The sequence below is a fragment of the Cervus canadensis genome, chromosome 8 (assembly GCF_019320065.1).
Source record: "Cervus canadensis isolate Bull #8, Minnesota chromosome 8, ASM1932006v1, whole genome shotgun sequence".
Classification (NCBI taxonomy): domain Eukaryota; kingdom Metazoa; phylum Chordata; class Mammalia; order Artiodactyla; family Cervidae; genus Cervus; species Cervus canadensis.
In genome coordinates this window covers 20,938,532-21,082,710 of record NC_057393.1, presented here as the reverse complement: position 1 = coordinate 21,082,710, position 144,179 = coordinate 20,938,532, and the positions used below count along the sequence as shown (strand labels likewise).

The 144,179-nt window shown below is 43.8% G+C and overlaps 1 protein-coding gene across 3 annotated transcripts; it reads right to left on the bottom strand.

Annotated features, from left to right (window-relative positions):
- Positions 1-84,400: 84,400 nt before the first annotated feature.
- XPNPEP1 (X-prolyl aminopeptidase 1) lies at positions 84,401-136,584 on the bottom strand. Of its 3 annotated transcripts, none has more exons than XM_043475486.1 (21): positions 136,432-136,584; positions 130,251-130,339; positions 124,891-125,015; positions 111,678-111,741; positions 110,166-110,270; positions 106,850-106,942; positions 106,452-106,595; positions 104,654-104,749; positions 102,453-102,534; positions 100,781-100,991; positions 98,887-98,976; positions 98,554-98,604; positions 97,256-97,314; positions 97,038-97,115; positions 95,099-95,170; positions 93,280-93,340; positions 91,532-91,601; positions 90,496-90,669; positions 89,500-89,576; positions 88,213-88,311; positions 84,401-84,975 (listed from the first exon to the last, which is right to left on the bottom strand). In XM_043475486.1, exons 1-21 carry the CDS (start codon positions 136,461-136,463, stop codon positions 84,847-84,849), a joined length of 2,001 nt encoding a protein of 666 aa, XP_043331421.1. In that variant the 5' UTR covers positions 136,464-136,584; the 3' UTR covers positions 84,401-84,846. The 3 variants fall into 3 exon arrangements, with proteins under 3 accessions (XP_043331421.1, XP_043331422.1, XP_043331423.1); XM_043475487.1 differs by lacking the exon at positions 136,432-136,584 and adding an exon at positions 135,812-135,965; XM_043475488.1 differs by lacking the exon at positions 130,251-130,339 and having other exon boundaries at positions 136,432-136,572.
- Positions 136,585-144,179: the final 7,595 nt, after the last annotated feature.

Sequence of the window (144,179 nt, the reverse complement as noted above, 5' to 3'; positions counted from 1 at the left end):
ATCCCTACATATTTTATTCTTTTTGATGGAATTGTAAATGAGACTGTTTTCTTAATTTCTCTTTCTGATAGGGCATAATAAGTGACCAAAAAAATGCAACAGATTTTTTTATATGGATATTGTATCCTACAACTTCACTGAATTCATTTATTAGTCCTAACATTTCTCTTTTTTCCTAATTGCTCTGGCTAGTGTTTTCAGTACTGAGTCAAATAAAAGTAATGAGTGCATGCACCTTTGTCTTGTCCTGATCTTAGAGGAAGGGCTTTCAGCTTTTCACCGTTGAGTATGATGTTAACTTGACTTTATTGTCTGTATTGTCTTGAGGTACATTCCCTCTATACCCACTTTATCCACTTCGTTAATCCTCTGGCTGCTTTTAAGATTTTTCTCTTTGTCATTGGTTTTGAGAAATGTGATTATAATGTGGCATGGTATTGTTTTCTTCATATCATTTGCACTTGGGATTTACTGAACTTGTATCTGTTGATATACAGTTTTATCAAATTTGGAAAAAATTAGTCATTATTTCTGCAAATATTTTTTGTCCATTTCTCCCCTTATTTCAAAGAATCCAATTACATGTATTTTCCGCCACTTGAAGTTATCACACAGCTCACTCATGCTCTTTTTATTTGCTTTAAAATGCTTCTCTGTATTTTATTTTGGATACTTTCCTATGTCTTCCAGTTTACAAATCATTATTTCTGAGGTACACAAGTCACTGTTAACTTGCCCAATGTATTTTTCATCTCAGATATTGTAGTTTTCATCTCTAGAAATTTGATTTAGATCTTTTTACATCTTTTCCATCATGACATAACATGATTAATCTTTTCTCTGGCTTCTTGTAGAGTACAGTTACAATAACTGTTTTAATGATCTTGACTGCTAATTCCTTCATCTAGTCATTTCTAAGTTGGTTTTGATAGATTGGATTTTATCCTCACTCTGAGTTTTATTTTCCGACTTCTTCGTATATCTAGTAGTGTTTGGCTGCATGCTGACCTTATGAATTTTACCTTCCTTGGTGCCAGATAGTTTTATATTCCTAGAAATATTCCTGAGCTTTGTTCTGAGATAACAGTTACATTACTTGGAATCCGTTTGAGCCTTTTGAATCTTGCTATTAATCTTTGTTAGATACAACCAAGGCAATGTTTAATCTGGGACTCATTTTGTTCTGTTACTAGGGCAAAACTCCTGAGTACACTAACCATTGCCCTATAAATTATAATGTTTTTCCATTTGGCTGATAAGAGTGAAAACTATTCCTGGCTCTGCATGAGCTCTGGACAGTATTACCTCTAATCTTTTTGAATACTTTTTGCCCTTGTCTCTAGTAGTTTCTTTACACACATGCTGATTGGGGCTCAGGTGAAGAAGCCAGGGGTCTCTAGAGTTCCCTGCAGAACTCTAGAATTCCTGGAATTCCTTCTGTGGAATTCCTTCTCTGCGAAGCTCTCTCTAACCTAGCTCTCTGCTCGGTGAACTCTAGTCACCTTGGCCCTCCTGACTTCTCAACTCTGTCTTCTAAATTCAGGCCACATTGCCCCATCTAGGGGTCTCCTCTGCCTACAATGCCTGGAAACTCTCTCCAGGCAGTAACCTGGGACAATCACGGGACTCATCTCACTTGTTTCCTGTCTCTCAGGGATCATTCTTCTTCACTGTCCAGTGTCCAGTGTCTTGAAAACTACTGCCTTAAATATTGTACTCAGTCTTTTTGTTCTTCTAAATCCAGTCCCTGTTATTCTATCCAAGCTGAAAATGACTACTTTTAATATAGCATAGTTAGTAACAGCTGTATTATAGTAGAGCAAAATATGAGTGGTGGAATTCTTAACACGTTTTTGTAATTCCTAAACTTGACATGAAAACGCTGCTTGTATCATATGTATGTGAATATCTGCTCTAAGTCAGCCACTGTGGTAGACAAAATATGTTATATTGTACTTTAAAAATCCATTATCATAAATTTGTAGAGTATTCAATACATACTCTCATTTCCCTGACTTCTTTCTGTCCGTGTAATTATTTCAAGATCTGTCTATGTTAGTGTATCATAGTTCATTCCTTTATATTGTTAAGGAGCTTTCCACTGTATGGATATACCACAGATTGTTAATCCATTCATCTGTTAAGGAACATTTGAGTTCCAGTATTTGGCTACTGCAAATAAAGCTGTGATGAACATTCAAAAAAAATAAAAATAAAAAAATTAAAATGACAGCTTTAAATAATAAAAAGTAAAGTACAAAAAATATATGACACCCAGTTAGTGAATGGCAGAGAAATGATGGAGTAAACTCAGACCTATATAACTTCAAATCTTGCCACCCTTTCAGAAAGACATGCTACCACCAATGTGTTCATTTGATGAGCTGGTTGAAATGATTATAATGTGTCCAATCTGTGGCAGACTTTGTGATAACAGAGATGATACAAAAGAGGGCATTGTTCTGGCGCTCAAGTAGCTTATAGGCTGCTATAGAATGGGACACAAATGTGAAATAACTGGAGAAAAAGGAGTTGCTCAACCATGTTCTATACTTCTGAATGAAAGCCAGTAAGGGAAAGACAAAAAAAAAAAAGAAAGAAATTTATAAATTGATACCTTCTCACCCTTTCTCTCCCATCATGATGTGTGCAATTTACTCTCTTCCTTGTTATCTTCTACAGGACTTTTAGGATCAAGCAATTCCTGGCCAAGATGCAAAAGCATAATAACCCATTCTCAGATGAATTCAGATGAAACTAATAATAAAATCAGGTTCCATTCCAAGAAGAGACATTGAAGAAGAACTAAGCTGGACCTATGAGGAATTGCATATGCAATGGCGTGCATATTTATGCTGTATCAAATTCACTAATGTCTTACCATATCAAGCTGAAAATGTCACCACTATCTGGAAACTTGCATATTTTGTTAGGAAAATGATTTTTCTCTTTCTTTTTATGCTTCTTCACTAGTTTGATTCCATAATAATACATGAAAATGTTTGTTTGGAAAAAAGAAATTGATGTCTTTCATCTGGAATTTTTGGCCTGAAGTTGTGCAACTCTCTGATGAAGAGTATGTCCTCCTCATTAAGACAAATGTCTTCTTTTTTATTAGAAAACTATGTTCACTAAGTCTCATTTGGGGGACCACTCAATGTCTCTGGGAAAAATAACAGTATACAGTAGCCTTGCAAATGGAGCTACCATTGGGTATATCAAAAGGAAAGACTAAAAGGAAGACAGGGACAGGAAGAAACAAGCAAAAGATAGAAGTTCACTCAGCAGATAAATGTTACCATGGATCAAATTTAGAACATTTTAATAAGCATATTGCCTGGAATTTAAAATATAAAAGCAATTGTTCAATAAAACAAAAACTCAAAGCAGAGAGCTAAAAGGGCTCATGGAAGATGAGACCACAGAAAGAGTTGAAATGCTGTCCTCAGGAGGGAAGTAGAGAGAAATAGCGAATCATTATATGAAATGAAGGTCGTGTTGGGAGCAGCACAAAGGAGACTAGACATGGCTGAAAGTTCACTAGAAACATAGGCAATAGACTTAAGGAAAAAACAAGCAAATGTAAATAGAAATCCACAAAAACATTAACAAGATATGGATACAATTTAAAATGGAAAGATTAAATAAATCCAACATATTTAAAATTAGTGCTCCTAAAGAACAGAGAATAACTAAAATTATTCTTACACGTGTGACATACAAATAATATTTAAATAGATACAGATATGTGTACACAAATTTTTTAGAAACAGAAGAAGCATTGCATATATAGATCAAAAAGTTATCCCATGTCCCTGGAAATTTTGATGCAGAGTGGTCATCACCAAAATGAAATTCAAACAAGTGTCTGCCAAGGTATGAATGGATAAAGAAGATGTGTGATACATATATGTGTGTGTGTGTGTGTGTGTGTACATATACACAATGTAATATTATCCATGAGAAAGAAGGAAATCCTTCCGAGTATGATAACAGGGATGGACCTTGAGGGCATTATGCTAAGTGAGAAGTCAGACATGCTTGTGTGCTAAGTCACTTCAGTCATGTCAGACTGTGCGACCCTATGGACTGTAGCCCACCTGGCTCCCCTGTCCACAGGATTCTCCAGGCAAGAATACTGGAGTGGGTTGCCATGCCCTCCTCCAGGGGATCTTCCCAATCCAGGGATCTAATCCAAGTCTCTTATGTCTCCTGCATTGGCAGGCAGATTCTTTACTGCTAGCACCATCTGAGAAGCCCAAGATGTTAGACAAAGACAAATACGTACTGTGTAATATACCTTCTTTGTGGACTCCTAAAAAGTTGAACTCATAAAAACAGAGTAAGATGGTCATTACCAGAGGCTGGGAGCAGGAGAAACTGGGGAAATGTTGTTTGATGGTTCAAACTTGCAACTAGTAGGTAAATAAGTTCTAGAAATGTAATGCACAGCATAGTGGTTATAGTCAACAATATTATATTAGAAAATTCAAAGTTGCTAAGAGATTATATCTTAATTATTCTCACCACAAAAAGAAATACTACTTATATGATGTGATAGAAGTGCTAGGTAATGCTACCATGGTAATTATACTATGGTTTATAAATGTATCAAATCAACACCTTGTACACCTTAAACTTATATGTCAATTATAAAAAATGAAATTCAAACAAAATACTGGATTTCAAAAGTTAAGAATTCTCTGTGCAACCAGGCAAAATGATTGTATAAATCAACTCATCTCAGACTCTCTTCCCCAGTGAGAGTCAATCTAGAAAACAATAGAACAAAACCTAAAATTCTCCACAGAAATGAATGAGACCAAAACTTTTATTCCCAGCCAAATCAACATTCTAGTCTAAAGACAATAAACATCTCTGAGCATGCAAGAACTCTGGGAATGTAATCTCCATGAGACTTCTAGAAAGTTGACTTTCTAGAAGATTCTCAAGAGCAAAATTCAACCAAGTAAGAGCTGAATAGAGAAACTCTGGCTAAACGTAATCTGATTAAGGAAGGGTGTAAAACTGAAATAAATATGGGGTTATAGTTACGGAACAGAATGTAAATGTTTAATAAGCCCTGACAAAGTGGAAAAGATAGAACAAAGTTGGGATAGGAAAGAGGAGAGAAAAATGGGAAATAGTGTAAACACCTTCACAGCATATAAACCAAGTAACAGAATTCTATATCAAGAACTGTGAAGAATGAGCTTTTACTTTGCATTCAAGCTAACAAGTTACTCTTCCACGGTTCCACTGATGCTTACAGAAAGCCTGAGACTCCTGGGTGGGAGGCAAAGCAACATGAATCTCATGCTCACTTCAGTTCCCCTGTCTCCCAAACTCTATGGGGACAATGCAGAGCAGCCTGAATTGATACTGCATGCAGTGGGTCTACATCACAGTTAAGGAACCCAGGGTTTAGGGAACCCCAATCATTTATAAGGGGTCCACTGGAAAACCTGCCCAAACTTTGCCCCAGAGGGAGACATTATCTTTAGTGTCATGGGCAGCAAATAAATCTTTCCCCTGCCTATAATCATTATAATCAGGAAGTGGATGATAAAGGGGCAAGTTGAGAGGAAGATGAAGTGTACTGATTTCACTGCAGTTCATAATAAGGAGTAAATGGTACTAGCTAAAAATTGTGAGAGTAAATATAAAGAAACAGTCCAGATATACTGGCAGCATAAGAGGAAAGGCATGCAGCATCATTTGTAAAAACAAAAACCCTTATTTAACCTTGACCTTTCAGCTGAAATGTCACTTCTCTACAGAGGCCTCTCCTGAACACCAGACCAAGTTTGCTGTCCTTGGTATCATCTCTCATAGCTGCCAAGGTCACAGCTAGTGAGTGGTGGAGCTGAGATTCAGGCCTAAAATTGTTTATGCTCAAAGTCTGCACTCTTAGTAACTCATCTCTGCAGGCCACTCACTGATGCATCTAATTATATTCCATTCACACCTGATAGCACAGAGTTTTGTCTGGTCCTCTGAGCTTTCATACATACAAGGCTTAATTCTCCAATGCCTTGTAATATTTGAGACATATCTTATGTGTCCTGAGCATGGCCCCCAGGACCCAGCAGAAAACAAACACCCTTTAAAATCATTCAATACATAATATGGAACACAAATGAACATCTGGGGAGCCCAACTAAATGCCTATTGATCACCCTGCTTTGCAGCACACAAGTAGCAGTTTGAAGGAGAAAAGCCAGGATCAACTCTATCTTCTGGTCCTACACACTAGATCATTATCTGTCTCTAATGAATTATGTGTGAAATTCCTGAGGTTATAAGGGGAAGCCGCACACAGTCCTTGAAATAGATTGCAAGGGTGAATAATGAATGCTTTATATTTAATGCATGAGAATGCAACATGCAGAAAATTGAACAAGAGGTCAAACTCCCATTCCTTGCAACAAGAGATCTTCCTGTCTTCCCACCAATAAATGAATCACTGATCATTAAATATTTTAAAACATCTAAACAGGATCCATAAAGCCTGGGTTTCTCTAATCTCTTTGCTTCAAGCCTTCTCCTAACCATGGGCATCATTGCCTAATTAAGTGATGCCATGGATTATTTGCCTTTCTGAGAAGTGGGCACCCCACAGCTCTACTCCATATAAAACTGGCTACCGTGTTGCAATTTGAGGAAAAGTAAATCTCACCATCATGATGATAGAATGTGCAGTTGAAGCCAGAATAGAAATGGCTCTGAGAAAATGGAATCTTTGACAGCATAATTTTAATGCTGTCAAATTATTCAGCTTTTTTCTTAAAAGTCACATAATATTCCACACAGATATTACTTTTGAAATCAAATATCACTTTGGTAAAAGTTAACAATTTAGGAACTTTTACAGATCTTTTATAAAGGGCTCATACAACAAATGCATGAGATGCATAACCAGAGAGCCCTCTCACCCTGTGAGTTTTGTGTGATTGCGTCAGTTGGCATCATTAACATAGGGGATGTAGAGGCTGGGTGAGACTGTAGCATTGTGGGTGTCTTCACTGGGGCTCCAGTTTTTCCACACAGTTGCCCAGTTTACAGCTATGTATAGAGGGAGAGAGGACCAAGTGTACCTTGACACAGTCAGTAAAGCCTTTGTTTTTTTTGAAACCTCAGAGTGATAACTCTGGGCTATATTCCATCTCTCTCCTCCAGTACATCTCTCACTCGTGGGATTATCTCCATGGCAACCAGGAATGCATCCACAACCTTGAGGATATGTTTATCTGCCTTTCTACCTTTCTTAGGGTTAACTTTGTTAACCTAAGTGTGTCAAAACATGATGGTTTCCAGTGCACTTTTGAATTAACTTAGCGATGCATCATGAAATCCTGGGAATCAAGCTGCCCCTTTTCAAACCCATGAGATGCAGTTTGTTAACTGTGAGCAAGTTAGCCTCAGTGAGACTCAGCCTCCTTTTTCATGCGTACAATGAGGGTAGAAATACAAGAACGTTAGGAGGATTGGATGGATTTTTTGTAACATGTGAAAATAAAACCTAGGATCATAATTGGTCTTTAGGAGTGCTCCAAAAACGCCAGCTCCATCTTTGGAGAGCATCCCTTTAACTGTATAATGTGTCGATTTAATGGAGATGGCAGGTGTGTCCCAGGCTTTTACTCTCAAAGGTTTACAAATCCTCTTCCTTTTGAGGATATTGATAGCGCCTCCCACAGTGCAATAAGTCAATTACATTTCCCAGTTGAAATGAGTCTGTGGCTCATCTCAGAAGCCTGGTGGAGAAAAATTGGGGACATCCAGATTAGAGAAACTTGTGGTGAAACATAGGTTAGGAAACAGCCAGCCTCACACACTGAAATCCAAATACATTGATGTTTAAGAGAATTGGCTTTAATTACCAAAATACCCTTGTCTAAATTGCCTCTCTGTTTGAGAAAATGAGCTTGAAAGGGATTGAAGAAAACCACTTCTTAGATCTTCAGGAGTGGAAGGAATAAAGCCCACCCCTCACCACACCACCCAACAGGAAGCTGGAAGGGCCAGTTTTCTTCTGGGAATTTGACAAAGGAGACCTGAGTGAATGGTTCTGAATGGTCAGCTGTTCCACAGAGATGCCTCACAATGAGACTCAAAATACAATTAAGTCCAGCCCAGCCTCCCAGATGTCCACTAACTGGAGCAGAACCTTTTCTGTAACAAATGACAGAGCTAAAGTTTGTGTGCTGTATTCTTTTAAATGCTCTATATTCCAACTAATAACAAAATCAGTAGTAATTCCTACCTTTCCCCAGTGCACACCATCTAACCTGTTCAAACCCGTTAACTTGCTGCAACCACACAAGAACTTTGTATACACAGGTCTTCATACCTTTGTACACACAGAATGCTTCTCTTCACTTCCATCCCGCTATTCATCCTCTAAACCTAGAGCATCCTCTATCCCTTCCACGTGGTTTTCTCTGCCACCTTCTGCTCTCACTGATGTCTATCCTCAGAAACCCAAAGGTGCTTACCATCCCTTCTGAGCAGCATTTCTTATACCCTGATTATTTACTCATTTTCTGTAAATGCTAAGAATTGCTTTTCTTCACAACTAGTAATTATTTAAAGGCAAAAACTATGTCAGTTGTTTTTTCCATCTTTTCACAGCATAATAGGCTCAGTAAATATTTGTTGGTTGGTTAATAATGACTTCTATGTAAACAAATCCTGCCAAATTTGTAACAAATAATCAGTTCGAATACTTCACAGTAAAATATTTTTTCCCCAGCTCTCATCTTAAGAATATAGCATTTTAAAGCCAGAGATGAGTCTCAACCCATCTCCTCATTCTTTAGATGAATCAACTGAAGCTAAGGAAGGTGAAGTGACTTGATTAAGATCACCCATCTAAATAGAAGCCAATTAGGGCCACAGCCCAAATCTGCAGACTTGTAGAGATGTACCTTTTCTGATACATAGCACGATGCCCCAAGGTAACACTCTACTTGTAAAATTGTTTGAACTTTTTATTTTATATTAAGATATTGGAAAGATCCCCTGGAGTAGGAAGTGGCAACCCACTCCAGTATTCTTCCCTGGGAAATTCCACGGGCACATGAGCTTGGTGGGCTATAGTCCATGGACCTGCAAAGAGTCAGACACAGCTGAGGAACTGAGCATGATAGCTGATCAACAATGTTGTAATAGTTTCAGGTAGACAGCAGTCTACTTGTAAATTGACCATCACAGTTCAGTAGAGAAAGACTGGGAGCTAGCTGACATGGGGCCACCTCCTTGTTCCTTCATTAATTCATTCTGTGGCCTTGGGAAAATCATCTAACCCTTTGGCCTCAGGCTCCACAGCTGCAAGATGAAGGATGATCATTCTGCATGATCTTACCTCAAAGTTCAGCATACTACAGCCTACAAGTCAAATCCAGTACACACCTGTTTTGGCAAATAAAATTTTACTGGCTTACCCACTTCTTTACCTATTGTAAATGCCTGTAATGCCAAAGTTGAGTAATAGTGAACACAGAGGCCACATGACCCACAAGACCATATTTACTGTTTGGCTCTTTGCAGAAAGAAAAAAATGTTGGCTCTCAATCTAACCTGTTATATAGTACAGTTGTATGAATCTAATACAGTTTAATAGTGTATGCAAAGATTATTTTCACCTGCAAAGGGCTAAGCCCACCTTTAAAAAAATCATTGTTATTGACAATAGTAGCAATAGTAAATTGTGAAATATCAATATCAAAAAATTCTCTTTGTTTAATAGGCGTCATCTAATGACAGTATTGCTCTATTCGAGGTTGCCTCACCTCCCTATTGTTCATCGTAATGAGTTCTTGCAGAACCAAGTGACAACTTTAACAGATCCAGGAATATTTCAGAAATAATTAGAATGCTTGTATATAAAATATAAAACTAGTGTTTTCAGAAGAAGAGCAGGTCATCCATGGAGGGCATCTGCCCTCATTTTCATCACTAATCTGGCTCGCCAGGTGCACACCGTCCTGAGTCACAAGTACCATATGATGAAATTAACGTTCACCCGGAAGTACTGATGATGCGCACTGACCTCTGACACTTGACTCTGTTACTCTGAATGTGTTAAGTGTTTCCACTGGCAGGATTGTGTTTTGGAGTCTAATTGCTACAACGTTGTGTTAGTTTCTGCTGTACAAGGAAGTGAATCAGCTGCATGTGTACATATATCCCCTCCCTCTTGAGGCTCCTCCCCACCTCTCCACTCCAGCCACTTAGGTCGTCACAGAGCCCGAGCTGAGCTCCCCGTGCTAGCAGCAGCTTCCCGCTAGATATCTATTTTACATATTTTTTTGTTTAGTCACTTTAGTCGTGTCTGACTCTTTGTGACCCCATGGGCTGTATAGCCTGCTAGGCTCCTCTGTCCATGGGATTTTCCAGGCAAAAAGACTGGAATGGGTTGCCATTTCCTTCTCCAATTTTACATAGGATAGTGTATATATATCAATACTGCTCTCTCAATTCGTCCCACCCTCCCCTACCCCTCACTGGCATTTTTGAGAAGGAAATTAGTGGCTCTCAGTGGTTTTCCCCTACCATGTACTCTGGGCATGGACATTAGCCAAGGAAGACAAATTGTTTTCAGGCAAGTGCAAGATTAATTATTGGCCACGTCCAACTTGGGGGCTTACTGGTGGCTCAGAAGGTAAAGAATCTGCCTGCAATGTAGAAGACCTGGATTCAATCCCCTGAAGAACGGAATGGCCACCCATTCCAGCATTCTTGCCTGGAGAATTCCATGAACAGAGGAGCCTGTTCATACAAAGAGTCGGACACAACTAGGCAACTAACACAGACACATATGCACACACACACACACACACACACACACGTACACACATCCCTAGACATAATGGATCCATATGATCTATGGATGCATAATGGCATGAGATTTGATCCTAAGAAATACAGCATTCAAAGGCCTTAGAAGAGTTTCTCTGAAACTGGAGCCACAGTGTGGAGAATAAGTCGGGTGGTACAAGAGCTGATATGGAAAATGGCACAGAGGCTAGAGGACTAGCCCAAGCAGGAGACAGGAGTGGCTTTGACTAGAGTTGACTTGGAAATTCCCAGGTGATGCTGGTGGCAAAGAATCCACCTGCCAATGCAGGAGATAGAAGAGACGCAGGTTTGATCCCTGGGTCAGGAAGATCCCCTGGAGGAGGGCATGGCAACCCACTCCAGTATTCTTGCCTGGAGAATCACATGGACAGAGGAGCCTGGCAGGCTACAGCCCATAGGGTCGCACAGAGTCGGACATGACTGAAGTGACTTAGCACACACTCATGACATGGAGACGGGGATTTGCAAACCATCAAGGACAAGCTGAAGCCAGGGGCTGCTGTGGGAAGACTGAGGGGAGGCAGGACAGGCGCTGACCCAGCCCAGTGCTGCACGAGGGCAGATAGTGAGAATCCAGCAAGATTACCTTTGCCTCAAATCCATCTCCTGCCCCTGTTTCAATTGGACTGAGAGGCCCGTAAAACCAATTCCTGTTAGGGTTCTTTATTCTTCACAAATAAACCTTAAAACTTTCATTTGATTCAGTAAAATTCTTAACATCTTTTCATTTCCTTCTTTAAAATGCCATTTTTACATGGTCTGAATATAGCAGTTATTTAGTAGTGACAAATACATTCCTAATTAAATAACTATTTTCTTACAGATTTTCAGCCTAAAAATGTTTAAAGCCTGAGATCCATCAGGGAAATATTTTATTTATAGGAATTGATATGAGAGACCTGATCTTCTTGGTATAAATGAGTAAGAAATGACCAGGATAAGATGAGGCATGATTTATTAGGTTCTATGGCTGGGGTTCCTGTTTTCTTGGAAGTATTACTCTGCCTGCCTATATTTGTACGGGAGCGATTGTTCATACGTGTGTGTGTGTGTGTGTGTGTGTGTGTGTGTGTGTGTGTGTGTGTTAGTCACTCAGTCATGTCCAACTCTTTTCAATACTCTGGACTGTAGCCTGCCAGGCTCCTCTCTCCATGGAATTCTCCAGGCAACAGGGTGTGAATGGGTAGCTTTTTCCTTCTCCAGAGGATCTTCCCAACCCAGGGACCTAACCCAGGTCTCCTGCATTATAGGCAAATCCTTTACCATCTGAGCCACCAGGGAAGCCTGTATGTGTGTGTATACAGGGCAATTTTCCATGGAAGATTAGAAATGTCTATGTAATATGAATCCTTTCCTACCTCCATCACTAAAACATCCCTCTGAAATTTCTATGTCAAAAAAAGGGCCTGACAGCTTCCCTTGTGGCTCAGTGGTAAAGAATCCACCTGCAAATGCAGGGGACACGGCTTCAGTCCCTGGTCCAGACGAATCTCACATGCCGCAGAGCAACTAAGCATGTGCACCACAACCATTGAGCCTGGGAGTCACAACTACTGAGCCTTCATGCAGCAACTTCTGAAGCCCAAATGCTCTAGGGCCTGTGCTCGACAACAAGAGGAACCACGGCAATGAGAAGTTTGAGCACTTGCAACAAAGGGCAGCCTCTGCTCTCTCCTCTGCCCACTCAGCAACGAAGACCCAGTACAGCCAAAAATAAATAAAATTATTTTTTTAAAAGAGCCTGAAACTTCTAAGTGTTAAAGCCATATACCCCTCAGAGAGGTGAAATAGGAAACTTTGATCCGCTATTAATGACTCAATGGAAACTTACATATCTTCTCCAATAGCTAAGAATAAAGCACTGAGGCCCTGGGAGTTTTGATGGAGGATATGTTGAAATCATAAATTGGGACCTGGCACTTTCAGACGCCACAATAGAAGTATCTTGGATACTAGATACTGTTATGCTATTTCTTAAGAACAGCGACCAAAGACCAGATTTTCACTTTTACAACTTTGTAGAGGCCAGCCCTCACTCCTAACCAAACCATATGTTAAATTTGGGCTTTATTTCTGCCCACTTGTATAGACTTCTCCAAGGCTTGCCTTGGCCCAACCCACTGCTGCAGAAGTTGATTTTCCTTATGTTATAAGAATGAGGTTTCTAATAATGTGGAACATTCACCCAGCCTTGTGAGTTAGTTTTTGAATGACAAGACTGGGTGTATATAAACCTAGCCACACTCTATTTTTTGGAACACCTCAACATCAAAGTCCATATAAAGAGGCTGGAATAAGGACTGAAGTGTAGGCCATCTGTGCCCGCATAATAAGAAGAATGATCTAAATTGTGCATCCTTCTGTGCAACCATTTTTTTCATCAGTTCATTCATTTATTCAACTATTCAGCAGTTATTTCCTCAATATCCACCTATTCTGGACCTTGTGCTAGAGACTAGGAATATAGGAGCAAGAAAGACAGTCCAGATCCTGGGCTCATGAAGAAAAGACCTGGTAGTAGGCCAAGACTGAACTTCATTGTAAAATGTCAACCATCCTAGAAGGACAGTGGATAAAGTCACCAACTCTGCCTCTGTTTTACCACATGACCTTGGGAAATTCTCTTGCCCTCTGAGACTCAGGTTCCTGGGCTTTAGACCAGATGGTCTCCAGGATCTAAACCATTGTCTCTTGTGGCCTCCAAACAAACATGACTTGCTGACTGGCAGCCGTGCTTCTCAGCAACATATATATACCTGGATTTCTAGGAAACGCCTCTGGGGAGTTCGGAAGTGGGTAAGACTGTGTCATTGGGAGTGGTTTCACTAAGCATTCTGGCTTTTATTTTTCCATTCTCCCTTCATTTTTCTAAATCTCACTATATACTGGTTACAGAAAGGAAGGCACATGCCTGGCACTCTCAGTGTGTTTTTTCTGAAAGTGAGAGTGATGAGACTGGAGGAAGAGGGTGCATCTTAGGGATTCTTTATCCAACCTCTTCACTTTTCAGAGAAATAACATAAAATCCAGGAAGCAAAGTAACTCGATTAAGACCCCACAGCAAAAAGGAGTCAGTCTAGGGCCGAGATGTGCACCACTAGCCTTGCAGTGGCAGGCACCTTCTGTGGCAGCACGCCGCCAGGGTTCCACCATCCAGGTCACTTGGTCCTCGTGGTCCAGTGGGGAGTCCGTGCTCTCTCCCCAGTCCACTGTGCAGCCAAATCACTTAACTCCTGTGGCCTCAGCGCCCGCAGCTGCAAGAGGCCAGATGTCTAATGTATAATGCCGTCATGCAAACAGAATGCAGGTCACTGGTCAGACAAAGGAGTTTTTCAACTCAACTGTGCTATATCCTTGCAAACCACTGGAATCATTGTAGAAATAATAGCCATAGTAAATCATGAAAGATACACTTCACCCAAGTCCATCAGGATCTTTGTCCATTAAATGTGTGGCAGCCAAATCGCCTCTGTGGTGTCTGTAAATGTAAAAAAAATGTTTTATAAAACTAGATTATACCTTAGAAGATTTGTGAATAATTCTAGAAGCAGTTGATATAAAGATTTGTGTACAAAACACAAGTGGATGTTGTCAGATCAGCAGCTCACCCCTGGAAGGCATCAGCCACGACTGCCATCACTAATGTGACCCACCGAGGGCTCCTTTATGAGCCGTAAGTGTGTCGTTAGAGCTCACACCTGGGACCTGACTTTGGAGCAGACTGACTTTTTATGTTCAGATGCTGTTGTTTTTGAGTCTCCAAGCCATGTACAACTCTTTGCGACCCTATGGGCTGCAGCACACCAGGCTTCTCTAATGCATTGGATTTGTTATTATTATTTTGTTAGAATCATTATTAGCATAGGATTACCATTTGCACTTTTGAGAGAGAGGTTTGTGCTTCCAAATGGTTGATTTCCTGGTCTGCTATGGACATTCTGTTTCCTTAGTTGAGGAAAATACTATTCTCAGAAAAATAGGAAAATTAATCATTGAGCCCATCCAGCTCCCTATCCTTCCAGCTCTTGGGAGAGGGTTTATTTATGGGAAGTGCCAGCTTCAAAATCAGAAAGCCAGTTTCTGCTTTATGTTCCAAATTCCCCAGATACCTTTCTGGGTTTGTTTTCTCCTTAAATACATGGAGCCAATACTTTTTTTTTTTCCTTCTTATAAAGGGTTTTGAGAAGAAAATGAAAACCAAAACAACCGTTATGATCAACGTAGGATGTTTAAAAAGAATAAAGTACATCCCAGGTAATTGTATAATATAGAAAGAAACTAGCCAATATGTAAAAGTATTTTGTGCCAGACACCATTCTAAGCACTTTACATAAAATAAACACTATTGACTAGTAATAACAATAAACAGTACATTTAATAGAAATTTATCTGTATGGATATTCATATGGATAAAGCAGAGTATCAACACTTTTCAGCTCTATCCACATGCATAGCTGTGTCTCAGTTACAGGGCAGGAAGTAGAAGAGTCAAGGAGCCTTCTCCAATCTGTAGGAAAATCTGTGCAGACCATTCCAGCCCTACAGAGCCTTGAGTGACTGGCTTCTGACCTAAAGTCCTCAGTTTAGTGGATGGAAAAATAGCCTTTCCCACAGGGAAAGGGGAAGAGAGTGAAACTGTTTGCTCCCCTTCTGATACAATGCCTATGCCAGGATTATGGTGTGAGCCTCAGTTGTAAACCCCATGGATAAAAAGATAACTTAAAATGCACATTTCATCCCAAGTGTGGGTATTTCAAAGGACTTCAGAGTTGATCAGGAGACAGGAGGGTAATAACATGGTAGTTGTTTAAAGACCCAGAGGATTGAATGACTTTCTTCAACTACCGCTGAACTGTCGTTGTTCAGTTGCTCAATCGTGATCCACTCTCTTGAGACCCCGTGCACTGTAGCCCAGGCACCTCTGTGACTGCTGGACTGATGTGTCCACAAATAGAAGATTTAAAATGCTGACTTCCAGCCGCAGGAGCTAAATAAACCCTCTTTGTTGTTGCTATCACTGTTGTCATTATTTTCTTTTTCCGGAATGTAATATTTGCCATGTAATAATTGGAAATTTCTCCAAGACAAACACCCATTAACAACTTCTAAAAGGGATGGAGCATGGCTGGGGCCAATAGAATGTGCAGTCTTGTTGATCATTGGTGGGAACCACTTCAGAACTAAAAGAAAAAGGAGACTGCCTAGCAGATGAAGTCCTATGAGAAGTAGCAGGGCACGTGGCATAAGGAGCAGAAGGAACTGTGGCTATGTATATGTACAGTGAAATATTACTTAGCCTTAAAAAGGAATGAAATGTTTTCATTTGCACCAACATGCTTGGACCTAGAGATTATCATACTAAGTGAAATAAATCAGATGAAGATACATCACTTGTATGTGGGATCTGAAAAATAACACAAATGATTCATTTAAAAACAGAAACAGACTCACAGTCATAGAAAGCAAACTTATGGTTACCAAAGGGTAAAGGGAGGTGGTGAGAGATAAATTAGGAGTATGGGATTAACAGATACAATTTACTATACCTAAAACAGATATTCGGCAAGGGTTTACTGTACAGCACAGGAAACTGTATATGTTGAATACTGTATATTCAACATCTTGTAATAACCTGTAATGGAAAAAAATCTGAAAAAAATATATACATGACTGAACCACTTTGTTGTATACCTAAAACTAACTCATTATTTTAAATCAACTGTACTTTAATTTTTAAAGTGAGGTAGATGCTATTATTATCACTACTGTACATATGAGGAAACTGAGACACAGAGAGGTTAAGTAACTTACTCAAGGTCACTGGCTAGTGATTGGAGTTGCTGGGCTTTGAGTCCCAGCAATCTGGATTCCTAGACACCATATTAAAAAGCAGAGACATTACTTTGCCTACAAAGGTCCATCTAGTCAAGGCTGTGGTTTTTCCAGTAGTCATGTATGGATGTGAGAGTTGGACTATAAAAAATGCTGAGCATGGAAGAATTGATGCTTTTGAACTGTGGTGTTGGAGAAGACTCTTGAGAGTCCTTTGGACTACAAGGAGATCCAACCAGTCCATCCTAAAGGAGATCAGTCCTGAGTGTTCGTTGGAAGGACTGATGTTGAACCTGAAACTCCAATCCTTTGGCCACCTGATGCGAAGAACTCACTCATTGGAAAAGACCTTGATGCTGGGAAAGATTGAAGGCGGGAGGAGAAGGGGACGACAGAGGATGAGATGGTTGGATGGCATCACCGACTCAATGGACATGAGTTTGAGTAAACTCTGGGAGTTGGTGATGGACGTGGAGGCCTGGCATGCTGCAGTCCATGGGGTTGCAAAGAGTCGGACACGACTGAGCGACTGAACTGAATCTGGATTCAGTGCTCATGAGACCAACGACTGCACTCCACCACCTCTCCTGTGGCAGAGGAGACAGGACAAGCATAGGCACGATCACACCCTTTGCTGAGTGTTACCCAAGTGCTTTGTAATTATGTGCTTCAGAAAAGGGACACGGTTGATTAAAGAAGCCTTCATGGAGGCAGAAGGCTATACTAGTCTTCTCTGTTGCCTCTTTGTTATGAAGCATGTAGAGCTCCACAGGTACGTGTGGGTGGAGGTCACCTGCAGCTAGTGGGAATGGCATGAGCCAAGTCATCCTGGTATTAAAAAGCTGCTTCTCAAACTCTAATGTGAGTACTAGTCACCTGTTTATTGTTGAAAGGCAGTTCAAGCACAAGTTAGTGAGATTCCAACTAGATGAGCCTTTTCCCCAAATTCATTCTCTGCCCCTGTTTAAAATGAACATGCAGGTACATAAAACCAAGTCCTATTAGAGTATTTTTCTCCAACAAAACTTGAAAAATTCATTTGATCCAGTAAAATTCTTAATAACCTCTTTTATGTCCCTCTTTTTAAATCAATTTTATATGTTCTAAGTAAAAATAATCACTGACTAGTGAGAATGTCTCCCTGATTCCACAGTTACTTTCTTAAAATTCCCTATTTAAAAATGCTTCAAGCCTGAGATGTGCATAGAAAACAAATTATTTACTTAATGCATATTATAATTTTCTCTTAAATAATTATCTAAGGGTTGGAAAGAAAACAAATTGGGCTGAAAAGCTCAAGTGTGTAACTTTAGACCTGATCTACCTGAAAAAAATCGAGAGAATTTGTTACCATGCAATGAGGATTGATGAGCCTCTGTGATTGAGGCCCAGGTTTTCTGTGGAGAGTGTGTGTGTGTGTGTGTGTGTGTGCGCTCACATAAGTTCATTGCCTGTGCACATGCATATGTGTGTACCCATGAATGATCATTAAGGAATAGGTGTCTTTAAACAAGAGGCTCATTTTCAGCCCCAGTGGCTAGAAGTTGAAGTAAGTGCCTATGTGGCAACTCTCCACCCACTCCCCTGAAAGATTCGTCTCTCTTTCTCTAGGACAGCACTTGAAATGTGTGTTTTGTGTGTGTCTAGCTAACTCCCTAGAAAGGTGGTAGGGGATATTTCAGTTAGCTACTTAATGAGTCCGTGGAAGTATAATTATCAAATACTCTGTGCTGCAGGAGGGGGTCCCTTCCAGGGTCCGAGAGTGGGCTCTTGTCTAACACTTGGAAATAACCTGTCAGAGGAGACACACATGCTGACAGACCAAGAGACTTTGTTGGGAAGGGGTGCCCGGGCAGACAGCAGCAGAGTAAGGGAACCCAGGAGAACTGCTCTGCCACATGGCTCACAGTCTGGGGTTTTATGGTGATGGAGTTAGTTTCCATATTGTCTCTGGCCAATCATTCTGACTCCAAGTCCTTCCTGATAAAACCAGCATTGCTCAGCCAAGATGGATTCCAGCAAGAAGGATTCTGGGAGGTTGGTAGGACATATGAACTGGTGTTTCCTCTTTCCTTATGACTTTTCCCAAATTCTTCTGGTTGATGGTATCTTGTTAGTTCCTCATTCCTTACCAGGACCTCTTGTCTTAAGTTAACTCCTGCAAGTGTAACTATCTTGCCTGGCCAGGGTGGGCAGCTTCTGCCTGTGCCCTTCAGGCCTTCTGATGAAACAAATATAGAGCCCTGGGCGCTAATAATAACTGTCATCTACTGAAAAAACAAATGTGTTACCTAAAAGTTGAGAGTTATGTTTTTTGAGTGGACATTCTGAGGACTTCAAGACTGGAAGACAGAAATCTCAGATTGCTCTGAGGAACTGCTCCAAAGATGCAAAGGGGCAGGAGCAGGCAGAGGGGCCAGGATACATAAGAGTTTTTGCAACAAAGACCAGGTAGTTGAAACAGCAAATGATTACTGTTAATTAAAGAAAACCAGACACCTCAGGTTAATAAAATTAGCACTTTTCTATGTACAGAAAGATGCAAAGCCTGGGCTCATTGAAATCATGCCTTTGACATGCACCTCAGCTATCTGGGGCCAGTGTCTGGTGTTTACTCATCCTGAGTCTCCTCAGCATGCACTGTTGAGGGGTGACTGCACCAGTTGACTACTAGATGGCAGGTGTCCTATTTCCCTTTCAAGTTCCCTCAGGGCTCACCTTCTATTTTGGTGCAGCCTAAGTTTGCAATGAATGGGGTGTAGACAGTTGAGGGTTCAGTTCAGTTCAGTCGCTCAGTCATGTCCAACTCTTTGTGACCCCATGGACCGCAGCACACCAGGCCTCCCTGTCCATCACCAACTTCTGGAGTTTACTCAAACTCATGTCCATTGAGTCGGTGATACCATCCAACCATCTCATTCTCTGTCGTCCCCTTCTCCTCCCGCCTTCAATCTTTCCCAGCATCAGGGTCTTTTCCAGTGAATCAGCTCTTCTCATCAGGTGGCCAAAGTATTGGAGTTTCAGCTTCAACATCCGTCTTGCCAATGAATATTTAGGACTGATTTCCTTTAGGATGGACTGGTTGGATCTCCTTGCAGTTCAAGGGACTCTCAAGAGTCTTCTCCAACACCGCAGTTCAAAAGCACCAATTCTTCAGTGCTCAGCCTTCTTTATAGTCCAACTCTCACATCCATACATGACTACTGGAAAAACCATAGCCTTGACCAGACGGACTTTGTAGGCAAAGTAATGTCTCTGCTTTTTAATATGTTGTCTAGGTTGGTCATAGCTTTTCTTCCAAGGAGCAAGTGTCTTTTAATTTCATGGCTGCAGTCACCACCTGCAGTGATTTTGGAGACCAAAAAAAATAAAGTCTGTCACTGTTTCTTTCCACTGTTTCTCCATCTATTTGCCATGAAGTGATGGGACCAGATGCCATGTTCTTAGTTTTCTGAATGTTGGGTCTTAAGTCAACTGTTTCACTCTCCTCTTTCACTTTCAAGAGGCTCTTTAGTTCTTCTTCACTTTCTGCCATAAGGGTGGTGTCATCTGCATATCTGAGGATAATGATATTTCTCCCTGCAATCTTGATTCCAGCTTGTGCTTTATCCAGCACAGGGTTTCTCATGATGTACTCTGCATACAAGTTAAATAAGCATGATGACAATATACAACCTTGACATACTCATTTCCCGATTTGGAACCAGTCTTTTGTACCATGTCCAGTTCTAACTGTTGCTTCCTGACCTGGATACAGGTTTCTCAAAAGGCAGGTCAGGTGGTCTGGTATCCCCAACTCTTTAAGAATTTTCCACAGTTTGTTGTGGTCCACACAGTCCAAGGCTTTGGCATAGTCAATAAAGCAGAAATAGATGTTTTTCTGGAACTCTCTTGCTGTTTCAGTGATCCAACAGATGTTGGCAATTTGATCTCTGGTTCCTCTGCCTTTTCTAAATACAGCTTGAACATCTGGAGGTTCACGGTTCACTTACTGTTAAAGCCTGGCTTGGAGAATTTTGAGCATTATTTTATTAGCGTGTGAGATGAGTGCAATTGTGTGGTAGTTTGAACGTTCTTTGGCATTGCCCTTCTTTGCGAATGGAATGAAAACTGACATTTTCCTGTCCTATAGCCACTGCTGAGTTTTCCAAATTTGCTGGCATATTGAGTAAAGCACTTTAACAGCATCATCTTTTAGGACTTGAAATAGCTCAACTAGAATTCCATCACCTCCACTGGCTTTGTTCATAGTGAGGCTTCCTAAAAAAGATCTTCATGACCCAGATAATCACGATGGTGTGATCACTCACACTCATGTAGAGCCAGACATCCTGGAATGTGAAGTCAAGTGGGCCTTAGGAAGAACGACTGAGTGACTGAACTGAGCTGATGCTTCCTAAGGCACATTTGACTTTGTATTCCAGGATGTATGGCTCTAGGTGAGTGATCACACCATCATGACTATCTGGGTCATGAAGATCTTTTTCATATAGTTCTTCTGTATGTTGTTGCCACCTCTTCTTAATATCTTCTGCTTCTGTTAGGTCCATACCACTTCTGTCCTTAACTGTTCCCCATCTTTGCATGAAATGTTCACTTGGTATCTCCAATTTTCTTGAAGAGATCTCTAGTCTTTCCCATTCTATTGTTTTCCTCTGATCACTGAGGAAGGCTTTCTTATCTCTCCTTACTATTCTTTGGAACTCTGCATTCAAATGGGAATATCTTTCCTTTTCTCCTTTGCTTTTTGATTCTCTTCTTTTCTCAGCTATTTGTAAGGTCTCCTCAGGCAGCCATTTTGCTTTTTGCATTTCTTTTTCTTGGATATGGTCTTGATCCCTGTCTCCTGTACAATGTCATGAACCTCTGTCCATAGTTCTTCAGGCACTCTGTCTATCAGATCTAATCCTTTGAATCTATTTCTCACTTCTACTGTATTGTCATAAGGGATTTGATTTAGGTCATACCTGAATGGTCTAGCAGTTTTCCCACTTTCTTCAATTTAAGTCTGAATTTGGCAATAAGGAGTTCATGATCTGAGCCACAGTCAGCTCCTGGTCTTGCTTTTGCTGACTGTATAGAGCTTCTCCATCTTTGGCTGCAAAAAATATAATCAATCTGATTTCGATATTGAGCATCTGGTGATGTCCATATGTAGAGTCTTCTCTTTTATTGTTAGAAGAGGGTGTTTGCTATGACCAGTGCATTCTCTTGGCAAAACTCTATTAGCCTTTGCCCTGCTTCATTCTGTACTCCAAGGCCAAATTTGCCTGTTACTCCAGGTGTTTCTTGACTTCCTACTTTTGCATTCCAGTCCCCTATAATGAAACAGACATTTTTTTGGGTGTTAGTTCTAGAAGGTCTTGTGGGGCTTCATAGAACCATTCAACTTCAGCTTCTTCAGCATTACTGGTTGGGGCATAGACTGGGATTACTGTGATATTGAATGGTTTGCCTTGGAAACGAACAGAGATCATTCTGTCGTTTTTGAGATTGCATCCAAGTACTGCATTTCAAACTCTTGTTGACTATGATGGCTACTCCATTTCTTCTAAGGGGTTCCTGCCCACAGTAGTAGATATAATGGTCATCTGAGTTAAATTCACCCATTCCAGTCCATTTAAGTTCTCTGATTCCTAGAATGTCGACATTCACTCTTGCCATCTCCTGTTTGACCACTTCCAATTTGCCTTGATTCATGGACCTGATATTCCAGGTTCCTATGCAATATTGCTTTTTACAGCATGGGACTTTGCTTCTATCACCAGTCACATCCACAGCTGGGTGTTGTTTTTGCTTTGGCTCTGTCTCTTCATTCTTTTTGGAGTTATTTCTCCACTGATCTCCAGTAGCATATTGGGCACCTACCAACCTGGGGAGTTCATCTTTCAGTGTCCTATCTTTTTTCCTTTTCAAACTGTTCATGGAGTTCTCAAGGCAAGAATACTGAAGTAGTTTGCCATTCCCTTCTCCAATGGACCACATTTTGTCAGAACACAGTTGAGGGTTAGGAGGAAGAAACTCAATACTACAGACACGGAGACAGCACAACAGCCTTAGCTTAGAAACAGCTCCATAGTGGGGGAAGGGGAATTTCTCTTGAACCACTGTGGGTCATAGCCCCAGCCCTTGAATCAGCATATCCCAGAGCTAACCCTCAGGCAGGCTTGTCAACAAAGCACATCCTTCGGCAGAAGTCAGCACCTAAAAAGACACGTGTTAGTGTTAGAAAACTGAAGTCTTAGAAATATGGATTCATGGGCATGTGAATTAGTACAACCGCTTTGAATCATTATCCAACAGTCTGGGTAAAGTTGAGGACATGCACACCTCTTGTGACCCAGCAATCCTTCTCCTCGGAATGGGCCCAATAGAATCCAGGCCACAGGTTCCCATGGAGACACGGGCAAGACTGTGCTAGCAGCATCGTTTGTCATTTCATCAACACAAGAATGGATGCATAAATTGTAATACATTCGCACAAAGGAGAAGATACCTGGGCAAAAAAAGATGTGTATCAACGTGCATTTGTCTCACAGATCTACTTTTGATTATAAATGCAAGTTTCAAAAGAATACAGTATGGTAATAACTTGTAAATTTTTAAAACAGGTCAAAAAATACCATAATTTTTGTTAGGGATCCATGTATATGTAGTAAAGATATAACTGAGCAACACCAAGTTCAATAGCCTCCCTGAGAAGGATGGGGGCAGATTTGTACAGGGAACCACAGGAGACATTCCTGGTGTGACTCACTATAATATACTTCATCCTATTAGTATTTATATCTTTTTGCATATCCAGTCTTTTATGCAGTTTTTTTTTAAAGTAATGTAAAAAATAAGAGTAAGATTTACTTGTTCATTCATCCACCTGTATGTTCATTTATTCGGTATGTATTTATGAACATCTACTTTGTGCCAGGCACCTCCCTAGAGCCAAAGAGGAAAATGAGGAAAATTAAAAGGATAAGTCACTGACCTCAGAGTTCTCTTCAGGATAAAGAAACACAAGGAACTTAGACAACAGTGTAACCGTTCACAGTGAAGGAATCTGTGTTAAGAAAGAAGACACAGCATGGGGCAAAATACACACAGAACCTGGCTTCCAGGACTGTGGCTAAAGATGAAGGCGGGAAGGCACCCCAGCTCCAGGGTCACGGGACACAGAGCTCCCATCGGATCCTCGCCTCTCCCTCCCAGGATGCATTGCTTCCCATCATGCTGGCAGGTGCACCAATTCATGCCTGGGCTGTTTTAGACAATTTGCACAACCGCTGAAATTCTGCACAGAGGGTGATTTCATGCTGTGTTGTGCTTCTTTTTCAGTATAAGTGTCACGATCCTTGGCAGAAAGGTGTAACAATGATAGTGGTACATTCATCAGTCATTCTAATGCCTTGTGTTGGAAGAGCACTTTGAAGCTATTTCTCCCCCCAAGAGTACTTTACATCAGAACATATTGGTTCAGACTACAGCCCTCTTTTCTGCTGTCCCTCACAAATGAACCAAGGAATGCACTGAAGGAAGGCTCTGTCGTCTTTGTTACAACCATTTGTGGAGAGTTGGTGGGGATGTTACTGGTCATTACATGTTATCAGAAACTGAGCAAGTCAGGAGAATGGGGCCGTGTTCTATCACACCCAAGAAAAAAATAACTTTCAATCTTTTTTTACAACCTGTGTGATGCTGATGACAGCAATAAACTAAATAGGAAATGACATAGATACATACTATTTGAGTCATAATTCCAAGGATATCCATTATCATTAAATGACATACAGAAAGTCCAGAAGTAGTTTGTGGTAGAAATAATATTACTCTTGCATTCAGAGCCTATTAGACATCTGGAACGAAAAAATGGTGGCTAAATATTACTAACATTTTCAACATCCGCAGTTCTAAATGCTTTGAAAATATGCATGTGTGTTGATTTGTACTTTATAGCTTTACAGCCTTTTGCAGGAGGATTAACTCTCTCACACACATACTTGTGCAGATGGGTTAAACAACAAAATCTAATGATTTGTGAGAGCTGGAACAAGAATGGATAATTCTGAAATAACTTGGTTTTTATTCCTGGGCAGCCAGGGACTATAGACAATGAAGATTGTTTTCCCTTCCAAGTAGGGGCATGGTGGGTAGCTGCCTGGTGTATGCAGGATTCATTAGCCGTGAGGCTCCCTTGTTTAGAAATACTTAATAAAGATGACGTCTCTCCTCTGTCAAGGGTGGCATCTATGCTGCAAAGAAATCAGAGTGTTGAGTGCAAGAAACATGAAGTGTATCAAGTCCAAAGTAAAAAGCAAGGGCTTTAACTTTCCTTGAAAGATAAGGTGGAGTGAATCACTGGGTGAAGTTTGGTTGGTTTGTTCACATTTACTTTTAGCTCCAGGGGGAAAGGAGATGTAAGATTTTCCCTGGGCCTGGACCATGTGTCTGTGGGCAAACTTTGGTGTCACCACAGAAACCCTAGCATCTTACCACTCACATTGGAAGCAAGCCATTCATTTTATTAATACTTTCCATTAGTTCCTTCAGATCTGAGCACTAATGTCTGAATTGCTCTAGGGTATAAAACTCTCTGGAGTCCAAGAGAGGTCCATGCAGTCATAGAAATGCCTACCACTTGCATATCTAATCTGAGTTCTCCATGTGAGGGCCTTTTAGGGGTCCAGCTTTTTCCTAATCAGAGATAGGGGGTCACCTAGATGGCCCTGACTGCCTCATTTTACCCAGCAAGCAGTAATCATAGGGCTCATTTGGCAGCCTCTCAAGATGGCTCTGGATTTAGCACAAGTGCCCTCTGCTGACCGCGCAATACTTATTTTCGAAATGCACTGATCTCCAGACTTCCGATTCTCCTGTGTTTGTCTTGTTACTCTGGATCTAATCACCTTTCCATCTGCGATTTACAGTCTCTGGGAACTGGTTGAAAGGTGGTATCAATCTTGAACTTACTGTTTTTCCCAGGGTTAGGCGCATCTCAAGCCATACATCTTTCAGAGAACTAGCAGCAGGGTCAAACCCTGCCCTGATCTGACACACCATGAGCTGCACCAACAGGGTCCCTGAACTGGTACCCATAGCACTGCATGCTGTAAAGAGCCACATGGTTCAATGTGGACATGACCCCTTGTTACATAAAGCGCAAAGCTACCAGAACAGGAAGGCAGCCAAGATGTCACAGAGGCAGGTGTTGATCCCTTGTGACTTTGGTTCTTTTTGTCCCTTATTAGCTGGATGGTGGAGGGCAGTTACTTCCTTCAGCCTTAATTTCATCATTTGTAAAATGGGAATAACAATACCCAGCAATACCCAACTCAACTCAGTGGGGATTACACCTAATGTTTCCTGCTGGGGGAGTGGCTGGTACTTAAAGAATCTTTAATAAACGGTGGCTCTTATCATTATTACTCTGATTAGTGGAACATGTGAAAATGCCTGGAATATGGTAGTTGACAAACAGGTATTTGTAGAAGGATGTTGGGTTATTTCAAGGCATTTTTTTAAAAATCTCCTTACAGATATAGAAAAGCAGGTGCCCATCAATCCTTTCACTGACTCCTACCTTTACTTGTCTTTGCTTTCCTGCACCATGTAATTATCCTTATGGTTTTGTAGAACCCCAGGAAGCACAGCATCATGTCAATAGTGATGCTTCGGTATTTGCATGGCAGTGAACTGTGTTTTCTTCCACATCTCTTGCATCCTTACAACAGCCAGCTGGTACATTTGAACAGGTGTTGTCCCCTTTCAGTTGATGAGGTCATCAAACAGCATCTAACCAGTTAAGTATCAGAAAAGAAACCAGAGCCCAGATTTTAAGATTTCTCACTGCAAACTGTGGTTCCATATTACAGGCTGAGTCTATTGTATGTTCCACATCTCCCCAAATCCTGAATCAGAGAGTTAAAAGTAACTATGTCACCTGTAACCTCTTTCATCTGTCATAAGTCTGTATTGAACAAAGCGATTCAGCACTGCAGCAAACATTAACTCTGTGTAGGGGACAGAGTGACCCTGAATCACCTCTGTTCATACTATGTCTCTTGTCTCTTTGGAGGGGACAGGATGACTGTGATGACAGCAGCCTAGGCCAGATATAATTTTGTAGCCACTATGTTAAGAAGCATTAGAAGACTTGTATTAGAACCTAATCCATGTAGATCAGGTGCTTGATTTTGTATAATTCATTTGTATTCTCTGATAGCAAGTTACTCACAAAAGGGTTTTGGCTATTCCTCTCCTAGAAGAGACCTAGAAACAAGATGAGCAAAAGGAACTCTTGGGCAAACAGAGATGAATAGGATTGCCAATTGAAAATCTGCCCTAGGTTGGAGAAAAAGTTCCTCTCTCTCTCTCTCTCTCTCTCTCTCTCTCTCACACACACACACACACACACACACACACACACCAAGAGTATTGGCATGATATAACTAGCAGCAAAAGGTATTCCATTATTTTTAAACCTGTCTAGGCCTGGGAGGCATCACTTTACTTCTGATTACAACATCCTAGGAGCTGCCATTGGGTTTGTCAAAGTGCCTTAGCTTCCTGATGAACGTCTTCACATCTTTGACATATGTAGATCAGAAAGAAATAAAGCTCTGGGTAAATAGAGTTAAGACATTGCAGGATGGTGACCCATTAAGAAAGCCAGCCCACATTAAGGGGAATGAAGTTTGGGAAGAATTGTTGAAGCCACCTATGTCATTAGATTCCTTCGCAAAACATGTTGCTGTGCACAGAAAAGACATATTTGTAACACAAGACTTCATGGAAAGCGGGCAGGTCTAATATATTCACAGCTGTCTCCCCTCAGGGTTTGAGTTTTGCTCCAGAGCCAGTTTCAGAGACTTATTTCAATTGAAAACTTTTACCCAATCTGATATGTATTAAGATTCCATCAGAAAAAAAAAAAAAAAGATTCCATCAGGTAGAATCCATTGAGGGAAATTGCTTCCTGCAATGATATACGATTCATTCATTCACATCTCTGAGCTATTTTAGAGGAAATTATCCATGGAGTGTATCATTAGTTTAAAAGCCACTGCAGTTGTTTTTCTGTCAGTATAATTTAAGCCATGTAAGATCATTAGTTGGGAAAACATATATGAAAAGAGTATATAACTTGTTCTCTCCCTCGAACAGTATGATTTATGTCAGAGAAACCTAGCATTGGAAATTAAACTTGTAAGCATAAATCATCCTGGGGAATGACATCTGAGCCCCTCTTCTTCCTTGAAGTGCCCATTGCAAAGGTGTCCCAAAAGTACAAGGATATTTCTAGGGGTCCAGAACACTATTGTGAAGATATCCACGTTGCAGCTGCAAAATTACTATGATGACAAAATCCATCTCCATGGGCTCACTCAGCAAAAAGCCCAGAAGTTTATTTGCCATTATTCTGTTGTACCATTCATAGCCTGAGCCTCCTTTCTCAGCTTGGTGGCCTCCTTGAGGGTTATCAGTGTCTGGCTGCCGACAGCTTCCTTAGGTATGAATTAGGAGGCAGAAGTGCCAATAACCTCTCTGCCCATATTGCTGACACTGCCATCTTATTTAGAGACCTGTTCTTGACTTTTAGATCACCTCTTCCTCTCTCTTCTATATGAGAGTAAAATTCAGTGTGAGATGAAATTTAGTATGAGATTCATAAATGTCATGTTGTGGTTTTAAACATCCAGAAACATCAGGACAGAAATGTGCTCAGAATCTTACCTTTTGTTCTCACTGGACTTAACTATCCAGCACCAGCTGAGTCATTCCAATCTTTCTTAGGAATGAAATATAGTCTGAAACATTTCCATAAGCTACATAAGGAGAGAGACAATAGAAAAGGCAAGGGTGAGTGCAGCCAAACAAGTTTAATAGAAGAAAAAAATGACAGTTTGCTTGGCCATTCTCTGGGCTACCATCAGAACTTGATTTTGATGGTATGTGCTACATATTAGGAGCTACAGAGGGGTATTCAGTGACACTGATTCTCAGGGAACAGAATTGGGTGTCAGTTCCATGGCATTCCCCTGATTCCTCTGTGACAAAAGGGCTGGAGTTCAGTCTCAGCTTTGTGACCTTAATTGTTTTATGATGTTAAGAATTATTCAACCACGCCAAGTTTATAATCTTCATATGTAAATCTAGGGCCATAATAACAAGCATAATTTTGAAAACTACATAACAGAATGTATGCAAAGCACTTAGTACAGTACCTGGTTTATATCAAGCAAGTAAAGAATAGTCATCACTCTTAAATAATAATAATAATACTATTATATTTCTTCCTAGTGAACTTTTTACAGTCATTTTAAAAATCAGTTTATCACCCCAGTGTGAAAATAAAGGAAAAAAGTATCCCCCAAATCTCAATTCACATGATTATATAATAGTCAAAGCCTTTTAAAACAGCCCACTCTTTCCAAAGTACATATTTATGGAAGGTAAGCCAGTATAAACCAGCAGAGCACTGGCAGAATCTGTAGGATCTGTCTTTCAAGGAACGATAGGCAAAACTTCAAAAGGGAAAGCAATATGAGAATTTGCTGCTAAGAGCTTATTTTCTCTTTATATCAGAAAATAATTCTGTGTACCTCTTCAAGATTTATAAATACCTGTCATTACAATAATATCGCTCAGTTATATATGATGCACAAATCAGGATCATGTATTGCATTTTAATGTCACGTCATATTTTTTGGCTTTCCTTGTGGCTCAGTGGTAAAGAATCTGCCTGCCAATGTAGGAGATTCAGGTTTGACCCCTGTCGGGAAGATTCCCTGGGGAAGGAAATGGCAACCCATTCCAGTATTCTTGTCTGGGAAACCCCATGGACAGAGGAGTCTGGTGGGGCTACAGTCTATGGGGTCACAGAAGAGTCAGATTTGATGTAGCAACTAAATAACAGCATATCTCTCTGGTCTCTGTGTGTAACAGTTCCTCAGTTTTTCCTTGCCTCTCACGACCTCACCATTTAGAAAGTACTTTAAGTTTTTCTACTGTTTTGTCATGATTTTTGCATTTTAAACAGGAATCCCATTGAAATTATACTTTGCTGGTCTCAGTGCATCATATCAAGAGGCATATAGCAGGGTCATCATATCCATGAGCCTTGTAATGAGAGCTGTGAACTTGCATCCCTTGTTCTGGTGCCGGCCAGGTTTCTCCTTTGTAGAGTTAATTGATAAATATGTTGTACTTACTTGAAGTCCTGTCTCAGGAATCTTCAGTTCTGAAATCATGAAATGTCTTCATATCTGGAGGAAAAAAGTGTTCCCTAATTCTCAGGAGATGGCTGACTGTCATAGTTTTAAACAAAGAGTGAGGATTATTTAAATAATTTAAATAGATTAATAGAAGAGTCTGACTTACCTCATTACCTTGTCATTAAAATCAATGGATAGGTCTTTATCTTCATCTTGTTTGACATTTTAGTAGCATTTGACATTTTGACCCTTCCTTATGTGAGACTCACTTCTGTATTTTCTATGATGTCAGTTTCTAGTGCTTCTCTTCCTAAACAGGTGGCCAGACTTGCTCCTCTGACTACTTCGTTAAACTTTCAGTTCTCTATTTTTGTAATGATATATAACAATAATAATATTTTAATAGCAAGGACAGATAAGAAAGCCTTCCTCAGTGATCAATGCAAATAAATAGAGGAAAACAATAGAATGGGAAATACTAGAGATTTCTTCAAGAAAATAAGATACGAAGGGAATATTTCATGCAAAGATGGGCACAATAAAGGACAGTAATGATATGGACCTAACAGAAGCAGAAGCTATTAAGAAGAGGTGGCACAGTCATCAAGATAGTGTGGTACTGGCACAAAGACAGAAATATAGATCAATGGAACAAAATAGAAAGCCCAGAGATAAATCCACACACCTATGGACACCTTATCTTTGACAAAGGAAGCAAGAACATACAATGGAGAAAAGACAATCTCTTTAACAATTGGTGCTGGGAAAACTGGTCAACCACTTGTAAAAGAATGAAACTAGAACACTTTCTAACACCATACACACACACAAAAAAAACTCAAAATGGATTAAAGATCTAAATGTAAGACCAGAAACTATAAAACTCCTAGAGGAAAACATAGGCAAAACACTCTCCAACATAAACCACAGCAGGATCCTCTATGACCCACCTCCCAGAATATTGGAAATAAAAGCAAAAATAAACAAATGGGACCTAATTAAAATTAGAAGCTTCTGCACAACAAAGGAAACTATAAGCAAAGTGAAAAGACAACCTTCAGAATGGGAGAAAATAATAGCAAATGAAGCAATGGACAAAGAATTAATCTCAAAAATATACAAGCAACTCTTGCAGCTCAATTCCAGAAAAATAAAAGACCCAATCAAAAAGTGGGTCAAAGAACTAAACAGACATTTCTCCAAAGAAGACATACATATCAATGTATGACAAAACCCACTGAAATGTTGTGAAGTAATTAGCCTCCAACTAATAAAAAATAAAAATAAAAAATAAACAGAGCAAGAAAGATATTTAAAAGAAAAAAAAAAGAAAACATACAGATGGCTAACAAACACATGAAAAGATGCTCAACATCACTCATTATTAGAGAAATGCAAATCAAAACCACAATGAGGTACCATTACACACCGATCAGAATGGCTGCTATCCAAAAGTCTACAAGCGATAAATGCTGGAGAGTGTGTGGAGAAAAGGGAACCCTCTTACACTGTTGGTGGGAATGCAAACTAGTACAGCCACTATGGAGAACAGTGTGGAGATTCCTTAAAAAAACTGGAAATAGAACTGCCATATGACCCAACAATCCTGCTGCTGGGCATACACACTGAGGAAACCAGATCTGAAAGAGACACATGTACCCCAATGTTCATCACAGCACTGTTTATAATAGCCGGGACATGGAAGCAACCTAGATGTCCATCGGCAGACAAATGTATAAGAAAGCTGTGGTACATATACACAATGGAATATTACTCAGCCATTAAAAAGAATACATTTGAATCAGTTCTAATGAGGTGAATGAAACTGGAGCCTATTATATAGAGTGAAGTAAACCAGAAAGAACAACATCAGTACAGTATACTAATGCATATATATGGAATTTAGAAAGATGGTAACCATAACCCTGTGTGCGAGACAGCAAGAGAGACACAGATGTATTGAACAGTCTTTTGGACTCTATGGGAGAGGGCGAGGGTGGGATGATATGGGAGCATGGCATTGAAACATGTAAATTATCATATGTGAAATGAATCGCCAGTCCAGGTTCGATGCATGATACAGGAGGCTCGGGGCTGGTGCACTGGGATGACCTAGAGGGATGGGATGGGGAGGGAGTTGGGAGTAGGGGTTCAGGATGGGGAACACATGTACACCCATGGCGGATTCAAGTCAATGTATAGCAAAACCAATACAATGTTGTAAAGTAAAATAAATAAATTTTTTAAAAAAGAGGTGACAAAAATACACAGAAGAACTATACAAAAATATCTTCATGACCCAGATAGCCACAATGGTGTGATCACTCACCTAGAGCCAGACATCCTGGAACGCAAAGCTAATGGGGCCTTAGGAAGCATCACTATGAACAAAGCTAGTGGAGGTGATGGAATTCCAGCTGAGCTATTTCAAATCCTGAAAGATGAAGCTGTTAAAGTGCTTTACTCAATATGCCAGAAAATTTGGAACACTCAGCAGTGGCCACAGGACTGGAAGAGGTCAGTTTTCATTCCAATCCCAAAGAAAGGCAATGCCAAAGAATGTTCAAACTACCGCACAATTGCACTCATCTCACACGCTAGCCAAATAAGGCTCAAAATTCTCCAAGCCAGACTTCAACAGTATGTGAACTGTGAACTTCCAGATGTTCAAGCTGGTTTTAGAAAAGGCAGAGGAACCAGAGATCAAATTGCCAACATCCGCTGGATCACTGAAAAAGCAAGAGAGTTCCAGAAAAACATCTACTTCTGCTTTATTGACTACGCCAAAGCCTTTGACTGTGTGGATGACAGCAAACTGTGGAAAATTCTGAAAGAGATGGGAATACCAGACCACCTGACCTGCCTCCTGAGAAATCTGTATGTAGGTCAAGAAGCAACAGTTAGAACTGGACATACAACAGACTGGTTCCAAATAGGGAAAGGAGTACACCAAGGCTGTATACTGTCACCCAGCTTATGTAACTTCTATGCAGACAGAATACACCATGTGAAATGCCAGATGAAACACAGGCTGGAATCAAGACTACTGGGAGAAATACCATTAACCTCAATTATGCAGATGACACCACCCTAATGGCAGAAAGCAAAGAAGAACTAAAGGGCCTCTTGATGAAAGTGAAAAAGGAGATTGAAAAAGTTGGCTAAAAACTCAACATTCATGTTACTCTTCCATACATCTCATCCTCTCCCCATGTCCACAAGTCTATTCTCTTATGTCTGTTTCTTCATTGCTGCCCTGTAAATAAATTCAACAGAAAACAACAAAATTCTGTAAAGCAATTATCCTTCAATAAAAAATAAATAATTTAAAAACTCAACATTCAGAAAACTAAAATCATGGCATCCAGTCCCATCACTTCATGGCAAATAGATGGGGAAACAATGGAAACAGTGACAGACTTTACTTTTGGGGCTCCAAAATCACTGCAGATGGTGATTTCAGCCATGAAATTAAAAGACTCTTGCTCCCTGGAAGAAAAGCTATGACCAACCTACACAACATAATAAAAAGCAGAGACATTACTTTGCCAACAAAGGTCCGTCTAGTCAAGGCTATGGTTTTTCCAGTAGTCATGTATGGATGTGAGAGTTGGACTGTACAGAAAGCTGAGTGCTGAAGAATTGATGCTTTTGAACTGTGGTGTTGGTTAAGACTCTCGAGAGTCCCTTGGACTACAAGAAGATCCAACCAGTCCATCCTAAAGGAAATCAGTCCTGAATATTCATTGGAAGGACTAATGCTGAGCTGAAACTCCAGTACTTTGGCCACCTGATGCAAAGAACTGACTCACTATAAGAGTCCCTGATACTGGGAAAGATTGAAGGTGGGTGGAGAAGGGGACAACAGAGGATAGGATGGTTTGATGGCATCACCGACTCGATGGACATGAGTTTGTGTAAGCTGCAGGTATTGGTGATAGTCAAGGAAATCTGGCATGCTGCAGTCTATGGGGCCACAAAGAGTCAGACACAACTGAGCGACTGAACTGACTGATAACTATGATAATCTCCTAGGAGAGAAAATTAGGTCTTTGTATATATACAAATCTTGGAGGAAGAAATGGCAACCCACTCCAGTATTCTTGCCTGAAAAATTCCATGGACAGAGGAGTCTGGAAGGCTACAGTCCATGGGGTCGCAAAGATTCAGACACAACTAAGCGAATGGACAAAGACACACACACACATTTTAAGGACCACTGCTTTATCGAAAGATTATACCAACTTAGTGTCCTGTCAGAAGTACATTAGCAAACACACAGTGTGTTATCATTAGGGGGGAAAAAAGCAACTTTGCTAATATAAGTGAAAACATTTTTTTAATTGTGGTAAAATGTGCATAACATAAAACTTATTTCAATTATTTTAATTGCACTGTTCAGAGGTCTTAAAGACATTCACTTTGTACAAGCATTATTACCATACATCTCCAGAATGTTCTTCATCTTCCCAAATGAAACTTCATAGCTATGAAATACTCCTACCCATTCCCTTCCCCGTCAGACTCTGTCAACCACCATTCTATTTTCTATCTCCGTGAATTTGACTATATTATTTACCTTATATAAATAGAGTCAAACATTGTCTTTTTGTGACTGATTTCACTTAGCATATCATCTTCAAGTTTCGTTCATGTTACGGTATGTCAGAATTTCTTTCCTCTTTTTTTTTTTTTGACCACACAGTGTGGCATGAGGGATCTTAATTCCCTGATCAGGGACCAAATCCATGCCCCCTGTATTGGGAGCATGAAGTCTTACCACTAGACCACCAGGGAAGTCCCTTTTTTGATAACATATTATTTTAATTTAGTTCCTAATATTATTTATCTGAATCGCTAGTAAGTAATGTAGAATTCTTCTGAACCAAAGAATAACAAATTTTTCTAAACCTCTGAATTATATATCTGAAGAAACTATAAAGGAGTGGTCAGGTTTTTACATCTATATTAAGGAACTTTGGTGCACATTACTGTGTATGATTGTGTATTATGATGGTAGTTAAACAAGGTTGGATTACTGAAGAAGACTCACAGAACCCAAAATGATGATGCTTGTAGATCCCCAGTTCGCTACAGAAAATGCACACTCAGAATGGCAAGGGCACTGAATAAAGATATGCATCACAGCCAGAATCTGGAGCACCCAGGTGAAAGCTGCTCATGCCCCCACCATAAGGCCCCGGCAGAATATCCTTTCTCAGAAAGATCAGTAATCACCGATGTGTGCAGAGAACACCCCAGAGCTAGGAAATCTAAAATGCAGTCTCAGCTGGAAACTTTCATATTTTCCTGGTCACATAGGCATCTTTCTGCTAAGTAGCCAGCCTCCACAGCAGAGCCCTCCCGGGGGCTCACTGAGACCAGTTGCAACTCATCAGTCTCACTGTTAAAATAAAGAGCACTGGCACTCAGCCCTGAAATTCCTCAGACCCAAGATTGCAAAGCAACACTATTAATCAGTACACTTCATGCCTTGATCAGGGATTAGTGCCATGCAAAACAGCTCAGCCTGATTTCAGATCTGCTGAAATTAACCCTCATGGCACAGAGTGTAGCATTCCAGGGCACGCGTGAATTACCTGGTTCTATTTCCACTTACAGTCGAGATAGCTTCAGGTTTTCACAAATACTAGTTACGAATACACTATGGCTACGGAATGGTGTTATGAAAGAATCATATATTTACTCTTTATCTAATCCCATCATTCTTTAAACAAAGAGGTAAGTCTTCTCACACCAGATACTGCCAGGAGGCATCTATTAAACTGCGGCTGCTGCTGCTGCTAAGTCGCTTCAGTTGTGTCCAACTCTGTGTGACCCCACAGACAGCAGTCCACCAGGCTCCTCTGTCCACAGGATTCTCTAGGCAAGAATCCTGGAGTGGGTTCCCATGCCCTTCTCCACTATTAAACCGCATATATCCAGTTTATGTATATATACAGTGTTGCATCTTCTCTTAGAGCAGATAACCCTATGGTTTACTGAAAAATTCTATCCTGAAATGTCTTTCAAAGTAAATGTTATTGTTGCCTCTTATGCTTTTCCTTTTATTACTTTTATTTTTAGGTTAGCCATACACTGGACTCTGCTGGAAAGAAAACATAACAAACAAGCTGAAAAAGATTTAAATATTTTCCATATTTAAAAGAAAACTCATAAAGTTAGTGAGTTTTTTTTTAACTTTTCATGATTTAATAGCTGAAATTGGAAGCTTATTTCTTTTTTTTCCTCCTGTTCTCTTTATTTTTGTGCATGTAAAAGAACATTTAACATGAGATCCATACACTTAACAAATTGTTAAGTATACAGTACAGAATTGTTGACTATAGGCTCTATACTGTACCATCGCTTTCTAGGACTTACTCATTTTATATAACTGAAACTTTGAATCCTTTGACTAATACTTCCCCACTTACCCTTTCCTCCAGCCTCTGGCAACTACCCCTCTGTTCTCAGCTTCTGAGTTTAAATACTTCAGATTCTTCATGGTGGTATCACATAGCATTTTCCCTTCTATGGACGGTTTATTTCACTTAGTATAATGTACTCCAGTCCAGATTCAACCATCTTGTCCCAAATGGCAAGATTTTCAGCTTTTCAGGCTGAATATCATTCCATTGTACATATATACCATATTTTCTTTATTCATCCAATTTATTCATTGATGGACATGTAGGTTGCCTCCATGTCTTGGCTAATCTGAATGATGCCACAGTGAACATGGGGGTGCAGATATCTCTTCAAGATGCTGATTACAATTCCTCTGGATAGATATTCAGAAGTAGAATTGCTGGATCGTATAATAGTTATTTTCTTAATTTTTTGAAGAACCACCATATCGTTTTCCAGCTGACTGCACCAATTTACATTCCCACCAGCAGTGTATAAGGGTTCCTTTTTCTCAACATCCTCACCAGTATTTGTTATCTCTTATCTTTTTCATAAATCTTTCTGTGTTTTATTTTATTTACAATTCATAACAACCCTGTACTCCTTTTCTAATTTTGCATTTTTTATTGTGTATTAGGGAATACCAATTAACAATGTTGTAAAAGTTTCAGGTGAAGAGCATATACATGCATCCATTCTCCCCCAAACTCCCCCTCAACATCCAGGCTGCCACGTAACGTTGTGCAGAGTTCCCTGTTGATGACAACCATTCTGACAGGTGTGGGGCAGTATCTCAATGGATCTGGATTCCCCTAATTATTAGTGATGCTAAGCACTTTTTTATACAACTATTGGTCATTTGTATGTCTTCTTTAGGAAAATATCTATTCAGTTCTTTTGCTCATTTCTAATTGGATTATTTTGGTAGCTAGTTTTTTAATTTTTTGAAGAATTTTTTGAGTTTTTTTACTTTGATTTCTGTGAGTCCCTTGTGTATTTATTTAGCATCATTGATGTACAAAGAAGTACATGTTTAATGTGTACAGTCCATCATAAGCATTTGCCACATTTTGTTTATCCATTCAACCAACAGTGAACACTTTGTAGCTTTTACTTCTTGGCTATGGTAAATAACGCTGCTATGAACGTGGGTATACATACACCTGTTTAAGCCCCTGCTATCAACTCTTTGGGGAATACGCCAACAAGTAGAATTGCTATATTGCATAGTAATTCTGTTTTTAACTTTTTGAGTGAATGAATAGTTGAATACATTTGAATTTTTCAATTTATATATCTTGAATTTTTTAGTGAGGAGTGACATTTAGAATAATTTTATAGGTCTTGGCATTTCTTTGGTTGTGATTTATGAGCCCATATTTTTGAACATTTATAATTTTTATGAACATTAATAATAGTAACTATTTCCTCTTAATAGAAGTTGCAGATATTTCTCCATTTATTACTTACTTTTTACTTCATTAAATGTGGTGTGTGTATTTGTGCATGTGTTAATTTTAGAAGTGGGATGAGAGGAATGGAAACATTCTAAAATAAATATGTGCACTGTGAAAATTCAGAGTTCATATGCTGACTTGAAGCATAGTCTGACCAAAGTGGTTTCCAGAGAACAACACATCTGGCATTTGATTCTGCCTTTGCCACAATTCTTGACAAGCAGGTACAGCTGTTCACAGAATAAGTTCCCTCTGCCCAGCGTTTAAGCAGGAAGATGTTCTCGCAGGAAAAGCAGTAAATCTACAGGAGAGATGCCCATAAAGTCTCATTCAAGATACTTAGTGTGAGAGACTCTGGTGGAAAAAGAAAATTCCGACTATATTGTCACTGAACTGTTTGAAAAATAGGCAATCAGGTCTTGATTAATGAGCATTTCCTGCATCATCTATGCTCAACCTCTCTGCAGCTCGCTTCTGCAAACTCTATACATGGTCCTGGAGGAAGTACTATTTTCTCTGGTTTTGAGGTCTCTTTGCTTCCTATGTCCACTCCTGCTTTCGTGATAACACAGATGGCAACCAGGTTACAAAAAGAGCAGAAGAAAAATCAGGATTAAAAAACAAATAAGACAAAGAAAAACCAAACAACTCTCAAATATGAAGAGTCTGGTTTAAACCTTCACCCACAGGTATATTTAGATTTCTTAAGGCTCTTTTTCTTGATCTCTAGACTATCAATTAGCTCTGTTTTTCTTTCTCACAACTCAGTGTGGCATCTGTATGAATTAGTCAAACTGAAAGGCAAGTGGGAAATCTATATCTTTGCTCTAATCCTAAGCTCAAACCTACTTCCTTTACAACAGTGTTTTCAAACATTTTTTCCATTATTATCCCCCCAAAGAGCCCTTTCAGACAATTTTTACTAATTACCCTCCTCTAATGAAATTCACTGCGTGGGCGCAGGAGGGCTGAGAGGAGCTACTCCACGTTCAAGGTCAGGAGGGGCAGCCGTGAGGAGATACCCCACGTCCAAGGTAAGAGAAACCCAAGTAAGATGGTAGGTGTTGCTAGAGGGCATCAGAGGGCAGACACACTAAAACCATAATCACAGAAAACTAGCCAATCTGATCACAGGACCACAGTCGTGTCTAACTCAGTGAAACTAAGTCATGCCGTGTGGGGCCACCCAGGACGGTCGGGTCATGGTGGAGAGGTCTGACAGAATGTGGCACACTGGAGAAGGGAATGGCAAACCACTTCAGTACTCTTGCCTTGAGAACCCCATGGACAGTATGAAGAGGCAAAATGATAGGATACTGAAAGAGGAACTCCCCAGGTCAGTAGGTGCCCAATATGCTGCTGGAGATCAGTGGAGAAATAACTCCAAAAAGAATGAAGGAATGGAGCCAAAACAAGAGCAATACCCGGTTGTGGATGTGACTGATGATAGAAGCAAGGTCCAATGCTGTAAAGAGCAATATTGCATAGGAACCTGGAATGTTAGGTCCATGAATTAAGGCAAATTGGAAGTGGTCAAACAGGAGAAGGCAAGATTGAATGTTGATATTCTAGGAATCACCGAACTAAAATGGACTGGAATGGGTGAATTTAACTCAGATGACCATTATATCTACTACTGTGGGCAGGAACCCCTTAGAAGAAATGGAGTAGCCATCATAGTCAACAAAAGAGTCTGAAATGCAGTACTTGGATGCAATCTCAAAAACGACAGAATGATCTCTGTTCGTTCCCAAGGCAAACCATTCAATATCACAGTAATCCAAGGCTATGCCCCAACCAGTAATGCTGAAGAAGCTGAAGTCGAACAGTTCTCTGAAGACCTACAAGACCTTTTAGAACTAACACTCAAAAAGATGTCCTTTTCATTATAGGGGACTGGAATGCAAAAGTAGGAAGTCAAGAAACACCTGAAGTAACAGGCAAATTTGGCCTTGGAGTACAGAATGAAGCAGGGCAAAGGCTAATAGAGTTTTGCCAAGAGAATGAACTGGTCATAGCAAATACCCTCTTCCAACAACACAAGAGAAGACTCTACACATGGACATCACCAGATGGTCAACACCAAAATCAGATTGATTATATTTTTTGCAGCCAAAGATGGAGAAGCTCTATACAGTCAGCAAAAACAAGACTGGGAGCTGACTGTGGCTCAGATCATGAACTCCTTATTGCCAAATTCAGTTAAATTGAAGAAAGTAGGGAAAACCACTAGACCATTCAGGTGTGACCTAAATCAAATCCCTTATGACTATACAGTGGAAGTGAGAAATAGATTTAAGGGACTAGATCTGATAGACAGAATGCCTGATGAACTATGGACAGAGGTTCGTGACATTGTACAGGAGACAGGGATCAAGACCATCCCCATGGGAAAGAAATGCAAAAAGGAAAAATGGTTGTCTGAGGAGGCCTTACAAATAGCTGTGAAATGAAGAGAATCAAAAAGCAAAGGAGAAAAGGAAAGATATTCCCATTTGAATACAGAGTTCCAAAGAATAGCAAGGAGAGATAAGAAAGCCTCCCTCAGTGATCAATGCAAAGAAATAGAGGAAAACAGCAGAATGGGAAAGACTAGAGATCTCTTCAAGAAAATTAGAGATATAAAGGGAACATTTCATGCAAAGATGGACTCAATAAAGGACAGAAATGGTAGGGACCTAACAGAAGCAGAAGATATTAAGAAGAGGTGGCAAGAATACACAGAAGAACTGTACAAAAAAGATCTTCATGACCCAGATAATCACAATGATGTGATCACTCACCTAGAGCCAGACATCCTGGAATGTGAAGTCAAGTGGGCCTTAGAAAGCATCACTATGAACAAAACTAGTGGAGGTGGTGGAATTCCAGTTGAGCTATTTCAAATCCTGAAAGATGAGGCTGTTAAAGTGCTGTACTCTATATACCAGCAAATTTGGAAAACTCAGCAGTTGCCAAGACTGGAAAAGGTCAGTTTTCATTCCAATCGCAAAGAAAGGCAATGCCAGAGAATGCTCAAACTACTGCACAATTGCACTCATCTCACACGCTAGTAAAGTAATGCTCAAAATTCTCCAAGCCAGGCTTCAGCAATACGTGAACCATGAACTTCCAGATGTTCAAGCTGGATTTAGAAAAGGCAGAGGAACCGGAGATCAAATTGCCAACATCCACTGGATCATCGAAAGCAAGAGAGTTCCAGAAAAACATCTATTTCTGCTTTATTGACTATGTCAAAGCCTTCAACTGTGTGGATCACAATAAACTGAAAAATTCTGAAAGAGATGGGAATACCAGACCACCTGACCTGCCTCTTAAGAAACCTATATGCAGGTCAGGAAGCAACAGTTAGAACTGAACATGGAACAACAGACTGGTTCCAAATAAGGAAAGGAGTACACCAAGGCTGTATATTGTCACCCTGCTTATTTAATTTCTATGCAGAGTACATCATGAGAAACGCTGGGCTGGAAGAAGCACAAGCTGGAATCAAGATTGCCGGGAGAAATATCAATAACCTCAGATATGCAGATGACACAACCCTTACGGCAGAAAGTGAAGAAGAACTAAAAAGCCTCTTGATGAAAGTGAAAGAGGAGAGTGAAACAGTTGACTTAAAGCTCAACATTCAGAAAACTAAAATCATGGCATCTGGTCCCATCACTTCATGGGAAATAGATGGAGAAACAGTGGAAACAGTGTCAGACTTTATTTTTTGGGGCTCCAAAATCACTGCAGATGGTGACTGCAGCCATGAAATTAAAAGACACTTCCTCCTTGGAAGGAAAGTTATGACCAACCTAGACAGCATATTAAAAAGCAGAGACATTACTTTGCCAACAAAGGTCCGTCTGGTCAAGGCTTTGGTTTTTCCAGTGGTCATGTATGGATGTGAGAGTTGGACTGTGAAGAAAGCTGAGTGCTGAAAAGTTGATGCTTTTGAACTGTGGTGTTGAAGAAGACTCTTGAGAGTCCCTTGGACTGCAAAGAGATCCAACCAGTCCATCCTAAAGGAGATCAATCCTGAATATTCATTGAAAGGACTGTGGAAGCTCCAATACTTTGGCCACCAGATGCAAAGAAGTGGCTCATTGGAAAAGACCCTGATGCTGGGGAAGATTGAAGGCAGGAGGAGAAGGGGACGGCAGGATGAGATGGTTGGACGGTGTCACTGACTCGATGGACATGAGTTTGAGTAAACTCCAGGAGTTGGTGATGGACAGGGAGGCCTGGTGTGCTTCGGTTCATGGAGTCGAAAATAGTCGGACATGACTGAGGGACTGAACTGAATGAAATTCACTGGAAGGACTGATGCTGAAGCTGAGGCTCCAATACTTTGGCCACCTGATGCAAAGAGCCGACTCATTGGAAAAAACCATGATGCTGGGAAAGATTGAAGGCAAAAGGAGAAGAGGGCGGCAGAGAATGAGATGGTTAGATAGTGCCATCGGCTCAATGAACATGAGTTGAGCAAACTCCAGGAGATAGTGGAGGACAGGAAAGCCTGGCATGCTGAAGTCCATAGGGTTGCAAAGAGTCGGACAAGACTAAATGACTGAACTACAACAACAAATGAAATTTTAATATCACGGATATGTTTATGAGCTGATGGGATTTACTCGCACTGTGCAATAAATTCCGGAAACATCTCCTTCAAAGTTCTGGTTGATCTCTTTTCCTAGGACAGAGTCATACTCCTAGAGCCTTTGGTGATAAATTAAATCTTTGACCCTAGGACTATCTCCTTGTGGAGCTTCTGATTTCAGAGTGGTATCTGCATATCTCCTCTGTAGTAAAACCTCATTGACTTGTATAAGAAGACTAATAGAGAATAGGAAGATATGAAAAGAGAGGAAAAATAGGATCCACAGAGAATATATCCACTTGATAAATTCATGCAGCTGGATAAAGTCAATGAGGCTTGAGTCAGACATAGAATGTAGAGAAGGTCAGTGGCTGAGAAAAGGGAAGGTGACCTCTGAGGAGGATGAGGATGGAATACTGAGAGAGGAGGTGATGGACTTCAAGGAGTGTGACCTGGAGAGAGTGTGCACCAGTGTGAGATCTGCTCGACCATTCACGGGAGATTTAAATCAAATGATTGGGTGTCTGCATGTCTTTGGTATGAAATCTGGACTGGCCCCGGGGGAGAGGTTGACTTGGTAAAAGAAATGAATGAGGTTGGTCCTATGGGGCTTTGCGGGGGAACAGTCAAATTGCTCTGGTGGATGAAACAGAGACCTTCCTGGCCGTTCTCTTCCACGGTCCCTTCTCTGGGTGGGGCAAGAGGCATTCCGTTCCCTCTGATACATTCTCTTTCTCTTCCTATGTTAGCCCACAAATAGATATTCTTTTGCCTCCAGATAACAATGAACCCAAAGCCATGCATTTTTTTTTAAGAATTTTTATTTTATTTATTTATTTAGTTTTGGCTGCACTGGGTCTTCGTTGGTATGCAGGGGCTTTTCTCTAGTCATGGCAAGTGGAGACAGCTCTCTAGTTGTAGTGTGTGGGCTTCTCATTGCGGTGGCTTCTCTTGCTATGGATCACAGGCTCTGGGGCACACAAGCTTCAATAGCTGCGACCCAGCAGCTTAGTTGCTCCACAGCATGTGGGATCTTCCCGGACCAGGGATCGAACCCAAGCCATGTGTTTTAATTCCTACCTATCTGTGCCCTGCTTCTAGCCAGGCCTCCTTGCTAAGTGAGGACAGAGGCCAACAAGGCTCTCTAGACCTGGGTTGTGCATCTTCCCCCAAAAGTTTCCCTGCTGAGGCTTTAACAAGTGAAAATTTGCTTTTTAAAAAAGTGCCCTGCAAAGGGCAGCCCTGTATTTCTCTGTGACTTGAGCAATGTCACTACTGCCCAGAGGATGGAGGGAGATAGGATTTACTGCTTAAAGGGCCCCTCCATAAGTCACCAGCCTCGGCAGAGATGCATATCCATAATTTATGGAGGAAGTGATCAATCACTAGAAAATACATCCTGCCCATTAAAGTGAGCTGCTGGCCTCGGGACTCCTGTCAGCCCATCACACTGAACTGAAGGGTCTGGGCCAAGGACCTGGCACTGCCTTTCTCTGCCACTGGTGTTTAGAGCACAGACAGGAATTCTGTCATTGTCTCAGAGGCTTTAGAGGCTTCCCGAGTGGCTCAGATGGTAAAAAATCTGCCCGCAATGTGGGAGACCTGGGTTTCCTATCCCTGGGTTGGGAACATCCCCTGGAGAAGGGACTGGCTACCGACTCCAGTGTTCTTGCCTGGAGAATTCCGTAGATAGAGGAGCCTGGCGGGCTACAGTCCATGAGATCACAAAGAGTCAGACACAACTGAGTAACTAACATTCTCACTTTTCAGAGGCTTTATGACCTCTAATGGCGTCCAGGCTTGGAAAACAGGGGAAACTAGGAGAGGCAGAGGGATCTATACTTTCTCAGGTCTATCTTAAAGGGAGAAGATTTCAGCTATTCCTGCAGGTGATGGGGAAGCATGCAAGAGTCAAGTCTTCCATGTGTGGCCAGAAATGAGATTTGGAGATTGAAGGCTGGTGGTCAAGCTGAGGATATAGAGACATACAATGAGCACTGGCTTATCTAATCCACTTGCAAAATAAGAGGAGGGGCAAGAGGGACACTGAAGGGAAAGCAAGGGAACAAGTGAAAGGCAGAAATAACCACAGAAGAAAAATGAAAATGAACCCTTTACTCATTAAAGAACCAAAGGGAGCTAGAAGAAGTTGAAACCTAGAACCATAATATGTCTAGAATTGCTCAACAGTGTGGCAAACTTGGCCCAAATCTAATATTATTCTCATTTTCAAAAGCTCAGGAACTTTAAGAGGTACCTGTTTTGGATCCCTACAATTTATAGAAATGGAAAAACCCAGACACCAGAGCAATTCAGCAGACTTTCACAACCCACTGGCCTGAGCTCCCGCTGTTTCTTCAGACCATACACACCTTCCTGCCCTGGGTCCCATCAGGCCTTCTGGAGAGGAGGAGGCTTTGACCAATAGGAGCAGCCGGGAGATATTTTCCTCCTGGTTCCATTGAGGCTGTAAGAGCCTCTATGGGCGGAAGTGAGAAGCAACTCGCCCCCCCCCACCCCCGCCCCCATGTTCTTTGTTCTTCCGTTTAGGACTCCCACTCCTCCCCTAATACAGCCAGTTCACAGAGACATCATTTATAACCAAGATATCCGTGGAATTTCCTCTTCTCTGTGTTTTCACATTTTAGTGGAGACCAAGTCCTAAATCTAAAAGAATGAATTGCTAGGAATGGGATTTTAGTCATCGCCAGCCTTGTGAGTAGGCTGTGCATGCGTGCATGCTCTTGCTCAGTCATGTCCAACTCTTTGCAGCCCCATGGACTACAGCCTGACAGGTTCCTCTGTCCATGGGATTTTCCAGGCAAGAATACGGAAGTGGGTTGCCAGTTCCTCCTCCAGGAGGTCTTCCCAACCCAGGGATTGAACATACACCTCCTGAGTCTCTTGCATTGGCAGGTGGATTCTTTACCACTGCATCACCTGGGAAGTCCCCATCAGCAGGCTGGGCCCAGGCAAATCACTTTTGATATGGCCTGTTAGACAATGAAGGATCCAGCCTCTGCCCAGGTTGACTTATGTCCACCTGTGATACTTGTCTCCCTTCTCAAACACACCACCCTGTCATCAGCCCCAGGGCCTTTGCACTTGCTCTTGTATCTATCTGCAGCTCTCTTCCTTAGCCCTTCACATAGTTAATAGTCCAGGACTATTTATCCCAGGACAATGTCACTCCTTCAGGGAAATCTTCCCTGCCTCCCAAGACAAGGTCTTGCTCCCTAATGGAGGCTCCCCAGGACTGCACACCACACCTCCATGCCTTCTTTGTCCTAAAGGCCTCAGATCACAACAAGCTTGACAGTCTCCACATACCTATAAAATATCAGTGTGACTAGGGTATAGTGGGCAGGAGGGCTCAGTATGTCAAAGAGGCAAATTAGCTAGGCCCGGGAAAGCTTAATTCAGGATTTTATTCTAAGGACAATCAGAAAACACTGGGGTTTTAGGGCAGTGGAGTGGATTTATGTTGTAAATAATTGCTCCAGCTACTGTGTGGAAATGGATGGAGGTAGGAGACAACCTTAGAAGCTGGGAGGTTAGTTGGAACACTGTTGTGCTCTGTGCTAAGTCACTTCAGTTGTGTCTGACTCTGCGACCCTATGGACTGTAGCCCACCAGGCTCGCTTTCATGGGATTCTCTAGGCAAGAATACTGGAGTGGGTTGCCATTTCCTCCTCTAGGGGATCTTCCTGGCCCAGGAATCAAACCCACGTCTCCTGCATCTCCTGCATTCCAGGCAGATTCTTTACCACTGAGCCACCAGGGAAGCCAGTGAATTGTACAAGAGGTATTTAGTGGAGGTGCAGAGGAATAAATGGATTCAGTGCATGTTTGGGAAGAAGATACCAAAGATGTATTCAGATTGAATGTGGTGTTTGAGGGAAAGAGAACAACTAGTTTTTTATTTGCATAACTAGTAAATGCAGCATTGTTTATTGACATTAAGAAGACTGATAGGAGTAGGAAAGTGAGGGAAATCGATGATGTTTTGGGAAGTTAAATTTCAAGTCTCTTAGACGTCCAAGTGGAAATGTCAAGAAAGCAGATGGAATTGCTAAGAAAGGTCAGAGCAGGAAAAAGATATTGTGCAATTATTGATCTATAGATTGGTTTACCAGGCCAAGGTTCCTACTTAAGTACAATGGGGAAGGGGACTGATATCAATGTTTGCAAGTTAGAACCTTGGAGTCTGAGTGAGTGAGAAGGGAAGAAAGGACCCAAGAGCAGTGAGAACAGGGGAAATGTCAATAGCATAAGAGAATCGAAAGCATCAGTGAGTGACTTCTCTGGTGGTCCAGTGGTTAAGAATCCATCTGCCAATGCAGGGATCATGGGTTCGATCCCTGGACCAGGAAGATTCCACACACCGCAGGGAGACTAAGCCCCTGCACCACAACTACTGAAACCCACACACCTAGAGCCCATGCTCTGAAACAAGAGAAGCCACTTCAAGGAGCTTGTGCACCATACCTAGAGAATAGCCCCCACTTTCTGCAACTAGAAAAAGCCTACCCTACATACAGCAACAAAGACCCCAGTGCAAAGAAAGGAAAGAAATCAAAAAGCAACAATGAGGTTATGTAATTGCTCATGTAGCAGATCCAGAGTAGGTGAGATGGAAGCACAGAAGATGGTTGTCAGAGAGTGGATTTAAGAGACAGAGACCTTACACATTCCAGATCCCAAGCCTTTGCTATGCTGGTGATGTTGGCCTGCTCCAAAACATCTTCCCTCCTTTTCAGCACCAGCCCCTCCATGGATGTTGTTACCCACTCTGTAGCTTTAAACCAGCTTGATGCCCTTTAAGACGCCTACACACTGACCATGAAGTAGGCACTGAACAGGCTCCATCAGTGATCACCTTCCCACATCACTCCTGCGGCTGTGGCTCTGCCTGATTCCTCACCCTGCAGAACTCTGTGGGGCTCTTATCCTCTTTGTTCTGGTCTAGAGTCTCGGTTCCTTTATCCACGCGACATCATGCCTCCAGCTCTGGATCCTCTCAGATGGTAACTACTACTGCAGTTCGCTTTTTGGAACTCCGCCTCTGGCTGACATGGCAGCCCCTCCGGCTCCACCTGGTTCTCCAAGAGGGAAAGGATGAGAAACACCCACGACTTCCTTCACCCTCCCTTCCCCATAGCCTTCCCTCGCAGATGCCACACTGATGAGCTCCTCTTCCCGTTTTCTCTCTACGCCTGAGAATATGTTCCCATCAGCTATGTAAACATATTCCTCTGGCCTGCCTTGACTGTAGGAATCTTATGCTGCTCTTTATTCCTTTTTTTTTTTAAACACCTTCATGTGAAATTTGATCTTGATCTTTTTGTCATTCATTTTTACATGGAATTGGTTGTTTTCCTTCCTCGCTTCATGGCTCTCGAGCTCCCTCTTCTGCTGTTTTTGTGAAATGTTCACAACATGTTCTTTCTGAAAATTTCACCCTGGTCTCTCCTCCCTCCATCTGAACTTTCTTCCTTCCTTGCCTCTGTTGACCCCTGATGCTCACTTTGAATCTTATTCCGGGCAGTTTCAATTCAGTGAGGGGTGGTGTCATCTTAGAAGAAATTTCGTCCGGTTAGCATTGAAAGTTCATCAGGTCCTGAATGCCAGGACCCTTGGAAACTCGGCTGGGGCACACAGGCTGGCAGAGCCTGAAAACCTCCTGGTTTCAGCAGCTGTTCTCGGGTTGGCCCTCCAACCTCCAGCGCACACCTGTCTGCTTGTGGCACCCATCAGATGCCCGCTGCTTTCCTTTGCTTTCCCAACACACGTGTGGCTATAATTCCAGTCTTGGAATTTTGATGGTTTGACTCTTATTTACTCATATTTACTGCTCATGCAGATACTTTGTCAACTAGCTTTTTTGTAGATGTTGACTATAGATTTGAAGGAGTTGGGGCTTTTCCTACCTAACTGGTCTGTTTCACTTTATAGGTATACTTGTGTCCAGTCGCTCAGTCATGTCCGACTCTTTGCCACCCCATGGACTGTAGCCCACCAGGCTCCTCTGTCCATGGGACTTTCCAGGCAAGAATACTGGAGTGGGTTGCCATTTCCTTCCAGAGAAATGACAAAATTATGCCACCACTGCCGTTTTCCCAGACCCCCTGTTTAAGCCTTTTAACAATCCTGTTAAGTACTTACCATCATTATTCTCATTATATAAATGAGGAGACCAGAGCCTAGAGAGGTTAAGCAGATTTCCCAAGGTCAAATACTGTAATCAATAGAAATCAGATAGGAAAGTGCCATCACACCACCAGAGGAATAAGCAGAAATTGGACAAATGATCAATAAGGAGAAACCTGTTCTGGGTTGAAAGAATAGAATAGACGAAAGTCCTGAGGCTTTCCTGCTTCTGAGGAATCAGAAGCCAGTGTGGCTACAGGCTTCTGAGACACGAGGTGGTGCATGAACAGGAATCAATGTAGATTATTCAGGACACTGCAAGACAGGAAGAGATTTTGGATTTTATTCTATATGCAATGCAATGTCATTAATAAGGCTGCCTGCAGCCTTCCAAGAGAGCTTGGAGGAAGGATCACTCTGCTCCACTTAAAGAACAGAGTTAGGTATCTTTGCTGTCTTATCCTTCCAGTTTTATTGATGTATAATTGACATACAGCGCTGTGTAAGTTTAAGGTGTACAACATAATGATTTGACTTACATACATCAAGAAATGGTTACCACAGTAAGCCTAGTGAACATTCATCACCTCATATAGATAAAAAAAAGAAAAAGGAAAAATATTTTTCCTTGTGATGAGAACTTTAGGACTTATTCTCTTAACAACTTTCATACATAACATATAGAAGCATTAATTTTATTAACCATGTTGTATGTTATATCCCTAGTACTTATAATTGGAAGTTTGTATCTGCTGGCTGCCTTTGTCACCAAAGAAATTACATAATTATGGACTATATTCCTCACACTGTACCTTTCACCCCCATGACTGATTTATTTTGTAACTGGAAGTTTGTGCCTCTTAATTCCCTCATCTATTCACTCATCCTCTCACCCCCACACCTCTAAATTAGGTATCTTTGAACCTAAAAAGTGATTAGGCCACAGAGAAGATGAATTTTGTTGTTATTCAGTCACTAAGTTGTGTCCAGCAGCACGCCAGGCTTCCCTGTCCTTCACTGTCTCCTGGAGTTTGCTCAAACTCATGTCCATTGAGTTGGCAATACCATCCAACCATCTCACCCTCTGTCATCCCCTTCTCCTCCTGCCTTCAATCTTTCCCAGCATCAGGGTCTTTTCCAGTGAGTCGGCTCTTCAAATCAGGTGGTCAAAGTACTGGAGCTTCAGCATCAGCATCAGTCCTTCCAATGAATATTCAAGGTTAATTTCCTTTGAGATTGGCTGGTTTGATCTCTTTGCTGTCCTAGGGACTCTCAAGAGTCTTCTCCAGCACCACAGTTCAAAATCATCAATTCTTAGGGGCTCAGCCTTCTTTATGGTCCAACTCTCACACGCATACATGACTACTAGGAGGGGAAGCATCATGAGAAAGGAGACTAGGGAGCTTGGCCACGGGCCAGATTGAGAAGGCCCTGGACAATCCTTACTCAGTGGGCTCCCGGGAGCGATGGCCTTTCTTCACACCAAGTGCTTGTGGGAGATGAGCGGTGACAGAGCAGCAGAACCTGTGACACAGTCAGAACTAAAGAGAACCACTGCTTTACGCTCAACAGAGCAGCGCATCTTTTCAGGAGGCTGCTTCCACTTTTACAGCTCCCAGACTCTGCCCCAGAAGGTCAGCCACACTCCCCTGTTGAGATATTTTGGGTAGTAATGACTCCCTTTCTTGCTGTTCACTTCAGTTGCCTTTTGTTACAGTCACCGAGGCTTTGTGAGCTGCCTTTGTGAGAAGTGTTCTGTATAATATTCGGCATTTTCCTATTCTTCTTTAAACCTCACAAAAGTATCAGGAAAAATGGGGGGAAAAAAAAAAGGATGATGCCTATGACACGGGTATTATTTTTATCTACATCTCATGCAGGAAAGATGCTTAAATGCAGTGGGATTATTTTTCTGGGATGTCAGTATGCAGTAAACAGATAAACCAGACTCCCTTTTCTACACCCTTGCTGATGAGTTTACTTCTAGAGCTGCTCTGGGTTTCTACTTGAAACTCTGCCTTCTTGTTTTAAGTCTGCAATCATTGGGAATTCTCTGTGGAAAGGCCACTGGATGAAGAGACAAAGGCCATAAGCTGAAGGAAGATTGAGACAGGTCTAGTCAGCCAGGGGTTCTCATGTGGAAGAGAGTGCAAGTATGAGTCACTGCTGCTACTGGGCACCAGGGGATGTGGGCACCAGCCCGCCCAAGGGAGTCTGGGTGAGGCACCAGGAACACCTGCCACCTCGGCTTAGGTGGCACCACTGCCTTAATATTTCCAACAACACTTTGGTCTGGTTGTAAAAGGATCTACTCAGTAATCAGTCAGTTCAGTCATTCAGTTGTGTCCAACTCTTTGTGACCCCATGGACTGCAGCACTTCCTACCATCACCAACTCCTGGAGCCTGCTCAAACTCATGTCCATTGAGTCAGTGATGCCATCCAACCATCTCATCCTCTGCCGTCCCCTTCTCCTCCTGCCCTCAATCTTTCCCAGCATCAGGGTTTTTCCAGTGAGTCAGTTCTTCACATCAGGTGGCCAAAGGATTGCAGTTTCAACTTCAGTGTCAGTCCTTCCAATGAATATTCAGGACTGATTTCCTTTAGGATGGACTCGGATCTCCTTGAAGCCCAAGGGACTCTCAAGAGTCTTCTCCAACACCACAGTTCAAAAGCACCAATTCTTCAGTGCTCAGCTTTCTTTATAGTCCAACTCTCATATCCATACATGACCAGTGGAAAAACCATAGCTTTGATTAGACGGACATTTGTTGGTAAAGTAATGTCTCTGCTTTTTAATATACTGTCTAGGTTTTTCATAACTTTTCTTCCAAGAAGCAAGGGTCTTTTGATTTCATGACTGCAGTCACCATCTGCAGTGATTTTGGAGCCTACTCAGTAATATCTTAGTCTTTTTGGAAATGTTAACAAAGACTGTGACATTTGTTTGCTCTGAGATTTTGTCTTGGGGTCATGCTCTGGCTTTGGTCTTGGTGCTAAGCGTGGTTGCGGGGGCGGAGGAGGGGGACTGCTCTCCTACACCCCACTTCATATGAGATGATGGTGATTCTGTTCCTCCTGCTGCTGTTTATGACGGTGATGGTGATGATGATGGTGATGTATTTGTCCTTCTAAAATAATGAGATGGATGTGCTGTGGAGGCTCGCAGAAGGGCTTAAAAGACCATCTCCTCCAAGAATCTTCCATACTACAAAAAGGAGGCAACATTTTTTCCTCTTGCCCATCACTCAAAATCCCTTGTAGAATCACTGGCGTAAATGTTTGAAATAAATTTAAGCTGGAGGCACGGATTTTGTTTTTATTGTTGTATAGTATTCTTTTTAAAATAACATTTTGAAGTAGAAACTTTGGAATCAGAAAAATTTGAGCTTAAATCTGAGTTAACTTACTTATTTTATATCTTGTTATCTTAAGCAATTGACTTAACTTTACTTAACCCTTCTAAGTCTTGGTTTTCTCGTCTGTTTAGTGGAGATAATAACATCTGCCTTATGGAGTTATTGTGAAAATTATAATACAATTATTTATGCTTACTAATAGAGTAAGTACTTTTTTGTCTCTTTTTCTTTTATCTCTTTTGGGGCTTCCCTGATAGCTCAGTTGGTAAAGAATCCTCCTGCAATACAGGAGACCCCGGTTCGATTCCTGGGTCAGGAAGATCTGCTGGAGAAGGAATAAGCTACCCACTCCAGTATTCTTGGGCTTCCCTTGTGGCTCAGCTGGTAAAGAATCTGCCTGCAATGGGGGAGACCTGGGTTCAATCCCAGAGTTGGGAAGATCCCCTGGAGAAGAGAAAGGCTACCCACTCCAGTACTCTGGCCTGGAGAATTCCACAGACTTCAGTTCATGAGGTCGGAAAGAGTCGGGCATGACTGAGTGACTTTCAGTTTCTCTTATCTCTTTTACTTGCCTTGTGTAATGTCAATGCACACAGGAACCCCAAGGGTGTTCACAGGGGAAAATGAAAGGCATAACCTTCCAATAATTCTTATATTAGTTGTGATCAAATCCCCCACTGAACAGATACAGTCCTTAAGCCTTCAAGGTTTGTGTACCATCTCTCTAGAATGTTAGAACCAGAAAGGGTCTTCAAATTGGTCTACTTAATAAAAGCTCTTTATTTTCTAGATGAAAAAAGTTGTGTCCACAAAGGTTTAGATAACTAATTCAAAGTCATTTGGCTAGATGGGAGCAAAGCACAGATTACAATTTATTCTAGTTCATCTTCGTCTCTGTTATCCTAATAGCTGAAATTGAAGACACCAGGATTTTCTCCTGCTAAATTTTTAGCTTGAAAAAAGGAAAAGAATCTGATTTCTCTTCCCACTTCATCTTGGCTCTGGATCATGTGCCTAAGTTTTTAAATCAGAGGACAATGGAATAGACATGATTCATTATAGACATTTTCAAAGAGCAGCAAGAGCAAAACAACTCCATGGAACTCAAAATACTTTTTTAAAAAAGATAATCTTTGCAGAATCCAGTAAGGAAACACAAGAGCCCTCCCAGACCACCCACATGGTTGTACGTCCAGAAACATCCAGAAGGAGGCCAACAGTATGACCCAGAGAGGAGGCAAATTAAAGCACACAGCAGGGAATGAAGCTGGCACACCCGCATCATCAATAACTAGGGTTTGTTTGAACAACTGCAGCCCTGAGAGAAGAAAAAGAAAGAAAATTCCACTATTGTAGTTGATTCGGAGAGAGGCATGCTACAGTTTCTTTGATATTCTACCAGAGCGATCTGCAACAAGCAGCCAGGCTTGAGAATACACAGCTCTTTTGTGGGAAGGTTAGCATTAAGACCAAAGGATGTCAGGAAAGCTCAATGGGAGGGACCCGGTGATTTCTACACATGTGACTTGGATGCAGGGCAAGACTGTTTACCCCTGTTAGACTTGTGTAGCAACCATCTCTGTACCATGCCCTAGGGTGGCCAGGACAGTGGCAGGAGGTAGACCATGGTCTCCTTGATCTAACTGGAGAGAGACAAGGCAGCCCCACACTAATGATACTAACAGCCAGCAACATCAAACCCCAGTGCCCGGTGAGTGAAACAGCAGTGACAGCAGGAGGAATTGGGCTGAGCAAAGACCCCCTGGGGGTGGAGCTGAAGGAGGACTTGAATTAGACAGGAGGTCCTGACTCTCTCGCCTTCCTGACCACCTGCCTCTGGGCCTGCGGAACTTCACCTTGATAGTTCATATAGGGCCACTGTAGTATCATCCATCACTACCCTCCTCATGTTCCTATGCAGGACTGATAGAAAAGTTGGGAATATGAACTCCTGCTCCTCTGCCACCTCCTCATGTTCCCAACACTGGCCAAGGATGCCTGGGAGGCTCTTCACCAGTTCAACCTTAACACCGTATGATGGTGTTGTGGTCCTGCTAACACACTCTTCAAGCCCCGTGCCTTCCTCACAAGGAAGACGGACTCCTTCCTACAGAAAGGAGTAAGATTCCAGAAAGGACAGAAATTCAAAGGTCCAGGGGATACAGTGGTGAGCAAAGCAGACAAGGTCGCTGTCTTCTTTGAGGTTACAGTGCAGTGCAGTGGACACGGTCACTTGTGTACCTGTGTGATTGTGTGTCCGATTATACCTGCTCTGGAGGTAGAGTCCTGTGAGAGCTCAGGTGAGGGACAGGGATACAAACTAGTCCAGGAATGCAAGTGGTCAGAGTTTCCTTTGAAAATGGGTGGTTAAGCAATGGTGTGAGAGGTGGAGATGGGGAGAGAGCATCTGGACGTCCACTAGCACGGGAAAGGTGACACATTTGAGAAAACTGGACAATGCTGATCAGTGTAACTAGAATGCAGACAAGACTGGTCAGACACGGGTTCCAAGAGCCAAACCAGGACCAGATGAGGCAGGTCTTGTGGTTCACATGGACAATCTTGAGTTTTATTTCAGGAACAAGGGTGAGTCACTGGGGTGTGTTAAACAATTGGATTTGTGGTGCAGTATCTATGAAGAGTGGAGCAAGGCATGAATGTTTAAAGCGGGCTTGCCTCTGACCGATATGAAATAGTGCTTTGAATCTCTCTCAAAGGTGTGTGTGTCTTTCTGCAGGAGAACCTTAAAACTGTCAGGGGAGGCTTTTATACTCTCAACATCTTCATGGAATCTCTGCTCTTGACTGCCCAGATGGGGTAAACCCAGTTCTGCTTTGGCTCTGGAGAAAGTAGAGCCCTCTTGTGTGCTGTATGTCTGCCTTCCTGTGTTTCCTTCAGAAATCTACCCCTTTGTAAGCTGGAGCTCGATCGTGGAGTAACCGGGGAGGTGACCTAGGGAGCAGGGCATGGGTCAGGTCTGTGGGGAAACCATAGCTAAGTTCCCACATGGAGGAGGGTAACTGGAACTTCCTTACCCTCACTCCCAGCCCTCCGGGGACAGGTGTTCAAACCTTGGTTTATGCCAGCTAACATGGACAGCTATGGAGTTTGGGCAATAATTCAGTATCCGTTTAAAGTTAGCAACCTAAAAATTGAGCAAATCCAAAAAGATGACTGAAATCAGTGTCTTGAGGCACTCCTCAGCTTAGAGAGAGCTCAAAATTAAGAAGGAAACTTTGCTGCTGCTTCTGAACCCCTGCTGCCTTTTTTGGTTCATCCCTGAGGACCATCTCCCTCCTCTTGCCCTTTCTTCAGGCCCCTCCTGGCACAACCCACTTCCTCTCCTCCTCTTCCCAGCCAGCAGCTCCTGCTTACCTACCCAGTCTGTCTCCTAACTACTTTCTTTTCTCTTTTTTTTTAACTCTCATTGACTTCCTTACAGAATGGAACTGAAAAAGGGAAAATATATGAAGAAACTGTACATAACAATATTATGTCAAGAAGAACTTCCTCAGCATTAGGTCCAGTACATGGTAGATTGAGTTCCCAAGAAAAATAATGAGACCAATCACCCAAGTTGTTTAAAAATCAACTGGACAAAGACACGGAGGATGTGCTGGCAGGAAGGCCCCAGTCTCAGCCACGTTGGAATGAAGAAAATGACTCTAATCTGATTCTTCACTTTTCATCTTACTTTTTCTCTGGGCTGAATTCTTTAACTCATGCTAAAATCAGTTCTACCCAAAGACAGCAAGATACACTACTTTCCTGTGGCCAAATTCATCAGAAACTAGAACAAAAGCAAGGAGTGGGGATATTAAAGAATCCCTTTTTCTTTTACTTTTTTATACCTTGGCCATACTGCACAGCATCAAATAGCCTAGTTCCCCAACTAGGGATCAAATCCATGGAATTCCCTTGCATTGGAAGCATGGAATCTTAACCATTGGACCTCCAGGGAAGTCCCAAGAACCCCTTTTTCAACTATCAAGAAACACCGTGGTCCCATGGGAGAAAATCAATAGAGCTCCCATTCTTGGCCTATCTTGCTTCTGTGATCAAAGGAAAAACTTTCTGGAAACAGGAGGGCAAATTCTGCTAACATTTCATGGTTAAAAACTTCTATGTTATACATAGCTTCCTGCAGTGTCTGCATATAATTTTTGTCCATCAACAAGTAAAATTTTATCCCCCAAACAGCATGTGTTCTCCCATTACATGTTTATGGCGATTTCTCTGAAATCCATTTATTTTTTTATACAGCTTTGCAGAACATTGCAGAAAACTTTCAGACTTAAAATGTATGAAATATGAGCATTTCTATATTGGGGCAGATCAATGTCCTTACCGCCTAGCACTCTACAGTCCAAGCAAAGATGTTATGGTTTTCTATCTTAGCATCAACAGATAAACATATCCCTTTACTTGACCCAAGACATCAGTGAAAAATCTACCATGATTTGATAATCAGATAGTACATCATACTTGAAGCACTTGTACTTTACAAATTCTTTCACTAATATTCACTCTTTTGATTTTCAATTTGAATGTTATTAAGTCCAGTTTACAGATGAAAGATCTGAAGCTCAAAACCAGGGAAATAATTTGCTCAATGAATGATACAGAGATAGCAAGGGCAGACTGGAACACAATCCTGGATCTGTCTCCAAAACCCTGGGTTCTTCCCATTCTACCATCTTGCCCTTCTTGGGGAGTTAAGGGAACCTCAGCCTAGAAACATGCAGATGATGAGTTTTAGATGCTGAATGCATCCTTTCTGTATGTCAAACCAAAAACCTACACCCTCCAATAGACAGGTTATATCAATAAAAACAGTGTTCTAATCACTGACCCAGATGAAATAGCTGCTTATCTACTTTCAACTATTTTTCCTTCATGGGGAATCATGTATGCAAATTAATTTGAACTTTGTGTCTCTGGGCTGAAGGAACTCACCTGGTCCCTGAAAACAGGATCCATTCTGCCTGTTCCCTTTTTGGGACCCTCTCCTCCTGGCCTCTTTACACCCCCAGGGCACCTACAAGTGTTCCTACTGAGAACACTGTGTGTTGGAGTAACAATAGCTTACCCCTGATTAGATTTAAAGGGGAGATCAAGAAATGTAAATCCACACAATGCCTTGAGCAGGAACTTCCTGTCTCCTGCAGCTGACTGGTTCTCTGCCATTTCCAGGGACCATCAGAAACTGCCAAAATTGACCCTAAGTGTTGCAAAGAGTAAAGGAAGCAACTTTATGAATGTGGAATTAATGCCTGCTGAAGGCAGTGTTAATCACTCAGTAATGTCTGACTCTGTGCAACCCCAAGGACTGTAGCCTTCCAGGCTCCTCTGTCCATGGGATTCTCCAGGCAAGAATACTGGATTGGGTTGCCATTCCCTTCTCCAGGGGATTTTCCTGACCCAGGGATGGAACCTGGGTCTCCTGCATTGCAGGCAGATTCTTTACCACCTGAGCTACCAGGGAAGCCCTACTGAAGGGAACCTCGGTAAAAATTTTAACAAGGTTCACCACTACCCCTGAGTGTAGGCAGGACCTGACACCTGCTTCTAACTAATAGAATATTGCAAAGGTGGTGGGATGTTATTCCCAGCTGGACTTGGTGAAGTAAACATCCATGTTCACGGAGCTTATCTCTTAAGATTAAGATGATGGTGTGGGGCGTTGTTTTTTAGTTTTCGTTGCTTGCAACAGGAGTTATCCTCACTGATATTATATCATTGGCAAACTCAGAAGTCTGGTTTCCCAGGTTGATCTCCACAGCAACATAGATCAATCAGAATTATAGATTTTTAAGGGCTGAAAAGAACCCACTGAGTTTCTAGTCCAGCACACTTTCTTTATGAATTAATAAAGTCTACAGTGTTTGGAAAAGAACCCTCAAGTAGGTGACAAACTATATACCAAGACCAAATTTCTTGACTTGAAGTCAAATGAATTTTTTCGACTACTCCACACTACTTCAATAATACATTAAGAATCTTTTAGATAGTGATATTTGATAATCAACTATGTGCTCAGATTTCTGCTCTCACTTTAAAAAGACAATATTGAGAAATACTGCCCTTTGGAAAAATCAAAGAAAGGCATAAGAACATCTGTGCAACCAATAAAATAACAATAAAAATTCTGTGCCACCTTCAAACACTCTGATATAAGATTTTGTAGGACTTATATTTACCCACATCTAATTTTCTCAATCTTCAAAATAGCCTATTTTTTCCAATTTTTTACTGTGGTAAAATACACAGAGCATAGTATTCATAATAAAAGTAGTGAGTAGAAATCTAGTTGAATTATACTTGTTAAGGAACTCTTAACTATAAATTTAACTCCAATACTTTGGCCACCTGATGCAAAGAACTGACTCATTGGAAAAGACCCTGATGCTAGAAAAGATTGAAGGCAGAAGGAAAAGGGGACAACGGAGGATGAAATGGTTGGATGGCATCACCAACTTGATGGACATGAGTTTGAGTAAGCTCCAGGAGTTGGTGATGGACAGGGAAGCCTGGCATACTGCATTCCATGGGGTCACAAAGAGACGGACACGACTGAGAGACTGAACTGAACTATGTATTTGCAATTACTCCCTCATTTCCTTCATGCTATCATTGTCATGTATTTTAATTTTATGTGTGCTATAAATACACAAAATATTGTTACTATATTTGCTTTAAACAAGCATGTATCATTTAGAGCAGTTAAACTTAAGTGTTTTTTTTTTAACTTAAGTAACTTTTTATTGAAAAAGACTGAATAGGTTATTATCCTCTCTCTCCTGTTTCTCTTCTTCCCTTTTTTAAGCCATCATATCATTTATTGCAAGATATATTTTAGTCAATTAACTTGATCACAGTCTAATTTAATTGACAGGTTCTTAAAATCTATTTTAATAGAGCTATTTTTAATGGGATTCTGGATATAGGGTGAAGGTAAGAAAGTCCTTATTTGACCATAATTTTCAATTCCTTTATCATGTAATAAGTAATTTCTGAATTATAGCTATTAATAAAATTAAATTATCTATCCACAAAATGTAATATTATCTAGAAATTGTAAACTTTTCTTTGGTCATTTTTTTAAAATACATAGTTCTACATGGTGCTGGAGCCAGAAGTGATAATTTGGACCTCCCATTTTACTTGTTTTCAGTAGGAAAAAAATTATGTTAATACCAAGAAGCTATTCTTTTTAGAAAGGAATCAGTGAAAAGCACTGGATCAGGAATGATCTCTAAATATGGATTAGTGTTACATCTGCTTCAAGAGGGCTTTGGGGACCTGTTTCAATCTGGTTTAATTATGGGATGTACATTCAAAAGTAAAGGAAAGAGATTTTGCTCCTGGCCGTAATAGAATAGCTAAAGCATCCTATCTTTTATTCTGTTCTGTAGCCAGCTTGTCCTAATGGATATCTACGGAACATCCTACCCTAAACTGCAGAATGCATATTGTTTTCAATTTCACATCTGATACCCACCATAACAGATCAGATGCTAGGCCATAAAATAAGAATCAACACATTTGAAAAATTGAAATCAAGTAAAATATGTTCTCTGACCAAAATACATTTAAATTAGATATTAATAGCAAAAGATATCTTTAAAAATTTCCACGTATTTAAAAATTAAATAACATACATCTAAAATGTGTCAAAGAAATCACAAAAGAAATGAGAAACATGTTGCATTCATGAAAATTAAAATAGCATATCAAAATGTGTATGATGTAATTAAACAAATGTCTGCAATGTATCCATGTACAGCACAAGGAATATAACCAATATTTTGTAATAACTGTAAATGGAGTGTGTATGTGTTAGTTGCTCAGTCATGTCCAACTCTTTGCAACCCCATAATCTATAGCCCACCAGGCTGCTCAGTCCAAGGAATTAATACTGGTGATAGAGTGGGTAGCCATTCCCTCCTCCAGAGGATCTTCCCAACCCAGGGATAGAACCTGAGTCTCCTGCATTGCAGGCAGATTCTTTACCATCTTAGCCACCAGGGAAGCCTATAAATGGAGTACAGCCTTTAAAAATTGTGAATCACTATGTTGTACACCTGAAACATGTAATGTTGTAGCTCAACTATGCTTCAATTTAAATAAGTAATTAAATAAAAAGAAGTGTCTGCAGGAAAACTTATAACTTTGAATGATTGCATTTTTAAATGATAAGCATATAAAAATCAGTGTATGACAAAGATATTATAAGAAAAGACAACTACAGGCGGACATCCCTTCTGAACATGGATTTTTTTAATTATTTATTTTTTTTATTTAGAAGGTAAATCCAACAATATATTAAGAAGCCAAGAAATTATGATCAAGTGGAAGCAGACATTTCGCGAAAGAAGATACATGAATGGGCCATAAGCATATGAAAATATGCTCAACATTATTAGTCACCAGGAAAATAGAAACACAATTACCACTTCACATACACTAAAATGACTAAAGTTAAAAGGCTAATGATACTAAGTGTTGCTGAGGATACAGAGCAACTGGAACTATTGTGTGTTGCTAATGGAAACATAAATTAGTACAAATGCTTTAGAGATCATTGGGCAATTTGTTAAAAATTTAAATCTACACTTACCATATGATCTTGTAGTTCTTCTCCTAGATACTCACCTAGGAGAAATGAAAATGTATGTCTACAAAAAAGACATTTGTTCACAGAAACTTCATCCATAGTAGTCCAAAACTGAAAACTATGCAAATATCCCTCAACAGGTAAATGGATACATTGTGGTATATTTATACAATGGAATACCACTCAAAAACAAAAGGAAAAGACTACTGAAATGCACAACAACGTGGAAGAATCTCAGAAACCACAGGCTGAATAAAAGAAGCCAGAAACAAAAGAGTATATGCCATATTGTTCCATTCATTTATAAATTTTGAGTAGGTACACCTAATCCTTAGTAACAAAACACAAAGGTTTCCTGGAGCTAGGAGTGAGGGGCATTGAGTAGAAAGGGACATGAAACCATTTGGGAGGGTGATAAAAATGTTCTGTATCTTGATCATGGTGATGGTTACATGGATGCATATATTTGCCAAAACGTTAAACCATACACTTAAAACAAGTGCATTTGATTGTAGATAAATCACAAAGTTGGTTTTTAGAAAGAAAAAACAATAACAAAAAAGAAGTCAGCTGCAGGGGCAAAAATACTCCTCATTCAGATTACTCCCCAGATTACTCCTCCAATTACTCAAATTTTTCACGTGGTATTGGTCCTTCCAAAGGCCAGAGTGCTGAATGTGCTGATGAGCCGATGTGCTGAACTGACAGCTTCCTTTTAGTGACATCCGAATGCCAGAAGCAGTGCCTGAGAGATGTCTTTGAGATGTCCTTTAAATGGGTCTTATGTCTATGAACAGTGGAAGGATGGCAGCTCTGCTTTCCTGTCCCGGGGGATGAAGACGGCGTTCTGATTTAAGGACTGAGTAACTTCCTTGTCAGCATAACCAATGTGTTCTCCCAATGGCTGTAATCAAGGGAGACGTGCTCTCGGCCCCTAGCAGTGAGCAGACCTTCTCCCAGTTTGTTAGGATGCAGCAGGAAGAGCTGGCCGATTATGCAGAGGGAAACCAGAAGTGTTATATATCACCATTGCCACATAATTCTCGCACTTGTCAACATCTAGTCATCTCTATAACTCAGCCATGCTTTAAAATGGCAAGCAGTTGTTTACTGGAGCCAACAGAGGTCTAGCAATTATAAAACTAATTACTAAGATGTCCCTGCAAAAAAAAAAAAAAAGCAGTAGTGAATAAGTATTCTCCTTGCAGTTTTTTTTTTACTAAGTTGTTATCAAGAAGCAAGTAACTTAGCTGGCATCCCCAGAGAGGGTCATGGTGTGATTTTAGAGAAGACACATAGCTGAAAGGAGTTTTTCATGAATATTTTCCACTTAATGTACCAGGGATGTTGAGAAGCATAGTTCCAGGAAGAAATAAACCAGACAATGAAGGATACTCTACTGAACTCAAGGATTTGCTAAATAAAGTGGCTCAGCCAGTAAAGAATCTGTCTGCATTGCAGGAGACCCAGGTTTGATCCTGGGGTCAGGGAGATCCCCTGGAGAAGGGAACGGCTAGCCACTCCAGTATTCTTGCCTGGAGAATTCCATGGACAGAGGAGCCTGATGGGTCACAATCCATGGGGTCGCAGAGAGTCGGACACGACTGAGTGACTAACACTTTCACTACTTTCACTTAACTTCCTCATCAAAACTGACGTTCAGATCAGAATACAGTGAAACAAGGAAAGGGAATGTGGGCAGTCTCAAAGGAGCCATCTGCTTCAATTCTTAAAAAGTTGTGAAGGTTGGTAGCTAGAGAGACATAGAGCCATCTAGGTCTGAGGTTCTAACCCTAGAGGAATGAGGTGGTAATGCCTGTGGGGACCAGGAGTCCAAGGCAAATATGCCTCCGCCTCCAAGACAATTCTATGCATGGAGGTTTTCTGCAAACACATTCTGTATTAAATAGTACACACACAGTTGTACTAAGTCAAGTGAGCAATTTGCCTGACATTTTTTAAGCAATACTGTCAAAGTCATCCAAGCCTGAGTCCACGATTGCCTCTCCTGTCCCTTGCTAAGCCAGGCCCCACCTCTCACTGCCTGCCTGCCTCCACATGCCATGACTTGGCCTCCCTGTCTAGACCCACTGGTCCAGCCCCACACCTCGGGCTAGCCTGCCTCTCGGCTCCTTCATACACATCATGCCCTTTCTGCCCCTAGCTCACCCATGGTACCTTTGCTGAGAATGTCCCCTCTCCCTTCTGCTCACCCTCTTTAAGTCACCCTGGCCTTCCCTGATCACTGTCTTCACTGAAAACCTCCTCTAGCTGCTGCACTCCACAAGATCCCGACATCAACACATTTCATTTCTCAGCAGTCCTCAGCACCGTAATGGTTGACTGAATTGTTTTCCCTCTTGACTTGCTATGTCTGTGTTGCTCTCGCCTTTCCACAGGTGATATGTCCTCTGAGGGCGAGGTTTGTGTCTGTGTGGCTCTCCTGCTCCCCTGGGTGTCTTTCTCTGTCCTTCCCGATGCCCTGTGTTTCCCTCCATCCTGTTGAAGGAGCGAGTGGCAGGGAGCAACTGTGCTCATCCCCTAAACCTTCCCAGAAGGAGGAGACCCTAGATTTCAGAGGCCAACCAGTCAAGTAACATCTAATAGTGTGGCAGAACCAATGCCAACAAACGATTTTTGACGGGTAGGTTTTGTCTCAAAGCATCACTCTATTTTGCCATTCACTACATCTCTCCATGTTTTGCTTTTTTTTTTTAATGGCAGCACCTTTCCCTTTCTGATTCACAAGATTGAATTTTCTTTTCATGCTAATCCAGTGAGGTAGGAGCTCTGGATTCTCAAAGACTAAGATTGACAGACACCAGCTGGGTTTGTGAGCAGTGTCGTGATTTCTCATCCAGATTCTTCTCATACAGTTAGGAGATTACAGAAATGTTTTCTTTGTGTATACTTCGTTACCAGAACTTTAATACTTACAGTTTTGCTTGATCCTTGCTGTTGGTCCTTTAATGGACCAGAACCTGGTGGTCTGGAGAGTGAGAGAGAGAAAGAGGCTGACATCCCCTGGTTTATGCGGAAAGCCAATAGAGCCCTGTTTTTAGGGCTTGCGCTGCTGCACGTAGGCACCAGGCGCCCTCTCGAGTGGGTGAAGGCACAGTGCGCCTTCTCGAGAGGGTCTTAGAAGCCCAGGCAAGAAAGTGAGCTCAGCAGGCCTCCGCGCTCCAAGGAATTAGCCAGAAATAGAGAAATAGAGAAAGACAGAAAGAATAGGAAGAAAGAAAGAAAGACATGGGGACCAAAGCTCTGATGGAGCAAAGGTGTTTTAATCAACATGGCATGGGCCTATATACTGTCTTACAAGGTGGTTATTCTCAGCAAAGATAAAGATTAAAATTCCAGACTTACAAAACATAAGAAGATCCCTATCAAAGAGAGAGTTGCAAACAATCACCTTTTACCGAATGGCTCATAAAAGAGGGTACTTATCACCATAATGAGAAATGCCTGGATTCCTCAGCCCCGGGAAAGGCAGGCCTCTCCTCTTAATTCCTGAATATTCAGGAATCAATAAGGGCCAGAGGGTTCCTGACAGATCCCGAACAGCACACAGGAAGCCTCTTGTTAAATGCTTCCTGACACCTTGCCACAAAGTTATGAGGATTTTTATTATACTGTGGAAGAAACTTATTCAACCAGTATTTACCACGTGTCCTCATGGGCCAACACTGTGTGGTGGATATGAAGTGGAACCACACAAACCTCTTGTTTTTTAAATAAATGTATTTATTTACTTATTTGGCTGCTCCGAGAGTTGCAGCACACAGACTCTAGCTGTGACCCGGGGGCTCAGTAGTTGTGGCTCGGGCTTAGTTGCTCCTTGGCATGTGGGATCTTAATTCCTTTATCAGGGGTCAAATCTGTGTCCCCTGCATTGCAAGATGGATTCTTAACCATTGGACCACCAGGGAAGTCCAGTTTTGTTTTGTTTTGATTTGCATAGTTGTTATTTATTAATCAGACACAAATTTAACCAGCAATGGACTTCAATTGTGTCTCTCCCTGAACGGAAAGAGGAGTGCATGTGCTTCTACTCCACCATTTTAGAAAATCACCGGTTTCCTGTTCACTGTCTTGTGTTGTATCCAAAGAAAAGGCATCTCAGATTTCGGTTGAGCTGGACTCAGATTCCTCTGCTGGAAGTGCCTGGGTTCCCAGGGAGCCACCAACACTTTCCCTTTGGCCTCCTTCCTCCTGAGAAATCTGTATGCAGGTCAAGAAGCAATAGTTAGAACTGGACATGGAACAACAGATTGGTTCCAAATCAGGAAAGGAGTACTTCAAGGCTGTATATTATCACCCTGCTTATTTAACTTATATGCAAAATACATCATGAGAAATGCTGGAATGGATGAAGCAGAAGCTGGAATCAAGATTGCCGGGAGAAATATCAGTAACCTCAGATATGCAGATGACACCACCCTTATGGCAGAAGGCGAAGAAGAACTAAAGAGCCTCTTGATGAAAGTGAAAGAGGAGAGTTTAAAAGTTGGCTTAAAACTCAACATTTAGAAAACTAAGATCATGGCATTAGGTCCCATCACTTCATGGCAAATAGATGGGGAAACACTGGAAACAGTGAGAGACTTTATTTTGGGGGGCTCCAAAATCACTGCAGATTGTGATTGCAGCCATGAAATTAAAAGACACTTGCTCCTTGGAAGAAAAGCTATAACCAACCTAGACAGCAAATTAAAAAGCAGAGACATTACTTTGCCATCAAAGATCCATCTAGTCAAAGCTTTGGTTTTTCCAGTAGTCATCTATGGATGTGAGAGTTGGACTGTGAAGAAAGCTGAGTGCAGAAGAATTGATGCATTTGAACTGTGGTGTTGGGGAAGACTCTTGAAAGTCCCTTGGACTGCAAGGAGATCCAACCTGTCAATCCTAAAGGAAATCAACCCTGAATATTCATTGGAAGGACTGATGCTGAAGCTGAAACTCCAGTATTTGGCCACCTGATGTGAAGAACTGACTCCTTGGGAAAGACCCTGATACTGGGAAAGATTGAAGGCAGGAGGAGAAGGGGACAACAGAGGATGAGATGGTTGAATGGCATCACTGACTTGACAGACATGAGTTTGAGTAAACTCCAGAAGTTGGTGATGGACTGGGAAGCCTGGTGTGCTGCAGTCCATGGGGTCACAGAGCTGGACACAACTGAGCGACTGAACTGAACTGAACAGAAAGTTTTGTGGGAAAGCATGCTGAAAAAAAAAATCAGTAAGAAATATCTGGTAACAACAAAGGAAGCAACCACTCTCCTATCAGAAATGATATTATGGCTTTCTCCTGAAACAGTAGCAACAAAAATGATTCCAGGCAGCTTGAAGAGGTGATTATTTTCCATCCAACCTGAAACACTGCACATGACCCAAGGGGTGATGATGTCCCAGTGGGTCATACAGCTACCACGGTGCAGACTCAGTCACAGAGCAGATGGAATGTGACAGGCTGTTCTAGATCCACTGGAAACCCCATGTCCAGCTCCAGGTCCAAATGGAGAACTGTTGCTATGTCTTCCATCTCCTATCTCCTGAGGTCCTGGGAAAGACCCCTCATCACCACAAGTTTCTGCTATCTCATACTTGGAACCAAGCTTCTTTTTTTTTTTTTTTTTACTCATACCTCCTGAAGGTGTGTGAAAAAAAAAAGAATTAAAAAAGAAGTTTGGTCAGCAAATAGACAAATAGAGCTTCCCTGCCCTGATGGCTCAGATATAAAGAATCTGCCTGCAATGCAGGAGACTCAGGTTCGATCCCTGGGTCAGGAAGATCCCCTGGAGAAGAGAACAGCAACCCACTCCAGTATTCCTGCCTGGAGAATTCCATGGACAGAGGAGTCAGGCAACAAGTTACAGTCCATGTGGTTACAAAGGGTCAGACATGACTGAGCAACTAACACACACACACAAATAGGTAAATAATTCTGTGATATGTGAACCCTGCTACCACCAGACTACCTTAATGTGTGGTATTAATAAATGTGAATCGTTGTCCTTAGTCATCTGCTCTACCCAGAGAGACCAGGGCAAAGTCTAATGATGGGATGTTGTTTTTTGAAGGAAGACAGTTTACCAAGCTTTAGAGAGAAAGAAGAGGGCTTTCTCTACAGAGGGAACAGGGTATGCAGAGATCTGGCAGCACTGGTTTGATGAACAGTGTTCAAAAACTTCATCCTGGGGGCAGGGCTAAGTTTCTTGGATCCAAGATCCTGCTGCTGTTCAAGGCTAGACTTTAAGGATAATTCTCTTTCCATGGCATCTTTATTGCTAGTGGGAAGTGCCAGGCTCTCCCAAACACACTGAGTAAGCTTCTTCAAATGGAATGCTGCCGGCCCATTTGCCCTCCAAATGGGTGCTCACAGCAAGTCATCTCTGTTACTCTTGATTTCAAGCTGTCTCTCTCCGGACAAGTCATCTCTATATACTGGCAAATTGCAATAGCTATGATCGTAATAATAACATCACAAGAATAATCAAATGCTATTGAAACAAAATGCACCAATTTAGGCCAGGCTTCAGCTACTGTAATGTGCGTTAAAGTTCATGCATATTTGTGATTTATGATAAAGACAGTGTCCTTTATGATTCCCTGGAAGCTGTGATAGACTACACTTTGCAATCCAGTTTTGTTGGGCCATTTATCTCCCCTTCCCCCCATCCTCAGGCTTAAAAGGAAGGGAAACCAACCACTTGCTGCTACCTGAGCCCAGGCATACTAAGGCGAAGCTGAAGCCATGTGCATGCATGCATGCCAAGCCGCTTCAGTCATGTCTGATGCTCTGTGACCCTATGGACTGTAGCCTACCAGGCTCCTCTGTCCATGGAGTTCTCCAGGCAAGAATACTGGAGTGGGTTGCCATGCCCTCCTCCAGGAGATCTGCCTGACCCAGGAACTGAAACTGCATCTCTTATGTCTCCTACATTGACAGGTGGGTTCTTTACCACTACCACCACCTGAGAGGCCCAGGTTGAAGCCATGATGAACCACTAATTGATAATTCCATTCAATCCATGTTCCACCAGCAGGACCAGGCTGAGTCTGTGTAAATTACCTTCTCTCAGTCCCTTTATCACTTCTCTGAGGCTGGGTGGATGCTATGTTCCCCGTGTCAGCTGGTTTCATGCTGCCTGCTCTGGTAGCTTTCAGACTCTTGAAAGCAGACAGTGTCTGCCACTAATTTGCGCTATGGAAAGAAGCAATCTGGTTGGAATACGGGCCAGAAGACTTTTTTTGAAGCTATCTTATTTGCGTGTCAAGGACACTAGATTTACTCCAATCTTGTGTTTACTTGGGATGACCTGGGGAAAGTTGATGCAAGGTGGAATTAGAACTCTTCCAGCTCAGGATAGGAGGACATGGCAACCCACTCCAGTATTCTTGTCTGGAAAATCCCATGGACAGAGAAGCCTGGCAGGCTATAGTCCATTGGATCACAAAGAGTTGGACACAACTGAAGTGATTTAGCACACACACACACAGCTCAGGGACTTCCCTGGTGGTCCAGTGGTTAAGACTCTGCACTTTCAATGAAGAGGACTTGAGTTCACTCCCTGGCCAAGGAACTAAGATTCCACATGCTGCATGGTGTGGCCAAAAACAAATTTTTTTTAATAATAAAAGCGAACTCTCCCAGTTCAGGCCTCAGTACGGGTAGCAGGAGGCCCCATTGCACTTCCACACCCATTTTAAATTTCATATTCCTCAGGTAGAAGTCCTCTTTCCATCTGTACAGTTACCTGGGTACTCTTCACCTAGCTGAGCACTTTTTACAGTCTGACAGGTACAAGGATTCCTTAGATCCATAGATCTTTTCTCAATTCCATGGTGAGCTCTGAGAGAAGAGAGTCATAGTTATCTCTGCTGCCCCCATCCCCACATGTATGTTAGAGGTTCAGTAAAGCCTGGGCAACTTGTCAAAGGCAAAAACCAGTCAATAATATCTCAATAAAGCTGGGGGAGGAAAACAAATGAAGACTGATTGTATTCAGGCTGTTGCAATAAAAAGATCCCACGATCAGAATGTCTCCGCAGGGGGGGGTTTGTTTTGCCCTTAAATAGGAAGCAAAGGAGAATAAATAAGTTACAGATGAGGCGATTTACACTCAGGTTGTTTTGCAAGCAGGACAAGTTTCAATCAGTTGTCAGACCAGGAAATGTTTTTCTCTGCGGTTAGCTAGTTTCAGGGGACAAAGGGTTCTAACCTCAGCTGATCAGTCATGAGATAAAGACCAGGAAGTTGGAGGGGCTGTGTCCAGCCTTGTCAGCAGGCTCAGACAAAGGGGGCAAGGTCTGTGCTTGGCCTTGTCACAGGTAAATAAGGCAGCCACCCACAAGTCTGGTGAGAGTTCTGAGAAAGCGTGCACTGTCGGCCTCATCTAAGCCACGTGGGGAAGGCTAATTCTTTGTGGTAAACTGTCTATAGGGACGCAAAGGTTGGGGGAACTTCTTAACTGTCACTGTTTCCAGGAGCCCAGGGCTCAGGTAAAGTTCAACATTGTCAAACTGAATGAAAGAAAACATGCAATATAGATAGACAGACAGACAGGCCAGTGGTCTCTTCAAAGAAAGATTATTCCTGCTCTCTGTCCTTGACTCAGCTCGCTATTTGTGAACTACTAAACTGGAAAACAAGAGAGAGAAGATAGAAACTTCCAAATGGAAGAATTGCCTTTAAGGTTACTGGACTTTAAAACTTGCAGTATAAATGTCACACTGGTGATTCTGCACCAGGGTTGAAGATGTGAGAAGCAATGAGTGCAAAGGATGCTTCTGCATGTGTATTCAGGAGAAGATGGTGGTCACAAGGACTGTGATCTGAGGAGCTTTAGTCGAGGAAGTAATTGTCATTTAGATTTTGTTTGTTTCTTTGTTTTTTAGCTTATTTTATTGAAGTACAGTTGATGTACATTGTTTTAAATTCTGCTGTACAAAAAGTGATTCAGTTATACATTCTTTATACATGCCATGCTAAGTATGGCATGTATACTTATAAGAGAGTCATGTCTGACTCTATGACCATATGGACTGTAGCCCTCTAGTCTCCTCTGTCCATGGGATCCTCCAGGCAAGAATACCGGAGTGGGTTGCCGTGCCCTCCACCTGGGGATTTTCCCAACCCAGGGATCAAACCAGCATCTCTTACGTCTCCTGCATTGGCAGGCTGATTCTTTACCACTAGCACCACCTGGGAAGCCCCGTGTATACATATACACATTCTTTTTTATATTCTCGTTACAATTTGGCTTGATTCTTGCTTACTCAGCAGAGATCCATTACTCACCACCCCTGCAGTTCGAAACTCCATATACAGGTTTTTTCTGCAGCCACCAACCTGTACCTGAGGCTCACGGGGCTAGGGTCCCAAGGAAGGAATGAAGCTCACTCAGAACTCAAACATTCTTCCTCCTGACACACTTTTGCCTATGTTTCTAGCCCAGGCTTGAGAGGAAAGAGTTAGGAGGCTTGAGCCAGAAGGAAAAGAGTTGTAAGCTGAGGAAGTCCTTTGAAAAGCAAGCGTTGTTTGAAGTCTGAGCACAAGTTCTAGTTTATTTTTAATCACTTTGTTTATCCCTAACAACAGACAAGCAATGCTGGGAATTTTCCGTTGTTCAGTCACTAAGTTCTGTCTGATTCTTTGTGACCCCATGGACTATAGCAGGCCAGGCTCCTCTATCTTCCACTATCTCCTGGAGTTTGCTCAAATCTATGTTCATTGAGTGGGTGATGCTATCTAGCCATCTCATCCTCTGCCATTCACCTTTTCCTTCTCCCTGCTTTCAGTTTTTCCCAGCATCAGGGTCTTTCCCAATGACTTGGCTCTTCACACCAGGTAGCCAAAGTATTGGAGCTTCAGCTGCAGCTTCAGTTCTTCCAAAGAATATTCAGGGTTGATTTACTTTAGGATTGACTGGTTTGATCTCCTTGCAGTCCAAGGGACTCCCAAGAGTCTTCTCTAGCACCACAGTTCAGAAGCATCAATTCTTTGGTGCTCAGCTTTCTTTATGGTCCAAGTCTCACATCCATACACGACTACTAGAAAAACTATAGCTTTGACTGTACGGACCTTTGTTGGCAAAGTGATGTCTTTGCTTTTTTTTTTTTTTTTTAATTTATTTATTTATTTTTTCAGTGGGTTTTGTCATACATTGACATGAATCAGCAATAGATTTACATGTATTCCCCATCCCGATCCCCCCTCCCCCCGTCTTTGCTTTTTAACATACTATCTAGGTTTGTTGGGGCTTCCCTGGTGCCTCAGACAGTGAAGAATCTGCCCACAAAGCAGGAGATAAAGAAGACTCAGGTTCAATCCCTGGATTGGGAAGATCCCCTAGAGAAGGGAATGGCAACCCACTCCAGTATTCTTGCCTGGAGAATTCCATGGACAGAGGAGCTGGGCATGACCCGTATCCAAGAGAGAAATCAATCAATAGAACAAATATAGAAATGAAAGGCATAATGGGAGTAGCAGAAAAGGCTTTAAAATAATCATTACAGGAGATAGAATAACACCCTAAGTAATTTTCAATTAATCTTTTTTTTTTTTTTTTAATTTTCAGTTCATCTTAAAGAAAGCAGGAAAGGAGGTAAAAGAATGGATGGCCCAAATAGAAAACAAACAGCAAGATGCTAGACTCAAACCCAGCTAAAGGTAAGTAGATCAAACACTCCAATTAAAGGGCAGAGGGTGTTTGGATAAAAGTAAAACTGGGGAAAAAAAAAAGTAAAACTGGAAATAATCATGTGGGTCTACTTCTTTTTTTGTTATATTCACTATGTTTTTGTATTTTTTTAATGGTTACCAGTGACGGGGGAGGGCACTATAGGAGTAGGGGATTAAGAAGCACAAACTATTATGTATAAAATAAGCTACAAGGATATATTGTACAATACAGGGAATATAGCCAATATTTTATCATAACTATACATGGAACATAACTTTTAAAAATTGTAAATCACTATATTGTATTCCTGTAATTTATATAATATGAATCAACTATACTTCAATTAAAATAAATAAAGATACAGGAGGGGAAAAAAGAAAACCAAAATGCAAAATAAAATGTCTTCTTGTAAAACTAAAAAAGAAAAGAATCACGTGGGAAATGACAAATGTCCAGTTTAACCAACTCATCAGATTTGGAAAGGTTAGAAACAAGAGATAAGCCTGGGAAGTTTGATGAAGCCAGATTATGTTGCATCATAGATGTCAAAAACCTATACTTGCACCTTCTGTGTGCAAATAAATAGTCCACCTTGTAAAATGAAATGACCTTCTGGTAGAACAGACATAAAGCTGACTTACTTTCCAGAATAATTTATTTCATAAGAAAAGCAAATATTTCTCCTATCTCCTGGTTTTCCGTGTCCTCGTGAGAAAACAGGGTGGCTACGGTCATGCATTTCAGCTGCCTGAGCCCCCACCTTGCATAAATAGGCCAGGTGACAAAATGTTCACCTGTAAGCTACAGGCTATGATCTTTCTTTTAAAGTGAAATGTACTTGGGAACTGAAGAAAACAGTAAGTCTAATCTTCCCTTGTCATTAAATCAATAAAGAAATTAAAGACAACATTACTCAAAACTGTAGTTCTTAAAAGACATCACTTTTTTTATTATTGTCATTATTATTATTGCTATTTCATTTTTCAGTGGCCAACAAGTATGAAGGTTTCTGAATTTAAAGGCATAGCAAGATATAGGAAAGATATTGCTTTTGCCTGAGTTTTATGAAGCTGATATCAATCTTTTATTTCATAAACTTCAGGCTGGTTATTGCTTTAAAAACGTGCTTTGGTGCATTAAATGTGGTACTGAGAGGAATACAAATAAGAGAATTCCCAATGATACTAAGCAGGGGTTGGGGCGCTGAGGAAGAACTGACTTCCCTCCCACACCTGGAGAATGGAATTCAAGAAAGGTCACAAAACAGCCAGACTTCGGGGATAAATCTGAGCTAAACTGACTCAATGAACAACAGAGAGGGACAGCTTTCGCTGTTGTTTTTTCCCAGTAAGAAGAGAAAGGACAAAGGATTTGGTTGAGCCTCCAAAAGGCGTCTGTGCTGAGGCTGAAGGGGCCCAGACCTCAGTGTCAGACGGTCTGGAGTTTACCCCTAACTCAGCCCCTAAATAACCCACCCCTCTGAGCCTCAGTTAGATCTGTGAGATGACAGCATTTTGCAGCAGTTAATCTCTAAAACTCCTTTCTGACTTGAAATTTTAAGGCCCTAGTACATACATCTATGGAGCAATTGTTCATATTGGGAAATACTTTCCAAAACACCAGTGGCCTTGATACTAATCACAGCCTTGAGAGGAATAATGGGTTGAGCTGAGTGAACTGAGGTTTAGCTAAGCTGAAGGATGCACAAGTAGCTAAACATTGATAGGTCTGGTCCTGAGCTGCAGGTCTCCTGACTTCTAATCACGTGCCCCTTATCCCATCCCACACTGCCTCTCAACAAAGAGAAGATGAGTCTTATTTAAAGGGAACATTCAAGCCAAATGGGGAAATGGTGCTTTTGAGTTGCTCAGGAAGGATGGCTATCGGACCAAACTGAAAATGAAATGAGATTGTCCATCAGATCAGGATGAAGGGAGTTTGCCCACTTTGGGGTATTTGCACAAAAGAATTGAAAATAGGTGCTCAAATCATCTATGAATGTTTTTAATATCAGAGGATATGAACAGGACATCTGGATAATTTCTTCTTGGATTACAGGTTAAAGGGCAAAGTCCTTAACTTCCAAAATGCCCCCAGTCTGGCCTTCTCTTGCCTCCCTAGTCTGACGTTCACTTCTCCCCTTCATGCACCTACCTACGCGTTCCTCTGCCATGTCCCTGCTCACACTAAATCCTCCGTCCAAAGTTGTGTCCTTTTTGTTCATCTAAACCCATCTCCATTGTTCCAAGTGTTCTCTGATTCTTCCAACTGTAAGAATTTCTCTCTTTCTCCTAAACACTTGCCTCTTTCTCCTCTACAGACTTTACCTCTTTCCTATGTTATAATTATTCCTGAACTTGCCTTAAATTCCCATCTTAAATGGTACATTCCTTTAAGGCTAGAGGAATATGGACTTTCACAGGCCATGGATTTACAGATTCAAATCCATCTAAACTTGATCTCTGAGGTACCAGGAGCTGCTAAGTGTCATCTCAAATTGGATAATAAACAGCTCAATACATAGAATGTGCTCAATAAAATTTATTGAGCATTATTTGGTTTTTTCATTTGATTTCAAGGCCACTTCAACATTTAAACCTTGTCTTCCATCTTTATTGGTTAATTTATTTTAAAACTGGCTTTTGGAATAATATTAGCTAATATGAAAACAAATTTGTGAAATAGCTGAGAACGTCTGTGAACATTTTAGGAAATTTTCTTTTATAAAAGAAAAATAAGAACCTAAAGTCCAAGACTCAGGATCTCTCAGCCATCACCAATTGTGCTATCACCAGGAGAAACTCAGCTTTTTTTCTTTTTTGGCTCTGCCCAGTCTTGCAGCATGAGTTGCAATTTAGCTGAGTTCGCTGACCAGGGACAGAACCCTGAGCCCCCTGCACTGGAGCATGGAGTCTTAGTCGCTGGACAACCAGGAAAACCCAGGAGAACCTCAGCTTTGAAGATAGAATTTTTTCTATGACATATTCTTAAAGCCCTCAGATGAAAATATGCTGAACTTGAAGGAAACATTTTCATTTCATTGCTTTAAACCCATATTCATTTAACTACCAAAACACACACCTAATCACGGCATATATTTAAAGCCGTGAAATATTGACAGTGCAATGCCTAAGGCAGATGATGTATAGTGTATTCATTCTACGCTTCAGTAAATTCTGGATACAAAGACTCAAACTGATGCTCTCAAGCAACTGTGTCAGTGCAAACAAGCTTCCCTTAAAAGACAGTTCTTCCTCACCAGAATTTGATTTCCATTCTGAAATATGGTCTTTTCTAGATACATCTTAGCTGACAAACAAAGCTGGGCTCTAGCTCTTTCCTACAGTCACCAAAGTCCATTCTGCCTTGTGACTGAAAATCTGAACAGCTAAGACTCTTCCCTTTGCTCATAACATGTAAGAGCTACCCCATCAAAGACTCTGCCTAGGTACATATTTGCTAGTAAAAATTCTCTGTTGAATGTCCCAGAGTTCTGAACAACCCCCCACTACTTTCCCAGACCTCTTGCTAAAACTTCTCTAAGACAAGTTTCCCAGCTGCTTCACCTTCCTGGTCTGCCTTCTCTGACCGCTAGATCAAGGTGCTCAACAGGCTGGCTCAAGGTGGCTTTATCTCCCTAATCAGTCTACAAGCCCCATGAGAATGGAGACCTTTGTCATAATTGTGTCTATAATGCTCATACATCCTGGTATCTTGCATCACTTAACGTTAGACCTAGCTTGCTTTGGGATGTAACGTGATTTAATTAAGCACTGCATGCCCAGCCCTTACAGAGCCTAGCTTGCAACATCCCCCAGAGACGGCAAAGAGCTTGAGGCTCTGGAATTGCATCCTCGGCTGAATTGAGCATTTCTATGATCACCTGGCACTCCAGCTCACTATGTCATTCTGCCTCCTACCATCCTGGCAGGCTGAGAAAACTGAGGCTCACATGACTTTCCCAAAGTCACTCAGTCAATAATGAGGAGATCCAGGATTTAAACCTAAGTCACTCTGACAAGCAAGCCTGTGATTGTGGTCACTAGGCCATGATGTAGGCATATAAGGAAACACAGACTCAGAGAGGTCTCATAGCTGGGACAGAAATGGTCCCTCCGACCAATGAGGAAACAGATCCAACTGCCCCCCCTGCCAGGGTCCCACCTCCTGCCAGCCAGTCCCCCATTCTCCCTGCCTTCTGGCCTCTGTGCAAACCCCCTGTTCTGCAGAGGCTCCTGGTTACCCACGAGGTAAGCCTTTCCCGTTCTGCAGCCTCTCAGAACTCATCAGTTCTCTTGGGTGCTAACTCAGCTGCCCAAGAGTATGTGATGGGCTTCTCTGAGAATGTTCTTAAGTCGTTTGTGTGTGTGTGTTTGTGTGTGTGTGTGCACGCACACACACGTGTTCTTTCCCCAACAGCTTTCTGTTCCCTTGTGGCAGAGAGACTTGGATGGTCTTCACGGCACCGACTTTGGAGCCTGCACACAGACCCTGCACACTGTGGCATTAAACAGCTTCTGTCCTGGACATGCCGAGGGAGACAGCAGGGCTAATGACTACAGGCAGGAGACAAGAAGACACAGGAACAGTGGCAAGTGACCTGTTGTGGATAAATTATATTCAGACAAAATGCAGAGTAAAAAGTGCAGTAGCCATTGAAGAGATTCAGAGTTCTAGAGGAAACTTCCAGTTTGGGTTGTGGGAAAAATCCAGACAGGCTACAAGGAGAGGGTGACGTTTCCCCTGGGCTTTGAAGGATGGTAGAAGTTGGGCATCTGGGAGGGTATTGGTGTCTCAGAGGGCAGCGGGGACAAATCTCTGAGGTGGGTATCACAGGGAGGATGTGAGAGAGAAAGATTAAGTCCATTGAGCTGGTTCATCCAGCACAGGCAGGGTGCAACAGCAGAATGAAGTTGGTTAGGCAGGTGGGGTCCAGGTGGTGGAGCTGGAACAGCTAAACTGGAGATTTGAGATCTAGTCTGTGGACCGTAGGAGGTTTTAGAGCAAAAGAGTAATGCAATCGGAAATGTGCTTCAGAAAATATTCAACTGCTATTCACATGGAAAATGGACTGGAAAGGGAGGGGACTTGCAGCAGAGATACTGGTATGAATAGGTCAAGAAGAAACAAGCCTCTGGAACAATTAGGGCAGCGGCAGTGGGAAGGGAGAGGCGAGGGTTTTGGGGGGCCAAGGAGCAGGATGGATAAGATGGGGTAAGGAAGAGGAAGGAACCCATCAGGACCCCTGAGACGCTGGAAATAGCACAGCACTTATTGGATGTTCACTAGTGGGAGGCATTTGGTACAAGTCTCAGCCCACAGGATCCTCACCACCACCCTAGAGGGAGGCAGCCCCACTTCACAGGTGTGGTCACTGAGACACCCAGAGGTTAAACAAAGTGCCCAGGCACACTCAGCTGGTTAAACGGCGCAAGGATTCAAACTGTAACATCTGTTGCCACAGCTGACACTCTTCATCACAAGACTGGGCTGAATCACAGAAATTGGGAAGTTGAGAATTCAAGTAAGTTAGGGCAGGAGAGGCTGAAAAGCCAGAGAAGAACCTAGAAAGCATCAGAGAGCTGGAGGAGACCCGGGGAGTCCAGGCGTAGGAGGAGGGAGCTTCGGGAAGCTACTTACCCAGCATCTCATGCCCAGAGCCACACCAGGTACTTAAAGCTCTTCCCTCTCTGAAGCCAGCAGCTGCTCTATGAAGTAGGTACAATTACTCTTATTCCTCTGATTACTGATAAAAACATTGAAGCTCAGGGCTTGTGCATAGATGAGGTTCTGGGATTTAAAGTCACAACTGTTTTTTATCAAAGCCTGAGCTCTTAATCAACACTTGGCCAAAACTGACACAAAGTTAACACAAATGAGCAGAAGAGGCCATTGTACATGACTACCAAGGGGCAGTGTGACCAGATAGCTTAACGTCCATGTCAGGACACTTCAGAGAGAGCGAAACGGGGTTCTAGTCCTAATTATGCTAAGAGAACGTGGGTGAGATGGGACCGTCCCAGGCAACCTACGCATGTGTTCATCTGGCTCAAAGGACGCTGGCTTTATAAAATGAATTATTTAAACAACAAAGTAAAATGGTAGTGAGGCTGGACTCAGATAACAGTGAGTGGAAGAGAAATAGGGACATGAGGAGCTGGAAAGAGTACAGAGGGATTCAGCTTCCTCAGAAAGTCTGAAAATATTGAAAATAACGTGCGGCAGCAGGACCTGCCTGTCTGTGACCAGGGACACTGTCCATCCTGTCCTTGGACAGGGCCCAGCGTAGGCACTTCCCATGTACATACTGATTCATTAATCAGGACCAGGAAAGGGTTGTTTGGAGAGAAAAGTACTGAATATATTCGTAGTCAGAAGGATAAGACTCTATGGGGCGGGGGAGAGAGAAAAGATGCAAATACAAAAGAATTTAATAATTTGATTATTATAAATTAATAATACCCTCAAGTGTATAAGTGGGCAAAGAATTTGCCTTGAAAAGGAGAACTTTCTTCTCTAAAGAAATAATAAAATGAAGCTGTTGTGAGCAAAGGACTTGCCGGTGGAAGTAGACAGCTCTTCAGCAGAGGGAATTGAAGAGCCTCTGGGTAAGGACAGCGCCCGCGGTGAGGGTATCAGCAACACCCACTCCACGCTTCAACCATCAGCTGAGCCCCACCAGGTGGGCCCCTTCACCTTCCTTGAGCCCCACCCACCACCCCAGACAGCCAGGACACTTCCCGCACTAACACAGCCTCCAGCTGCGTGGTTCCTAAAGAACAAGGAAGCCAGAAGCAGCAAGGGTTCCCAGAGCTAAGCTTCAAGCTGCAGACTTATTTTGGTCAGTGACTTGCTTTGTCACCCAGAACGGGTGCCCCCCTTCTCAGCGGCTCAATTTCCTCCTCTATCAAACGTGGAGGTTAAACTTGATCAGTGGGTCCCAAAGAACTAAAGACTCAGGGTAGGCAATGATGAAGCATGTGTTTTTAACACTTAATTCCTGTATAAGGCATACAGAAAAGTACAAGTTTTATAAGTGCAGAGTTCTCTGGATTTTCACAAACTGGACATGCTGTGAAACCAGCACCCAGATGAAGCAGCAGAGCATCACCAGCAGCTTTAGAGTCTTTCATGCTCCCTTCCAGCTACTTACCCCCCCAAGCCCAGGCAACCAGATCCTGACCTCTGGCCACATAGATCAGCCTTACCTGTATCTCCTGGAGAGAGCCTCACCTATGCTCATCCTTTCTCCATGTGACTCCTGGAGGGTGCCCTATTTGGGGCCTGGTTTCTTCCATTTAGCATCCATGGTGCTGTGTGTAATAAGGATATTTGCAACAAAACAGTCCCCCAAAATGAAAAATAAAGTGAAGCCAATATCATAAGTTTTACCATGAGTTAAAATGTGTTTAAGTTAACTGACTGTCCTCTATTCTGAGATGTTTGCGTATCTATTTTGTGATAGTGTCCTGGAGGTTTGGTTGGTTTTTGTTTTGTTTAATGGTTGGTATATTTGGGTTTGTCCCTGTTTAGCAAATTCCCTCTTTAAATTATGTTGGCTTGAAATTTGACTGGGCCAGGATGGTGGGGCCTGTTAGTCTGAGATCCAGGATTCTGGGCCCTGTGATGTACTGGGCAGAGTTTCAAGTCTCAGTTTTCTGATTGGAACCCCCTCTGATGGCTGACTCTGAAAGGAGAGAAGTCCACAGATTTTCAGCTGTGCCTGGGAAGCTGCAGAACTAAAATGTTTGACTTTTCTTGAAAGGAGAGAGAAATTGGGGGAGGGATTTGTAGCCTCCCTGTACTGGGTCCACACAGTGACCCATAAACAATAGCTTCAAATTCTCTTTTTAAAAAAGACTGCTATTCAGTTGATAAGTTGTGTCTAATTCTTCGCAACCCCAGGCCTCCCTGTCCTTCACTATCTCCTGGAGTTCACTCAAATTCATGTCAGTCCTTACATGAACTTTGAAACAGTATGCCTCCCTTTCTTCCTTAGTCCTTTATGCTGTTGTTTTTATATTTTAACAACTTCAGTCCATTTAGTTCAGCCACTGAGTCGTGTCCGACTCTTTGTGACCCCATAGACTGCAGCACCCCAGGCTTCCCTGTCCATCACCAACTCCCAAATTTGATCAAACTCATGACCATTGAGTCAGTGATGCCATTCAACCATCTCATCCTGTCGTCCCCTTCTCCTGCCTTCAATCTTTCCCAGCATCAGGGTCTTTTCCAATGAGTCAGCTCTTCGCATCAGGTGGCCAAAGTATTGGAGTTTCAGCTTCAGCATCAGTCCTTCCAATGAATATTCAGGAGTGATTTCCTTTAGGATTCACTATATAAACCATATTCTCCTCAGCTTTTATACCAAGTCCATCTCCTCTAAGCAGTACATAAAGGTACAAGTTTTCAACATGTTACCAATATGTTGGAACTATCATATCTAAAATTTTATGTCAATGTGGTATTTATGAAATGATATACCATGATTATTCTTCTTTTCATTTCCCAGACAAACTGTTTGAGAGAGAGCATCTTTTCATTGCTGTTCAGTCGTTAAGTCACGTCCTACTCTTTGTGACCCCATGAACTGCAGCACTCCAGACTTTCCTGTCCTTCACTATCTCTCGGAGTTTTCTCAGACTCATGTCCACTGAGTCAGTGATGCTATCTAGCCATCTCATCCTCTGCCATCCCCTTCTTCTCCTGCCTTCAATCCTTCCCAGCATCAGGGTCTTTTCCAATGAGTCGGCTCTTCGCTTCAGGTGGCTTAAGTATTGGAGCTTCAGCTTCAGCATCAGTCCTTCCAATGAATAGTCAGGATTGATTTCCTTTAGGATTGACTGGTTTGATTTCCTTGCAGTTCAAAGAATTCTGAAAAAAGACTAGATGAGGGTTTTTCAGGCAAGGGAGAAGTCTGTAACCCACTCACAGGACAGGACCAGAAAAAAGAGCAAGAAAGCATCAATTCAACTCTGATAGTCCTCAACCCAGGGTGTCAGGGAAGAGGAGGATGGGCCCTGGGCTGTGTCCTCAGGCCCTCAGGGCCAAAGCAGGACTTTGAAGAGACGGCAGTGCCTTGTGACAGGTTTAGAAAAAAAAAAGGACATGTTGCACTGACTTCTGGGGCAGAAGGAAAGAAAATGGCCCGGGCTGCTATAAACATACCTGCTGTGGTGGAGTTTGAGCCTGTCTATACCAGCACGCATTCAACATGCACCATACGGAGAAACCTCAAAAGAAAAACTAGTCTCCTTCCTGCCCTGAAGGAGCCATGGAGGCAAATGGACAAACACGAAACTAAGAAAAGTAAGAAAATCCCAGTGTTCCCAGTTCTCAAGAAATAATTGTCTGGTGAGATTTTGATTCCATCAAAATCAATTCAAGGAGAACACCCTTCCCTGAATGTATGCAGTGTCAGAGGCAACTGAATCTCCCCACCCCTACCATCACGGTCCAGTCCATTAGCTCTAATTTTGCCCACATGGTCACTGTTAGTTTTTTAACATAGTTATTGCTAATTATGTTAAACATATTTAACATAACAGATACAAAACATGTGAAAGAAATCTGAGGCCTAATAAACAATAACAAACACCTTGTAACCACAGCCCTGTGTTACTCCATTTCTTCTCCAAAATGTTGCTGCCAAAGCTAATGGCAATCTCATATATTTTCTACTGTGTGACTGGACCATTCGTTTGACTACTAAAGAATTCATTTTCCTTTAAGGTAGAATAATTTTTCTGATGGTTATTTTGGGTTTCTCGAGTCCATCAAACACCCCTTCATAATTTCCTTCAGTGTCCTTCGGCACAGCTGCTGACAAAACACATTGGTTACCCTGCACTAACTCAGTTTGAGAAGGTGAAACATTCAGGATGTGGATGATTGTTGACAGTTGCACAACAATGTGAATATACTTAGTGCCACTGAAATGTACAGTTAAATATGGTTAAAATTGTTTTATAATATATGACTTCTACTACAATTTTTAAAAAAATTTTTTTTTAAGTTTGTGGGGATACATGTCCCATATACTTGGTATAAATCTCGTCCATGAGTTTTCGTGTGCTATCCCAGCTTCTCTGTGTTTTTAAGGAATGATTTGAAGGGATTCAAAACCTATGACACAATGGCCATCACCTTGCCGGAATCTGAATTTTTGTTTTTAAATTCTGATCCTATGAGTTTCTCATTCTTTGTACTCCATCTGCTTTCAGGAACCAGCCACCACAGTACTGGCATTAAAATTGCCAAGCACCCCTCCTGTCTTCTCCCAGCCCTCCGACTGCCTGCTTCTGTCTCTCCTTAGGAGCCAGCAGGATCAAGCTGAAAGGTGTCACCAAAGGCAGCCTGTGAGTCTTTGTATCATTGTTGGTATAAATCCCCAGCTGCCAGGAAAAACCAAGGGCAAGCCTCCCTCACAGCTTGTGAGCACATGGATACACCCTCCAACCTGACGATAAACGGTGGTTACTGTGGGGGAGCTAAATGCTGGCACCAGCCTTTAGGCTGGATAGGTGCTAAGAGCGAGGATGGTGGGGCGGGCCCCTCTCACAGCATAAGCAACACAGATTTTTTTTTTTTTTTTTTGGCTGAACTGGGTCTTCATCGTGATGCTCAGGCTTCTCACTGTGGTGGCTTCTCGTTGCAGGGCACAGACTCTAGGGCGCACGAGATCAATAGTTGTGCAGGAGCTCAGTTCCTCCATGGCAAGTGGGATCTTTCTGGACCAGGGATCAAACCCATGTCCCTGGCACTGGCAGGCAGATGCCTAATCACTGGACCACCAGGCAAGCCCCCCATGGATGGATTTTTAACCAGAGGGTAAGCAAGCTTCCAGAAGGCAGCCTCTGGGCTATTCACAGCAGAGGCCCTGTATCATAGCCATTTTTGAATCCCATCTTGTACCTAAAACTTCAAGAGAAGGTAAAGGAAGCAAGACAAAGACACAGAAGAGCAGCTTCCCTGAAATTCTTCCACAAATTTAGCATAATGCCTGCTTTTGCACCCAAACTTTTATTTATCATTTAAAGTGAAGAAGAGTGATTCATTTGCTCCTCATTTTTATCTCCCCATCGTCTCCTCTGAGCTCTTGCACATCAGTTTTATTTTGGTCCTCGGTCTTTTGGGGGCCATCTCGCCTAGTTTACAGCTCTTGGACTTCATGCCAAGACACGCAGGTCTGGGCAGGAAGCTCTTGGCACCAGGAAATTTTTTGTTTCTTGGGCTTGAGCCAATTAAATCAAACTCTGCTCTAAGGCTGCCTTGGGAAGTGACAGGCTTAACAGCCTGGTGAACGAACAGTGGAGTTGCCGTCACACTTGAGTTACAGTCTGTTTAAACTCCAAAACAGCTGCAATTCACAGCTCCCATTTCCTGAGAAAGGGGAAGTTTCAGGATGTCACAGAGGAGAAGGTCTGAGTCCTCAAGGGGGTAGGGGTGGGGCTCCAACTTTCAGGTGGATGAGAGGCTGATTTCTAAGTTCTATCATCAGAGGGAAAATGTCTGTTTTAAGTCTAATCTTATGGAACATATTAGAAATATGAGCAAGGGTGAACCAAAGGCATTCAAGAATTGATCTCTGGCTGATCAAAATATATCCTGTTACTGTGTGGCATTGCTTCTGTGTTTTCCTAGCTTTGCTACAAATATAGCCTCAGAACTGGCTGTCTATCTTGCTTCCTCCCACACAGCAAGTTGGAATCAATGATCCTTGGGAGGAAAGAAGGCAGGAGGGGTGGTGTAAATGTTGACAAGTCCATTTGTAGGTATTCTGTCAATTTAGGTTCACCCTATCAGTCAAGTTTTCTTTGCTGCCACCCTGGTTCAATACAGATTGAAAGTGAATGTGTTAGTTGCTCAGTTGTTTCCAACTCTTTATGACCCCACAAACTGTAACCCACCAGCCTCCTCTGTCCATGGAATTCTTCAGGCAAGAGTACGGGAGTGTATAGCCATTCCCTTCTCCAGGGGATCTTTCCAACCCAGGGATGGAACCTGGGTCTCCTGCATTGCAAGCAGATTCTTTACCATCTGAGCCACCAGGGAAGCCCTAGTAAATACAGATTAGTTCATTTTCTGCTCCCCAGCTGGAGAAAGTAATGGGCACTGGCCTGTGCAAGCCATGCTTTGGTGAAAAGCCAACCTATGCTTCTACTTATCTTTCACAAATCAAAGATGATTTGATTTACCACCCAAATCAAAGATGTAATTTAAGATTCAATGAGACTGGTTTTAAAAAGATATAGCCATACAACAGAATAGTCTACAGTCATTAAAAACAATTGGATCTATGTGTACCAATATGGAAAAATAACTTGGTATATATATTGCCAAGTTAAAAAAGGAAATTGCATATGTATAGAATGGCCTGATGTCTGTACATATGATGTGTGTGTGTGCAGAAATATTCTTTTATCTGTGCACACACATTCTACATACTACTGAATACTAAATACAAAGAAAGAAATTGGCAAAAATATGCCGCAAACAGGGTATGTCTTGGGTTCCTAAAGAAGCAGACCCAAAGACAAGGATTTGCATGGAATGACCTCTTGGGAGATGACTCCAGGAAATACTGGGGGGAGAAAAGGAAAATGAGCCCCAGGAGGGAAGGAAGAAAATAAAGGGTGTGTCATTGAACAAGATCCCACATCAGCAAGAAGGGCTCAGTCCCACTGAGAAACCCCAGGAGACAGTGTAGACCACACCTCGGACATCCCGGCTAAGGGCGGAGGGGTTCATTTTCCCAACCCAGTCCTCACAGTCTGAGGCTGCAGAGTCCCAAGCTCTGCCAGCCCTTCAGGCTGCCCCACGTGTGCAAGTCCAGGGGAGGCCCAAGGACAGGAAGTCGCAGGCACTAGCCAAAGACCACTTCCTACGAGCAATGAGACAATGGGACGTCCACACTGTCCACTGTAGACTGGATCATGGAAGGCTGTCATTGTCAGCATGATTTTTTTGTTGGGTTTTTTGTTTTTTTTTTTTTTGGTCTATCAATGACATTTTAAAACCAGAGGCAGGGAAGGAAAATAAAAATACTCAACAAAAACTGAGCTTTCTAGAGAAAAGAAAAAGAAGCTGAAAATTAAGTCAGAAGAGACACAGGGAGGCCAGGGATATCTCCCCAAAGTGTACCCCCCTGCCTAGAACATGTGCCCTAAAGAGAAGCCTACCCCACACACAGTAGGGTAGACGGTGCCGGGAGGACAGAAACAGCAGAGACGAAGCCCATTCTGACATTTTAATCTCAGGTCATAAATACAGTCTCGTGTGCATGAAGGGGATCATGACTGAGGACTAGCACCGGGAACGTGGCCATCGCAGAGCACTGCCTGCTTCACCAGCGCCGGCCAGAGGGCTGTGGCCACTCGGGGCGCCCACCCGATCGAGTGCTCGGCTTGTGGGAACCCTCCTTCGGGGGCAGCAATTTACTCTTGGCTCATTCAATTTAAAAAAAAAAAAATCATAAAAGATTGAGTGTCTGCAAGAAAATATCAAAGAGGATAAGAACATTCTTAGTTCTTCTCAGAGTCTAAAAGTAAAAAGGGGGGCAGTAAGGAAGAAGGAGGGGACAGGGGGGAGATGTCAGGGGTGTGCCGGGCTTCTTCCTTTCCCCAGAGTGTTTTTGTTTGGTTTTGTTTGGTTTTGTTTTTTTATAAAAACCAAGGAGGTATTAAGGCTGTTTGGAGATGGGCTGAGTCTCTCTGATGAGCCACTCGAGGGCTTCCTGGCGGCCCTGCATTTGCAGCTCCTTCCCGATCACCTCCCTGCAGGTCAGGTGGTAGTTGTTGAGCCAGTCGCGCTGCAAGAGGGAAGGAAGACAGACGCGTTTGCACCATCACACCTGCACCAAAGCCTGCCCATCGAGCAGCGGGGCCCCACGTGCAGAGCTCACAGGTTGAGAGGAAACGAGCACGGGACCCTCTCTCCCTGCCCAGGGACAGCGACTCCTTGCGTTCTGCCTCCCTGGAAACAGGACGAGCCCCAGGGCTGATGGTGAAAACGTTCCCAGAACCGTCTGCCGCACACGGGCTTCAGTGACTCTGAGGGAACAGTGAACACCTGGAGGCAGACTGTGGCTCTGGGCTCCCCTGGGTGCAGGGAAACTTGTAACCAGAGTTCCCTTCAACAGACCCCCTGCCTGGAAGCCACGATGAGAGACAGAGGGGCAGGGGGTCTCACGGCTCCTGCACCCACCCTTACTGCCTCGACCACTGTGAAGACACACCTTAGGCTGTCCTACCGAGGCACTAATTTCCTATTCTGAATCCACCTACAAAGCTGAATATAGTGGGATCAGCTGGGTCCATAAGAGTCTTGTCAGTGTGGCCGTCCAGACGCACCCAAAGCCTCTGGTGGTCAAGGGCTGTGCTGCAGAGTGGGGTAGGGAGTAAGCTTGACTTTCAGATGCTCAACTGAATGAGGCCACCACACCAGGAGATTAAAAAGGAGGCAAAAAGGAAGGACTTGGGGTGTGTGTGGGGGGGGTGGGGTGTTGACATGCTGAACCTGATGACAGAGGTTATGCATGTGTAAAAGGTTAGGTCTCCTCCTTGTGAGGAGGGAGGGAGGCTGAAGTATGGAAGAAAGCAAGTTCTACCTAGAGCAGAACCCACTCTCTACTGTCCATGAAGGGGGCCTGCCCACTTCACATTAGACAGATGGGGTGATGCTGCCAATGGCTTTGACCCAACTGGGACTCCAACTCCCACTGATAAGAGTCACTAGTCTGTCTGGGAGGTGGGGGCATGGAAGGGGATCGGTACCAAAAACAAGCAAGCTGCTGGTACATGTCAGCAGCAAGGCCAGGCAGGGCTGTAAGGCAGCTCAACAGTGCAAGAGACAGGAGCAATGAGGGGCCACAGAGAAACTCCCAAGACCTTTTTGGGTGGGGGAAAAGGGAGCCCCCGTCAGCAGCCAAAGCATCGCCACAAAGGCCCCGGCAGCCTGCATCGCCCACACTTACGTCCAAAGTCCTCTGCTGCCACCTGGTGATAGATGTATGGGACTGCAGACCCAACCCCAAAACTGCCAAGACTGAGACAGTAAAGGGCAATGATTGGGAGTTTCAAAGCCCGGTGAGCAGTATCTTGTTGTGGGGTATCTCTATGCCTTAAGACAGAATGAAGTCCCAGACTTATTGAGTGGTATATGGGAAATGAACCCTTTTGCTGAAAGAGATAATAAATATACTCCGCTTGGTTATATTAAATACTGTCCTCTACTTGTTATTTGTGGAAACTTGCGAATGATTCCAAGGTAAGAAGATATTCCCTGTCCTACAATAACTAACTGGCTAAAAGAATAGTTCAGTGATTTGAGTCCATAAGATAAAGTAATGAACACTGGACCAGACAGAGTGTACCGGTCTTTGCCAATGTCATGAGGGAGTTACAGGTTAACAAAACTCTCCCTCAAGGAAAAACTGGCCTCCCTTAACTTTCCTCACGCACCGTTTCCCTAGATAAAGTGGAAGGTCACATGGAAGAAATGTCTCCTGGCCGGCACAGCTCACATGGACAGCAAGGCCTCTCCGACCGGGATTACTTGGCAGACGACACAGCCTTCAGCGTCCAAGAGTGCAAAGCAACTCATTAGTAGAGACTCTCTTGCTAAGACCCTGGGAGCTGTGCTTGGGGGCCATGAGAAGAGACTGGTTCCTTGGGGCTGAGGGTTCTAAGCAGTGGGGCTCCCATGCTCACTTCTGTGTTCTCATCTGCTCCCACCTAAGCTAGCCCTGTGGGGACCAGGGAGGAGCCCCGGGACTGCAGGACAGAGTCTTTCTGCTGAAGAGACACAGCTGGTGCTGCTTCCTGTTCCATATCCATCTCTGACCTGAATAAAGCGGTCTCAGGGGGCCTGTGTGGGTCCTGTGAGCAGGAACATTTAGCTGAACCAAGGGCACTGAAGGTCAAGAAGAAGTGCCCACACAAGGAGGGCATCAGAGTGAGAAGTGGATGACCTGCCTGTCAGCCATCTGTGAGCTGGATGAGGCAGAAGAAGGGGCCACTGGCGGGGAAAGCCCCATCCCACAGGCCTGTAGCAGGGGCTCCTCAGCCCGCAGAGGCACCTTCCTCTGGTGCCAAGCACAAGGCCCACGTGGGCTCCACTGAGGATGCAATCCCTCCGCACAGCCCCTGGGATGAGGCCAGCGGCTGCCCCTGGTAACAACCACCTCTTATCCCCACAACGCTGTCCTGCCTTTGGCTCCTGCTGGTCTGCTTTTTGCTGGACTTCCAGCCACCTGCCTTGCTCTGGAATTAGTATCCTTCTGGCTTCTGTCTTCATGGCTCAAGCCTGACCACTTCACAGCAGATAGCTGGTGGTGTTGTTTCTACCATTTTTGACCCTCGTCCCTGCTCGTGACCTTGATCGCCTGCCTGACCCTTCCAGTCTGCCTCCAGAGTTCTGGATCTGAGCCTGGGGACCCACCCGAGGGTCTGAAGGGGTTTCAAGACCTGTCACCCTCTGAGCTTGACAGGTGAGCATGGCCATGCTTCTGCTCTGTGAAGGGTTTCAGGGCCCAGAGCAACCACCCGCCTGCTTGTCTGTGTGAAAACCATGCATATGATCACAGATTGTGCTTCTCAGTTCCTTAGTGTTTCAAGCAACACGAGAAAACAATTTGGTGTGTGCAACAGCCAACAGTCCCTTTGCCCACCTGGCTTTTTGTGGGAAGACACATGATCCATGTTTGCTAAACACGCCTCCCAGCAGTTATGGCTCCTGCCCTCCCGAGAGGCAAGAACATACAGTTCATTCCCACCTGTGAACACTACAGCCTCTGAGGGTGAGGCAAGCAGGGCGGTTATCTACCTCAAAACCCAACAACTACAGGAAAAGCACCTACAGTCCTTGGGAAACCTAGGATGTTCCGACTCAACCGGCCTAGACTCTGACTTCAAAGTGAGGATGGAAGGGAGCACGCAGGGCGGAGAAGGACTTAAAAGCGAGGATGGACGGGAGGACTCAGGGCGGCTCTCCACCCCCCACCCCACACACACACTTCTGCCCCCCCGCCCCAAGACTCCCTTGTTACCTCTTTGTCTGTTAGAGAATCCACATCTATCATTTTGGTCTGTATTGGAACCAAAGTCAGAGGTTCAAAGGTCAGGCTTCCCCGGTTGTTGAAGTTGTACTACGGAAGAGGGAAGACAATAGGAGTGTATACTCCTCTTCACCACGATGACCCACCTTGAGGTCACTCCCCGCAAACATGACCTCCCCTCAGCCAGATGTAGCAAGAAATCAAGAGTGGTTAGCCAGTCACCATTTCTAACAGATGAAAGAAACAGGGACAGGGCAGGACCACTTTCCAAGAGCTGCTCCACTGTGCAGACCACAGCCTGCGCCTTCAGGAAAGGCCAGGCAGAGTGCTGAGGACCTGGTCAGCAGGTGCACAAGGCTCCTTCCTGTCTGCTGTCATGGGGAGGAGGCATGCAGGCGCATCTCTGGTTTGGTTCCCAAGCCTCTGCTAAGCTGTAGGCCCCCAGCAGATCATTTTGTTTTTTTTTTTTTAACACCAAGTACGCGGCCTGCCTTGCCCCAGCCAGGCCCCTCAGGTGACGTTAAGAGGTCTGTCCAGTGCACGAAGCAGGGCACACGGGCCATGCTGGGTCTCTCTTCCTGGCAGGGCCTGTGGGATGGGGAGGGGCGAGGCCACTCCAGGGACGTCAGCGTGCAAGCAGAGAGCAGACCCCGGCGGCCAGCCTCCCTGCAGGCATAGGCAGTCACTTCCCTCCAGCTGTGGAGGAGGAGCAAACAGGTCTTGGAGGTAAAGCCCAGCACCAAAAACCTGCCTCCTCTTGGTAATGTGAAGGGGAGAGGGCACCGCACCTGTCTTATCGCCCGTCTGTGGTACCTGACCCAGCGGCTAGCTCAGGCTTCCTCAGTTTTACCTGATAAAAATCATCTGGGGCGTTTGTTGAAAATAGTTCCCAGGTCCCAGCCCTGGAGATTCGGTTTCAACATCTGGAGGGAGCTTTTAAACAAGCACCCCCCACCCGCCCCCCTCCACGCCCACACACACACAGTGAAGGTTTCATGACATGACCCTGCCTCCAGTAAACTCAGAGCCCCAAGCTACAAGAAGCAGGGGCCTGCCTGAGGCTCCCTGAGGTCCCATTCAGGGTCCCCGTTCACTCAGCATTTTCTTTCTAGCTTTGCAGAAGAGAACGAATTCCAGGAAAGACCCCAATACCAAGGGAAGGAGACTCCATTTTGGCCCCAGAATGGCATGCTCTTGGTTTGAAGGACAAAAGTCCTCATCTTCCCCCATTAAGGAATAAGGGAATTTTTAAAAGAAAATAAATACATCATTACTCACCTTGGTCTTAACAGGCACCACTAGAACAACATTCTCAATGCGAATTCCAAAAGCCCCATCTTCATAATACCCTGGCTCTGAAACAAACCAAACCCTGAATGAGGAGCAGCCCGCGAGGAAGACACGCACAGAGAAGCTGTCACTCCTGGGACGACTACGCTTCTCCGAAGGAGAAACAGAGGAAGGGCCACTCAATCCAGTGCAAGAGCCCAGATACACCTCTTCCCATGAGGCACTTTTATCTAGAGGTCCAGAGAGAGAAAGGCTTGGAATTCCTGAGAACTGGCTGCAGGGTAGGGACTAGAATAACAGAAAATCCACCAAACGAAGTATGGGGCGGAGCCATAAGATACAATGATGCGGGTGTTGAAATACGTTCACCAAGATTTGGTAATGACATAGGGACAGATTAGGTAAGAAAGCAGAATACAGACCATACGTCCAGTGTAATTTCAATGATACTAAAAAAGGTATGCACATATATAAAGAAACAAGAAGTTAACATATCCAAATGGTAAGTCGTGTTTCCCCTGGGTGGCTGGATTACAAATGATTTTCATTTTCTTCCTTATATCATTCCACAGTCTCACATTTTCTACAATGAATATTTATCACTTTTACGATCAAAAAATGTTGTTGTTGTCTAATTCAAAGTGACGGGAAGTCAAAGTGTTAGTCGCTCAGTTGGGCCTGACTCTTTGTGACCCCGTGGACTGTAGCCCACCAGGCTCCTCTGTTCATGGAATTCTCCAACCAAGAATCCTGGAGAGGGTTGCTATTCCCTTCTCCGGGGCATCTTCCCAACCCAGGGATAGAACCCAGGTCTCCTGCATTGCAGGCAGATTCTTTACCATCTCAGCCATGAGGGAAGCCCAAAGTGATGGAAGGGGCAAATTTTTTCCAATTTACTTTATAATAATTAAAATATAAGAAACAACACAGAGCTTTCAAAAAGGCAGAGGATCCACACGCAGCCTCTAGGTGAGGGACACCTACCATCAGTGACGATCATGCCGGCCTCCAAGGGCTCATCAGAGAATGTTTTATAACTGATGCCACATGGACCCTCATGAACATTCAGAAAAGACCCGACACCATGCCCCGTTCCGTGCAGGTAATCCAGGCCAGAATCCCATAACGCTGAGCGGGCAAAGGAGTCAAGGAGGTGGCCTGAAAGACACATAAAGGACCATTTCGTGATATCTGTACAGTACTTTCCAACTGGCAAAGCACTTCAGAGATTAGATTTGTTAGGTTTGGCTCCGGAAGATGAAACAGAAATGAGTGCGTAAAAGTTACTGGAGGATTCAGGTTTCAGTCCAGCACAGAGAACTTTCTGGCAACCAGAGCTCCTGAGCAGGACGGCTCCCCCACCAGCTGGAGCTCAGTCTACAGCTGGAGGATGCTGGTCAGGGACGTCGCCAGCAGCAGGTGAAGGCTGCGGGAGATGACACGAACGTTCCCCTCCCAGTGCTGGAACCCTACGGTTTCGGAACTATGAGATGAGATCCTAACCAGACTGCAAGCATGAGGAAAGTGGTGCCCGGGGAGATGAGTGCCAGGGCAGTCTAAGCAGATTCGAGGCCTGGGTCTTATCAACTTCCCATGCAGTGGCCCACCCACCAGTCCTCAGGCAACAAGGTCTAGTCCTCAAGTCAGGCTCCCAGTAAAATAAATCCCAACACGAGTCCTAAGAGGAGCGCTGGCCCAACACCCGGGGCAGACAGGAGGCTGCACCAGGCCCCCCCGGGGCCTTCATGCCTTGCTGTCCTCTCCTGAGAGCCACCCACCCAAGGTCACCCGACACAAGTTTTCAGGAGGGAGGGACAGCTGACCCTGGGCCCGATCCTAAGTCTGGCTCCCTGGAGGTCCTCTCTGCTCAGTCCAACAGCACCCCCACTTGCCCAGGCTGGGCCTGGAGTAGTCTGGGGGCTGTTATGGCAAGGGGAGGACATGTGTTTTCACCCAAATTTAGACACGCTTGATGCCTGAACAAGATACAGCCCGCCATGTGACAGAAGGTACCACCTACCTTTGGTTCCAGTCGGGAAAACAGCTGCGCTCACAGCTATGTGGCCCTTGAGAACATATGTGAAGCATTCCTGCCAAAGAAAAACCCGGAGGGCATGTTCAGGACGGGCACAGATGCTTTCATCCTGCAGTTTTCAGGTAGTTCAGAAAACCTTGCCTCTTAGGGTTTTATAGCAATACCACAGAGAAAATCAGGGGAACAGGAAAGAACTGGTGGGAAAAAAAAAACCTGGCCTTGGGACCAATTTTCTAGAAAATCTGGAAATTCGATTTAGTAAAAGAGAACTGTCCAAGAGATGACCCCACTAGTCTTTCCCTTGAAATGAACTCTCTGCCATCAGAGCCTCAGAAAGACAGAAAAAGGAGTAAGAAGTACTGATGACACTAGCTCACACTGTCAAGCTACTCCCCGGTGCCAAGCACAGTACTAAGCACTGCATGTCTAAGCCCACACTTCCTGATGGAGGCACTCCGGCCACCCTCACCTTCCAGGGGAATGAAGTAACATGCCAGGCCACGCAGTTCGTAAGTGGCAGCATCTGGCCTTGGAGCCAGGTGGTCTTGCTACTCCTCTGTGCCCCTCGCCACCATCTCTACTCAGGGTTCAGTCCTTACCGCCCAGATAAGAAAAGTGCTGTTTGGATGGGTAGTGGCTTGCCAGTAAGGTGCAGAGTCAGCACTAAACCGCTCACTGTCCAATCTGGTCCAGACTGAACACAGCGCAGGAAGCGGAGTGTTCTACACACCCCTGGTAACACACACACCAAAGGGGTGTGTGCATTAGTCACTCAGTCGTGTCTGACTCTTTGGGACTCCATGGCTCCCCTGTCCATGGAATTTTCCAAGCAAGAATGCTGGAGTGGGTAGCCATTCCCTTCTCCAGGGGATGTTTCTGACCCAGGGATCGAACTCAGGTCTCCTGCACTGCAGGCAGATTCTTTACCGTCTAAGCCACCAAGGAGGCCCCAAATTAAAGGTATCTGGACCCAAGGTCAAACTCGTCCAAGGTGCTGGTGCCAACTAATGAAGGACATGAGGGACCAGCACTGGGAAATATGCCCTGCTGCATCCCACGGAGCCCTCTTCCCGGGGCAAGCTTCCTGAAGGAGTTCCCAGGGAAAAGAGAGAGACTCAGAGATTCAACCAGTATTTGCCAAGCAGTGGCTATGATCCAGGAAACAGCTGGGCTCACAGAACCTTCCCAGCCAGCCTTGGAGGTGAGTACTCTACCCCCATTTTTATGGATGGTCTAAGTGTCAAGTATCAAGGTCATGGAGACTGTGAACAGCAGAGATCTGAAGCCCAGTGTCTAGACTCCGAGCACACATTTCTCTACCTTACAGTTGTATGCCGGACAGCCCAGACACTAAGCAGTGCATGTCATTTCAGAGGGTTCCTAGAGGGCTGAGCCTATAAATAGGAACACTGAAATTGAAAAAAGGAGGGTAGCTTTCAGAATCAAATCTAGACACTGTTCATAAAAAAAAAAAACAAACTCACTACCCTGCTCCCTTCCCCAAAGAAGGCCAAAGTTGTTTAAACTTGAATCTGAGCCTGACCTTAGCAGACAGAATGTTCTTAAAATCTTTCCAATAATCAATTAAATGGATGTCATAAAGCAGATAAGCCTGACTCCACAGTAATGAGCTCTTTTACTGTCCCACATGTAACTTTTACTTATTTATACAATCCCTTTCCACAAGAGGGAACGGTCAGAGAAAGCAGAGGGCCTCTCGAGCATTCTCTTACCTTCTCATAAGCCGTAGGAGTTCCAAAATGCATGGTGCGAGTGACGTCTGTGGTTCCATCCCTGCCCAAAAGAAAGGGCAAGTTAGTGTTCACTCCGAAGAAGCTCTTGCTCAAATACGAGACAGGTGACGATGTGGAGAAAACTGAACCCTCATGCAGCGACTGGTGTTCATGTAAAATAGTACAGCCACTTTGGAAAACAGTTTGCAGGTTCATAAAAGGTTTCTTAAACATGGAGTGACCTTATGACCCAGCACTTCTACTCCCCCGAGTAAACCCCCGAGAGAACTGAGAACGTCCACACAAACACACGTACACTAATGTTCACGGCAGCATTACTCTTCATATCCCAAACATGGGAACAACCTAAATGTCCAACAACTGATGAGTAAACAAAATGTGGTACATACATACAATGAGACAGTATTCAGCAATAAAAAGGGATGAAGTACTGATGCATGCTACAGCGTGGATGATCCTGGAACACATTACGCTAAGTGACAGAAGTCAGAAACTGACACCATATATTAATAGTATATAATTCCATTAATATGAAATGTCCAGAACAGGCAAGTACATACAAAGTACATTAGTGGTTCCCTGACTAGGGGAAGATGGAAAGTGACTGCCAATGGGAATAGTGCTTCTTTTTTGGGGGGTGATGAAAATACTCTAAAATTGATGATGGTGATAGTTGCAAACTCTGTGAACAAACTAAAAATCATCAATTGTACACTTTAATAACTTGAATTATATTTCAATAAAGTTATTATAAAAAAATAAAATGAGACACAGTGTGAAAGCAAGGATGGCCCAGTGCAGTGGGAGTGAACTCAGTCAGGCCTTGACACACACACACTCATAGTCTACAATGTGAGGACTGTTTCATGGAAGACACCATTCCTGGGGTTATGAATGAAAGTGGACCTTCTGGCAAAAGAAGGTCAAACTCCAATTCCTCCTGTCAGGATGGCAAGCAGTTTACTAGAACCTAAAAATACCCAAATACATCTTTTAGAACACCCCAATCCACCCCCAACAGAGAAAGGATAGCTTCTAGAATCCTGCTAAAATGTAGAAGTGACCCAAAGTTACACCATTACCCAAGTAATCTCAATACTCTTAGCTCTAGACTGTTATTAACACCAACCCATACTTCCCAGGCTAGATTGTGGCTTTCACATACTTGGCTGAGCTCATTTAATAACAACATTCTCCACCAGGCAAAGTCCCAGCTGCAGTGGAAAATGGAAGATTAAAAGGCCTGGCTCATGCTCTCTCAACGCAGACAACACCTATTCCAGCTCCTCCTCGTGGGTTCCACCTCAAGACCCAATCAAATCTTGGGTTCTCTGAGAGACTATTCTAGTTGATGACTGTGAAAGCAGCAAGGCATGAAGAAAGAAATTCAGAAACTCAGGGCTGACCCTCATTTCTCATTCATCCTTTCAAAATTAAGCCCTCACTGCCCAAGGCCCTGAGGTCACTGCAAGTTGGGGAACTGGCAGGTGGTTTATGGGCTGGGGCAGAAGACTTCCAAATGGTTCTGAAAGCCTACTTTCAGTTATTTATTTAGTATTTAACAGCTTTCAGCTAAGGACTAAACATTTCTACCAAACAGTCTTTTGTGGGAACAGAATCACAACAGGGCTATTTCAACAAAGGGTGAAGAAAAGGACAAGACATGGGAACAATTCCATCAGTGGCCGGCGCAGAATGAGATGACCCGCTGAGAGATCTCGGCTGGAGCCTGGCCTGTACACCTACTCAACTGCCCTGACAGCGGAGTCAGGCTCTCCAGTAGCCCCGATTCACTTACTTGTATTGAGCACCCGAGTCAATGAGGTACACCTCATCCAGAGACAAGGTCCTATTCGTCTCAGGGACCGGCCTAAGAAAATTAATTACAAATTAATTATTCCACAAATGTAAATGCTTCCTGAATCTGGGAGGAGGGAATACAAGAGTTCTTTGTACTATTCTAACAACTTATGTAAGCCTGAAATTATATCAAACCCAAGTTACCCAATAGGTTAATTATTGCAAGTAATATTAACCTTCTACTCAAGACTAGTCAACCTATCTCCCCAACTAGATAAGGAGCTCAAGAGAAGGAAGAATAACATATTTCTTTATATCTACCTCTATTTGTAACTAGAACAAAATAAGTGTTCATGAGATAACCGTAAAAATTACAAAAATAATAATCAATAGAAGCAAGAGGACCAAGCTGGGAAATGAGAAGAGAGCAGTCTGGAGTCATTTGTCTTTATTTGGGGAGGGGGGGTGATGGTTCAGTCCCCTGCCTCAAGCCTCCACTTTTCTCCCTCAGCCCTAACCCCACCAGGAGCCTCCCCACTTGCTTCCCAGACCACCAGAGGGGCAGAAGGTGAGTGTCTCATTTTGGGAGAAAAACTAAAGGGACTTTTGCTGGGGAAAGGAGTAGATCATGATGCTTTTATACTAGAGCACTATTTTCAAATGAACGTAAGGTATTTTTTAAAGTAGTTCATTCCTCCACATCTCCTTCCAGACAATACTCTGCACTGGGAAAAGCTAGACGGGACGTGAGCATTCCAAGTCTCTGCCCTGCAGTGCAGAGAGGGTCTCACAGAGGTTCTGCTTCATTCATAGGCAGGAAGGGGGCCAGTAGGCACTTGATCCCAATAACTAGAAAAGACCACCAGATATGGGCCCAGCACCCTGCTTCTCAACAGGCTTCCAACAGCCACAATGAAGAAACACAAAGGAAAAGTGAGATTCTCCCCACTTGGACTGAAAATTTTTATTTTAAGTTCTAGGGTCATATCCAGCCAGGAAATTCACCACCTGTGCTAAATATAAGACAAGAACTCAAGTCCTTTTGATAGTTTAATGTTGAAACAGAAGCATTAATATGAGAGAACTGTACAGTCACATCCGTGGCTGTCTCCCACACAGTAGCTTCAAAATTTGTCCCAAGACTAAAAACTCTAAAAGCGATTAGTAAAAAGGGTGGAGGGGGGACTTGTGCCCAAGTACAGTACAGTGAGACAGCCAGAGTGCTCCATCATGATGCCCATCACAGATGGGAAGCAAAGAACTCAAGATACCCCACACGAGGCAAAACCACGTAAGCCAGGCGAAGCTGAAGCTGGAGCCCATGCAAGAAGCCCAGTTCCATTTCCCACCACCTCCACAGGTGGGTCTAGCTCTCCCAGATTCATCAGTGCCCTCCTGGCCTCACAGTGGAAGGAAGCTTGGCTCTGTGGGTCCACGGGCTCATGTGGTACCAATCCCCAGGCTGGGGAGGAAAGAGAGGGTACAGATTATCTCCTTAAACATAACAGGGTGTTCCACAACCCAGTGGTAAGTTTGTTTGGAATGGAGGTCATGGAGCTCACAAGACGTTTGGACTAGTGCATCAAGAAGGCTGCCGCCGTCAGAAAAGAAAAACACTAAAACTTCCAACCATTAAGATTCAGGGATTACGACGACAGATACTGCAGTCTCAGAGGAAAGAGGGATGACCCGTTTGACTACATCATGGACAATGTCGATGGGCAACATCGGTGCCAAAGAGTCGCTCCCGAAAGGCAGAGGTTTCGGATTGAGAGACAAGAAGACCTCAGAGATCTTATTTCACACATAAGAATGATCTCAACAGACACAGGGAGGTGGGCGCAGGGGCCTTTGATAAAACAATGTCTCTCCCCTGCTCAGGCTCCTGTGCAGAAGCAGCAGCAAAGCCAGGCAGCGTGCTCCTCCGCATGCCTTACGCGTAGTGAATGATGGCGCCATTGGGTCCCGTACTGGAAATGGTTGGGAAGCTCAGGTCCACAAAGTCAGCCTGCTGCCTGGAACAGAAAGACACACACAGGGCAGAGCGGCCTAAGGGTTCTTACTGTGCCAGCGATCAGGGCCCCGCCCAGCTTCACTGAATCTGCCAAGGACAGGCACACAGGACTCACAGGGCTCCCCCTAGAGGGATCCTTACCTGCGGAATTCCTCAGCTTTGTTGGCAGCTGAGATCTCTGTCACACCACCTTTGGGCACCTGCGAGGAAGTTGCTTATAAACCACTGGGGTGTGATAAATTCACGGGTCTCCCACATAGTATGAAAAATGTTAGTCGCTCGGTCGTGTCTGACTCTTTGCGACCCCACAGACTGTAGGCTGCTAGGCTCCTCTGTTATAGGGAGTACATTAAAAGCTTACTTTTCCCTCAATCCCCATGTTTCAACTGTCCAACCTACAGGACACAGATTATGTCTCATCTTCAACAAGGAGGGAATTCCCAAAGGCTCTTACCAAAGTTATCTAAAAGTAAAAGGACTTCTATCCATTTAATTTTTCACTCAACTATTTCCCTCAGTATTATATCCTAAAACATCCCCAAATTTAACCTAAATTTAAAAATTCAAAAGCATTCCCACCTACAATATCCTAAGAAAAAGATTCTGAATAAAGATAAATGCAAAGATATTATTACAAGGTGCTTGGTAATTGCAAAAAAAAAAATTCAAAAAACACTCTTAACATTTGAAAATAGGAGGAATGGGTAAATAAAGCAGCCTAGCCACTAAACACAGTCCCCATTTGGATCATTTTTTTTAAATCTCAAAGAAAATGGGAAATGCTCACACTATGATACTAAGTGAATAAAACAGAATACAAAATGATAGCGGGTACAGTGAGAGACGTAAAAATGACCTACGCTGAAAAAAACAAAAAATGACATACACAGATGAACAATTGCCAGACGGGAAAAATTTGTGGGAATCAGAGTATTTTCTTCTCCCAATGTAAGCTACTTTCAAAGAGTTGCTCATAAAATATTTAAAGGGAATATGATACCGTTTAATAAGAGCACAAAGAAATCACCTTCCTATCAGCTACAAGGAGTGAAAAGGCAAGAAACTAATGACTAAGAATCAATATAAAAAGTTTTATGCCTTAAAGTTCAGAATATACACAAAGATCTTTTTCTCTCAATACAATCAGCTTGCCTGTAAGTCATTTTTCCTTATAATGAAAGTCCACTTCATTACAAGACAATTCCTTAACCCAGAAAGGATCCATTCTGTTAAGGAATTTCTTTCTTCATCTTTGTTACTGTTTTCTACAGTTTTTAAATACACACACAACAAATTCCCACAAAGAACTCTTAAAAAGGGGTACTAAAATTAGATCAAGATCTTAGACCTCATGGTCAACCAGAGTCACAGTTAGAATCACATGTAGATAATTTCTGAATAATCTTGGTCCACGTGTTAAACAAAGACTAAGAACCAACCTCTTTTTCCAGCCAGTTAAAGAGTTCACATAAGGCAACGGCATCTTTAATCTGTGCAAATAATAGAGACATTTTTTTAAGTTATGACTGAAAATCAGACGGGCAGATCCAAGGCCCGGCCCTAATGTAGAGGACCACGCACCACCAGCAGTCAGGGCTTTCCATGCCGGCGATTCCCATGACCCATCCAGTATTTTATTTCATTCTCTCATGAACTCTGGAAGGCTCAGAGAGGTTCCCACCTGCGCCAGGATCAAAGCCACACAACAGGTAAGGGAGGTGGGCCTTCTGACCACCACACACCCCCTCTTCTGCACAGGCTGCTTTACTCACGTGAGCTCGCCTCATGCCTTCTGATTCAGCAGAATTCTTCACAGCTTTGGCGATGCAGATGGGGGTGTAAGGCATACAGCAGCGATGATCCTGGGGCGGGAGGCAGTAGTGTGGGAATCACTCACCCCAGACCAGGATCACCCCTCCAGCCAGGACTCCTCACTTTAGACAAATCACAGAGAGCTCCCACTCAGGCCCTCCCTGCTGTCCCCTGGAGCCCAAAGACCTGCCCTTTCTGGGTGGTGACTCTGAGCACTGGTGAAAGGGGCTTGAGCTCATCCAAAAAGATAAAGTACATCAAACAAGCTATTTCTCCTCTCTCCCCCATCCCCTTGGCTCTCTGAGATACCTGGCTGCCAGCCAGCAGCAAGATGCTGCTTTTCAAACCTCCATGGTCATGGTCAGGGTTCACTAACGGATCAAAGCTTGACCGAAATAACCCCTTTCTGGCTGCAAAAATGAGGCCTTTTCCCACTGTCTGGGGATGCATGTGACCGATAAGGGGGCAGGGAGCTCCTGTTCCTTCCCACCTCATGCTCAGGGATCGGCTACCATTAACAGTCAGGTCTTAAAGGGCTGGGGAAGAGCCTTCCCAACTGAGAGCAAGTCAGAATCCAGCCCTGTGTGAGAGGGAGCAGGGAATAATTTTGCACCGAACTTCTCAAAGGGCTCCCTCTTTCCACACTCCCTGTTCTCTCTCTCTTGCACACCTGCCCCTCATGAAACAAGGCAAGCATGACCCCCACGGAAGTAAAGCTCTGAGTAACTCCATCACACAGGGTGATAGGGACAGGGGTGCAATGGGAAAACAGGACTAGGTGGTCAGGCCTGGACCCCTCCCAGGATGGCCCCTGCTTAGTGGAGGAGACAGGATATTGCTGGCTTTGCCAAAGGCCATTCAGCAGCCAGAGGCCCAGAGTAGGACTCAACTCTGGGCCTCAACTAAGGCTCAGCTAAGGCGGCATGGACTCCTGCCCCAGGCCTCAGTGAAAATAAGGGGGCACATGTCAGCAGATTAGCACCACCCAGCAGGGGTTCAGTCAAGGGCATCACTATCACTATCATTTGACCTTTGATAAATCCCCAACTCTTTAAGCCTTCCTGGGCCTCAGGTCTCCTTAACTATAAAATACGGTGGGGGAGGCAGATATAGAGTAGTGTTTCCCAAACTTCAGACACTCTCACACCATCTGCACAGGGCTTACCCGGGTTGCCTACTCGCTGGACCCTTATTTACTTAAGACTCTTCTTTAGATGATCTTTGAATCAACAGTCTATTGAAATCAACTCTCTCTTAAGAAATAATTTGTATAATACATGGTCTCGTATGCTAATTATATTTTTTTCAACTACACACTAAAATGCTTTTTTTAATTGAAGTATAGTTGATATATGATATATGTCTTAGATGTATAATACAGTGATTCACAATTTTTAAAGGTTAGACTCCATTTAAAGTTATTATAAGATATTGGCTAAATTCCCTGTGCTGTACAATATATCCTTGTACCTTATTTTTTTTTTATACATAGTAGTTTGTACCTCTGAATTTGGTACCCCAATCTTGCCCCATCTCCTTTCCCTCTCCCCATTGGTAACCACTGGTTTATTCTTTAAATCTGTTAAAATGCTTTTAAAATAGATACATTTAAATAAACCTAAGAATGAATGTGTACCACCTAAAATCATCTCTCATGCCACATTTGGAAAACACAGGACTCACTGGGTTCTAAGAGCCCAAAGGGCTCATTGAGGGGACGACACCTCTGATATGACACCCAGTCCTGGAAATCTGCCTGAACAACCAAACTCTGCTTCAAAGAGAAGTCGCCTGATGCCAGGACCAGCCTGGTGGCCAGAGTGGTAGGCTTTGATCGGCTCTGGGGCTACCAACCTTGGGGATGGCCTCGCTCACAGCATAGCTGGCCTTGTCACTGACCCAAACCTTCTCCCTTGGGGAAAGGCTGGCACACAGGATCTTGAGCTCGCTCAGGATGGACTTGTACGGAAGCACCTGGATTCTGTACTCGGCTTCCAGGCCCAAGTCAAGCAGCAGGTGTTCCTTCACAATGGGGGTGTCTATGCGGTCACCATCAATGAAGAGCCTGCAGAGGGGCCAGAGGAGAGGTGATAGGAAAGGTGGGTGCAGGAATCAGAGGCCGAGAACACAGACCCACACATAAGGCACAGGCTCTACCTTCCAGCATCCCAAATGAGCAGCCTCTCTTCCCTCCATGCCCTTCCCAAACCCTGTTCCCCAAACTGTGCTCCCTGCCCCGTGCATGCTACCTTCCACCCTGTCCCCCAAGCCAGGACCTGGGCACTGTCCTCCTTGATGCCCCTCTTTCCCTCCTTCATGGAGATCTTTGAACTTATGGCCTAAGCACCCCTCAAACCTCTCCAGCTTTCACTGTAGCCTTGCCCACTTGCTACCCAGGTTAGGGTTAGGGCTAACCACTACATCTCTCATGGATTAGTGCCATGGCCTCCTAACTGGTCTCCCTGCCACCAGTCTTCCCTATCCACCCTATTTTTCAATAATCATAATCCACCCCATAATTTCACTCCAATCATAAATTCTCTATGATTTACAAGCCTGACCATGTGGTGCCCTGTGGAAACTCATAGCATCCTCAGGACAAGGGCCCAAGCTCCTGAACCTGACTCACAAGGCCTTGCTTATGTGGCCCTGCCTACCTGCCATCTTCCACTCCAGGTTCCAACCACACTGGACCAGCCTGGGTCCTTCACTCTCTCCTATCCAAAGTCTCTGAGAATGCTGCTCCCCGGCTTAGATCACCTGTTTCTCTTCCTCCTCATTCCCTACTCACCGAGCTAACTCCCAAGTACCCTGAATCTCTGTCTCAATATTACTGTCTCCTCTGATCAGGTCAGGCCCCTCCAATAACATCCGTACCTGCCCCACTGACAAGTGAGTGCCAACTATGCATCGGAATCGCCAATCTAACCCAGAACCCTGTCTGCCTCATTCACCCCAACACCTAGTGGAGACTCTACCGCATAACAGGCACTCAATAAACATGTCTGAATGCAGAAAGCCACTCAAACAAGAAGAGCAATGGCAGGAAGGCCGCAAGCAGCAGTTTAAAAGATAATTCAACAAGGCACAACTCGGGTTTTTCCTGCGTCACTTCTGACCTTCTGAATGATGAGGTCTATTTGCATTGTGGACCCAGGACTGTATAACAAAGTCCATATCCCCCTCTGCCTTGGCAGCTAGGAGTCCAACGTGCAGCCTGAACAAGTGTTTGCAGCAGGAATTCTGTGAACTAAGCTCACTCTCTCTGGGTTTGTTCTGATGTCCTCAACACTTATTTTTTTTATCTTCTAGTACTACCAATCATTTTCAGGATTATAAGAGAGGCAGGATATAAATCAATACCTATTGTTAAGGAAGGCAGAAGGGAAAGGGAGGCAGGAAAGGGCAGGAGAAAAGCAGGACCCTGGTGCACGTGAGGCCGAGACGGGTGGGCCCGAGCCAGGGGGATGGACTGGGGCTCGGAGGAGCTGTGGGGAAGACCTTCAGGTGCGGGGCCAACACTCACATGATCGTCTCTAGTCCTAAGACTGCATAGGAGAAAAATACAGGATTGTGCTCTACGTCTGATCCTCGGAGATTGAATAGCCCTGGAAGAAAAAAAAATTCCTGTCACCCGCCCGACTGTGAGTTAAGGGGCAGCTGGGAGGATGCAGAGAGCGCTTCCACTGGCCGGGAAGGGCGGGGCGGACCTCTCAGAGGCCGGGCGCCTCCCTTCCCTGTCTCGCCGCTGAGCTGCAGTTGCGCATATCCACCGAAAGAGGGCACCAGAACTGTGTCTGTCGCGGCCACATCACCATCCCGAGAAGGGAATGCAAAGAGTTAGTCAGAACACCGGAGAATTGCCCTCCAGACAAAGAGTTGAAATGGTCCACCCGGCGGTGACCCGCCAGGCCTGGCCTTGCCACAGAAACACCTCTGGCACTCCCAAGTACCGGGGCGGGAGCCAAGGACTCGCTCCCTTCTGAGGCAAGAGACCAAGGGTAGAGAAACGGAGACCCACCCACCAGGGAGGCCAGATGCAGCCCTCTGTGTGAGGGTCAGGAGGCCCAGGGAGGCGGAGCTTCCCAGCAGAGGAACAAAAGCAGTGAGTCAGTGGGGCTCTCGGCCCATGAGTGAAACCCGAGCCGGCGGCCCACCCGGAACCACAGCTGGGTGGAGGACCTGCCTGGCCAGTGTCAGGGCCCTGGGGAGGTCACTGCGTGCTGGAGAAACTAGAGGGGCCGGCGCTAAGCACAGCTCTCGTCCCAGGACCTCCCGCAGCCTAACACTTGCTCTCCGGAGAATCGGAGTGCAAAAAAGACCCTGGTACAAAACGCACTGCCTCTATTTTAAAACCATGGCTTCTTCAAGTACAGCATGGAGGCAACATGTTTTACCCATCAAACCCAACTAGCATTCTTTTTAAATGATAGCACCTGGGGTCGGTGAAAGTGTGGCAAGAGGGGTGTATTCATACATGCGGTGCAACCTCTCTGGCAGGTACATGGCAATACCGTCAAACGCCCTACCGTGCACACACCCTCCAGCCCATAACACCACCTCCAAAGTCAACCAAAACCTGAAAGAAAATTCTCAGAAACTAAGATACAGATTGTGATGCACCAAGACTTTGATGGCAGTCCTGTAATACAATCATAAGAAAAAGTGGAAATAACTCAAAGGTCATCCTGAGAGGAATGGTTAAGTAAATTGCACTATAACCATATGATGGGATATTTAATATTCACTTAAAATTATGTTTATATATGCTTAGAGTAAATACAGTGGAAAAAATCAAGTTACAAAATTATATATGCACAGAAATGTTAACTGATTCTGTGCAAGAAGATTATAGGTGACTTTTTTTTTTTTTTTTTCTACTTGCTCTGCACTTCCCAGATTTTCCACAATGAAAACGGGGGATATTTAAATAATCAAGGGGAGATTAGCTTCATATGTTATTTTCTCTGATGTTGATGTTATTAAGTTAATCAAGGATATAAATCACCAACACACATGACAGTTTGGGGGCTAGGGATTAGAGATTGTGCAGTAAGCCATCTTCCTCTAGTGAAAAAATAAAAAGATAAGGCAGTGCCTCTTCTCAGGAACCGTGGGTCAAATCCAGTCAGAAAATAGAAAAGGAAGGTTCAACCTTATTCATTCAGGTTCTAGAAGGCATTGAACAACCCATGAGGATAGTTTAAGATCTAAAGATTAAAAAACTGCTATTGTACCAAAAGGTTTGGTGAACTTTCAGCTCCTGAGTTTTCTGAAGTAGAAATATTTCTAGAACATCCTCATTGTGGAGAATCTGGGAAATACAGGAGAAGTATAAAGAAAAAAATATCTCCTATAAGCTCACTTCCATACCTACAGAGACAAATGAATGTTGACAGACACAAAAAGTTTGGAGAAAGCGCCCTTCCTCAGAGGTGTCACAGTGCTGAGTAGACGGGCCAGATGGGGACACCACCACAGATTTAACATCAGCGCCTGGCTGTAATACTGCTCCAGACCAACCACAATCTCCTCCCCAACTCCCCTGTAATTCTCCATCCAATAATCCCTTCTCCATCCCACCTGGCATGCCATATACCCACTGGTGACGGTCTTTTGCTTATTCTCTGACTACACAGAGAACTGAATTCTGTGAACACACAGATTCCCAGAGAACCAACTGAGAGACTGGTTAACACGCCCCAACAGTGAAACCAGAGCACTCACACGCAATCTCATCCAGGGCAGTGACCACAAACCACACGACGTTCCTCTCAGCCATTTTCAACCGAAGGTCTGCAACCTTGTCCTTCCAGGAGATGCCTGCAAGAAACAAACATACTTGCCACTCCAGCCCCTGGTCTGGTCCCGGGGACGGGTGAGAGCCAAGTGAAAGAACCCATTCCAAACATTCTCAACCAGCACCACATCCCAGGGAGCATGTTATCTGAGCAGACAGAATGCCTGGATACCAATCCCATACAAGAGAAGTGACTCCATCTAAGCTAGTTGACTGTCCAGAGCCCTGACTGCCTCACAACAAAATTAATCCATTTGTTCATCCAACAAATGTCTATGAAACATCTCTCCTGCCCAGGCATCAATATCTGCAGATGCAATGCTGGTCACTGCAGTTACAGTTCTGAGCTACATGCAGTCCCTGCCCTCATGGGGCTTATAATCTGGAAGAGAAGACAGACAATTAAACCAGCAATTAGTTACACTTCTGTATAAAGACTGCTGTCACAGAGGAAGCACAGGGAGCTTTGAGAAGACACTACCCAGCAGAGAGAACTCACCGAATCTTTAGAGGTCAGGCAAATATCACCCTCTACCTTACATTTCTAGAGCCTCAAGACCTGCCTTTCAGTGCTAAGATCTAGGAATTCCCCACAGCCTGTTTCAGTGTGACTACCACTTCCAAACCACACACGCGCTGTCAGACACAGCCGGCGACTCCCTGCTTCTCCTGTGGGCCCCCAAGACGCTCACCCCACCACCACCCGCTGACAGGAGACAGCACTTGTGCCCCACGGTACAGCCACCTGTGAGCAGGGCAGGCATCTGTCTCATGCACACACCACCTGGCAGTGCTCTGCACAGGGTGGGCACCCACGTGTCTGCTGACCCGAAGTCTCACCAGCCAAACCTGCTCTCCCTGCTCTGTAAGCAACAGGTCAGAGCCTCTCCTTCAGCTCAACAGAATCCCAAGCATGCTGATGGACAATGTTTAGCTGACCCAGGGCCCCTCACTGGACCCATCCCCCTCCCCGGTCTGCAATACCCTCTGGTCAGAGTGTCACAAGGAAGCAAGCTGGGGGCGTCCCCACAGCCAAACGCTGCTGTGAAGGTCAGCTAGGGAATTCTGCTTAAAACTTGGCTGAGAGTCTGGGTTGTAATGCTTTCTTCCCAGGACCCCTCTGGGCAAGGTGCCTGCATTCCAGACATCCCCGCTCCATCTCTCCTCTGCTGTTTCTATAGCAAGATTCACTCCCCTCTGCCCCACCTCCAGGCCTTTCCCTCTGCGCTCCTCACTCTTCCATAAATCCACACTTTCATCTCTCACAGACTGTTCACAGAACTTGCTCCTCACTCACCACTATCATGCAAGCCAAAGAAACCCACCCACTCCCCAAAGCCTCTACGGCAAAGGACAGATAGAGGGCAGGGGGCCTGGGAAGGTAAACCTACAAGTGCTGGCAGAAGAAAAGGACATGGAATCTAGAAACCTCTAGGCTCTGTGTCCAATATCAGACGCATTAGAGGGGCAGTGAGCAACTGAGTGGTTAAAAAAACAGCCATCTCAGCAGCACCCATGGGTCTGCCCAGAAGAGCTCTGTGAAAGTACACTATGCCCAAACAGGTGCCAACGGTGGAAACAAACTGAACTCCTGCTGCACCCAATGCCCCACGTGCCAGAGCGGGGCCAAATCCTCCCATCGGCTCAATGACCTGGCTCCAGAGGACTTCCATTCAGGTGGAGGGGACGATGGCCAGGGCCTGCCGGGCCAGCCATGGTTCTGACCTGTGTAATCCAGGCCCAGTGTGATGAGCGGTTTGCAGGGACGCTCAGGGCGGTCTGTCCAAATCTTGTCCACAAGGTTGTCCTTGACAGGAATAAGGTGGTGGCCAGCACTTCTCAGAACCTTGGCCATCTTCTTCCAGTAATCTGAGGAGAAATACTGGTGGTCTCACTGTGAATTGAACACCCTCTACAGGCAGCAGGGCTCTGAGAGCCTGGCACCTTCTGACAGGCGATCCTGCGGCCCTCTGCTACTCTTCTCCTCACCCTGACCTCCACTGTGACCTCATGTCATGCTGAGCCCCCAAAGGTTCTACCACCCACAAGCAAATGAGGACGGTGGGGAGGCATCTAGAACCCCAGTCCTTACCCAAGGACTGGCAGGGCCTCGGCTTACTCACCTGTAGGAATGATCAGTGGGTCTACACCAACCCTGGATCCTTCAGGAAGTACACTCACCAGCCAGTCTTCCTGAGTTGGTGTGTCCTTCAGACCTACAGAGGGAAGAACTGATGAGAAACAATTCCGAGGGAGCCTGAGCTCCCTATCCTACCCAGAAGGGTGCAATTCACCAATAGCATAAGAAGAGGGTCTTTATCAAGCACCTTCTTTAAAAAGGATTGACAGCACTTGGAAAATCTGAACTTCCCTTCATCCTGGAAGGCTAGAAGGGTTAGATGCTATAAAAGGAAAGCATAAAGTAAGATGGTATATAAGAGGAGGATGAGACAGAAGAAAGCAGCAGCAGGATTTCCCTAGACCCCTGGTAAAAGGCATCCTGGGAATCACTGCAACACAGGTGCATGATGTCATCCCAAGACTGTCTCATTGGCCTTCAGTGACTTCCCCACTAATGGTGACGAGAGCATGAGTGGTGAGATGGTGCAGGTGGAAGCTCAGAGTCTCCCTTACGTCCCAGCCAGGTAAGGCAAATACATGCACAGAGCTCTCCCCTCACCTAGAGGGTATCATTGCAGAGGGAAGGCCCCGCCAGACAATCAGGCCTGACTGGAAGGCTGAGCTCAAGTCTTAGCAGCAGAAACCTATCCAAAGACTGTAAGGAACACGCAGGAATCCAACATCATGTCTTTAACTGGCTCCCTGGGCTTCCCAATTACCAAGAGCACACAGCCCTTTCCATGTCTAAGAGACTAGTCATAGGACAACAAGTAAGCTTCACAAAAGGAACTAAAATTATTTTTGACGTCCCAGTTTTTCTTTAATCCAACCCAGTATATCTTGTACATTTCAGATGTATACTTTTTCATCAGATTTTTGCTAAACAATTAACAAACATTTTGGTAAAATATCAAAGAGTGAAAGTTCACATATTCCAAAACAGTACTGATTTTTACTACCTTCCCTGAGTACTGATAACCACATAACGGACGTTCAAAGGTTTATAAAGAAATGAGCTCATGAATCTCAGTTCGAAAAGCCTGCCTAGAAACTGTCACTGAGTGATTTTCCTATCTGATTCTTTCTTATTTTTTTTTCCTCAAACCACAAAACAAGCCAATTATTAAGGAAGTTTCTTGAATGCCCCTAGTGTAACTTGCACAGGGTGAAGTCATATCATCTCCTAGCAGACAGATGTTGGGAAAAACCCCAGGGATCAATCACTCCCCAGCCACACCCACCAGAACCTCCCTACACAGGAGAGCCGGTGAGGAGGTGGGCTGCGGCAGAGGCTAGAGTCGGCTCGGAGGGAAGGAGGACTCCTCCCCCAGGGCTGGTCTAGGGAAGAGGCAGATAGTATTCGCTCCCCTGACACTCTGACCCCCAAAGCACTGACATATCTAACAGCTGTAGTTTAGGCCCCAAAGAGAGATGCTCACATCCCAGGAGCACACTAAATGAGACCCTGGGGTGCAAGCAGAAAATATCAGAACTTCCATATGTACCTCGTCTTAAAAAATAAGACATTAAACTGTGCTTGTATCTGAAATACACATGGACATAGCACATGCACCTAACATACAAACAAATATACATATATGCTAAGGGCGCATGAACCAGCAACAGAGAGACATGTCATCAAAAACTACAAAGGCCTAGAGGCCTATCCACTTACAACAGCCCCACAATCCCGAAGGCCTGTGTCTGTGTGTGTAAGAGAGAACACAACTGGGACATCAACCTGTAGTGCTGACGTTTCTATATTTTAAGAGTTTTGAGAAACCCAAGTTTAAAATAAATCCATTGCCAGGATAAAAACATTCTTAACTCCTCCCTAAGCCAAACATTTATACATGTATATTGACAGTGTGTGGAGCATGCACGTGAGCGCACACACACACACACACACACATAACCTCAGTAATAGATCCTGGGGTCAACTCAACTCAATATCAACAGCCCTCTGTTCCCTGAACTGTGAGTCTGGTAACAACCCGATTTCCTCATAACTTCCAACAACAAGAAACATCAGGGATTTGGCCTTTTCTCCTCTTCCTCACTCAGCCCTGGCAGCTGCTTTCCCCTTCTTCTATTGTCTAAGTTCAAAATGCAGCAGGCTGTACCTTTGTACAATCACTAAAACCATGTTTTGAAAGACTACTCTGATGACAAGGAAAAATACAGCACACAATTAAATGAAAAACCCGTGTACACACACACACACATTATCATTATCCAATAAACACTGAGCTCCATGCTTTCCATATATTATTTCTTTAATCCTCACCACTTTATGGTACTATTATCATTCCACCTCACAGATGAGGAAACTGAAGGTGAAGCAACTTGCCCAAGAAAGCTGCAGACCCATGCTCTCGCCCTGTGGCTAAGCTGCCAGAAGCAAGTCAGGATCCTCAGAGGGAGAGCTTCCTATTTCGGCTGCCAGGGGCCCCTTACCTTCACCTCATTTGAAATCATGAGGCAGCAGAGAGCAATGGGAAGGCCCCCAGGATGTGAGTCAAAGACACAGGGTCCTCTCTGGCCCTCAGCTACTCCTCACTGAAACAAGGGTATGAGCCAGGACCTTCCAAAATTGAATGCATGATGGTTTGTACATAGAAGCCTGTCACTTTCTTGTTCTTCCTTGTATCATCCACTGGAATGTGTTCCCTCAAAATTCATACACTAAAGCCCTACCTCACAATGTGACCTATGTTTGGAGACAGGAGCTTAGGAGATACTAAAGGTGAAATGAAGTCATAGGGTAGAATTCTAATCCAGTAGGATTGGTAGCCTTCTAAGAAGAGGAAGAGAGAGAGAGAACCATGTAAGGATAAGTGAGAAGGTGGCTATCTGCACGTCAGGAAGACAGCTCTCACCAGAGCCTGACCACACTGGCACCCTGATTTCAGATTTCCAGCCACCAGCCATGAAAAAATAAATTTCTCTTGTTTTTTCCCCCCCAAAACTTTAGACTTTTGTCTAAAGTATTTATTTTGTATTGGGGTACAGCTGCAGTCCATGGGGTCACAAAGAGTTGGGCCTGATTGGGCAAGTGAACAATGACAGCCTATTAACAATGTTCTGGTAGCTTTAGGTGAACAGTGAAGGTACTCAGCCATACATATACATGTATCCCTTCTCTAAATTTCTGTTGTTTGAGCCACCCAGTCTATGGTAGTTTGTTACTAAGACACCTTGGATTCTATAAAGGGTCCCTGACCCCATAAAAGGGTTAAGATCCAGAAGCCCTAAGGAGTTCCAGGGTCTCCTCCCAAGCCGGCCAGCTAAACTTGAGATGGCTGTGCCTCTACGCACCCATCTTCATGAGCGTCCAGTTGCTGTCCATCTGCTTGGCAGCCTGGAGAAAGTAGCGCCCGTCCGTCCACATGGCCGCATGGTCTTCTGTGACGATGGCTGTGCCTGGAGGAGGGGGGCAAAGAAATGAGAGCGGTTCTTGACAAGCACTGAGAAGCTTCACATAAAGGCAGCAGGCGGACGAGCAGGATAGAGGCACCAGACTCCATGTGGCCCCACCACCCACCCCCACGTTGAGGGGGCAGCTGGGCCTCTGACTTCAAGGAGACCTCCAGGCAAGAGAAGACAGCACCGCTGACAACCAGCTGTGGGCCAACCACTGAAAGAAGCAGTCTGGAGGCAGCCTGGGTACCGGTACCACGGGACCAGTAGAAAGGACCCCATGTGCACAACGTGAGTCAAGACCAGGAGAACAAAGGTCTGTGGACAGAGGGCCACAGGGGCCTCTAGTCAACCGGAGTGAAGCAAAAATGGTTCCTGCTCAGCAGTCACAGCTACCTGCTTCAACAGACACCCCAAGGAAGGTGTTTGGCCTTTCCCAAGGGAGACCACCTGGGCGCTGTGAGCCTTCAGGGAGATACAGGGAGTTTATGCCTCCACCTCTACCTGCCCTCAGCTCCCACAGGCCCAAAAGAACTCAGGGCCTTCAGCAGAGGTGTCAGCCAAAACCAATTGAAATGTGCCAACCAACACATGCACCTACATCAATGGAAGAAGTGCACTAATTGTGAGGATAGGGACTCCCGCCAAGCCTAGCCACTTAAGAGGATGGTAGCCTGAAGGGGAAACCCGCCCTTGAGGGCGCAACAGCTCTTGGAAAGTTAATGCAGGGCGCCAGTGTAGCTCAACATTAATCTTTACTATTCGAGTTGAAAGGGAAAAGGAGGAAACCAAAAGTTAAGTGCTTAGAGAATTACAGGGGACCAGAAAGCTAAGGAAGGGGTCCTGAGGATGCCATTCTTGTCCCATTTCTTATCTGCAGAGCCAGTTACACAGGGGTATTCATGATATACTTATCTGTGTGTATGTTATATTTAATAAAAAGTTCAACAATATTTTTTTTGGCTGTGCTGGGTCTTCACTGTGGCAGGCAGGCTCAAGAGCCTGCAGGCTTCCCTAGTTGCAGCAGGAGGGTTTGGCTGCCCCAGGCATGTGGGATCTTAGTTACCCCACCAAGGATCAAACACGCACCCCCTGCTTTGGAAGGCAAATTCTTTTCCACTGGATAACCAGGGAAGTCCCCCAACACAGTTTTTAAAATAAAATTTTTTGACTTGAAAAGCAAAAGGTCATTAAAGAGAAGCATCATTAACACATGAGAGAAGAAAAAAAACTAAAAGGTAAGCTTAGAGCTACAGGCACCAGGACCACGCCCCCTCTGCAGAGGGTCAATGGGGACGTCTGGTCTTCATTTTCTTTTTGGTTCTGTATCATAGACTGAAACTGGGTCCAGTTATTTTAGGGAGGCAAACACAAGTACCACAAGAACAAAGACAGAATTTAGTGACTCACCTGCAGAGCCATCAAATCCAGAGACAAAGGCGCGCCGACAATCACACGGAGCAATGTACTCACTCTGGAAAACAGAGAGGTCAAGGAAGTGGACCTTGATCAGTCACAGCCCAGCAGGACCACAGAGGCTGGCAAAAGCTGGGCACCTGCCTTCAAGGAACTGACAATCTAGCCAAAAAGGCAAGCTGAACATTAAAAAAAAAAATCAGTGCACGCTATAGATGACCCTAATTAATTAAGGGCTAAAAGGGCTACTCCCTTGAGTCTCAATTTTTTCACCTGGCAAACAAAGCAAGAGAAATAGATCAAAACTGCTCTTTCCTCACTGAGATCTTACTCAAAAAACAATCTGATAGCCTTCTCCCTTCCTCGCCACTGACATTTAGGCATCTGTTATTTTTCTGAAAAGCCTGAATTTCTGTTTTATGTGCCAATAACTCTCTAACTTAACTCTCTTTAGCTATCAGCTTATTTCTGAACTTCCTGTCTGTATCCCCCATCCAAGGCAGTGTCACCAATCTCTCCCACGCAGACCCTGTCCCTTCCTGTTAGGGAACAAATGCTTCCTCCAACCCAGAAGGCTTCAGAAAAATAAAACGTCATGTTCAAATCCAGGCCCTCCCCAGCCTCTGAATGGAATGGGATCAGGGAGAAGAAAGTAAGAGGTTCCATCCCTGGGGAGAGGGTACGAGGCCACAGTGTGTACTTCTGTGCCAGTGAGGCACAGAGACTCAAGGAACTTGTCCAAAATCACACAGCTCAAAAGTAACAGAGTCAGGATTTGAACCTGGGCAGTCAGCTCCAGAGCCTCCACTCAAGCCCTATGCCACACTGCCCCACTAAACACATCATCTTCCATCCTCAAAATGACTCTCCAGGATAAGACCAATAGCAAATTAGAAAACTGAAGTTCAAAGACAGAATCTTTAAGTAACTAACAGGTCAGCAGCAGGGCCAGGATCTGATCTGCTTGAGCCCAGAGCTGCTGTTCCTTCTCCTGTCAGCAGGTTGTTCCTGAGCTAAAGGACCTGGCAGGGTTAAGAATGCCAGGGGCTAAGATTCTGTGCTTCCAATGGAGGCAGCTCAGGTTTGATGCCTGGTGGGAGAACTAAGATCCCCAGTGGTGCAGGCAGAATGCTCAGGATAGAGAAGGGGGGTGGGGGGGAGGCACTGGCTGGACCCGAGGGCATTTGGGGACAATCAACACAACACAGGGGAAAAACTGGCTCCCAGGTTTCATTCCTGCCATGTGGATGAAAGCCTCCCCTTTCACCAGGGCAGTCATAATTACAGCCTCAGACCAGGCACAAGACCACGACCCACAGAAGTGCTGGAAGGGCCACAGAGAATCACAATGGTGGCATGAAGGAGCTCTGTGATCTCTGAGCCACCGCTGCCCTCCAGCAGGCCCCGCTACGTGCTCCGTGAGGCACCTCCCCCGCTCTCTCAGCCTCAGTCCTCACTCCTACAACGGGTCGTTTCAGATGGTTGACTGCAACGGCCAGCAAATGTTTGATCCCCAACACACAAAGGAACATTGACCAGATAGTACTAAGGACACAGAAAGAAATGGCCACCAGCATCACTGATGAACTGTAGAGCCCTTTGTTTATTAACCCAGCAATTATTGAGTGCAAGACTGAAAAAAAAAGAAAAAGGCCAAGATGGGGGAGTGGGTTCCCATCCTTCAAGTTCTGCTGAAGGAATAGCAAGTACATGTTCCATACAAATCACCAGAAACCTGAGCGTGCTGCACACACACAAGAGAAGAGATGATACTAATGTCTCCTTCCTGAGTGGTGGAAAAGCATCTGAGAGGCTGGGAAAACTAAAGCCTTGTGCTAACAATCACAGTACACAAGAGGACAAGCACACAAGGAGAAAACACGGAGCGGACACTCGAGTGACAAGGAGGTCCCCTTGGCTTGGGGCTCTCCTACTCAACACACAGCAAGGACTGGAACGACAGGCTGGCAGAGAAGAACTGCTGACCTTGACCTGGCTTGGCTCTGGCACACAGGGACACTCTTGAAGAGTGCCCGCTCCCGACCTGGGGAAGCCTGGGAGGAGGCCTGGAGCCCCCCAGGGGTTTACCTAGAGTTTCTCTGAAGAGAGGTGGAATTAACAGCAGGTGGACATGTTTGGTTTGGGATCAAGATGAGGGCTGGGGGAAGAATGTCTAGACATGACCTAAGTGGTCAACATGCCAGAGAGACATCACTGACCGAAGCTGTCACCTCCACACCAACAGGCTACGCAGATGCCAGACAAGCACTCCAGGCCTCCCCCCTCTTCCCCCAGCCATGAGGCTGGCAAAGCCCGGGAACATTCTCCCTAGAGGCCAGCAAAAGGCCTAAAATAAGCCAAAGCCTTAGCATACTAGGGAAAAGGCTCAAAGAAACACAGCCATGGGCTTTTTCTCCAAAACTGTGATGTCTCTCCATCTCTAACACCCCCATCCAAGCCCCCGCTCATCTCTACCTGGACCACTGCCCCTGCAATCCACTCTTCACACACACTCACAGCGAGCTTTTCAAACTGTGTGTTTGTGTGTATATCATATTAACATGTATATATATATGTGTGTGTATCATATTAGCAGGTGTGTGTATATGTGTGTGTATCATGATAGCATGTGTGTGTGTATATATGTTATGTTTTTCAAGGGGATGCATGCTTAGTCATGTCCGACTCTTTGTGACCCTATGGACTGCAGCCCGCCAGGCTCCTCTGTCCATGGGATTTGCCAGGCAAGAATACTGGAGTGGGTTGCCATTCCCTACTCCAGTGGATCTTCCCGACCCAGGGATCAAACTCATGTCTCTTGCATCTCCTGCATTGGCAGGCGGATTCTTTACCACTGGCACCACCTGGGAAATCACATCACATTAGCAGCATACTTACAACCCATCAACGACCTCCCATCACACTTAGGGTAAAATTCAGACCCCAGCCCAGACCCCAGGGCAAGGCAAGCCCTGCTCTCCTCCCAGAACTGTCCTCTCACAGCCCGCCCATTCACAGCACTCCAGCCACACCACTGCTTCCTGCTCCTTGCACTCCCCGACCTCATTCCTCCTTCAGGGCCACTGCACGTGCTCTTCCTTGTGCCTGTAGAAGCCTCCCTCTCATCAGGGCATGGCTAGCTCCTTATATTTCAGGTCAGATGTCACCTCCACAGAGAAGCTTGACTGGACTCGCCAGCTCCAGTAGCCACGCAGCCCCTTCTTCCTCCTGGTTTAGCACGTGCTCTCCCGCATGACTCTTTCATGCTGTTACTGCACTGTCCTGCCCCCCGGAATGTAAGTACCCGGAGATCAGGGTGTTTGTCTGTCTTGTTCGTCACTGTCCCTGCACAGGGCACAGGCCCACAACCAATACTTGCGGAATAAGTAAACAAGCAGGAAGAAGGATGGACCTTTCGTCATACTTAAGACTTTAGCCACCTCTTTGAAAATGGAGAAAGAGCTCCAAGGCAAGACATGGAGGTGGCCTCTAGGAACTGGAGAAGACAAGGAAATGGATTATCCCCAGAGCCTCCAGAAGTCACCGATCCCTGCTGATTCCAGCCTTCCACCGCTGGAAGATAATAAATGTGCGCCACGGTAAGCCACTAAGCTTGCCACAGCAGCAACAGGAAGCTAATGCTTTGTCCAACAGGAAGAAGACCAGAAGGGATTATAACTGGGGTTTCAAACTCACAAGCCCTAGGGTACGGCAGATAAATTAAGAGTAAAGCAGGACGAGGGGCTGCCTTTTCGAGAGAGCAGCTCCTACTCAGCTTTGATTCCTGTCACGCTGCAGTGTGGGTTCCACCTTCAGTATTTCAGGAGAGGCTAAAGAGATGTGTGCTCGTGAGATACCATCCCATTTTTAAATGTTGGCATCTAATTCAAACAATGAAATAACACACAGCCAAATAAAGCGTATCAGTAAGCTACAGGAAAAAAAAAAGAAAGAAAGCCTCAGCCATATCTCATAATCCAGCTCACACTTGCCCCTTTCCACAAGCTTTCTGACCCACCCAGCTTTCAGAGACCTCCCACATCTCTGAATTTCACAGAACCATCCACGTTGGCATTGATCCATGCCCCCCACCTTGGGTGATGATAACAAATAATACTGGCTAAGACTGACTAGTTGCCAGTAACTATCTTCATTCCCCCTAATTCTAATCTTTACAGAAGCTCTAGAAGGTATCATCCTACCCACTTACAGGTTAAAAAAAAAAGAAAAGAAACAGCAGCTCAGAGAAGTAAATTACTTACTTACCTCCCCAAGACACCACTGCTCTAAAAGCAGAGCTGAGATCTGATCTCAGGTCTGACATTCCAAAGTCCATGCCTTTGCCACACTGCCAAGCAACATTTTTTATTCTGTATAGAGACTGCACATCTGGTCTGCACAATTGGATTATAAACTCTGAGGGAACAAGGAACACAGGTATGCCCCCCATTCACCTCTACTTTCATCAACCACGTGACAGATGACTCCCACACCCAGGAATCAAACCTTGTTCAAGCCTGGCTCCTGTACTTACTGGCTAGGTAAACCTTAAGGTTCAATTTTTCATCTGTAAGGCAGGGATGATAAAAACACCCATGTGGGAGGGTTGAGGTGTGACATAAAGCAACTAGCACATGCTAAGCTTTTGATAAACTATAGCACTTACTATTATGTACCAGATGATGAACTAGAGTCTACGCGAAACATAAGAAAATATCTTCTCTGAGTGGACAGTCCAGCAAACAAAATAAGACAGGTGTCAGTGAAACATCAGCCCTAATAATCAGTACATAAACTATGCTGCATATGCTGTATGGTATCTGCTATAGTTTCAAGCTCAGATGTGCTTTGAATCCTTCATACCAAGCTCAAAGGTTAGACCTGGCCCACCACAGACAGGTGAGGAGAAGCAGGAAGGTAACACAGGGAGGGGGCAAAGTTCAAGAAGGCCCAGAAGCAGAGGTTTGTGGCAGGACAGCGAATGATTAACCTGACTGCTGAGGCAGAACGTTCTAGGGAGTGGCAGCAGAGATTCCTGGAAAGGCAGGCTGAAGACAATGGTCAAGGACCTCAAACACCACACTTCGAGGCTTCAACTTTTTCCTGCAAGTTCTAGATAGAGAAAAAGTTCAAGAGGGGGTAGTGACGTGACCAGAGCTGGGTTTTGAGAAGAGTGAGCAACATGGACACATGCAGATTGAACAGGGCAAGCGAGGCGATGGCTGGGCGCCATGGTAAGCGTGACTGAAGTCACCCGAGCCTGTGCGGGGTGACAGCGGTGACCCCAATGGCCCTTCACCTCCACAAGCCATGAGCCTGGCACAACGCCTCAGATAGATGAGGTTTTCCCAAAAAATGAAACCGAAAGACTAAATGGCTGTGTGTGCACAGGAAGTCCCCGCGTTCAGACTGAACAGAGACGAGAACTACCAAACCCCGAGTTCTGAGGTAACATCCGGTCCTCGGCATTTTCGTCCCTTTTAAATGAAACCAAGTCAAGGTAACAGGAAGAACACGGGATAGCTGTCCAAAGAGTCAAAGATACCCCTTCCCTACGGTGCAGTCACTGAAAGTGGGTGGTTTGCCATCTAGGACTTCACGTCCCAGACCCCCTCGCAGCTAGGTGGGGTCACGTGACTAGTTCTCACCAATGCAAAGTGGGTGGGAAGTGCTGCCTGGGTCAGGGCCATGCAAGCGGACGTGCCCTGTCCATACTCCTCCCCTCCCGCCAGCTGGAGTGGTGGCATCATAGGACGGAAAGTGCCTGGATCCCTGAACCACCCCTCCTCCTCGTGGAAGAAAGTCACCCACCAACCAGGAGCACCCACTCTGGACTGCTACAGGAACGAAATAAGGCTCTACAGCACCGAGTCACTGCCACTTTGAGAGGTGTTCCCACAGCAAACATTACTCCAATTAAGACAGTGGCTAATGCTATGGAAAACAGTGTGGAGATTCCTTAAAAAACTGGAAATAGAACTGCCATATGACCCAGCAATCCCACTTCTGGGCATACACACTGAGGAAACCAGATCTGAAAGAGACACGTGCACCCCAATGTTCATCGCAGCACTGTTTATAATAGCCAGGACATGGAAGCAACCTAGATGTCCATCAGCAGATGAATGGATAAGGAAGCTGTGGTACATATACACCATGGAATATTACTCAGCCGTTAAAAATAATTCATTTGAATCAGTCCTAATGAGATGGATGAAACTGGAGCCCATTATACAGAGTGAAGTAAGCCAGAAATATAAAGAACATTACAGCATACTAACACATATATATGGAATTTAGAAAGATGGTAACAATAACCCTATATGCAAAACAGAAAAAGAGACACAGAAGTACAGAACAGACTTTTGAACTCTGTGGGAGAAGGTGAGGGTGGGATGTTTCGAAAGAACAGCATGTATATTATCTATGGTGAAACAGGTCACCAGCCCAGGTGGGATGCATGAGACAAGTGCTCGGGCCTGGTGCACTGGGAAGACCCAGAGGAATCGGGTGGAGAGGGAGGTGGGAGGGGCGATCGGGGTGGGGAATACGTGTAAATCTATGGCTGATTCATATCAATGTATGACAAAACCCACTGAAATGCTGTGAAGTAATTAGCCTCCAACTAATTTAAAAAAAATAAAAAATAAGACAGTGGCTGAAATCACTGTGGGATAAAAATCACTACCTCCACCCCAGGAGAGAGCCTATTTAAAAAATAAAAAAACAGGAAGCCAACTCCAGGAGGAATGGGAGTAGAATCCAAAGAGTTTAGGAAAATCTGATTCATGTCTTCCAGAAGGAGGAACCATAAACACAGCCAAAAATTCAAGTTGGCAGAGTCAGCCCCGCCAGGACGTGATCTTTTGACTAAGCTGTGCCCAAAAGCAGAATGAGGGGCCTTACAAAAGGAGAGGATGAAGAGTTCAGATTTCTCAAAGGTGGTGCCAGTGCAGATCTGGCCCCAACCAATGATTCTCCTGGTTTGGGGCCAGCGGTGCCCACAAATCCCAACATTTGACTTCGACAGTACATGAAAACACCCAGATTACAAGACAGAAAGGACACATCCTTGCTGTAAAAGTCCCTCAGGGCCCAAACTCATTAGCACCATAACCCTTGTTCTGAATTTAAAAGAAAAAACCCTTAGAGTTGCAGAGGACAGAGAAGAGCAGACGCCTGGAGCGCCAAGACCTTGCACAATCATGCATTTGGGGTGCATATTCTCTCCAGCACGCAACAGTGTGTGGGTGTACGCGTTTCTGGTTTGGAAAGTACACAAAGGACAGAATTCAAGATTCGTCTTCCTTTCTCCAATAACCCCCCTCCCCCACCCAGAGGAGAAATTCCATCAACCCAGAATCTGGCCTGAAAGGAAACAGCTAGGGACAAGAGCCCCAGAGAACAGCAGCCTCTCTATTACTGAGGAGGCTGCTGCGGCAAGTCACGCAAAGCCAGCCCTCCTTCCTGTCCTCACAGTCCTGGCGCAGACCCAGGCCCCACTCCACAGTCATCCCAGCTTTGCCCCTCCTCTTCACGGACCCAAAATAAGAATGTGGGGCTTCTCATTTCTTTCTGTGGATGGCATCACAAACTCTCCTGGTCTCCAAACTCCCCCATTCCCTCATTCCCCATTCCCTCATTCAGCTGCCTGCAAGGTTCATGCCTCAGTCTATCTACTGCTTCTCCTCTAAATCCTTCCCTTCTTTCCTGCTCCTAAGGACAGCACCCAAGTCCAGGCCCTCTGAACCCTCACTCCAGGATCTTGCAATGACCTCCAAACAGGGATCCCAGTTCCCAGTGTCCCCCTTCTCCAATCTACACTGAACACTGCTCCCACTGATTGATCGCGTCACCCTCTTGTCCAAAGACCCGCAGTGGGTCCCTACTGCATTTAAATAGGAATGTGAACATGATACAATTCCATCATGCAGCCTTCCTTACCCTGCCAGCTTCAAATACTCTCTCTCACCAATGAGTTCAGTCTGTACTTTACCTAAATCTGTGCTGACCATTACAGTAGCCCCCAGACACATGTAACTACCAAGCACCTGAAATGTGGCTAATGTGACTGAGAAACTAAATGTTTAATTTTATTTCATTTCAATCAACTTAAATTTTAAAACTGATGCTCAAGACTCCATTATTATAAATTTTTTAAAGTATGTATGGAACAACTTTGGCAACTAAGTCCATTTTTTCAACTGCAGATCTTATGAAATCTAAATACAGATCAAATAAGTCCAATGAACAGTCCACACTTAAGTTGAGATGTTCTGTAATAAAACTGATACCGGAATTTAAGACGTAGTATAAAAAAAGGACGGAGAAGGCAATGGCACCCCACTCCAGTACTCTTGCCTGGAAAATCCCATGGATGGAGGAGCCTGGTAGGCTGCGGTCCGTGGGGTCCCTAAGAGTCGACCAAAACTGAGCGACTTCACTTTCACTTTTCACTTTCACACACTGAAGGAAATGGCAACCCACTGCAGTGTTCTTGCCTGGAGGCTCCCAGGGATGGGGGAGCCTGGTGGGCTGCCGTCTATGGGGTCACACAGAGTCAGACACGACTGAAGTGACTTAGCAGCATAAAAAAAGGAATGTAAATTATATCATTAATGATTTTTTATACTGATGATGTGATGAAATGACAGTATTTTGGACATACTGGGGTAAAAAAAAAATTGTTTCACTGTTTCTTTTTACTTTTTTTCCACCATAAATATTAGAATTGTTAAACTACATACATCCCTCAGATATTTCTATTGGACTGACTGAGTTCTTCCCTAGGACATTTACTAGTTGAACTTTGTGTTAGATTTGTGACAGGGGCTATCTACTCTGTAATCTCTTTAAGGGAACATTTCCCTTCATTCATCACTATAATAGTAATAATAGCAACAACAATAATAGCAACAAATATAAAGAGACTTATTAGGTGACAGATACGCTTTAAGCATTTATATCTGTTAACTCATTTAATCCTAGTAATAGCCCTAAGAGACAGGTATGTCACTATCCCTCTTTTGCTGATGGGGAAACTGAGACCCAGAGTGTTTAACTAACACTTAGGAATTTGAGGTAACTAACTTGAGATCAAGCAGCTAGTTAAGTGACAAACCTGGCACCAGAACCCAGACAGTTTCTAGAGCCCATACACATACTAATACGCCAACTGCTGGCCCTCTACTTAGCCAGTACCCAATACTTAGTCCTGTTGTGGCAGTCAGGAAACATGCATCAGACAAACAAGCACAACTTCTCCTGCCTGGCAAGGCCGATGGCTAGGCTACAGCAATAGAAGTGATAGTCAAAGATTATAAAAGAAAAATGGGGGGGGCGGGTGTGGTGAAAGAGAAGAGGACAGCAAGAGTCCAAGAATATAAGTTTATGAGCGTCTACAGTAACTTCTGCAACGAAAGTGACAGCTAATATCAAGCAAGCTTAACTTTCTGTTTTCAGGACGTTGCTGGAAAACACATTTTTCCAGGATCAGAGATTCAGCTTTCTTATCCATGGAGGGGCCATCCAATTCTGAAATTCCAGACCCATTATAGGAGATGAAGCACTGAGCAGAAGCCTGGAACATCACCTGGGGCTTGGCCAATGTCCCTGCCATTCCAAAGTTGAATAAGAAATTGCTCTGGGCCTATTTGTTGTTGTTCAGTCATTAAGTGGTGTCCAGCTCTTTGTGACCCTATGGACTGTAGCCTGCCAGGCTCCTCTGTCTGTAAACAGACAGATTTAATCTTCAGTTCAGTTCAGTTCAGTCGCTCAGTCGTGTCCGACTCTTTGCGACCCCATGAATCACAGCATGCCAGGCCTCCCTGTCCATCACCAGCTCCCGGAGTTTACTCAAACTCATGCCCATCGATTCAGTGATGCCATCCAGCCATCTCATCCTCTGCCGTCCCCTTCTCCTCCTGCCCCCAATCCCTCCAAGCATCAGGGTCTTTTCCAATGAGTCAACTCTCCGCATGAGGTGGCCAAAGTATTGGAGTTTCAGCTTCAGCATCAGTCCTTCCAATGAACACCCAGGACTGATCTCCTTCAGGATGGACTGGTTGGATCTCCTTGCAGTCCAAGGGACTCTCAAGAGTCTTCTCCAACACCACAGTTCAAAAGCATCAATTTTTCAGCACTTAGCTTTCTTCATGGTCCAACTCTCACATCCATACATGACCACTGGAGAAACCATAGCCTTGACCAGACGGACCTTTGTTGGCAAAGTAATGTCTCTGCTTTTTAATATGCTATCTAGGTTGGTCATAACTTTCCTTCCAAGGAGTAAGTGTCTTTTAATTTCATGGCTGCCGTCACCATCTGGAGTGATTTTGGAGGCCAAAAAAATTAAGTCTGACACTGTTTCCACTGTCTCCCCATCTATTTCCCATGAGGTGATGAGACCAGATGCCATGATCTTAGTTTTCTGAATGTTGAGCTTTAAGCCAACTTTTTCACTCTCCTCTTTCACTTTCATCAAGAGGCTTTTTAGTTCCTCTTCACTCTCTGCCATAAGTGTGGTGTCATCTGCATATCTGAGGTTATTGATATTTCTCCTGGCAATCTTAATTCCAGCTTGTGCTTCTTCCAGCCCAGCGTTTCTCATGATGTACTCTGCATATAAGTTAAATAAGCAGGGTGACAATATACAGCCTTGACGTACTCCTTTTCCTATTTGGAACCAGTCTGTTGTTACATGTCCAGTTCTAACTGTTGCTTCCTGACCTGCATACAGGTTTCTCAAGAGGCAAGTCAGGTGGTTTGGTATTCCCATCTCCCTCAGAATTTTCCACAGTTTACTGTGATCCACACAGTCAAAGGCTTTGGCATAATCAATAAAGCAGAAATAGATGTTTTTCTGGAACTCTCTTGCTTTTTCGATGATCCAGCGGATACTGGCAATTTGATCTCTGGTTCCTCTGCCTTTTCTAAATCCAGCTTGAACATCTGGAAGTTCTCGGTTCACGTATTGCTGAAGCCTGGCTTGGAGAATTTTGAGCATTACTTTACTAGCGTATGAGATGAGTGCAATTGTGCGATAGTTTGAGCATTCTTTGGGATTGCCTTTCTTAGGGATTGGAATGAAAACTGACCTTTTCCAGTCCTGTGGCCACTGCTGAGTTTTCCAAATTTGCTGGCATATTGAGTGCAGCACTTTCACAGCATCATCTTTCAGGATTTGAAATAGCTCAACTGGCATTCCATCACCTCCACTAGCTTTGTTCGTAGTGATGCTTTCTAAGGCCCACTTGACTTCACATTCCAGGATGTCTGTCTCTAGGTGAGTGATCACACCATTGTGATTATCTGGGTCATGAAGATCTTTTTTGTACAGTTCTGTGTATTCTTGCCATCTCTTCTTACTTCAGGTAAAAGAAAACTGAAACTGAAATACCAACATTACAAAGTTTCCACACACTCTTAAGTGGAAAAAACCGTCAAAGGTTAAAGCAAGTAATACTCACAGGTCACATCTTTCCATACAATGAGACCTCACCTTGAGGTGAAGTTTCATAAATAAAGCAGAACTATTAGGAGTTTGGCTGAGGCTCCATGACCACCTATGAGACCCTTTGAAAGGAGAGACCCAATTTCAGACAACAGTGTGCAAGGCTGTGAGTGTTAATATTAAGTGGCAACTTGACTGGGTGAAGGGATTCCCAGATAGCAAGCTGGTAAAACATTATTTCTAGGTGTGTCTGTGAGGTTGTTTCTGGAAAAGATTAACATTTGAGTTGGCAGACCCAATAAAGATCGCCCTCACCGATATACAGGGGCAGCATCCAATCCGTTGACAGTCTGAATAGAACAAAAAGGTGCAGGAAGGGCAAATTCACTCTCTCCTGTTTGAAATGAGACATCTATCTTTTCTTGCTCTCAGACTTCAGCATTCCTGGTTCTCAGGCCTTTGATGTGAAAACATCCCTGATACCCTCTGCAAGCTGAAGAACCAGGAAAGCCAGAGGTGTAATTCCAGTTCAAACCAAAGCCTGAGAACCAACAGAGCTGATGTTGTGTGAGCCACCACTCATAATATCATAATATCTCTCTCTTTCTCTCCCCCTCTCCCCATATGCATGTGTTTGGTTCTGTCTCTCTAGAGAACCTTACTGATGCAGGGACTTACAGAAGACCCTAAACCAACTGCTACATGATGTGCTCCACCATCCTGCCCAATACTGAGATACGACAGTTACAGTCAAATCAGTCCAGGACAACTGCCTGATGCTTGAAAGGCAAGAGAATGAAAAATGCCACTGATAAATTCAGCAGAGAATCCATGTGACCTGAAGCCCAAGTCCAAAGGCTGAACTCTGGGACAGACGGGAAGCAGGTAAGGGCCCATCAGAAGTACCCAGGCAGGGGAAGAAGAAGGCAGTTCCCTGGGGATAAGGCCAAGGTCTGTCCTTCTTAAATGGTGGGATGCCCGCCTCCTCTGCTACCTACACGCCTCAGGCCCAACTTGTGCTATCTATGCTACCTACTCACGTTCAGCCCTCAGTCAAGACAAAAGATGAAACTCTGGTTCCTATGAAGTTAGTGAATCCTGTCCATCTAAACAACAGAGGCGAATGGAAGAATTCCATTACCAAACCCCCACCCTAAATCCCACGTCTCTATCTCCCCACTGTCTACTAAACTTAACATTAATGTACCCGGCCACCACGTCTTCCCACATCCTGTCCTGCTTGATCTTCTGCTTCCACACTTAACACCTGCTCTCCCACCTCCTCCTTCAACCTTTCAACCACTTTCACGTGCCAAATCCTCCTCTTCAGCAGCCTCTCCTCTTTACGGCCTATTCTCCCCCCTCTCTCTCCTCTTCAAGGAGCAAGTTCGAACCCATTATTGTATAGAAACTGCTACTGAAGATCTACAGAAAAAGGAATTCCCTGGAACACTGAGTCCCCTACTCCACTCTGAGACGACTGGAAATTCCACAGATGTTTAAATCTGGAAAATGCTGAATATTTCATCTGCTTCTTAGAGTTACAAAGTGCACCGTAGTATATCAAAGGCTCTGAGAAATCCTATAGTTAAGAAATTGTTCAAATGGACACAGTTCCCTGTGCCGAGCCCTAGAGGACACATTTAGATGTGGTTTAACAACTAGAATCCTAGGGTACAAACACACTGAGGGATGAAAGGAGGAAAAGAAAGGAGGAGGAAAGAATCCCATCACCAGCCCATCTCCACTCAGTACCTGGTGGGCATCTCCCGACGGGATGATGTAGGCCTGGATTGGTTCTGTCACGTACTCCAAGTTCCTCATGGCTTGTCTCAGCTGCCGAAGCAGCTCTGAAGTTACCTTTGGAGCCATTCTGCTGTCTGCAACAACAAGAGAGTTTGTTCCAAAACCAGTCAGACTGTCCCACGTAACTCAATGACCAGCTGAGTTCCAGAGAGGTACGTTGTATAAAAACTGATGATCTACACTGAAACACCATGATCCTCCAAAGTCCATAGTTTACACTGGAGTTCACTGTTGGTGCTGTACATTCTATGGGTCTTGACAAATGTATAATGACGTGTACCCATCATTATGGTTTAAGAGTTTAATAATTTTTATTGCCCTCAAATCCTCTCTGCTCAGTCCATTCATTCTTCCTTTCTCTCCTCCAATCCCTTGGTATGACTAATCTTTTTACTGCCTTCATAGTTTTGCCATTTCCAGGAAGTCACATTGTTGTAATCATACAGTATAAAGCCTTTTCAGATTGGCTTCTTTCACTTAGCAATGTGGATTTAAGGTTCCTCCATGTCTTTTCATGACTTAATAGTTCATCTCTTTTTATTGCTGACTATTATTCCATTGTCTGGATATACCACAGCTTATTAATATTTATCCATTCACAAACTGGAAGATATCTTGGTTATTGTTCCTAAGTTTTGGCAATTTTGAATAAAGCTGCTATAAACATCCATATTGCAGGTTTTTGTATGGACGTAAGTTTTCAATTCCTTTGGCAAAATACCACGGAGCATGACTGCTGGATCATATGGTAAGAGTATATTTGGTTTCTAAGAAACTAGCAAATGTCTGCTAATGTGGCTGTACCATTTTGCATTGCCACCATTAATGAATTCAAGTTCCTGTTGGTCCACATCCTAGCCAGCATTTGGTGTTTTCAGACTTTGGGATTTTACCAACCAATTTTTCAAACAAACAAAAAATACTTGGCTTAACCAAAAACATCCGAATGCACCATGCTTTAAATAATGGAGAGTTATATTGAGGCCATTGTACTACAGGTTATCTTTAAGAATTTCACCCTGGGGCTTCCCTGGTGGTCTAGTGGTTAAGAATCCACTTGCCAACGCAGGAGACATGAACTCGAGCCCTGGTTCCAGAGTCTCCCACAGGCTGCAGATCAGCTAAGCCTGTGTGCCACAACTATTGAGCTATTGCTCTAGTGCCTGGAAGCCACAACAACTGAGCCCATATGCTGCAACTACTGAAGCTCACGCACCCTAGAGCCGATGCTCTGCAACAAGAGAAACCACTGCTAGGAGAAGCCCGTGCACTGCAATGAAGAGTAGCCCCCTCTTGCTGTAGCTAGAGAAAGCCCAAGTGCAGCCCGGAAGACTCAGCACAGCCAAAAATAAAATAAATAAATCTTTTTTTTAAAAGTTTATACCCTGACTCATTGTAGCTTATAGTCTGCTAGGTATGGATCCTTTTTTTAATTTTGGTTCTTTTTCTTTAACAGTTTTATCTGGTGCTTCTCCATCACCACCACCACCTTGGGCTATAAAAGCCTCAGTCTTTATGGTTATCTCCAATAGATTCCCCTACAGGGTATGGTCCTAATCTTGGGACTCACTGGGAAAGTGCCCCCATCTTATTCATAATCTGCAAGGGCAGCTTCAGTTACTGGGCTCAGGGCTCCCACTCAGAAGTTTCCAAAAGACAGAAGTCTCCAAAAGAGAGAGACACCAGAAACGGTCCTATTCATGAATCAAACATGTCCATGATCCCTGCATTACAGTTGCTTCTGAATACTTTTCAGAGGCACATCCTTTCCTTTTGTCTGTCCTACTGAGCCTATAATTTCTTATGTACATGAAAAAGAGGGATCAGAAGTATCTAATGACCTAAATTTACATGTTAATACCTCCACTGGGTTCAAAATAAAGCCTATTGTGACTTCACAAGCTTGCCAGCATCTGAAAACTTTATTATGATGTCTTTCAGGATTTCGGAATAAATTTGTGTTTCCAAATCATATTTCTGAGCAATTTAATATTTTTAAAAGTCAAGCACACATCCTTTGGAGCAGTATTCCAACCTTGGTGGCACATGAGAGCTACCTAGGGAGTACAGCCTGAGCATCTGGAATTTTAAAAAGCAACTATATGATAGAAACCAGTGTATTTTCTTTTGAGATCATTAATTTCCTCTGTTCTTCCAAATAGAAGAAATTGACTTCTATTGACACATCCTGACTTAAGGATTTTGCTGGCACTGACTAGGTGTTTATTGTGCTGACTGTAGTGCGGATCAATATGATCAGTTACTGACTTCATCAGTGAAGTCAACAGACCCAATGGCAAGCACAAAATCTTCAGTTACAAGTGGCACTAGTGGTAAAGAACCTGACTGCCAATGCGGGAAACAGAAGAGACATGGGTTCAATCCCTGAGTGAGGAAGATCCCCTGGAGGAGGGATGGCAACCACTCCAGTGTTTATGCCTGGAGAATCCCATGGACAGAGGGGTCTGGCTACAGTCCACAGGGTCACAAAGGGTCAGACACAACTGACACGACAGCACAGCAAGCAAACACTGAAAACCATCAAAGGCAAGATGGAGCTGGTCAAGGGCATCTCTGCTTCCTGGTCGCCACAGCCTGCTTCCTCAGCACACACTCTGACCTTCATCACCATCTCTCGCCTCATTACTTACATTCCTCCTCTAGACTGGCCTCCCTCAGGATCACCAGCGTCCTCAGTTTCACTCCACTACAGGGGCATCTTCACACTTTCCTCCACAATGCCACCTGCCACCCTCACCACTATTAACATCTCCCCTGAACCCACCTTCCTCATCCCTCATGCCCTTCACATTTGGTCAATGTCCTCAGTCTGATGCAGACATGTCTTTGTCACCTATATGAGACTCAACAAAAAGATTCCCAATACCACAGCCAACAAATAGGATGGCTGTGGCTGAGGCAACAAATGGGCTGTGGCCATGGAGGCAGCTATCATGGAGATGGATACAATGAGAAACGGTGGCTGCAGGACAACAGGCCTTTCAAGTGAGTGTAAGCAGGCCTTACAAGCTGCTCTAGTGAGCAGCTGGAGTTGAGGAGGAGACAAGGCAGGTACAATTACGAGACCTGACCACTGAGGCGGCAGCAGCTGAAACGACAGTCACGATGGAGGAGATGAAAATCATGGCTGGTGATCCTCATAGGCTAGTTTTTATGAGGATTAAATGTACTACCATATGGGAAGCATTTAGAAACAGCGCCTGGCACATAGTAAATGTTGTGTTTGCAATTACTAGAGGTAGATACACAATTAACTACAATAACTGTGAAAGCAATGTGAGAAATGGTGAGAAATGGTGGATATATCACTTCTCCTTAAGGCAGTTGCCATGTCATCTTCATCCCTGAATCCATGTACCTAGCCCAGCATCTCAAACATGCATAAGCTCACTTGAAGATGGCTGAATGAGTACCACAGCTCTGTGCCTATCTTTTCAGACTCAACAAAACAAGGATGAATCTTCTGTGAAAGAAAGCTAGCATCCTAAAAGATGCCATATTTTAGCATCTGCTCATTCCACATCCCATTACTTTTCAAAAACGTTAGAAGCAGCCAAGAGCTAATCAGGGTGTGCAGAGACGTGGGGAGCCAAGAACAACAAACCTAGTGCATGATGTAAAATTAGCCCATACATTGCCAGGTATTTTTAAATCATGCTCTAAAAAGAATGACTCATTTGAAAGTCTCTTGCATATGTGGGTCTGCTTTTAGAAATAAGTTCCTAAGCCTTCAACCTTTATCACAAACAAAAGACTTTTCACCGCTTGGAATTACATGAAGAGCACACCCTATTTACCTCACTGGGTGGCTAGAAGAATTTAACATGAGAGCCTGTGTGAAAGCATCATGAACGGCAACTGATACACTGTAGAAGCTTAAGAAATATGACTTCAATCTGAATCTGAAGCACCAGCTGGGATTCCTACATGTCTTGTTACCAGAATAGAAGGGGCTGGTTTACTCCAATTTCAGCATCTTAACATTTTCACAGATGCCAAGCTGCTCTTCCAGCACCCAGAGCTTTTAGAGTTTGTTGCTCTGTCCCACTGCTGAGCAAGCACCAAGAGCTTTATACACTAGTGGTTAATCCTCATAATAATCCCTGCCAGGGAGGTTCGACTCTTCCCATTTCACAGATAAACAAACAGAAGTCAAATACTTGATGACCCAAGTCAAGTGGGTCATCAGGACGAGGACCCAGGGCCTATCCAATTACCAAGCCCATGCACTGATACATCATATTATCTAGAGAACATAACAGAGGCGGCTCTCTTAAAGCAATTCTAAAGACCAAAGGAGTCAAAACAAGTGGGCTCCAGTTTCCAGCTGGAATTTACGACCTCAGACAACTGAAGCGCCCTGAACCTCTATTTCTTCATATATAATAAAAAGAGAAATTCTCACCAAACTCTAAATCCAATGGTTCTATCACTTTTCCCTGTCCTACTTCCTCTTCTTCTCAGTCCTTCCTCTCCTTCCTCCTAACATGGCCCAAAATGTGTTGGATACAGCCACATTTTTAAAGAAAAAGGACCTAAAATTGCATATAGTAACAGCATTGATCTTCCAAAGAGAGATCAGTTATGGTTTCTAATGTGCTTCGTGGGATTGATCTTTTTCAGTCAACTAGAAGGAAACACTGTAGTCCTCCTGGGTAGTCCACAGAAAAGGGACTGGAAATATAGAAAAATACCACTTTTTTTCGGAATTTGGGTTTCTGGCAACCCAACGATATAACTAATCAGTTCTGGGAAGAGGATATGGTTACAGAAATCTTTCCCCAAAGGATTTTCCTGAATGCCTGTTCAATTTATAAAGCACAATAATACATTATAAACTTATTTCATAGTCTTAAGATGAAAACTGAAAGCCAATCTCTAAGGATGTCAATAAATTATATTAGAAATTAGAAAAATCAGACTAGAACTTTTTCAATAACAACCTATCTCTACCACTACCACCACCACCATGCCAAGAACAATGAATTCAAAAACCATATGTCTCTACTTTCTACTGAAAAAAAGTAACATACATATATGCTATAGACACGTGTATATATATATATATATACACACACACACAAAATACACACATACACACAATAACCAACAACCCAGGAAGCCAAAGGACAAAATGGTTTTTAATTTCCAGACATACATCCCCTCATCTCTAGTCATGATCAATTATTAACCCCTTACCCTCCCTTCTCTCTCAACTTGGTGCTGAAGTTGAGGAATCTAAAATCCTTCCGAGATGTTCCGTCTAAAGTAAGAGGCAAAATTATTACCTGTTTCCACACCTGGGTCTCCTGAGTATGTCAACTCTTTAGGTTCAATTATTCTTAAATTTTTCAGCTGAAAATCCTGGTAGTTTGCCCTAAGGAAAAGAAAGAATAGGCTATTGCAGACTTTGACCTCAGTAAACGTGGCAAGGTTTAGTCAGAGAGGAACATCAACTTGACTTCGCAATCTTCCTTTATGAGATGGAAAAACTCTCACCCCAATATCAGTGATGAAATAAGTAAGTTTCAGATAAAACATCACCATGGCAGGTAAATCTCAATCTCAGTCTCTAATTCATGAATTTTCTTCCACTATAAACAGATCCTAAATTCATACAGAAATGCAAAGAATCCGAAATAACCAAAACAATCATGAAAAAGAACAAAGCTGAAGGATTCAACCTTTCCTGACTTTAAAATTAATAAAACTATAGTAATCAAGACAGTGTGGTACTAGCATAAAGATAGACTTATATATCAATGAGGGCTTCCCTGGTGGCTCAGTGGTAAAGAATCTGCCTGCCAATATAGGAGACATGGGTTCAGTCACTGGGTCAGGAAGATCCCCTGGAGAAGGAAATAGTAACCCACCACAGTATTCTTGCCTGGGAAATCCCATGGACAGAGGAACCTGGCGGGTTATAGTCTATGGGGTCGCAAACGAGTTGGACACAACTTAGCGACTAAACAGCAATAACCAGATCTACCTCCTAAGAAATCTGTATGCATGTCAAAAAGCAACAATTCGAACGAGACATGAAACAATGAACTGGCTCAAAATTGGGAAAGGAGTATGTCAAGGCTGTATACTGTAACCCTGTTTATTTAGCTTACATGTAGAATACATCATAAGAAATGCTGGGCTAGATGAATCAAGAGTGCCGGGAGAAATATCAACAACTTCAGATATGTAGATGATACCACCCTAATGGCAGAAAGCAGAGAAGAACTAAAGAGCCTCTTGATGAGGGTAAAAGAGAAGAGTGAAAAAATTCAACATTCAAAAAACGAAGATCATGGCATCTGGTCTCACTGCTTCACAGCAAATAGATTGGGGGCAGGGGGGATAGAAACAGTGGCCGACTTTATGTTCTTGGGCTCCAAATCACTGCTGATGGTGACTGTAGCCACAAAATTAAAAGATGCTTGCTCCTTGGAAGAAAAGCTATGACAAACCTAGACAGCGTATTAAAAAGCAGAGACATCACTTTGCCAACAAAGGTTCATATAGTCAAAGCTATGGTTTCTCCAGTAGTCATGTATGGATGTGAGAGCTGGACCATAAAGAAGGTGAATGCCAAAGAGTTGATATTTCTGAACTGTGGTGCTGGAGAAGACTCTTGAGAGTCCCTTGGACTGCAAGGAGATCAAACCAGTCAATCCTAAAGGAAATCAGTCCTGAATGTCCATTGGAAGGACTGATGCTGAAGCTGAAGATCCAATACTTTGGCCACCTGATGCAAACAGCTGACTCGTTGGAAAAGACCCTGGTGCTGGGAAAGATTGAGGGGAAGAAGAAAAGGGGGCAACAGAGAATGAGATGATTGGAAGGTATCACCAACTCAATGGACATGAGTTTGAGCAAACTCTGGGAGATGGTGAAGGACAGGGAAGCCTGGCACGCTGCACCCCATGGGGTCACAAAGAGTCGGACACGACTTAGCAACTGAACAACAACACAACATCTAATGGAGAAAAATATAGTCTCTTCAACAAATGATGATGGGACAAATGGATATCCACATGTAAAAGAAGGAAGTTGAACTTCCACCTTCACACCATATACAAAAATTAACTCAAAATGGATCACAGACATAAATGTTTTCTTAGAAGAAAACACAGACATAAATCTGCCTGACTCTGAATTAGGCAATGATTTCTTAGATATGACATCAAAAGCATATGCAGCAAAAGAAAAACAGACAGGACTTCATTAAAGATTTTAATGCTTCAAAGGATACCATGAAGAAAGTGAAAAGACAACCCATAAAATAAAATATTTGCAACTTAAATATATGATAAGATTCTGGTATCCAGAGTATATAAAGAACTACTATAGGGACTTGCCTGGTAGTCCAGTGGTTAAGCAACCACTTGCCAATACAGGGCACATGGGTTCAGTCCCTGATCTGGGAAGATCCCACAAGCCATGGGGCAACTAATCCCATGAGCTGCAACTACTAAAGCCCACATGCCCTTGAGCCTGAAATGAGAAGCCCCTGAAACGAGAAGCCCATACATTGCAACTAGAAAGTAGCCTCTGCTCACCACAACTAGAGAAGGCTGCACCCAGCAACAAAGACCCAGCACAGCCAAAAATACATAAAACTTTTTTTTAAAAGGACTATTACAACTCAACAATAAAAAAAAAAAATTACAAGTTTTAAATGGTCAAAGGTTCCAAATAGACATTTCTCCTAATTAGATATACAAGTGGCCAGTAATCAACATGAAAAGGTTTTCAGCATCATTATTCATAAGGGAAATGCAAATGAAAACCACAACGAGATACCGCTTCACACCCACTAGGAAGATTATAATTAAAAACAACAAAAAAAAGACAGTAACAAGTATGGGCAAGGATGTGGAAAAATTGAAACAACCAGAAAATCACTGGTGGGAATGTAAAATAGTACAGTAGCTTTGGAAAACAGTCCAGCATTCCTCAAAAGATTAAATACAGTCTTAGCCTATGACCCAGCAATTTCACTCCTAGGTACATACCAAAGGAAACTGAAAACACAAGTCCACATGAAAACTTGCACACAAAGTTCACAGAAGCATTATTCATGATATTCTAAAGGTAGAAACAACCCATACATCCATCAATTGATGGATAAATAAAAGTGGTCTAAGCATACAATGGACTATTATTTGGCAATAAAAAGGAATAATTACTGATATATGCTACAACCTAGTAAAGCTGGGAAACATTTTATGCTAAGTGAAAAAAGCCAAAGACGACCATATATTGTATGATTTCATATGCAGTGTCCAAAAGAAACAAATCCATAGAGAGAGAGTAGGCAGTGGTTGCTTGGACCTAGGGTGGAGCTGGAAATAAGGACTAACTGCACTGGGTACAGGGCTTCTTCCGGGGAGGATTAAAAGTTCCTGAAAACTGATCATGGTAATGGTTGTACAACTCTGGGAATATTCTCAAAACCACTGAGTTGTACTTTTTAATAGGTAAATTGTGTGGTACACGAATTATATCTCAATAAAGTTGTTATAATATTTTACAAAGTAAAAAAACCTCTTTTCCTTGGACAGGAAACAAGTCACATTTTCACCTGGTTTCCCTTGACTTCATATACACATTTAAAAGATGGTGAGCCAAGGATGTCAATTTCTCTACCTACTCAAGTTTAACTGGTGCCAGTGACTGGTTCACAGACAGGACAAGAGCGCTGGAGGGAAACTATTCAAAAGCAGCCCTATTCATTCACTTTACAAGAGAAGAAACAACTAGCCACAGGCCATAAACATTAGGAGCTGCAAAGACAAGACCAGAAATCAGTCTGACAGGTGATGTTCCCAGAGAACTTGAGTTCAAGCACTCTCTGTCCACATCACCAACTCCATCTTCCTGTAAGGATCAAAGGAGCCACAAAGCAGCTACACATTAAAACAATCATGCTCCTGTCATATCCCGGTCTCTGCAGAGTCTGAGATCCATCCACCCTTCACTTGCTTGGACAGACACATTCTCCGGCTCTCAGAGCAAGGTTATCATTAAATGTTAGAGCTAGAATATACCTGAGGGATGATCCAACTCAGCTCCCACCTCTAGAAAGAAACTGAGAGACAGAGATCAACAAATTGCTCAAGGCCTCAGAGCTATTTGATGACACAGCTAGTCTAGAACTGGAGTCTAGGCCTCCCAAGTTTCACTTCAGTGCTCTTTGCCTGACCAGGACTTCTTCAGCCTGTGGCTGTTGTTGTTTAGTCACTATCGTGTGTCTGACTCTTGCAAGCCCATGGACTGCTGCCTGCCAGGCTCCTCTGTTCATGGCATTTCCCGGGCAAGAATACTGGAGTGGGTTGCCATTTCCATCCAGGGATCGAACCCATGTCTCCTGTTGGGTAGGAGATTCTTTACCACTGAACCACCTGAGAAGCCTCTTCTCCAGCCAACACCTTCTCGATGTCATGATGTGCCATGAGATGAGTAAGAGGAAAGAAGCATGCAGAGAACTTCCTATTCAATCTATTTATAAGATGGTTATGGCACATTTTTCTCCCTCTCTCTTTTTAAAGAAATCCCTACAGTGTTATTACCCTCCCCATGCCCCCAGTCCATGATGAGAATCACACATGTATATCACTCAGGATGGGGCAAATCAAGGACCAAGATGCTCAGTCATGCCCTGTAAGGTGAGACAAGGGTAGAACAGAACAGGTTCTAGGGTGAAGAAGTGGGCAATGTTATTTTTGCCTACCCAGGATCCAACCCTCCTCCTTTTGATCAGAGCACCTTGGTTTTCCTTCTGAAAATGTCTCTTCTCCACTTTCAGCCCACAGAGTTGGAATGAGTCTCACCTGTTCACCTACCAAGTTCTGGGACCCAGGCCTGCTCAATCCATCCTTCCAAACCAGCGATGGACATAGGATCAATCCATCCTTCCAAACCAGCGATGGACATAGGACCAAATCAGTCCAGTGAGGATCAGATTTGGAATTTCTGCTCCAACCATTAGGTAAAAAGACCCTATTTCTGCTGGGGCTGTCAGACCACAACTGTCATAACCTGCTAAAGGAGAAATTCTGCCTGACAACACTAAAGAAATCAAAGCCAAGAAGTGCAAGAGAGAAACCAAGTTTTGAAGCTGGTGTGGTCACCTGGACTCAGCTGCACTAGAAGCTGGTTCAACCTCTTAACTAAGTCAATTTGAGTTTAGTTTCCATCATCTAAACCGAGTCATGTTTACAATAATAGCACTCAAATTCTGCCATTAGGGGAAGTACTTGGGGCAAATGGCCCCCCTTCTCTCAGCTCTCAGTGGTAAGAAAGTCTCTCTCAGTTGATGCCTAAAGACCCTTCTACCCCTAAAATGTTGTGAGTCTATGAAGCCAGCAAAGACCAACTTGGTCCTCAAAGGCTACTTCTCAGCCTAGGGGCCTAACTCAGGATCCACTCATCTGACCCCACCTCCAGCACCTAACACACAGGCAGCTCCTTCCCCGTGCAGGTTAGCCACACATCAGACACCCTTTCACAGGGTGGGCAGGTTCTCCACTCATCCCTAACATGCTGTGGCAAGGCCAAGTTCAACTCAAGGTCGGCTTGGGATTTGTCCACTCACAAACACCAGCACAAACCTTGGTCTGTGTTCAGCAAGTGAGTCTGCCCAGGCTGCGAAGCTTATTCATTCAAGTTTCAGCTGATTAGAGGATGGCTGACCTCGTGTGGATTGCCAGGGTGCTTGGCTTCTGACCTTTGTGACCCTCAAGGTATCTCTCAGCCTCCTCCCATTTTGTTAGCTGCTCTGATAAGTATTCCCTGGGTATGGGGGAAGCACAGGCTGCAACCTGTTAATGTGAGACCAGAGGATTATCCTTCTCACCTCCTTGAATCCAGGGAGAACTCGGGGCAGGTTACTGGTGGGACTTTCCTGGAGATTATGCCCAAGTATTATTCCCTAGCCTCTGAAAACACTTGGTGGGGAAGGGCCCGCGGTTGCCGATCCTTGTGGCGGTGACAGATCAGTAAGGCGAATTGCAGGTGTCATACTGTCAGGGTTGTAATTTGAGGATTAGATTCCCAGGGTAGAAGAGAGAGGGCAGAGGCTCGCCCGCCTCCCCGAACCCCAAGAAGAGTCGGTAGGGGTCAACTTCCTGCCAGAGCGGGGCCTCCTCACCCGACCCGGGAAGGGGCGGCGATGGCCACCGCCCCCTCGGGCCGATAGCCGCAGCTCGGCACACACACACGTCCGGGGACCCGGCTCGGGCTGCCTGGGGGTGCCGCGACCGCTGAAAACCAACCGGAACTTGCCCGGCTGCATGGTTCCCTCCCCCGTGGCCTCGTTCTGGGGGCTCCAGCCAGCCCCTGCCGGCGCCCGACTGCGGTGGGCCGCCCGCAGCTCCTCACCCGCTCGTCCCTGTCCTCCCGGGTGCAACACGCGTAGCCCAGGCCCGGGGGGCCGCGCGCTGCCCGGACGCCGGATCCCCGGCAGAGCGCCCTCACCTTACTCGCGGTGCCTTTCTGGAGGCTGCCATTCGGCGGTGACGTGCAGGGGCCCACGTCAGTGGAGCGCAGACCAGCTGATCGCCGGCGGACCTGCAGGAGCTAAGAAGGCCGGCGCGCGCGCCTAGCCGGGCACGCCCCGCCCGGCGGCGGGCGCCCGCGCCGCGGCCCCGCCTACCCCAGGCCCCGCCCACTCCCCCGCCGGACTGCCCACCCCGCTGAACCCATCTGCGTTCTCTTCTCAATCCCCGGGCTTCTTTCCTCGCGGCAAGTGACGGAATGGAGGCCGTGCCTTGGCGTGTGGTTTCGGTTCATTTTTCTCGCCATTCCCCAAAGAGGAAAAAGAAGGGCTTTGTCGGCCGAAGGGGCTGCAGCGGCGCGATGAGCTGCCCTTCAGGGATGATCTAGCTTTTAGGAGGAGGACGTACCCAGTTCTGAAAGTGCCTCAACACGATCTCACTTCCTTCCTGAAGCGTAAGCATATTCCCAAAGTCAATTATACAGGCAAAAGCCAGCTGCTCAGTCCACTTGGATAGCTAATAGGCATCTCAAACTTATGTCCGAACGGCACTCCTGGCCCAACGCACCAAAACAGAACCGTGCTCCCCGAGTCAGTGGATAAATCTTGGAGGCATCCTTGCCTCCTCTTTCACACCCTACATCCAGTCTGTCAGAAAATCGTGTTGGTCCTGTCTTCAATACAGATCCGTCATCCAACCTCTTCTCACTACCCCGACCTGTCCCCGCTCCTATGTCACTACCTTCTCACCCTTGTGATTGATGATTCTGGCTTCCCTAATACCACCAGCACCTGCACAGTCTAGCCTAAACTTAGTAGCCAGGTCAGTCCTTTCACGTCTGAGATCCTGTCCCTGCTCTGCTTAGCACTTTCTGTTTGTTCATCATTTCACTCAGGGTAAAAGCTCTGCTTGATTTGTCCCTAACCATTTCCTTCTGTTCTCACATTGCTCTCTCAGCTCCAGCAAAACTGACCTCCTTGCTTTCTTTGAAAAAGTTGGGTACACTCATGCCCCAAATATCCAGGCTCCCTTCCTCACCTTTCCCTCCTCTTGCCTTCAAGTCTTTGCTCAAGCATCACCTTCTCAACAGACCTACCAAGCTCACCCTATTTAAAATTGTAAACCCCCCAAATTCCTAATCCCCTTACCCTGACCTGTTTTTTTCCACAGCACTTACTACCTTTTAACATGATAAAAAAATATATATGTATGTGTATATTGTATTCTGCCCCCACCTTATACACACACACAAGCACACACACACATCATAGCCATTAGTGCAGAAATGGTGTCTGTGTTGTTTAACGATGAACAATACCTGACATGTACTAAGTTCTCATTTTCTGCTTGAATGAATGTCCCCAGAATGTGCAGTACTCAAGGGTAGGGACAGTGGCTCTCTTGTTCATTGTTATGAACCTGGTGATTAAACCAACACTCGGAACAAAGTCAGCACTTCAGAAATATTTACTAAATGAAAGCAATCTACACCTCTTCCTTTGACCTTGGTGAAGCCCTGATACATCTGTAGCAAGCAGCTATGATGCATGCAAGAGCTTGGAGTCCTAGTTGTTATTCAGTCAGCATCTAGACAAGCTAAATTAGGGCCTGTAGAAAAAGTATAAAAGAACTAAAAGATGTGGCGCCTTGGAAAGTAGCAGATGTCTGTTTCATTTCCCCAAATTTATGAAGCCAAAAAAAAGATTGTAAATAAAATGACTGGTTCCAGCCCACATCTGAAAGATGGTGGGAAAGATCAAGTTGTAAGGGGAAAAAAAATAGATGTCAGAGAGACAGATTAAGTGGAACCTAAAGGGAGCAGGTATTTCGTAATCACATCGCCTAGAGTCTGCTCAAAATTTATCGCATCTGGCTTTAGGGGAGAAAGAAAAATACTTTGTGTTCTCTGAACCGGATTTGAATTTCTGTTTGCAGGATAACAAAGCATCCCTCCCCATCTTGAATTTCTTTCAGGAGAACCTCAGGGAGAAATTGTTGAGCCAAATCATCAGCGAGGGTGAGAACACTGGGGTTATGTCAGGCTCTCCTCCGATCTCTGAAGTCCGCACGTGTCTGAAGAGATGGAATAGTCATATTGACTAATACTTACTTTGTGCCTCAACCACAACAACCCAAGGAATAAAAGACTGTCATCCTCATTTCACTGTTGAGGAGACAGATTTGCAGAGGTTAAGTCACTTGCCCAAAGTTCGCAAGCTGGTAAGTGGTTGGACTGAGGTGTACATTCAGGCGACAGGATGGTTTCCTCGCCCTCAGACACTGAATCATCACTAGGTTATATGGAAGGAACCCTAGAGGTCACCTCATACAATCTTGTAGTCCTCATATAATATCTTAGTCTCATCATGTATGGCTGTGAGAGTTGGACCATAAAGAAAGCTGAACGCCAAAGAACTTTTGAACTGTGGTGTTGGAGAAGACTTCGGAGAGTCCCTTGGACTGCAAGGAGATCAAACCAGTCAATCCTAAAGGAAATAAGTCCTGAATATTCATTGGAAAGACTGACGCTGAAGCCGAAGCTCCAATACTTTGGCCACATGTTGTGAAGAATGACTCATTAGAAAAGACCTTGATGCAGGAGGAGAAGGAAAATGATTGAAGGCAGGAGGAGAAGGGGATGACAGAGGACAAGATGGTTGGATGGCATCACCAACTCGATGGACATGAGTTTGAGCAAGCTCCAAGAGTTGGTGATGGACAGGGAAGCCTGGCGTGCTGCCATCCATGGGGTCACAAAGAGTCGGACACAAGTGGATGACTGAACTAACTGACTAGGGTTCACCTCATACAATCTCTTAGTCCACACAGTGGAAAGCAGGAAGCAACTGGATTCATCATTCCAACTCAGACTGGATGGATTTTAAATGTATCCAGAAACATTGTTAGTTGCTCAGTTTTGTCCAGTCCTTTGCGACCTTATGGACTCTAGTACACCAGGCTTCTCTGTCCATGAAATTCTTCAGGCAAGAATACTGAAGTGGGTTGCCATTCCCTTCTCCAGGGGATCTTTCTGACCCAGGGACTGAGCCTGAGTCTTCTGCATTGCAGACAGATTCTTTACTATCTAAGTCACCAAAGCAAGACCTTGATACTCGGAAAGATCAAAGGCAAAAGGAGAAGAGGGCAGTAGAGTATGAGTTGGTTAGATAGCATCACCGCATCAATGGATGCGAATTAGAGCAAACTCTGGGAGATACTGAAGGACAGGGAAGCTGGCATTCTGCAGTCCTTGGGGTTGCAAAGAGTCTGACATGATTTAGTGAGGGAACAACAACAACAAAGAAACATTGTATGGATATATGTTATGGCTTGACTTGTGTCCTACCAAAATTCATATGTTGAAGCCTCAACCCCCAAACCTCAAAAGGTACATTATTTGGAAGTAGAGCAGTGTAGATATAGTTAGTTAGAATGAGATTGTACTCAGGTAGAGTGGACCCCTAATCAAAATTACTGATGTCCTTATAAGAGAGAATTTGAACACAGAGACAATGACATGTGACGATGAGAACAGAAATCAGAGCAATGCCTCTCTAAGTCAAAGAACTCCAAAGACTGCCAGCAAGCCACCAGAAGCTAGGAGAGAGGCTTGGAACAGATTTTCCACCATGGTCCTCAGAAAGAACCAACACTGAGGGCACCTTGATCTTGGACTTCCAGCCTCCAGAGCTATGAGATAATAAATTTCTGTTTGAGCCACCCAGTCTGTGGTATTTTGTTACAAAAGCCCTAGGAAACAATATAAAGTGAGTTCTAAACATCCAAGTATATGAACTGTGGAACTGTTATTTTGGCCACACAGCACTCATTCATTCTAATTCTGGTAACCATTCTTCTATTTCCCTCTGAGGATCCATCTTTACTTCCATCCTTCCCTCTCTTACTCTCAGTCCAAGTTATTTGGTGAAACACCTGAATTCCAGCACAAGCCACAGAGATAGGCTCAGAAATAGGACCAATGCAACAAAATTTGCGTGGCAATTGCTGGAAGAGAGCCTTGTTCTCCTTTGCCACGCAAGAACCCAGAAGCACCTACTCTGGAGCTGCTGCCTCTCCATGTAACATGTGAATGGTACTAAAGCAGCAGAAGGCAGGGCAGGGAGACAGAAAGAGAAGCAGAAACCTCATAATATCATCTGTGCCCTGTATCCTGCAAGCCTGAAACCAGATCTCCCTCTGGACTTTTTGGAAGTCAGCCAAAATATTTCCTTTTGTGTTTAGGTCAGTTTGACATAAATTTTCTGTCACTTGCAATCAAAGAACCCTCACTGAATCATTTAAGTAAGTTATGTTCCATCTATACAACTGGATTTTATGTATGAAATGGATATAGTTGTATTAATATTGACAATTGTGAATTAAGATATTGGGCTTCCCAGGTGGCACTAGCAGTAAAAAAAAAAAAAAAAAAAAGCCTGCGAATGCAGGAGACCTAAGAGATGCAGCTTCAATCCCTGGGTGGGAAAGATCCCCAAGAGGACGGCATGGCAACCCACTCCAGTATTCTTGCCTGGAGAATCCCATGGACAGAGGAGCCTGGTGGACTGTAGTCCATGGGGTCTCACAGAGTCAGACATGACTCAAGTGACTTAGCATGCACGCCTATTTAATACTGATAAAGATTTATTTTTTACAATAAAAAGTAATCAGGGACTTCCCTGGTGGTTCAATGGTTGGTACTCATGCTTCCACTGCCAGAGGTTAAGGGTTTGATCCCTGGTTGGGGATCTAGGATCACACATGCTGCGCAGTGTGGCCAAAATTTTTTTAAATAAATAAATAATCAAGAATAAAAAGAAAGCAATCCACAGAATATTAATAATGCTTACCTCAAAGTGGCAGAATTTGGGATGATCTTAATTTTGCTTTGCTTCTTTGGTTCTTTTGAGATTTTTTTAATCTAAAAGAAATTTGAAGTATCAATACTGATCATTTCTCTGATTCTTTCACCTTTGAAGAGAGAAGGTGAAAGAAGGGAAGTTGTTCCATCCCTCAAATATGAGCATCACAAATTATAGTAGTCCTTCAAAGTTCAACTTGATAACTGGTTGATGGCCTGACCGTTGATTGGGGAAGTGGGGCATCCCTGTTGGTAAACCCCCAAATGAGAGGACTGAAAAGACAGAGATTCCTGTAGGCTATTAAACAAAATTACAACTTCACTGGATGGTTTTAACCTTTTCAAACATTTCAATTTGTTCTAATAAAATTGATAGTTATAGGAACAGTGATGAGTGAGGCTCTTATAAATTGTTTTAATATGGTCTTATTTTCTGTAATGTTAGCTACAAGATAGGCCTGTGGTTACACCCTAGAAAGGAATCAGAGAAGAAAAGCCAACTTTCAGGATCGTAGAGTCTGCCAAAACAATGTACTGTAAATTAAGGGTGGGAGAATGCATTTGGCTCAGATCAGAATCCACTCACCCTTTGTATTCAATGAAAACTGAACTCAGACCTTTGATATCTGAGTTCCATTTACTCTTGGCAAAGCTCTGTTTTCTGGTTTAAAAAAAAAAAAAAAAAAAAAAAACCTCAGGAGGCCCAGAAGATTTCTTGGACATCAAAAGTTTCTTGCACAAACAACATATTGATGAGCTAAGTGTAAATGAATCAGAAACATACTGAGTAAGTGACTCTGAAAGACACACACCCTCCCATGCTATACAAAAAAAAAAAAAAGGCTCAGGAAAGTGCAGTCTGTCTCTTCCCTTAAGGAGGATTCCTTTTAACTGTATTTTATCCCTTTCTCAAGAAGTCTTGGGGGGACCTTTGTAAGATGCAGCAAAAGAAAGAGTATATTTCGCTGCTCCTGACATTGACTTCTCACATTCCCTTCCTGGCTGTGCCCTGCAAGAGGGGCTTTGGATAGAAGGGCTTCCCTGGTACCTCAGCTGGTAAAGAATCCACCTGCCCTGAAGTAGACCCCAGTTCTATTCCTGAGTCGAGAAGATCCTCTGGAGAAGGGATAGGCTACCCACTCCAATATTCTTGGACTTCCCTGGTGGTTCAGTTGGTAAAGAATCCTCCTGCAATGTGGGAGACCTGGGTTCTATCCCTGGGTTGGGATAGAGAAGGGAAAGTTTACCCACTCCAGTATTCTGGTCTGGAGAATTCCATGGACTGTATAGTCCATGGGGTCGCAAAGAGTGGGACATGACTGAGCGACTTGCACTTTCACTTGCACTTTCAGCACGCCTAAAGGTCAAAGTCAAAAGACAAACTCTGGTCCTGGCTCTGCCTCTAAAAAGGCACGTGACTTTAAAACTGGCAGGGCAACTTCTTCCTGGTTTCCTAAAAATTTATATGGGACCAGCCCCTTCCAGACCTGTTGTTCATTTGATCAAGTCCTAGTAAGAGAACCTGAAGTTGGCAGCCTAGCAGATATGTTTTATGTGGCCCTCACTGTATTCTTGTTTAGTAACAGCTTTATGGGTGTATAATCCACATACCATACAATTCACCTATTTAAAGTTTGCAATCCAGAGGTATTTTAGCATATTCACAGAGCTGGGCAGCCATCACCACTATCAATTTTAGAACATTTTTATCACATCAACAAGAAATCTACACCCTTTACCATCACTCCCCAATTCCCTTCATCCTCCCCATTCTAGGCAACCACTAAGCCACTTTCTGTCTCTATAGTTTTGCCTCTTCTGGACCTGTATGAATGGGATCATAATATATGTGTGGGTTTTTTTTTGTCATTGGCCTCTTTAGCTTAGCATAATGTTTTCAAGGTTTATCTATGGTGTCATGTATATCAGTACTTGATTCCTTTTTATTGCCAAATAATATTCCCTGTGTTTACCTGTTTTTTAGCTGATGAACATGTGGATTGTTTCCACTTTGAGGATATGGTAAATAATACTTCTGTGAACTTCATACTTCTATGAGCTTCTATGATAAATATGACTTCTATGAAGTCATGTTTAAGTTTTTTTGTGGACATATGTTTTCATTTCTCCTGATTATATACCTATGTGTGGAAACATTGACTCATATGATCGCTCTGTGTTTAACCATTTGGGGAACTACAGAAATATTTTCCAAAGTGGCTACACATTTTGCATTCCCAACATCAGTGTATGAGGAATTCAGTTTCTCCATATCCCCACCAATATGCATTATTATTTTTCTTATTGATTCTGGCCATCTAACTGGATGCGTAATCGTACCTCTCTGTTTTGATTTGCATTTCTCCGGTAGCTAATGATGTTGAGCTTCTTTTCACATGCTTTTTGGTCATTTGTATTTCTTCATTGGAGAAATATCTGTTCAGATGCTTTGCCCATTTTTAAATTGGATTATTTCTTTCTTTTATTATTGAGTTATAAGCATTCTTTATTTATTCTAGATGTAATTCCCTCATCAGATATATGACTTAGAAATATCAATGTTTTCTCCCATTCTGTGGGTCATTGCATCTTTTATTCTAGTTAGATAGCAACACTTCAAAAGGAGACATTCTCTATTTAAACACACACACACACATCTTGGAAATTCCCTGGTGATTCAGTGGTTAGGACTCCAAGCTTTCACTGCCAAGGGCCTGGGACCAGGGATCTAAGATCCCACAGGTCACATGGCATAGCCAAAAGAGAAAAAAGAGGGTGGGAAGAAAGGATGTAAGTTCATTAAATAAATAAATAAAAATTTTAAAGTTACATCTTCGTCTTCTTTTTGAAGATCAGAAGTTTGGTTT

Bases quoted from the DNA above. Each gene is read 5' to 3' on its own strand.
- XPNPEP1 (XM_043475486.1), bottom strand. From the start codon at position 136,463: ATGGCAGCCTCCAGAAAGGCACCGCGAGTAAG. The intron at 106,943-110,165 runs GTGCGTAGAGGC...TTCCCTCTGTAG, and splicing joins CTGGACGCTCATGAAGATGG to GTCTGAAGGACACACCAACT. The intron at 98,977-100,780 runs GTTGGTAGCCCC...CTCCCGCCCCAG, and splicing joins TGAGCGAGGCCATCCCCAAG to GATCATCGCTGCTGTATGCC.